At 37.6% G+C, this 122,970-nt stretch overlaps 2 protein-coding genes across 16 annotated transcripts in view; one reads left to right on the forward strand and one right to left on the reverse strand.

Annotated features, from left to right (window-relative positions):
• HDAC9 (histone deacetylase 9) overlaps positions 1-1,324 on the reverse strand; it is a 445,991-nt gene extending 444,667 nt beyond the window's left edge. For 6 of the 7 annotated variants that reach the window (XM_085538530.1, XM_015853724.3, XM_085538528.1 and 3 more), the window contains exon 1: positions 910-1,246. The gene's annotated coding sequence lies outside the window, so the exon portion shown is untranslated. Of the gene's footprint in view, positions 1-909 lie in introns of all 7 variants that reach the window. The other variant, XM_015853723.3, reaches the window with a different exon arrangement.
• A 49,240-nt stretch (positions 1,325-50,564) lies between these two features.
• Positions 50,565-112,512, forward strand: SNX13 (sorting nexin 13). 9 transcript variants are annotated; one of them, XR_001553114.3, is made up of 26 exons: positions 50,565-50,800; positions 68,419-68,531; positions 73,069-73,171; positions 74,863-74,952; positions 75,293-75,414; positions 77,720-77,841; positions 77,994-78,095; positions 78,749-78,837; positions 79,263-79,346; positions 83,167-83,305; positions 83,926-84,014; positions 85,098-85,197; positions 86,147-86,340; positions 88,726-88,830; positions 90,523-90,655; positions 92,991-93,028; positions 95,704-95,773; positions 98,248-98,420; positions 100,239-100,346; positions 101,231-101,341; positions 102,505-102,666; positions 103,827-103,898; positions 105,317-105,462; positions 106,717-106,785; positions 107,865-107,994; positions 108,924-112,512. XR_001553114.3 is itself a non-coding variant. In XM_015853806.3 (26 exons), the coding sequence occupies exons 1-26, from the start codon at positions 50,789-50,791 to the stop codon at positions 109,169-109,171; spliced, it is 2,907 nt and encodes a 968-aa protein (XP_015709292.1). In that variant the 5' UTR covers positions 50,565-50,788; the 3' UTR covers positions 109,172-112,512. The 9 variants fall into 9 exon arrangements, 7 of the variants coding, with proteins under 7 accessions (XP_015709292.1, XP_015709293.1, XP_015709295.1 ...); XR_014943020.1 differs by having other exon boundaries at positions 98,281-98,420; XM_015853806.3 differs by having other exon boundaries at positions 107,882-107,994.
• The last annotated feature ends 10,458 nt before the right edge of the window (positions 112,513-122,970 follow it).

Genomic DNA, 122,970 nt, shown 5'->3' on the forward strand with positions numbered 1-122,970 from the left:
TGGGGGGGAAGAGGGAGAGGAGAGATGGGAGAGGAAGATAGAAGAGGGCATCTGAAAAACCTGAATGCTGAAATAAATAGCTTCTGTTTTCGCTCACCGAGTTCTGACCAAAGCTCTCAGGCCTTTGCAGGCTGCATCTTGAATAACTGTCACAAAACTATGCTTCTGTCACAGAAAACAAAATGTCACAGAACTAAAGCTGACAACACTGGAAGACAGATATGTTTAGAATTCCCTGCCTTCTCTGCTCATGCTTGTCCTGTGCTGTTTACGGCAAACATTCTCAGCATCTTTTGCGCTAGAAAAGAACACTCACGTTTTCACGTGTCAGAAGGGCTCCACAATTTGCTTCCGTACTTCAGCATCAACGCCAGGCTTGTTTCAAACGCTCCCTCCCTACTTCATTTTCATGCACTTTGTCGATGCTCTGAGACCTCCTCAGAGCACTTAAAAACACAAACAGCGGCAGTCTTTCTAAGACGAGTACACATTTTGCGCGCCGTAAGGAGCATCTCTCTTTTTTTTCACGTTATAACGATAAGCACAAGCGATCGGGTCCTTCACCCCGAACCACCCCACGCTGCTGCCCTGAAGTCCCCCTGCGGAAAGTCAACACGCCGCTCCGCCACCCCCTGAAACCGCCGTTCGTAGAACCACGGCTCACACCGCCGCGCTGCCCCGCTCCCACCTGCCCGCGGCCCCGAGGCGCAGCGCACAAAACTCCCGCTACAGGCACGTTGCAGCTAAAGGAAACTTGCCGGAGAGGGCTGCCCGCGGGCTCCCACCTCCGCAGCCGGCAGCTGCACGGGATGCCGGCACAGCGCAACTTCCCCGACCTGCCGCGAGCAGCGGGGCCGAGAGCCGGGCAGGGCCGGGAGCGGAGCGGGGCAGCAGCCCGGTGTCACTCACCTTCCCTCGCCGCCTCCTTATCTCTTCGCTCTCGGGCTGTAACTTCCAGTCCTTCCCCCTGCTGCCATCTTCCGCGGGAGCGGACGGGGAGTAGGCGGCGAGGAAAAGTTGGCGACGTTGGCGGTGGGGTCAGGGGGCCATCCGTGCGGCGGGCAGGGCAGGGCAGGGCAGGGCAGGGCAGGGCGCGGCGAGCAGCCGGCGGGGCGAGCCCGAGTCCGAGCAGCGCCGTGCTGAGTGCGGCCGGGCGGGCGGGGCGCCGCGCCGGGGCGGCGGCAGCTGACGAGGGGCTGAGCGCTACGTTCGCAGCCCGTGGCGACACGAGGAGGATTTACTAAAAATAGCCGCCCGGCAACGGGAGGAGGCGGAGGGGGGGGGAGGCCGCCGGGCTGCAACGCGCTCCCCGCCGCCGCCGCTGGGGGGGCCAGCGGGCCGGGCCGCAGCGGGCGGGTAGCGCCTAGGCCGGGCGGCGCCCGAGAGGAGAGTGGGGCACCGCGGCCGACCGGGCGCTGCCAGGGCTGCGCGGTGCGAGCGGGCGGGGTCGGCAGCGCTGTGGCTGTAGAGGCGGCCGGGCCCCGCCTGGGCCCTGCTTCACTCTCAGCCCCGGGACGGGCTCTCGCTCCGGCCTGAGAGGGCAGCGCCCGCGGGATGCCGTGGTCGGGCTGAGCCTGGCCCCGGTGGGGCTCCCGTGGCCTGCCTGGGGGGGGACCGCTGCTGGGCTGGGTGCGGGAGTGTCACAAGGTGGCACTTTCCAATTGTGACATCTGACAGCATCTCTAGAGAAAAGGTGCACCTGCGAGTTGCCGATAAGACAAGGGAAAGGTGTGCTGGAGTACCCTGAGGTGGTATCACCCGCTATGTCCACCAGGCCTCTGGCGTTTCCCACTGGGATAAACCTTGAGGTCTTCAACAAGAAGATTCAGCCTGGAGAAGAGGAGGCTCAGGGGAGACCTCATTGCTCTCTATAACTTCCTGAAGGGAGGTTGTAGTGAGCTGGGGGTTGGCCTCTTCTCTCGTGTAATCAGTGATAGAAGTAGAGGGAATAGTTTTAAGCTGCGCCAGGGGAGATTCAGGCTGGACATTAGGAAGTATTACTTCTCGGAAAGGGTGGTAAGGCATTGGAATGCACTGCCCAGGGAGGTGGTGGAGTCACCGACCATGGGAGCGTTCAAGAAACGTTTGGATGTGGTGCTGAGGAATATGATTTAGCTGGGAAATATTGGTAATGGTTGGACTGGATGATCTTCTAGGTCTTTTCCAACCTTGATAATTCTGTGATTCTGTGAAGATGCTCATCTTTCTGAATCTACATGAGATCTCTCCTCTGGGAATGCTTGATAGTCTCCAGAATTCCCTTTATTCTAATGCTATTTTAGAGGATGTTTGAAGCACTTAAGTCTATGGAATGTTTTAACAGTTGTAGATATTAAGAAAGAAATCTTCTCAGAAAGAATGGGGAGGTATTGGAGCAGGCTGCCTCGGGAGGTGGTGGAGGCACCATCCCTGGAGGTGTTAAAGAAGAGCGTAGATGTGGCACTGAGGGCATCATGTGGATGGATCCATGATCTTAGTGGCTTTTTCTAACCTCAGCCATTTTATGATTCTGTTTCTAATCTAAATTTGTGAATGGATTCATTTATTGGGAGAGAAGAGAGTGTCTCCTTTTATTTTACTCCTTCTAGGAAGAGGTTAGCCCTAGAATAGTTTTGTTCTTGAAAATCTAAGCAATAATAAAAATTGTTATTTTCTACCTAAAGTCTTCAGAGTTTGTATTCGCATATTTTCCACTTAATGTTGCCCAGATTTCACTTTGTTTTTACTCAGTGCCTTCTATTTTTTAGGTCTTGACTGTCCTTATACTTCGCACTGTATTGTTTTCAAGCATTAGGTTAGTACCAGGTGACAGGTCCGAGTCCAGACTGGCCAATGAATTCACACCATGCTGTAACTAATTGATGCTCTTCAACCTGATACATCCTTTTTTTTTTTCATTACATTCTCTTGTTCTCTGTCTACTCAAAGGAAGCATGAACACTTTAATTATATTCTATAAGAGTAGTAGAACTTACTCTGGAAAATGAGAGGTGTTTTGAAAGCACCTTCAAGTTTTGGTTACTGCTATATTTGCCCTACTTCTTTCCATTCTGAGCTAAGAAATAAAGTGTTGCATGCTAATCTTCAGGCAGTCTTCATCTTGCTTTTGTTAGATTCAGCGTTCCTATTCCATTCCTACATTATCAACTCCTAATTTTACCGACCAAAAATGATTTATATGCCTGGCTGATTTGCTGAAGTGGATATGTGTAGCTGTTCTTCCAAACTTAGTGTTCCCCATTTTATCACTGTCTTTCTGAGTTATTGCAAACATTTACTGAAAGTCATGGGGGTGAGAAAAGAATGCGGCAGGCCTGCATTATAATTTATAAGTTTAATTTATAAAGTCCAAGGTGAGCTGCTGAATCCCTTAAAAGATTTTCGTCCCTGAAAGGAGACTTGCAACATCCTTGTAGCAGCTATCCCTGCACGTTGTGAACTGGTGTCTGCCAACCATTAGAGCTCTGATGCCCATCATATACACTCCAATTTACAGTAACTGGGGTTTTGGATGGAATAAAGCTTGTATATTTATCACATAGAAAATGAGTAAGATCGTTTTTGAAAGGACCCAAAGAAACAGAAAAATGTGTCTTCCTTGTGGTCCTCATGAGATCAGAATACTTTTATAAGCGATTAAGAGAAAGGCCATAATGAAAATGTCATGCTTCATCTTACATTCAATTTTATGCTCTCTCCAACTGTTTCCTCACCAGAAAAGGCTGAAGGACCCATACATGGAAAAGAACAAGCTTTTATTCAATTTGAAGCACTGGATAAAAGAACTGTAAATAGTGGAAAAAACAATGCATACAAAATTTTGTGCCTTTCAGTAAATTATTTCTGACAGTGGTGCATTTTAGTATCAGTAGCATGGAAAGTATTTGTCTGAAATTCCTTTACATCACTGGGAACCACCTTAGGTATTAAAAAGCCACTGAGGAGGAGTGCTTAAAACAAGGTGAGAGCTGACAAAAGCAGTGACAGATTGAACAAATCACAGGCTCTGTCCACACGATTCCCTCTCCATAATACCACAAGGAAATGTGTGGGATATTCTGTACTCTGCAACCACTAAAATTAAGACAATACTCAGCTATTCCAATCCAGTTCATAGTTCATCACTTCACAGAAAGCAAAACCCTGATTTTAATAAATGAACAGAAAATGATCTATAACATTTTAACAAGACCAAACTGCTCTCCCATTGTATGAATGCTTGCTGATGTGGACCTAAATAAGCAGTAATGCTTACCCATGCAAATATGTGTTGAGGAAAGAACAAAAGCTAAGTTTGATGCATTCTTTGCTATTGTATGCCAGCTCTTTCCTGAAATGGTTAGTCTTTCTTTGTGTATTTCTATTCCTTGACTGTAAGACAGTAGAACCTTTTCTTCGACAGTCAAGACATTTTGGTTATTCATCCCTGGTGCAATCTTGCAACACACCTGTGCTTGTGGTCACATTCAGAGCAGACTAACAGGATGTATGTTAAAGAGATGGCTCTTAAATTCAGCATGAAGATCAAAGAGGCAGCCACTTACTTAGTGAACAAGATGAATTCGCATACCAAAAGTTAGCTGATGTCTATTCTTTAAGTTCAAGTCCAGTTTTAAATTGAACTTATTGCTCTGCTTTTTATCTTCAGAGTCCTGAGAAGTTCAAGTCACGTTGCACTCCTCTGTAGAAATCAATACCTGCTGCCTCTCACCTGGCCCTTTTTTGAGTTATATCTTTTCAGTCACTTCTTTGTGGGTATTTTCTTTGTTTTTTAAGGGATTTAGATCTCTAAAAAGCAAAAATCAACAGGTGCCTCACATTTTGTAAAAAACACCCATGCATCACGTACATAAAAACTATAGTCACTTCTAACCATCACTGTGCAGTTCTCGATATATTCTTTGCTGCTATAGTCATGCGTACAAAGTATCTGCTGTTGTAATTATTTGTATTTAAAAAAAAAAAAAAAAAAGAATCAAATAGACTGGAAATTTTCTGAGGGTCTAAATTATTGGTGATGTCTGTTAGTCTGACAGAGCTAGTTAAAAAGGTCTTCTGAGTGAGATTGTTTGTGTTTTAACAAGTATCTTGTTTAGTGGCTCAGAAAGATGAAAATCGGATGCGTTTCAGATTGGATGTAATTGTCAATTCTGTTTACAGAAAAAGAACAGTGGTTTGGCTGATCAGGGAGTTTTACCTGATTTGTAAATAACCACTCAACTGCTGCAGAAGTGGGCAGTGTGAAGAAAGCAGCACCAGTGCCAGAATTTTAAATGTAACAGAGATTTTTGTATTGACATTGAAAAGAATAGTTTTATACACACTTAAATGTCTCATGAAAATGTATTTCTTGCACAATAGAGATAGCTGAATGTGTGATTAGTTCTTTCAGTGTGGGAACCTTCAGGAATGTATACACATACATACATTCGATAGCTTTATTAAGGTGGTTAAAATGAAACATGTTATTACCCCCTTTTTTTAGGGCCAGTGGTTAGCCAGTATTTGGAAGTGTGTGGGTTGTTTCTCAGAAACACGACAGAGTCAAGTATTTTTTGATCCAGACCTATTTGCATGCAGAGAATGTAAACAAATCTTGTCTCCTTGAACACAGTAAGTATGACATGAATGACAGGATGCAGCCATTTGTTCAGAATGCCAAACTCTTACATCACCTAAACAGAGCAGTGCTGTGCCCCCAGAGCACTTCTTTCACTCACATTAAATAAAGGCCTTTAAGCATCCCCTAAATATGTGGTGAACTGCACAGCTCTTTTTGTATACAAAGAAGATCCATGTCAAAGTCTTGGGTGTCTGTTCAGAGATTTCTTGGTAGCATTAGTCTGACCAGTGCTGAACCCTTTCCTTGCTTTTCAATGCTGTTCTTCATTTTTGATCCTGAGTCCTCTTCTGTTCTGATCCTAAGCATTTTCTGACTCAAACAATTTTTCATGCTTTGTGTTTCGATCCTTATTCCATTCTTCCTGCTGCTGAGATACTGTATTTTCTAAACTTTGTGTTGAAAATATTGGTATGTCTCATTATTTTGATGCAGGTGACTTCTAGGGTGTTCTAACCCTGACCACACCTCTTTCTCATTCCAAAATGGTCTTCTCTGAAGTCCCTTGATGACAGAATCCAGCCATTGTCTTTACCTTCAGCCTTATTCCTACCCAGCAGCAATTTCTATCATTCTGTTTCCTGTCTGTATTACCTAGTGCTCTTTTCTTCATGATTTTCTGATGTCCTCACTTCCTTCTGGCATGCAATGTACATTTCCGCCAGAGGAGTACAGCTGGATTCACACTTCATTCTCAAAGCTGAGTTTCAAGGTCTGAGCACCAATTTCATCTTGCAGTGTTGATCCATGCTTTGGAAGGTGGTTTCTATTCTTTCTTCCATTACTAAGCTAGGAGACATTAAATTAGTCCTTTACCCTGAATAGAAAATGGATTTTATCCAAACAAGGACAGATCATAACTATATAAAGAACTGCCCACAGATCATAAATATATCTAGCTTACAAAATTCCAGTATGCATCAGTCTTTGTAAAAGTACTTAGTACTTAAATAAAATAAAATAAAAATCTGGTCTTTGCACTTGGTGTGTCTCATTTGACACTTCCTAAGCACTGTTAGAAGACAAATGATGTTGTACATGAATTTCTTTAGTTCTTAACTGAACTGCTCTTTCAAAACACAAGCTGCATTTAAGCTAAGAGAAACTCTCTGAGGAACAAATTGACATTAAACCTGACCAGATCATGCTTCTTTCAGTGGACAGCTGCATCTGTTCTTGTCATGAGCTTACTACAATTAACTGTATTAGCAGATTTAATAGATGATACTGAAGGAGTGAGCCTGAAATTATACAGATCTTTCTTACAATAATGATTCATTAGGTAGGATTTGTTTCAGCTCTTTGCTTAATCATTATTTTTATATTATCCCACGCTCTATAGTGATGACACAGAGTTGTGATGAGGAACAGGCAGGAGTTACTACCATGAGCCTGTGTCAAGCTTTGTTCAGACTGCCTGGGCACAACGGTGATTCACTGATGATCAAGCACATCAAACAGCTGTATGTGAATATTTGAGCAAGTCTTTTGCCATTCTGGGTGAGGAGAACAAAAGAATTTGATGATATTATTATTCCTTCCTATGATTTCATGCCTTTTGTTCTGAAACACCAATACTGTTTATATTCCCAGAGTTCCCATTGCTCAGGATGAAGGCAACGTGAATCAGGATGTTCACAGAAAAAAAGAGCTTTTCCTGCACAATTATCAGCAATGGGAAGAGATTACTGTTGATGTGGTCTTGGCTCTTCTAGACGAAGAAGGTGAAATGGGCAATAGACATTACTGATAGTTAGAGTCACCTTGAAAGACTTCAGTGTTAAACATTCCCTCTTAGATCACGTAATCATAGAATCATTAAGGTTAAAATGACCTCTAAGATCATCTAGTCCAACTGTCAACCCATCCCCACTATGCTCACTAACCACGTCCCTCAGTGCCACATCTCCACAGTCCTTGAGCATCTACAGGGATGGTGACTTACCACCTTTCTCAGCAGCCTGTTCCAATACATCACCACTGTCTGAGGAGAAAATTTTCCTCATATGCAACCTGAACCTGAACCTCTAATCACAGAGACAGAAGATAGGACAGTTTTGTAATAGCATTTGATATTAAGATTTAAATATGTATTTTATATTATCACTTGACTTCCATAACTATGGAATGGAAGCCTATTAATTAAATAAAAATGCCTTGTCACTGCTGGGCAGGTGAACATGAATGAGAGAGGCTTAGCTGTCTTCATCTGTTATGAACTTTTGCAAGTGCAGTATGTAGCTTCCTCTCATAGGTATTGATGTCAAGCTGCATAGATACCCTTTCAATTTAAGGTAGAGCTGCAGGCAGACTGCTGTTATCAGTTGCTATCTAGTGATAACCTTGTCAGTTCCTTTTTGGTATTCACATATTATCAACCAAATAACACTGGTTTCTGAAAATGACCAGTTCCATTTACATTTCATAATGTGTTGAAAGGAAAAACGTTTGTGACTGAGTATGAGAAGGAAGGAGCTGTCAACCCTGTTTTGTGATTACTGCCCACAAATGTTCTCACATTTTACTTCAAAAAAGTGTTCTGACAAAAATATTAGCACTAATAGTACAGCATGCATATGTTCTCATCGTATAAATAGTGCAACTTCATCTCATGAGATAGCTGAGGGCTGTATCCAATGACTTCAGTGAAATTTGAGGTTGCTCAGCACCTCACAGGAGGCACTTGGCGTGCTCAAGGAAGGCAACATGTTGACCATGCAGCCACATCAGGTGTGAAGAACCATCAGTTTATGTGAAACTCAACAGGAGGCACAGAGCATCAGTGCCTACAGCATCAAGACTCTCCCCAACATACAGCAAGAAGTTTTTCTTGCTCTACCACGCTGTATCAGCATCCACCAACAGACACATCCTACAAACAGCAATCTGTATCATCAACTTGCTTTCTTTCACAAAAGGAGTGGAACTCATTTTCCACAACTTAGCAGACTGCATTACCCTAGGTTCCCTCTTCAGGCAATAAAGAGAAATACTCTTCATTAGGTGCCTAAAATGAGACAGAATGAATCCCACCCAAGGCATTTGCTGTTTTTCATTTGTTCCTTATGAGGTTTCTTTTTATTATTTGAAGTCTGGTAGGGGAACTTTTGTCTATCTAGTGGTCAAAAAGCAGATCTTCTCACCTACAGAAGTAAAGGGGACTGTAAAGAAGAGACATTTCTACTCTACTGTGCAATCTGTATTGTTGAAATAAATATGCAATTAAAAATACACATACCATTCACATTTGTACAAGATTCAGTGTTTTGTACAAGACTATCAAATGGCTGCATTTTCTAGAATTTCAGCATTTTACAATTTTAACACCTGAATATGATCTCCAGACAAACCCTAGAATGGCCAAAATTATTTCAATGAATAGTGGTGTCTTCTACATGCAACAAAAGAATCCTGTTAGCGATTACTTTAAATATTCCAGTCTAATTTTCTGTGTCCTCCATTCTATATCATTCTTTTGTTTTTTCTTGTTTTCCACAGTTACTATTTCTCAGCTAAAGGAATTCATGAAATGCTGTGAACAGGAGGCCCGCATTTAACTTGTATCAACCTACCATTTCTTTTGCACCATTATTTTGCATAGATGAGTACCTTTGTAGAGGTCAAACTTTTTCTGTGTGAGTGCTTGGTTTTGAAGAATTCTACACCATGTTGTACCCTGAAGAGAAACATGTACTCACTTACTGAATACCACCCATCCTGTAGGGGTGAAATAGTAAGTTATGGAGGTTTTGTTACTTCTTTTTTGCTAATGATTATTAAAGAGAATATTTACAAATTGAACAATGTAGACCTTACAAGGTCTAAAGTGTGTGTTGTATGTCTGCAGATCTATTACATAACATATATCATAGGTATATCATGTATACACATGTATGCATTATATTTATACATTATGCATATGCACATTGAAAGTTACAGTTGAGAGCTGGAGTGCACACATGTCTATATTAAATGTGAAATTTTATCTCAGCTCACTGTGATCTTTTTTCCTGGAAAAAAGGGAATTTATGAGTATAATAAAATTCACCCATACGTAACCTCTCAAACTCCTCCTTTTCCACTGAGATACAATAGAAGAATTACAGAAGCAGAAGAAATAAAGAAAATCTGTTCTTTCAATAGTTCTGTCATTTACATGTAAGGCAGAGGTTCTGCTTTCTGCTATAAATCTTCTCTTCATTCAGTATAGCTACTAGAGAATAATCAGATCTTTTGGGAAATAAGATTAAAAAGTAACATTACTGTTGTTTGTTAAATAACTCATTTTACACACACAACTATTTGTGTAAGCTTGTTTCAATGGGAAAAAAATGGTTTGGGGAATACAACTGTGCAACTTCAGCAGTCGTTCCAACTAAAACTCCAGAAAATCTTAAACTCATCTGAAAAGTTTTGTATTAAGTGGAGATATCTTGATTGGAAAGTTTCTATTCAATTACTCTTATTTGTAAATAAAAAACACAATTATTTGTCCACGAGTGTTCAGCTTATATAGCTTATATATTACATAAATTATCAACACTACTGCTAAATATAACAATGATTGTTTTGCTTTGTTTGTGGTGTATGTATAAAAGAGAATGGAATCTCTTCAGTTTTTAGTATTCCCTTCAGCTGCTTCCCAAATAGGTTTGGATTTGTAGAGTCCTACAGTCGGACACCAGGAAGAAAAGTTCCATTCTGCAACAAGTCACATTTTGGCCAACTGCCAAAGCCAAACACAAGTATTTACAAATTTGTTTTACAGCTGTTTTATTTTTCATATTCTGATAGTATGATAAGCATTACAGTTCTAGAGTACAGACACAGGCAGAATCAGCATAAGAAAAATATCTCTTTTCATAGGATGTTTGGAGCTCAGAGGGCCCTAGATCCAACACCTCAGCAAAGAGGACTGACCGAGACTCCAAAATCAGAAGTACAATTTTAGCAGTAACTGAAGTTTAACATCAGGTTTAGCATCTCTGTACTTCCTCATATTACAGCCTGCTGGCTACCTCTGATTATTTGTGAGAAAATTATCAATAATAATCCCTGTAAAAACTAAGCAGAATGTACCAGGTCTGCTTGTGCCTGCTGGCTGAAAAAAAAAACCAAACAAGTGATTACTTTGACCACCGTAAGTTCCAATTAAGTTGTGCTTTTTTTGTGGTTGTTTTGTTTCTTTGTTTGTTTGTTTTTCCCTGTTCTGTCTAAAATCAAACTTCCCAAATACATTCTCCTGTGTTTTCCCTGTTGCTCTTTCTTACACCGAGGTGACCTAGCATCTTGACAAGTTTAAGATGTACCTCTATCCTAGAACAATGCAAAGACAAGGAATGGCTGTTACACTTTCACCCAGAGCCTGAAGAAAACTAGCAAGCTACTCTTAAAGATCTGATTACATAACAGGCATGAGTATCTACAAGCACCCTATGTATTTCTGGGCCCACTCTGTTGGCAGTGATGTAGAAGATTCCATTTACCAGCAATTACAGGTAGCTTTTAATGGCAGGCTGAGAAGCTGAAATAAAAGCATCCCCCAAATCTAAGCTGTGGGCAGCTAAAGGGTGAAGAATTACACAGCTGTTTCTTCAGTATTGGGTACTGCTCTTGTTTGCAACAAATCCATTAAGATGCTGGTACACAGCATTAAGTATCCAAATCTACACCAACACATTTTTTGTCTTGATCTCATTGAAATACAGAAAGTTTAGATCAGACCTCTTTTGCTCTTGGTTTCACAATTCAGCCCATGTGAATTTCGCTGGAAGTAGACGTGATTGCTGGAGATATGCTCTCTCATTTTGATGATGCTTCACCATTCAGATTCCTTTACCCAAAGGATGGCAATTTTCAGATCAAGTGAGGTGGGAACTGAGTCCTGGGAAGAAGGGGCAGTAAATCCTGGCAGTGTCCTGGCAACGTAAGAGGATTTCTATACATCCATGCCTTCACTTACCTTAGCACTGACATCAGGAAATGAAGTGGAGGAGTAAAACTTTTCCTTCTCTTTGAAAAATTGCTTTATTTTATTTATGAGGGCTTTGTCCCCATCTTGACATTAATAGCAGAAATAGTGACAGAATATCATTACAGCCTTTCCCCTCCCTGGCATCAAAGACAGCATGACTATCTATGACCTGGCTCTTTTTTAGATGTGAGAATTTGGAGGTCAAGATTTTGAGCAGGTACAGTGTAGGGATACCTATTACTGTGTGCTTTAAAAATGTCTATTTGACCTGAAGGACCACCATTTATTGAAAGAAGCCTTAAAGTTCCCCTATTTAAACATGAATGTTTTATCATTGCGCTCACTCAGTAGCTCCATTATGTATATTATTGAAGAATATGTTATTTATTTTTTCTGTATCCTTTTTCCTTTAATTAGAAGTGACGATCCTGAAGATTCATTTTCTGACACTTAAAAGGGCTGAAATTGTGGATACTTCTAATTTTCTGTGTGCTTCTCACAACCAGAATTACTGCATTAAACTGTAAAAGATTGTCAGGCAGAATTTATTCACACACAGTTAAGTCGATTTCTGAAATCAAGAACAGACATAAGAATTTGTCTGTTAGGAACTGAGCAAATAAAAAATATTATGGCTATGTTGCATTTAATCAGCTTGCAGGTAAACTAAGGCTGCATACTTAAGACATCCTACAATCCTTTGTCCCCTATTTTTCGTACAATTGAGTAGAAGGGGAGATATAGTGCTGTTCACAAAGAGCTCTGAGATGCAAGATGCTGGTCCCTGTCTTGAAACACTGTTTGGATAGAGTATAAATGAACCAAGCGAGTCCACTGATTTCACAAATGAGCCAATAAATGTTGATAGAAACAATACATTTATTTTCACATTTGTGAAATAGCAGGTTTTATTTGGATGCGTGTCATTAGGGCTAAGTGAATGGTCTGTAGCCAGACAGAAATGGGAGAGCTACCCCATTCAGAATTCAAGGGCTTAGGCTGTTTTACTCAAGACAGACTTTGACAAATATTTCTGAGTATTTTATCATCACAAGTTCATCTATCTGCTAGTTACATAACACTGTCACTCTTACTAAAATAGAAAGTACAAAAACTTCAGCTCTGCAAAAGGTAGAGCTGCCCACAGTGTTCCAGTTTACGGGCTCAGTCCTCCAACACAGCAAGAACTTTGGTCCCAGTCCAGCAAGCTCAAGTATCTGCCTAGCAGCATGCACATGAATAACTCTGCTGTGCTAAACTGCTACTATAGCTAAATAGAGGAGCCACAAGGTCCTGATATCATAGATGACATCTTTACTGTCTCGCTGAAATGCTAGAATTACTTAACTCACTGGGTTTGCATACACCACCATTCATAAAAATTAGTCTATAGCCTGCCGTATTCGAGTGTGGGAGGACTACAAAATGGGCAAACAGATTTTTTCTTCTTACTAGTTTCTTCCAGGAGCTTGAAAGGCTTATTAGAATTTGGAGTGAGAGTTACAGCAGATATAGCTTCCCCCTCTCCACTAGCTGCATACAGAGTAGCATACGCTGTACATCGCCCATCTGGGAGATGCTGCCAAGCCCTTTCCCGCCTCTATTGAGCTCTGCAGAAAGGGTGAATGCAAAGCTTGTCACTGTCTGTGCTGGTTAGCTGGGTGAGGCTGGTACAGTCAGAAAGGCTTATGCTGCACTCAGAAATGTGACATTTAGGCTGCAGCAGCACACTCTCCAAAAAGTTCTGTCTGACCGTGTCAGGACACTCCTCCATGGCAGCATGATTTCATTTCCATCTTTTCTCCTTATGCAATTTGTGCTGTTAACATCAGGAGCACTTTAATATCTATGTCAGGCTTGGCTTTAATGGCATCTGTGCAGTTTGTCATCACATGAATTGTACTTCGTGATGCACGTTATTATTCTTAATACTTCATCAACATTTTACGTGAATCATGATGAATGTGGACTACTGCATTACCCCTTTTCCTGTGCGCATCATGAAGCTGCTCCCTTCAATCACTATCGTTACTGTCTACGTTATTTGCTTTCTTACTATCTATCCATCCGTGTACAATATGACACATTTCCATCTGCAATCTCAATACAAAAACATGAAGAGCTTTAAAAATTTCATGCATCTCCAGAGCACTGAAGGTTACTTTTTACCTAAAACAATGCTCAGATGGCTGTCACAGGGAAAGTTAAAGTGAAATGTCAAAAGCTGTAAGGATGAAAAGCTGCACATGGCAGATATAAGATTCAGCGCACAGTAACTCCCTCTTAATAAACAAGCAAAGATCTATTGGAAGGAAAATTTCCTTGCATTTGAAATTTAACTGCCAACCATCCACATCCTACACATAACTGTCATAAAGGATGTCTAAATCTGTCCTCGTTTATAACATGTGTTGTGACAAGATTTGACAGTCTCCGAAAGAGCTATAATTGCTACCTAAACATCCAGCATTTTGTCAACTGCGATCGTGTTTAGGGAAAGCATTTATTTCACTTAAAAAAAAAAAAAAAAAGCATCTTTTTCTTTCTGAATGAGATGACAGATTTGTTTTTCTTTTCTCATTAGAGGTTGCAAGTCAGATTTAAAGGTTTTTTTTTTTGTGAGTGTGTGTGTGTGTGTTTTGTTAATCCTTTTTACTTGTCAGTAATTTTCCAGTGACAGAAGTTGAAACTTTTCAGATTGAAAGAATAATGATTAACTTGTGGAAACCAATAGCAATCGAACAGAAATGCTGTAAGCACATCTACAAAGATGTTGACACCATTGAAAAGTCCTGAATGTCAAACTGATTTTGATAGATGCTCTTCTGAATATCACCACAGGAACCAAGGTGAAGAAGAGGAGCAAATATCCCAGTATTTGCCAATTCTGTTACTCTCAACAAGTGTTACGTCAATTTCATCCTCTGCCTGTAGGCCTTCTGATGCACACACAAACATTGGTGCAGGATGGAGATGGGAGCTGTTGGCCTAAGAGCAAGGGAAGCTTTGGGTGAGGGAAACAAGATACCTCTGGGCTTTAACAGCCTCCACAGTTTGGACTGCAGGTAAAGCAGAACTTCTCATTCCCTGTGTGGTTCATGAGCATCCAAAACCTCACCAGGCCAAAGAGTTCACCTTAATTGCTTTCTTGAAGTACTGAACATTAAGTCACAGCTACTACATCAAAAGCTCCCCAGATGCATTTTTTTCATGTGTCTGGCAGCATTCGTGGTACTTCTGTGTTTGTTTACCACAAACAATCCAGCAATCAAATTTGATTCACAGGAATGCTTACAAGAGGTAAACAACAAGCTGTGCTTTTGAGAGCTTTTGTGCCAGAATTGGCACTTTTTCCACATGCAGTTGGTGTCACGGTGACAATATAGCAGGAAAGCACACAAAGGGATATACCCAGACCCTAGACTGAACTTGTATGCCTATACACTTGCCATGTGTACCAGGGTTGAGAAATGTGTCCCTGGGTCTTGTCTGTGCTTTGCAGAGATAGACAGGTCTGTAAAGATGCTCAGGGCAAGCTCTGTCTCTGCCGGTTGGAGGGGTCAGCAAATGCATGGAACCTTCCCTCCTCCCTGGTGTGCTTGACTTGGGAGTGCATTAGGAAACCAAAAGAAAAAGGGTTGCTGTTTTGTTCTTGTTTTGCACCTTTCTCAGTTTATGTGTAGGTTGCTCTGAAATTAATGCCTCCTAATGATTTCCACAGAAACTACAACAGATGCAAAGAGAACAATAACTCTACTTAATAGTGCAAATTCTCAGCTATAAAAAGTCATTTTTCATTGTAGTCACTACCTTTAATTATGCATTTTCAGTAGCCTTGAACAAGAGCCTGAATGCCACACTCATAAAAATTTGCACCAGCAGAGGTGACCAACTGTCACTGCATCCACTACTAAAGCACACCTCTATGCACTGCCTCAGTGAGCACATAACCACAGTTTGGTCTCCATGAACATTCAGCAAACATTAATGAATGTCAATGGGTGCCATTTTTTTTCTGCCTGAAGGGATTCAATGACACACATTTGCTTCATATGCACTCCCATGTCAGATGTCAGACTGTCCTTCTGCTGCCATCTGTCACATGGCAACAACATGTAAAGGAATATTGGTGGGAAGGTTTAATCTCTATTGTCATACTACCAACATCCGACTCTAAAATCATGGGCCAATATTATGAGGCATTATTTCCTCACTGCTGTGGCTGCTGTGCTCAGTGGAGACTGGAAGAGAAAATTAGGCAATACAGTACACTGGTGAACACGCTGACAATATGCTCAGATATCCAGCAGCTTCAGGTGTCTGTAACTGGAGACAGATGAATGCTTCAGTTATTTGCCAACTAGTAACACCTTCAAGAGGAACAGTGGGTTCATTATCTGGCTACTGCGCTGTGATATGCAGTTTTCAAGCATCCCAAATGAACTAAAAAACTTAGCAAGGTAGAGGGAAACTGGTAAAGCGAAATTAGCGTAAGAGGAGCAATGAAAGAGCTTTGGATGAGAGTGAGAACAAGAGGCCTAGAACATATACAAGAACTTTGTCAGAGGGGAAAAATAAAAGAAAAAAAGAAATAAAAATTCAAACACTGAGATTCTGGGAATAAGGGTAGGGTGCTCTCCACAGGGCTGTGAACAGGAGGCTGCATAAGAGTTCAGGAAATCTTTAGAAAGGATGGGAGTAGAAAATGGCACACTGAGACCTTAAGAGGATGCAAAGTGTCTCTGATGAATGCTCAGCACCTACTGCAACTAGAAAGGGAACGACGGAACCCTTTCCATTTTAGAATTCAATAATTCAGATTTAACGTTCAGAAGTACTGTCAATGGGTATGTATAAGGAGAAATGATAAACAATACTTTCTGTATTCTAAACAGGCTTCTTTAGAAGAGAAGGAAAGAATATTTCTGCTCTTTACTGGTAAACAACAGCTTCAAAATGATGTTAAGTTCCCCTGTAATGGGAAAAAAATCCAAGAGATGACAGTCTGCAGGAGGACTTCTTGTTAGGTCCTTTCTGAGAGCATCTCTCACATGGCTCTGTTAGAGCACACCATTAATATCCTATATCATACTTCCAGACCTTCCAGGTACTTTGGCATTTTTCCTGGGATACCTGTTTCTGGTTAGCTGAGTACAGAGAAGGTCTTCGGTGTGTGAAACTCTGAAGCCAGGTCAAAGGACACTGCTGAAAGAAATTCTACCTGTCCTAAAATAATGTCCTAAAAACTTCTGAACTTGTAATGGGAACTTCCATCAAAAGAAGCCTTACAAAAATAAATAAATAAATAAATAGAATGGAAAATTCCACTCCCTACTCCAGGGAAGATTTAATGGCTACAGCCTTCACAGTGACAAGGTAACTGTGTTCCAATGTAATGTTTATGTTCTTTTTATTCCACTGTAAGAGACTTCAGTAATCACTATTTGCATTTAGCTTTCTGGATCAGAAATGCATTATGCCATTTCTTTGGAGTGCACCTTTCTCCTCACACCGAACAGCAAGCATTTCATTTAAAGAATAAGACTAAAATAGCTGTTTTGATGTTTAAATGGATGGAGTTTTGTGGCTCTGAATGCTAATCAGCTGCAGGTAAAGAAAGTTCCCTCTTGTGAAAGTTTGCTAAATGTGCTAGCTGGAGCTAAAAATAACCAGCTGACCTGCCTCCATCACTGCAACCTTGCAGAACTTGTTTCTCCTTGTGTGATTGAAGAACAGGTGACATAGTCACATACTGAAAGGCAGAAAGAGGTCATTTTGCTTATTTGGAAATTGGTTTAACATTAGAACATATTTATGTACCTGATGTGGGAAACCTGTGGGAAACAACATTTTCTCATAAAGATCTTTTAAATGTGAGAGTCAGGAATTCTCCAATTGTCTTTGTAGCAAAACACCACTGTATTAAATATGCTTAGCATTCTTGTATGTTGCTATGGTAGAAAGATACTAACTTTAAGCAAAATGGGGCCAGGAGGCTGATGGCTATCAGAGCAGCACCTAGTCCCTGAGACAGCTGCCTGCTAGGAGGTCCATGGGAAAGTGTTCTAACACTTGTCAGAGGCCTCAGCTAAGTGGCCCTGCAAGAAATCTTCCTCATGCAAGATAAAAGCTGGTCTTGATGGTAAGGGAAAGACTTGCTAACACCCACAAAGATGTTGCAGACAACCAAAAGAATTAAGAAATACATAAAAGAGACGTCAATAAGATTTTCAGATTCAAACATATATACACTAGAATGAGCCAGTAATAGAGTAACAAAGAATAGTTATAGAATCATAGGAAAGAATCATTCAGGTTGGAAAGACCTTAAAGATCATTGAGTCCAACCACAACCTAACCATACTATCCAAACTAACAGCCCTCTGCTAAATCAAGTCCCTGAGCACCACATCCAAATGGGCTTTAAACACATGCAGGGATGGTGACTCAACCACCTCCCTGGGGAGACTATTCCAGTGTTTAACAACCCTTCCTGTAAAGAAGTGTTTCCTGATATTCAACCTAAACTTACCCTGGCACAACCTGAGGCCATTTCCCCTTGTTCTGTCACCTGCCGTGAGTGAGAAGACAATTGCCCCACTCTCTCTGTAAGCACCTTTCAGATACTGGAAGAGAGCAATAAGGTCTCACCTCAGCCACCTTTTCCCCAGACTAAACAGCCCCAATTCCTTCAGCCTCTCCTCATAGGCCATATTCTCCAAGCCTCTAAATATGAATACATTGCTTCCCTTCTACTTCACAGCTTACTAAACCCTCCACCTAGTGTGGACTTGTCTAATGGAAGCTTTACTCTGATGCTTTGCAGAAGGACCTGTGCAGTAAGATGTCTGACTGCAGCCTAGAAGAGGCCATTGCCTTACGCCTAGCAGAAACATTGCAAAGCCACCGTCAGACTGCACAGCCTCCATGGTGAGACTCTGAAAACTTTCAGCAAATTCTGTGCTTTCTCAGTTTATGAAGCATAACCTCTATAGCTTAGCTCCTTCTATACTGCCACCACTCCATTTACATACTAATTATCTGTCTCCATGAAGACAGATCACAATTAGTTTTCCGGTTGTAACACAATCCACTCACCGTGTTACATAAGGAAAGAAAGAGGTGATGGTAAAACCATGTAAACAATTGCACACCATTCAAAGCTGAAAAACTGAAACTCAGACTGTGCTTTGAAGGAATGAAAATAAATAAATAAATAAATGAAAGAGCACATAAATTAAACAGAAAACAGAGCTGACCATAGATATAAGAATACCATCTTCTAATTGTACTTTTGACTTCTGCATATTTCCATAGAAAATACAGAACTATATAGAAAATATAGAAAAAAGATCCCAGTTTCCATTTTCCATAATGTTTTGGATTCAATCTGGTTAAATCTTAAAATTATTTCAGGTATTTAATATACCACATACTAAATATTATAGAGAATATTAATTCTAGATACAACTAACCCTGACATCATCGGCAGATCCTTTGCAAAAGAACAAACACATCATATTTAGGTCCCCTGTAATAAAAGTTACCAGATAGACTTTGTCCAGGCACATTTGTGAAGAGAAGCTCCTCCTCCCCATCTTTCAGGTAGGCACACATTTCTGAGAGGTATCTCCCTTATGTTCTAAGCCCCAGAATTCTTGTTCAGTCACCAGCAGACATAAAGAACAATGCATTTCTTTCCTTTATGTGAGTCTTCTACATCTTCATAGAGTTCAGCATCCAGTGATTTCTGAACTTCTCTATTCTTTGCAGGTTTTAATAATTCTAGCCATTTTTTCACCTAAGAGGCCTCGATCCTTGATTAGTTAAGAATTATATTCACTAAAATCAGGTGTCTTGAACAGAGAGACTATGAAGTCCCTAAATCAAGTTCCCTGTGAACAAAAATCCTTCTCCATCTTTCTCTACATATTTACCTGCTTCATATAAAACTGCACCTTTTGATTAAATATTACAGGCTTATTTGAGTTTGACATTTTTTCTTTCCCAAGCTCATTTCTGCAGTCTTCTGAAGACTAGGATTGAAGCTACTGGCATTTTCTTGTCAAAATTATAAGGGCAAATAACAACCCTGACCACTCAGCAAGCATGCCCTGTTCTCCTTGATCCATTCAGACTCCACAGGGATTGCCGCTTGCCAAAGACATTTGAGATTTCTTAGAAGGAATCTTGTACAATGACCTGTTTAAGTGCGAACTCTTGCAGGAAAGAAATAATATAATTCCCAGACTTAAACTGGAGCTTCCTGCAAACAGTGCAAATGTTAAAGAGACTGAATGGAAGAAAATAACGTGGTGGAGATGTTGTGGTTCAGTTTTTAAACTATTTGAAAGAGAAAAGCACCTGCCTTCCACAGTCAGATACAATAGTGTCTCTCACTTGACATGGAGCTTAGTATGCTTTAAATTATTTCTGTGAAGAGAAACATTTTAAAAATGCTGCAAACACGTATTCTGATGGACTAATTAGTCATGCAATACAGCACAGCTCGTCCATAGTTTATCTTCATCAGTAATATTAATCACTGCAGAGAAGATATATTAAGAATGACCTGAGGTTGAAACAAAGAATGCAAAATAACGAAGCAGAGCAGTATCTGATAATCTGTGGAACTTTCCAATTTATAATTCTGAGAGTGGTTGTGGGTTTCTGCATCAATGTTCTGCAAGTCTGTTTCCCCTTTAATCGGTCTCTGATCATGGTGATGTTTACTTTGCATTAATTTTATCAGCCTTTGGAAGTAATCTAACTCTGATAAGAGCCAATTAGTTTTGCACCATCAAGAAGGACAATGAATTGTGACTTGGTAAAACTAAGACAAAATTAACCATTTGCCTAAATGATGCCATTCATTGTTGTTTTCTCATAAGACTTGTTCTGTTATGTTCAGCTCTGTGAACAAGATAGCTCAGGATATGCAAGTTTACCTAAAGTAAAGCATGTTCTGAAACAAACACTACACTGGCGTAGCACCAGTGCCCAGTAATTCCATGCTTATTTTCCACAAGCCATTGGATCTATCTACAGGTTGTGTTTCACGCACATGAATAAGTGATGCAGTGAGAAATAAGCTAGCATTTCAGTTCTTGTGGCTAAAGCTTTTTGTCTAACAAGTAAGAAAAGTTTGCTTGGAGATGCTTTTTCAACACAAATGTAAAATTGCCTTTTAAAAATTATTACTGCGAGCCTTTTGCAGAGGAGTAAGCCAAATTGGGTGCTGGAGTGAAGCAAACTTGAACCTATGGACAGAAGATTTTCAGACATTTTTGTATAGCAACATTTATGGAGCAATCTAATGCACAAGTATCTTCTCAGAATTATAACCATAGCTGTAATACAGGTAAGATGTTATTCATATTTTTAGGAAAAGGACTGCAATTGAGAGGTTAATTTAGGGCAGTGTCATATTTACAAACCACACTGGGGGAGGGATACTGCAAAACATGGATTTCCTAGCAAAGTATGGGAATGTGTTTCAATGGTTTTTTAATACAGGAAATGGAGAAGACAGCTGAAGGGAGATCCTTCCAAATGTAATTCAGACTAATAAGAATACCCCCCTGTGGCGCAAGTGGTAGAAGTGCCGCTCTGCTACACAGAGGCTCGAATTCCGGGGGCTGGGCTCGATGATCTCTAAGGTCCCTTCCAACCCGCACGAAACTATGAAACTATGAAACTATGAATACTAAGGTTTCTCTCCTCATTCAATTGGATGGAAAAGATGAAATTGAAGAGTTCATAATCCCTAGAAGAATGGAAACTACAGCAACATATACGTCCCAGTGTATGCAGAGATGTGGCTGATAAAATTATAGTGACCTAAGGAAATGTAAAGACAGATCAGCCTAAAGATTAAATATAAATAAGCATCTAAGGAAACAGAAAAAAGAAAAGCAGAACAAGTGCTTCCTCAGATAAATTATATTAAACCCAAATATAACCACACATACGCATTACCCCAAAGCAGAGGAAATACAGAAAGGTGAGAAAACATACTAGTCAAAATAATGAATTCTTTTAATTCAAAAAAGTGAATGGAGCATACTGTGTAAGAAAGGGAGAAAGTGGTAACTGTGTTACTTTGTAATTATCAATACTAAAGTGCACAGATATGCAGGGCAGAAACTAGGAACATAAAATTGAGGCAAATAAATAAAAAGAGAAAGCCAAGGTCACAAGAACTAATAAAGTGATGAGCAAGCACCGTAATATTATTATGATGAGAAGTTCAAAATATTTTAAGTCTTTTTTAATTAAATGTTTTTACTAAGACAACCAACTGATAAAGGCCTAGGACATTAATACCACTAGCAGAGCAGTAAGTTTTCTGTTTTAAAAGAAATAGGTACTTTAATGTAAAAAATTTCAGATTAGCTCAATCTGATGAACTTCATCATCTCATCAAATGCATAAAGATCTGATCAACATTACTGCAGAATTTAACAGAAGTATTTAGAAATGCATGAAAAATAGAGTATTTCTCTATACTGGGAGACTGGGAAAAGTATGCATAATATCTATGTTTAGAAAATAATAATGGAAAAGGCTGATAAACTCTAGAACTTAATTTAACCTCACTGCTCAGAATAATAATGATATAAAGCAGGAAAGTAAACTTTAGATACAGAACTGTACTTTTAAAGCCACACAAAAATCCAGAACAGAAAAACCCCACTAAATTATCTATAACTGAAGCTTTTATAAACAACTTTTATCAAACCAACCTGTTTTCCTTTATAACAGGCATCATTTCTTTAATAGGTTAAAACCAGTTTCCTAAACCTTGAAGCAACAAAGTAATCACATTGCTTAGCACAATTTTATATGGAAATGGGAAACATGGCCCTGGTAAAACTGCTATGAACTGGTGCATATTGGGCACTATACCTAAAGATGTGTTTTTACCTGGCAAAAGGGAAGTAAATTTAAAGGTTCCTGTCTTTTGTTCTAGTCAGTGTTTTGTGCAGCTTTGATGTTTGAATAAAGTATATTGAGAGCTATTTCACCTGAAGAAAAGACAGAAGGAGCAGTCTGAAGTCATAACTCATCGAGTTTGTCAAATTACTGAGCAAGTCTGGGGGGAAAAAAAGTTGGGGTGGGGTGGGGTGGGGGGCGGAGGGATTGGAAATACAATGGTGGAAGTGAAAATATGATACTTGGGTGAGAGATAAAATATTACACAATTTTTTTGTAACACTACTTTGAAACAAGAGCTAAGAGATACGTACTTTGAAAAGGATGAGTTAGCAGTTTCACACTGCTGTGAAAAAGCCAAATATCACACTGAAATCAATTAGCAACAACAGAAGCTGTGGGAGAACTGGCACAACATTCCTACTCTGCTCAGATAGATTGATTATATTACTTCCCCAGGATGTATCTATTTCTCTTCATAATACTACTGGGTGCTCTGCTATAATGCTTGCTTATTTCAACAGAGTAATATCCCTGTAAATCTTTGCAATTGTGATTTAAGGCTGAAATTGTCAGAAAGGCCTAAAAATTACCAGCTACTACTGAGCACAAAAATGTTCACATGCTGATGGTTACCAATAAGTTTCCAGAAGAAAAGATCTACTTTTGAAACAGAATCAAAATATTTCAATAACTAATATCTGCTTTACTGCAGGGTTTTTGTTTGTTTGTTTGTTTGTTTTTCTTAATTAGTGCTACTAGGACTAGAGGGAATGGCTTCAAGCTGTGCCAGAGGAGATTCAGGCTTGATGCTGGGAAGTACTACTTCTCTGAAAGAGCGGCCCCGCAGTGGAATGGGCTTCCCAGGGAGGTGGTGGAGTCACCAACCCTGGAGGTGTTTAAGGAACATTTGGACTTAGTGTTGAGAGACATGGTTTAGTGAGAACTATTGATGATGGGTGAATGGTTGGACTGGGTGATCCTGTGAGTCTTTTCCAACCTTTGTGATTCTAAGATTCTACTTCTGATATACTCTAACCAAGTTCACAGCCCATTTTTCTCTTTTGGGTATCTGTTTTTGTGTAAGAACACAAAACTGTGTTTGTGTAACTATATATTCAGGCAAGTTCTTTACTTTTTTTTTACATAAAGCTGACATTTCTCCAGTAAATCCCATTGCTTATTTCTTTATTTTCTATATTTGTAGCAAGTTTGGAAATGCCCAAGTCCATCATTGTTAGAAGAGCTGATGTTTAGAATAAGTTATTTTTCAGAAAATATTTTGGAATTAAACTTCTTCATATTTTCCTTGAATTTTTATGTATTAGAAACTCTTATATCTTCCAAATAGTTCCAAGACCCTTCAAAGCTTTAGCTACTAAAAAAAGTACAGTGAAATTCCAGAACAATTATTAAATATAAGTAAATAATTTACATCAGAAATAGCTTTATAAATGCAAAAACCAATTCACGAAACTATTATAAGCTTTTTGACATAAAATATTTTTATCTAAAGATAAAAGATAACTGTCTTTGCTTAGTCACAGAATCACAGAATAGCTCACGCTGGAAGAGACCCCAAGGATCATTGAGTTCCATCCCCCTGCCACAGGAAAGGCCAGCAACCTCCAGATCTGGTACTATACCAGGATGCCCAGAGCCCCATCCAACCTGATCTTCAACGGTAGTCCTTCCATACTGAAGTTTCAGCAGATAAAACTGTGTCAGGTTATCAACTTCAGTACATGTTTCAGAAGAAATACTATTGTAATTATTTATTTTTCCCAATTTCCATCAGAGCCATGGAGAATGAATCTGCTCAAAAAATGAAGTTTTTTGTTAGCACACCTGGAAATCTATTTGAGAATGTGAACCTTGGGAGGAATTCTGCAGTACGGGAAAAGGTGAGTGCAGAGTAAGAAAAAGAGGGACCTGAGCTAAGTTTACATTCCATGTATTTCTGCGTATCAATGGCATACTCCTAACGTGTGCTTATATAGCAGTGTGAAGTTAAGGACATCCCATGTTAGCAGAATGACATATAGGGGAAAATGCATGATAGAGGAAAAACAGTATTTCAAGTAACAAAGTAGTTATTTAAAATAATAATAATAATAGCTTTTCTATGGAGATTCATGCCTACTATGAAAACAAAATTCACTCTGTTCTTCATGCGGTAGCAAATGTACTGCATCTTAAGTTGTCGAACCATCACTGCTGTGATGTGACACATAGTAGTGATAGAAAAAATAAAAAAGTTATTAATATTAATGCTTAGAATGGTTATGGCCTGCAACTAGAGTGCTTTAAAGTGAGACTGCGTTAAACTAAAATAATTTTGGACCCCCTACTGTATTCATATTGCAGAGAAATCTGGCCTATGATAAATCACTTTACATTCATGCTTTCTGATGAGGGCAGAAAGTTTAAAGGACGTTATTATATAGATGCATACCTGCCAAAACTGAAAAGACACCACTTCAGACTTGCAGTCAATAGTCTGAATTGGCTCATAGTCTTTCTTAGAGCATGTCTTTTGGAGAAAAAACGTGAGATGACAATGCATATACCTTTGTGAGAGGGCATTCTTCTAAGGGAGCTAATTGAATTGAGGATAAGAGATAGAAGAAGCCTTAGTAATGAATCCTTTTTGAGCCAGAAGCCTGTGAGTTCGGATTCAGGTATTTTTGTGGCAAAAATAGAAGAACAAAAATGGAGAGGTCAGTGAACTCAGAAGTGTTGTATACCATATGAAGGTCTTCAAAAAGCATTGGAGCTGAACTTGCCAACCCTGAGATTCCTCACATTTTCTAATGACTCCAATGCAGGAGCCTCTGTGATTGTACTTAACATTCTTACTGTCAGATAGTTTAGTTGGTTATAATTAAAAATAGGATTTGGAAGAGAAAAGTAGGTAGCACATAAAACATTAATGAAGAAAGCAGACTGTACATCCTGCCTTGATTTAAATTGTATTAAGCGAGGAAAAAGGCAGGAAAGCAGAGCTCATTAGGATGAGTTTTTGGAAGTACTTCATCACCTGGAGGATGTCTTTAACTGTCTTTTTTGAGAAACATTTCATTTACTTGCACTCTTAAGAACTTCAGCAGTGACACAGTTTCTTCAGCAAATGACCGACGATGATTCTTCAGGTGTCTACACAACCTTATCTCCTGCTAAGCAAACCCACAGGGCAACATACCACAAGGGTCTAAGTTGCTTTTTTATCAGCAAAGCTTATCACATTATGATCTACAGTTTTACTTTGGGTACTGAGACATATACCCACTTGCTGTGGGGGAAAGAACTTTCAGAGCAATTTGCTAATAAATAAGAATATTTTGTTAAACAATGGACTGAATTTCTTAGGAAATTTTCGGGAGAATAAAGCATGTTCCACAGATCAATCAGAATTCAGGCATCATACACTCATTGTACAGAATTCAGAGAAGGCAGAAATATAGCTAATAGTTAGAGAAAAGAACAAAGATTGGGTAAGATTTTAGGTTCTTAGTGTGTCAGCTTGGTGTGAGTGATCCACAAGTTCATTAAGGTTGAGTACAGTTCTACTAGGCTTTATTCAAAATCAGTATTCATTAAAGTGAGAGTATACATTACTGTACAAAGTCATTAAATAGAGAATGCCCTTATTTAAAGCACTTGGATTACGTGCCTGAGATAAAAGGATTACAGTGGTTATCTACAGAGTTTCACACATGAAGTGAGAAAAGCACATACCCTTGGAAGGCCTCAAATAGGCAGGGAACTCTAGAGCGATACTCTTGCTTCCAGTGCCAATCTTTATTTGAGCTTCTATAAATACAGAATACAGAAGTCTTTTCCAACTTAGGGACTATCATGTATATCCTGGTGTTTAGGAAGTTTTCCTGAAAATATCAACATTCCACATTTTATGCAAATACTTTTTCTTTAAATTAGATATGGCCAGATTTAAAGACTTATTGCTAGCCTGCCTACAAGAAAAGCAGTGCTGATGTTTTGTCAGTCACCCAACAGAGCTCTGCTTGTCTTCATATAATAGTCTGAGTACTATTGTACTAAAATGTACTAAATGTGATATAGCATCCCAGTAATCAAACACCTAAAATTACCCACACTCATCTAGGCTCACAGGAAACATCAATTGGATCTTTAGTATCAACAGTAAAAACATTCCAGCAGGTGTAAAACATTGCACAAAAAGAATGGTTAGCATGACAGTGACATTTAAGTCTAACCTGGGGACTTTTTCCAATTAACTCTAAGCCAAACAACTAGCATATGGTACACCCTGCACAAGGATTAGACAGAGCACACACATCTGTTCCCACCTCATTTACAGGTGCTGCAGTTAGTGATCCTGATCCGGACACAGCTGGTGCCACTGAACTTTTTTCACTGTCACTGATAGCAGCAGGACGGGTTTTCTTGTTAGTGAATCAATAAAAGGCAACACAAAGAAGCGCATATGGTTTCCTTCTTTGTATATTTAATTTCTTCTCCAGTCTCTGCTTTTAAAGTATGCTCCTCAACCTGACACTGAACATTTTCTTTTAGCTCTACTTCTCGCCTTTCTAAGCTCTGTACTATTTATTTCTTCTTTTTCCCTCAGATATCATCTGTTTAGATTATTCCCTTTGGTGAACCGTAACAAGATTTTGACTATTTGCATGTAGTTTCTGTGAAAGTAATGGTTAATAATCTATAACCACACACACAAAAAAAATGTCCAAGTAGATCTATATATTTTCCTCTTACGAAATGTTTAGTGTTTGAAAACACACCACGCTGTATTCAGTTCCACCCCTTGGTAAGCAAACAAGGTCTGAAGCTCATTGACTTTATTTTATTTTATTTGTTTCTTCATTTATTTATTTGGAGTCCAGAAGAGACCATCTGGGATGATCTTAGCTGTGCCAAAAAACACTTTGTGTCCACTTTGCTTACATTTTATGTTAGTTCGTGTCTTCATTCAATATCTTGCTTAGCAGAGAGGTCATAGCCCAGTCCATCCACAGCAACTGCTGTAGACTTGTTTCTGACAGGTTATGCCTTTCCTGCTTCTTACCCGTCTGTATATCTCCTATTGAACTTTTCCAATATCATGGTTTCACAAGGGAGGTCTGTAGTGAAATTCTCAGCTTTACATTTTAGATTTTCCAATCAAAGAAAAAAAAAACCACAAAACCAACCACCAGCAACAAAGAAAAGTTCCAAACGATGGTCCTTGTTCTTGCTGCCTGTCAAATATTTATGCCTGAAGACATCACACGAGACACCAGAATTCTGTTGAGGTATATATGCCCGTTAATAAGGGTAACATTTTTCCCTTGTAACACCCAGTAGTGCCCACTGACTCTAGCAATTACAAGGTATTATGTCAGTCTCAGAAATAACTTCCTGCCAATGTGAAGGATGTGCCTTCCTCTCCCTTGGCTTTTGCTGCATCCGTAATACAACACTCATCATCCTGCAAAAAGAACCTCTTGGCAGAGATTTGAATAACCCAGTCCGACTCCTACCTCCTGCTCAAAGCAGAGCCAGATGGGACTAGAACCCCCCAGAGCTCTTCCCTTCCAACCTGAACATTATGGTGTTATGATTCTCTTCTTAACATGAAAACGTCCTCTCTAAAATCACCAGCCCACCAGTGCTTCTACAAAACCAGATTGGTGGCAAACCTCTGAGACTGAATTAAGCATACCAAGCTACATGAAAGGCTGTGGAGCTTAGCATAGAATATTTTTGGCTTTGCACATACGTTCAGTGACTTAATTCAATTGTGCAACCCAGACTGATTAACTCCTGAAAAATCTAACTTTGAGCAGTAATATCTGCAGTGAACTAAAGCTCCAGAGAAAACCTGAGTATAGCTTTCATCTACTACATAAGTGTATTAGCATTGCTTGTCCAAGAATATCATCCTCAATGGGCTCTGAAGACTCTGCCTGTTAAATGATAAATGCTTACAATTGCCCCTCACAGTCAAAAGGCAAAGAGCAAAATTGAAATATCCAAAATTGTGCTGAAAACCTATTATCTTTTGCAATTCTAGTGACTGAGGAATTTGCCAATAACTTTTCAGAGTGCTTACTTATTGAATCACTCCAACATGCTCTAACAGTTATCCACTTTTTCACACAATATGGGTGTCAAGATTCAATAAAACAGATCTGATTAGAGCTCCTGAAGACCTGCACTGGTTTAACTGCATATGGGACCAACACAGCATTACTAAACTACTGCTTGTTGATTCTTCTTTCACCCGTGTTTAATTATTTATGAATACTCCATATTGTATCTGATTTATTTTGAAGAAAGATTGGGAGTTCACATACTTAAAGAGGAAATAGTTTTACACAGAGTTCAGCAAGTGCAAACTGAAAAAGGTAGCTTGCTGTGAATGCACAGTGTTGGTGCAAAAGGCTTGCAGAAGGCAGGAGGGTTGCGTTGCAACTGCAAAAGTCTCAGCGTGGGGCAGCAAAAACAGCTGTGGTCTGCTCAGAAGCAGAAAACAACATCAAGCACTTAGCACGGCAACAATAAGAATATTGGAGACAAATTATTAAGTAGCTACCAACCAGTTTGACACCACATTTGGTAAAAGAAGCTTCAGAGAGTTTTTAGGATCAGGATCAGGCCATTTCCAATCATCTCAGATTTAGTGATAATTGCAATCAGTTGGAAGGTAAAATTTCTGAGTCATACCCTCTAAAACTCATTCACGCAATGATCTGGTTCTAGAAAAGAATACATAAAAATCAGGATAGCTGTTATCATAGCTTGACTTGCTTTTTCCTTCAATATTTGTAATGATGCATTTAGAAAGCCTTGCTAATCAATATGCTGCTGCTAAGCCTACATTTAAAAAAATAAAAGATGGAATAAACTGCCACCTAGAGTTAAAATTTTGATGTTAATGTTGGTTATATTTATAGAAAGCTTTAGTATTTCAATATTCAGGACCTAAAGAGCACCTGTCAGAACAGTGCTCGAACACTGACAAAATAGGTACAGATTTGTCACAGATTACAAGCGGGATGTGATTATGTGCATGATTTCTTGACAGATATCAATCAGTTTAAAATCAGTAAGGAACTGGAGATCATTATTAGCATGTTATTCTCACTCCATTTGACAGGAATATTCTGAATATTAATGGAGATTAATAGAATGAGCAAGTATAATAGAAAATAAGGAACTATTTCTTATTTCTTGACAGAATTTCAGTCCATCAGGACTGGAAATGCACATATAATAAGCTTCTACAATTTCATTATGTTATCTAGTAGATATTTTATAATACCTACTGCCCCCTACATACTGAGCTGAATTTTGACATATATGAACTGAACTATTGTATTAAATAAGTACTGTAAAACTAAATTATCCTGTAGAAAACTGATCTCTACATGGAGCAATTGTGACAGCTGAGGGCAGCAGTTAGTCTTGCACACTGTCCAAACAACACAGACTGATGAGTCTCAAGGGTCCCTGGATTCTCTAAACATGACTTTCTATAGCACTTCACAAGTAATTCATATGAACAAATTAACTCCTTGATAGACATGCAACAAGTCTGAGACAGAAAGCAAGATGGAACTAAGTAAAACTTCCTTTACCACCTGTCTCCTTTAATGTAGGACAGGTTTATTATGTGTTCTTTTTTAGACTCCAAAAGTAATGCCTCCTATTTCACTGTGTTGACCTATGATGTCAGAAGTTAATATCAGTGGTATAATGGTAGAGGTTGAACCATCCCACCAATATGAAATTGACTTTACTTTCATGTCACTGTCACCACTGCTGAAACACACTACCCACCAGCTCACTGTGCTCAGTTCCACTGTTCGGTCTCCATAAACATTCAGCAAGCTCTAATTTGCCAGTAGTTATAAGCACACAGACTGGATAATATTATCCCTTTCTCAAACACATCAGATTTTTTTTTCTTTAGCTTCTTTTGAAGAGTGCTAAGCTCTTTTGGCTGTTTGTACCACTTTATTTAATACCTATAATCCTGACCAGATTGTGAATCCTCCCTTCCAACAGTGAAACTTAAACCACAGGGAGTTTGTTTTTAAAGTTGCATAGATATTAACTACTTTAAAGTAGGCTCATTTCTGCATATCCTCTGTACAACCACTATATGTTGGAAGTAGTGTCTCTTCTACAATAGCTTACAGTAGAACTTAATGTCACCTATAAAATCCATTTCATATAGTACTTGACTTGTTATAATCATGTTAGCTCCCCTTATAAAGCTGTTATGCAGCCTTATGTCTGTCACCAACGCTGCATAAGTACTTGCAGAAAACATGGTCTTTCTGTTGCTACATCCATGGTTATGATTTGTGAAGAACTGACATCATCAATAACAAGGCAGTTACTACAAGTCATTAGATGTTCAAAAAGTTGTACCTGCTTTCACAGCTGATGTACCGAGCTCCCACGGTACAGGAAAACTGTGCAGTTCAACTCACATCAAATAATTATTGTTTATTGAGCTGCAGTTATGCAGTAAAAGTAAATGTTTTCCCTGCCTTAAGCCTACTCTGCTTTTAAGCTTTTCCTGCCTACTTCGTATACCTTCCTTTACTTTTAGTCCTTTTAGTTTTGTATTAATCTGGTAACACTGAACAGGCGAGAGTACATGCTAGCAGAAAACCTTTTTCACACTCTGGAAGTGTTTGCTGGGTTTCATTATCAATATTGTTTTCAGTATCACTAGCATAATTTTTAGTATCAGTAGTATTTTTAGGTATTACTAGAAGGAATATTTCTTGGCTCCAGTGATTAAAGGATCCTATTCTTCCTTCTGAGTATACCCTGTATATATTCAGAATTCTATCATAAATCAGTATTGTATGAGAGTAACACTGTGTAATATTTTCTGAGAGGTTATGAATACATAATTTGTATTAGAAGTACAGTTATCTTTGTTTATGGTCTACTTGGAGGTCAAGCTCATACCTTACTTGGTTACACCACAGCAGTCAGTCCTGAAGGCCCCAGATTCCTAAGACATAAAGGTAGAATACCTGGACTATCCATAAATGCATGATTCTTCCCTCGAAGCTGGTCAGCATCAAGATCTCAACTGCAGAATTACTTTCATCTGCGGTATTTGCATACGTGTTTCTTCAAGTATATGTATACTTCTATACTTAACCCCAATGACAGACAGCTATCTAAGTATTTAAAAGCACAGTGGAAAAGCGTATTTATTTTTCTTCAGATAACTGAATCCCTACTAAATATCATTTTCTCCCTGGTAATCTTCCTTTAAAACAAAACAACACAAAACCAGAGGATGCTGGGTTCCTACTCTACCAGTAGCCCAGGCAGACTTTGGTCAATAAGCAATCCAAGCACTTTCAAGATGTAAAATATCTTTTAAATTGCAATGCCTCAATTCTACATTAGGGGAGACAAAACCTACAACCAACTCAGTCTGTGAAATTTTGAAACTGAGTCCCATTTGGGAAAAAGAAATGGTGAAATGTCCCTGCTTTTTCTTGCCAAATACAATCCATGCTTTGCTGTGTATTTAGCTATCAGATATGGACAAAAAAACATTAAACTTTTATTGCAAGTCATATCAAAGGAGTAAAAGGGAAATAAAATAAAAAATACCAACAAAACTACCATTAGGTTAACTTTAACAGCTGTCAAAGTTGTAATCTGTGAGTTGATTCACAAGGTATATACACTTTGCCAGCTTCATCTAGGAAGAATGATATAATTTGAGTGACATTTGAGACAACACTGCACTGAACAGAAATTCTTGTTCACTATGTCTCTGTCTGCAGAAATCCTCTGTATTGCAGTTTGGAAGTCTAATTGCAGAACTGAACTATAAGCATCAGTTAATAACCTGTTCTTATTCCAGGTGTCACTGAATGGGTAAGAGATAAAGACTACGGCGAAGGAAACAATATCTGAATACATACAGCTATGCATCCCTTTGAAACCTTCAGAAATTCAAACACTTTCAGTGCACGTTTCAAAGACAGATGGAAATGCAGGATTAGGTTGGACAGAATCCTTGCTTAAGGACAGAAGTTCTTATATGTTACTTAATAAGCAAAGTCAAGCTTTGTTTCTCCAGGCATCAATGAGTAAAGTGTTCCTGACTTTACCACGCCAATAAAGCACACCTGAGTTACCTTGACCTGGAGGAGGAGAGGCCTGGAGAGCAGAGGCCCAGGAGGCAGAGGAAAAAGAGGCAGAGGGAAGGCTGGGCAACTCAGTCCATGGCTCCAGTCCTGCTGATGCCCAGCACCCATTGGTGCTAGCAAAGGCCATGGCCCTGTCTGGGCTGAAGAATGGAACCAAGCCATTGGGAACAGTGTTTAGCAATAATTAAGCTAGATTTCTAAGAAACAGAGCAATCATGTTTCCCAGCCCTTGCCTGGCATTTTACAGGTTCAGAATTGCTGCACACAAAGCAAACAATTAAAAGACCATTGTAGGGAGTTACACTATTCCCTAGAGAAGGGATGTGTAAAACACCTTTTAAATTATAATTCATGGACATTCAGCTGCAGTTCTCAGCTGCTCCCAATCAAAACTTTCCTTTCAGGTCTTAAAAGTCCTTTTCCATTTCTTTTAACCTTTAAGTTTCACACTAGAGTAATCCATCTGTGACAGTGATTATCTTTGGTATCTACAGAGCCCTTCTGCAGGAAGTAGAGCTCCACCCTCAGTCACATCAATGATTCATAGAATCACAGATTGTCTTAGGTTGGAATGGGCCTTAAAGGCCATCTAGTTCCAACTCCTCTGCCATGGGCAGGGTTGCCACCCTGCAGATCAGACAGCCAAGGGCCTTGAACTCTTTTAGATCTATAGCTTATCTGGGCAGCCTGCACCAGCGCCCCACCACCCTCTGAGTAAGCTAGGCTCAGCAATTTCATTTGCTTTCCCAAAGTGGTAAATCCATCTTATGTTCTAGCATATTCCATAATAAAAGCTTACACTGTGTTCTCTAGCACTTCTTGCAGTACATAAATATATCAGTACTACAAATCATATCCCTAGTATAAAACCAGCATCATCTGTCAATGAGTGACAAAGTACTCAAGACATTTTGAAAATACAAGGAAGCATCCAGTACCCTTGATTTTCCCATCAAGCTGCGGTCTTTCTTGCTTTACTCACATTGCTTTCTTCTCCCCACAGCTGCTGTGGTAACTTAGGTCATGCAATAAATTTGTCACACACTTCTACGGAGAGAAATTGTTTTATTAGCTCTAATCTGAAGTGTCAAGCAAGAGAACTTCAAGAGAAATAGGCTGGTAGCATGCAGAGAGAACTGATGATTTTGGCATAACTGGGCATCTAGTACAGTTAATGGTAAAGGAGTTTAGTTTCAAGTAAGAGATGGGACAACATTATGCCAAGTTTTTCTTTCAGTGCTATACACACTTAATGAAGTCAGCAGGCCAAAATGAACACTTGCTGTTTCTGGCATATAGGAGTTGTACATTATGCAATCACTCTGCTGGAAAATACTTTCCAGTTTGTTCAATATATAGTAATAGGCTTGAGAAAAGAAACACTCTGTACATTAAAATGGTACTGAAATAAATAGGTGAGTAATCATTACTGAGTAAAGAAAGGTTACTGGCTAAGTCTACTAAGATTTCTATGTGTATTAACAACTTCTTAGGTAAGCAGAAAATTTGCAATACTTTTCCCAAATTAGAAGTATGCCCCCTCTTCCTATTTTTAAGTGGTATAATGAAATCAAAGAGGAAGGTTTAGCACCTTTTCCTTTTATAGATGGACTTTGTATTCTAAGAAAGGAAAAAATGCAAGCCAGGAAGTTAGTCAGCAAACAGAGCAATAAGGTAAGAAGCAGTGATAACAGGGCTATGCCGTGAGCCAGGGAGCTGAGGGTGAGCACAGCACAGGCAGTATTTCACCCACAAGGCACGGTCCAAACAATTCACTGCAAGGCAGGCAGACCAAAAAGAGGAGGAAAAAAATAAAACATCTCAACAAATAGAACTGCACTTGCAACATAACTCAGGCAAAGAGATTTAATGGCCTAGAGCTTAAATGGAGGGCCTGGACCAGCAGCAGCTGGTAGGTAAAGGTAGGTAAAGGTCCCAGGTGAGACCTCTCCTGGCATTTGCAGCCTCTTATTGCACTCACGGCCTGGATATGGAGTATGTCTGCATTCGCCAGGAGAACTGCCCTGGTTAAAGAATTACAGTTATCTTACTAAAAAAAAATAACTCAAAAATGTTGCCTTGAAAGGCTTAACTTATAGAATTAAAGAACCAAAAGTCCTGTGATATCCTCTCAGTAAGAAAACTATCCTAAAATGACAATTGAATGTAGATATTTATTTGTAAACAGTGAGACTAGCTGGGCTAATATTTTGTCACTTCTTCCCTGCTAGGTATTATCTGCCTTGCAGCAGAGTTTAGCCTTTAAGAGAGCTTGTACCAAACAATTATCTTGAAAACATTTTGTCCCAGAGTTTATAATGATTGTGCTATTTTGTTATTTTTGTCAGTTTGGTAGCAATTGTAATAGCTATACTTTCAGAACTTTAAATAACACTGTGAATGCATGCATCTATTAGTAGCTTACTCAGAATTTTATCTTGAATTTGTAGTAAATTTTTAATCTGAGCTTGAAGGCAGAGCCATCCCTGTGGAAGATATCAAGTATCAGTTAGGTCTACAAGGCTTCTATGGGGAAGTGAAAGAAGATAATGTGATTAAGAAAGGAAATTCAGATGGATTGTTATAAAGTTGGCAAAATAACGAATCTTAAGGTATTTCTGCACTAATGTTAGAAGGTTGGGAGAGCTGTAGAAACCGCTACAGATTTTCATGAATAAACATAATTATATTTGGATTGACAGAGGCAGTGTAGAATAAACTTCACAATTGAAATGCTCACTGCTGACACCCGACACTCAAAATCCAAGGACAGCATTACGGTGGAAATGGAGAGCTTATTGTATTACAGCCTTGCCTCTATACATAAGGGGTCATCCCTGAATACTAATCTGGGGGATATGATCTGACTTCACATTGGAAATATTGATTCAGAAACTTCTTCTGCATTTGTTGGTCTACTTTTGTACTAATTCAGAATCATGATCTGGGATCACTTTGTGAGCCAACACACTATGCTGAAACGTAAGGGCTTTAAATAAAAGATGCTCAGAATTACTTGCATGTAATTGCTTGTGTTTTCCCTACAAAGTTGCATGAGAAAATGCAGAAAAGAATCAAAGGGTAATCTGAATATTTTAAGCTTGAATTTGGCTCTTTATTGCATGTGTCCTTTCCTCTAAAAATGAGGGTTGTGAAATTGTTCTGTTCCCCTTCTGGTAACTTGCAATCCAGTAACAGCAACTACAGAAAAGGTGCTGAGGTTTCACAGCCAGTGTATGACCCCAGTTTTAGAAGAAAAAATGACACCCAGAGAAGAAGGATGCTACTAATGGTACTTCCAAATACAAAAACAAAACAAAACAAAAGACGTGAAGAATGTTAATTACAAAACTTGACATTTTGTAACTCTATGTTTTATGGACAGGCCCTATAACATTTTATTTTGAAATTTCATACATATAGTGAAATAGCAAGAAGCTGTATCTTCAATAAGGCCTCTTTTTGCCATAGTAAATTTTAGCCTTTGGGTTTAAGTAGATGCATATTCAGTTATGACACAGAAGTTTTTACGTTTTCATAATCACACTATGGAACGTATTCAAGGAACCTTAAAGTTTTGAACTGAACCCTGACTTATATATATCACCAGTGGTCTTTTGTATGAGTTTCTGCAGTATACTAGTTTAGAAAAATCATTATCCCATAAAATATACACAGAAATTAATTACAATTCTTATACAGGCAGGTGACAATAAAAAGGCAAAATAACCCACTTATTTCTTACTGCTATTTACATTTAAGGTGACATTTTAATACAGGGATGGTGATTATTTACCAAAACATCCTCTATAATTAATTTAAAAGGCATAAATATGTAAATATCTGATGTTTTCTTAGCCTTCTAGGACCTGGAAAATCTTCTGCAAATCAAATGCCTGTCAATTAAAATAGGAAAACAATAAGCCAATCTCCCAGTTTCTATTCTAAATAGCTTCATAGAGAAGAATGTTAGTTCTTCATCATGCATTCTGAATATATTTACATACATAATAGCTAGAAAAGACCACATTACAACTTAAGATACATTTTTATCATGGAGATATATAACCTATGCCAAAAGGAGGCAAGACCTTTCATAGGCAGCAGAAAACAAACAAAAAATGAAAGTAGACTGTAGTGCTGTCATTCCTGTGGGTATTCAGAATGGCCCCTTTTGGCTCCTTTGTCAAGTTAAGATACACTGTTACTGTGCAGGGACAGTACAAAGACTTTAAAATCATGAGTTAAAACCATGAGAGTGGTCTACAGTTTGAGATTACTGTTGTGTTTTCCTTTTTTATTTTGTTTTGCTTCTTGGTTACTAGATCACATTTTCAAGGTTTTATTGTCAAACGCAAAATTAATCAATCAAGGTCAAGTAAGAATAAGTAAATCTAAGAACTTTGACAAAAGTACATGAGACCTGTGAGACTCATGAGACAGGATAAAGTTTTATAATGCCACATAATCCTTTCGATGGAGTATCAAATTAATGGGAAAAAAAAAGTTGTAAAATATCAAGTGGAACATATCCTATAGTTTCATGCACTTCAGGTTCATGTAAGCCATGCAGTCCAGTGCAGCACTAGCTTGCTCAGGTGGATTGATCTGTGACTTCACCTTTGAAAATGAAAAGCAAAGCTTTTGCAATTTTTTCTTGATATATTTTGGTTAGTTGTCTGATTACAGAGCATTTCTACAAACCTGGAGAGACCGCAAAGGGTGGAAGACAGGGTAGCAGGGCAAGATAAAAGTTTCCGCAGCAGGCTTTTTCTTCTGGCCCTACTGTTTGCAGGTGATAAGCAGCTACACAGGCTGGCTGCAGGCACTAAGTATCCTTTAACACTCTTCAAAAAGTAGTTTCATGAAGCTGAGTATTCCAAAGCCATTTGTCTTTAATATGAAGTGTAGCATCTGAATGGAGGATTTGGAAATACTCCTGGGAGTGGCAAAGAAAGAAGACATAAAACCAGACAGCTGTGAATGTTGAGTATATCATAGCATGCACCATACAGTTTAGGTATTGACCAAGAAAATGCCTTTTTTCCCACATCTGAGACATTTATGCAGGCTACCCTGTAGACAGACTCTCCAGTGTCAGTGTATGCACTTACAATACAACCTTTCCTATAATCAGGACACTGACTAGATTTCCTTCTTTTACTTGGCTATTTTCCAAGCCTTGTAGGAACATATTTATTTTTAGTACTCTGCTCCTAAGTTAATTTGGTTGGAATTAGCCTAAGGGCTCAAAGTTATTAATGGAAAACAGAAAGATAAACATGCATGCATACTCACACACACTCACACATGCACCCCTACACACAACTTCGATATCACATCAAAATGAAGTTAAAAATACAGTTTAAAACAAACCCTTCACTAGTAATATGCTTGCCATCCAACAGCAAGTATAAAAAGATCAGCTGACTATTTATTTCATTTGGAAAATTTCCCTATGGCTTCTGAAAAACAAAGTTTGACTATAGCATTAACCTACAGGAAGAAAAAAAGAGTATTTTTGCAGTCCTAGCAATGAACTTTGATAGTACACAAGTCCAATTTACTTCACTTGCCAGATAACATCATGGTGGTCTGTAACAAGCACTAATATGACACAACATGCCAAAGTTCAAAGCCCCAGCCCTAAGAGACAGAAGTCTCATGAAATAAGCTTACCTAAAGCTTTGAAAAGACATTCTAGCATGTCAAATTCAATAGCTTTCTAAAGACAAAATTGGAAATCATCTTCTTCTCTGTCCTTTACTCTTAACTTTCTGGCACACCTATTTTTGATTTTGTATAAAAAGCACATACACGAGATACTATTTCCCCCATCACAGTTTACCTTCAGTACTACTGTCAGCTGTACCATATTTAAGTGAAAACAGACACATTTTTTCATATGCCTCCTGTTTTATACTTAGTATCCCATAAGATGATTAAAATGTGCAGCCTTTCAAGATGCAAAACTTGAACTGACAGTTCTGCAGAATCAGGTCATGATTATACCGCCAGCTTTATGTGACAAAATGCTGCTGCCAGGAGGGTGGCCTGCAATCCCAGACTCTCCTGACTGCACCCTCCTGGAAGCCTCAATGCTCTTACCAGCAAGAGGAAGATGATGGGATTGAGCAGTTGTGCAAATGGGAAGGCAGAGTCAATTTGTGCTAGGTTAACTTAAGTGTGTAGCCATTGCTGCAGGCCTCTTATTTGCAAGATGTTAATAATACAGATGTAGATTTACTTATTTCTGTGAGATATTTCCCACAGCTGGAGTAGTTTAAAGAATTTGGCCTACCTGAAATAATATTGAAGTCTGAGAAAAAACTAAAACCTACAGCTTCCTCAATAACCTGTGAATATGTAAAAACTGGAACCATGACTAATTTTGGGGTTGTGTCACTCATCACAGTAAGCACAGGCTTATGCATTAAAGTTCTGAGCAGGTAGTCAACTCTGTGCCTGAAATCCTGAAAATTATAGTTGGTAGTCACAGTAGTAGGCAAATACACCAAGAAAAATGTTATCTTGAAAACAGTTCAGCTCTGAAAATTAAATGTCATTCGTAACTGGAAAACAAATCACAAATTGCCACTCAAACTGTTTCATTCTATATGCTTAGAAGGATGTTTTCCATGTCTCTCTTTCAATCTTTTAATCAACACCTGTGTACTTTACACACATGATGAGAATAGTAAGTACAAAAGGAAAAAAGAAAAGGAAATGTTCAGTGGAGACAGATGTAAATTCGCTTTCTCTAGCTCCAGTGCAGCAATTCAGCTCATTCCAGACTCATTTCAATTAATTGTAATTCATTCACTGAACATTATTTCTGCAACTAATGTAACGATTTAAGGAGTTTACAAAATATGACATGTTCAGTGTAATGAACCCAGTACTAGCTATGTGCATCCCTGTGAATTAATGCAATTCTGCTCATGCCTCTTACCTAAGGTAAGAGAAGAAAAACATATTTCTTTATTATCACAGAAATAAATGTTCTGTGGAACAGAACTCCATCTCTTTATAGTTTGTTTTGGAACAGAGTGTGATAAAGAAGATACCTGCATTCTGGAGATCTCCAGACTTTCAAGAAGACTACTGATGATTTGTCCTTACAAGTCACAATCTGCTTATAGAGCACTGCTGGAACTGGAGCTATACAACCCCGGTTGATAGGGAAGTGTCAGAAGACAAATGAACGTGTTTTTGTCAAAACCCTACAGGCACTTAAACACATTTTCTTTAGTTCTATGTGTAAAGCAATTGTACAAGTTATTCCAGCAACAAGTTTGACTGATACAAAACTGTTGAGGAGTAGCAAAGAGAGGATTTAAATTATGGGGTTTCTGTATCACAGAACAAAAATGTGTTTTCTGTCCTTCCCTGGTTTTCTAAGGCTGTAGGATTCACATGTGTAAGCAATTCTGTGTCAAGAGGAAGGAAGAAAACTTGCTGGCCTAATGCAGAATCTTTTATCATCACATGGCTTAAACACATGACTGCACGGCTGGTGAGTTTAGGTACAAAAAGAAAACTAATCAGAGGACCGGCTGTAACAATGAAGTATAACATTTATTTGGTGTGTCTAATTAAAGCTATTTTACAACTATCAAAAAAAGCTATACAGGTTAAAGATGCAGAGATGACATTTCCTTTCCCCCATTAGCAAAGTATATTAGTTCCAGGAGTGCTTTGTGTAGTTAGAGTCAGCCTTATCCTAGAGAGCCTTTTCTCTTGTAGAGAGAAGCTCTTTGGCTTGAAGGAGATCTGTAAGATGGACAGCTTGCTCACCTCTTGAGGTGAGAAAAGGAAAGGTAAAAAAAGGAAAGGGGAAGGGTAAGCGGAAGGGAAGTAAAAAGGAAAGGACGGTGCTAAAGCCAGCAGTCACATATATGAGTAGGACAGAATATATTTTCTTCTGTGATTTTCTTCTCCTTTTTCACCTCCAAAGCACTAGTGAGTCTGGAGTAAAACAGGCTTTTTCTAACAGCTATTTCATCTCTCAGCCAATGAAATTTTGATCCTCATGGGAATCTAGCAAAAAGTGGTCTGTAGAATGCTGTTAATCAATCTGCATCAATCCAAAATCTCTTATCAGTATGATGACTTGGCAGTTCTGAAACTCTACTCAAAACTGCATTGCAGACTTCTGTGCAGAGCTTCTTGCATTAATTTAGCTGTCTGTAACTTTGCAGTCTCAACTTTGACTCCAGAGTAGTCAGGATCAAGTGATGTTTATATTCAGTGTTTCCAAATAAAACCTATGTGATCCTATGGTAGGTTTAACACAACAATATAATCTGACAGTAGCATCTGTACTGTTTGTAATATGAGGCACAGATAGTACTGTATGCATAGCCAGAAAAAGATGCGATATCCTTTGCACAACCAACTGACGTCAAGGAGGAAGAGAAAGAGGAAACAAGCATTTTAGGCTTATAAATCCTTTTTCAAGTTAACATTTAAAGAGGATCTATTTCAAGAGAGAATGGAAATTATCACAAAATTATGAGATTTTATATGGAGAATTTCACTGTCCTACTTTAGGATATGCCTTTTCCACATGGATTAATACTCACGTGCGTAAGCCACTGCAAAAGCTCAGATTATGCCCTTAACTCCATGACCTTAGGTGTATTGCTGAAGTAATCACGTCAGTGGCAGTGGGATAAGCTGTTCCAGTTCTTTCATAATAGAGAGTGGATACTTGTCTCTCAGGAAACTGGATGTAAATTATGAGGATGGACAGGTGGCAATTATTCCTCATAATAAAGAGAAAGAAGAACCCACATGGAGACCTGGGTTCCACCTCACACCTCCCGGTCTCAGTTTGTTAGATGAAATGCTCTTACATTAAAAGGAAGTATTTGCAACATTTGAGTAAGAATTGAAGATAACAGTGTAATGAGCCTTGATTTAATCCTGAAGAGCTTGCAGTGATCTTGCAGAAAGCCCTCCAACTTATAGAGGGACTATAATCAGAAGGATTTTATTTTTTTTTTTTCCCCAGAAATAATGATTTAAAATAATAATTTTAAAAAGTGTTTGCTAGACCAAACAAATCCTAGAACTATTTCAAGACATCCAATCTTTCATCAAGGACATGTTTTGTATACAAAATACAGCCAGCAAAAGATTCTTCATAATGGCCTCTCTGACTCTGCATGCAACTATGAGGAACACGAGTGCCCACAGAACAGGTTTTTCTGGTGTAGGAAGGACCTGGTAATTATTGTGCTATATGAAAAACAGTTTGGAATTGATATAGAACCAACCCTTCTCCAGGGGAGCAGCAAACAACTTGTGCAAATTATGTAGAAGAGAATACTCTGAGTATGAACTTAACAAAACAGAGAGAAATGCTGTCATTCAGAAGTTATGCCTGCTGTACACCTTGGTATTATCTTCTTCCTAATGTATTACCAGCAGTGCTTCATTTCAGGAGTTTGGATTTCCTGATTGAATGTCTACATTATATATATATAGTGCATATATATATGTATATATATATATATACATACACACACATATACATATATATATATTTTTTGCATCAGTCTTTTTTATAAATGTTATCAATAGGCAGCAAAACAAATAACCTGAAAATTAAGCCAATGTGCAAAGCAACCTCAAGTGTGTGAGCAGTGAGAGCTTCAGCTATGCGAGCATGCACAGTACCAGTAAACTTCTCCACATGTACAGAAGATGCAGAGAGCAGTGATGCACAATGGAAAGTATGATAAGCTCACAAGATTCCTCACGGTTTTGTCAAGTCCAAATTTTTTGCCTAATTATTCAAAACCTAAAATGTTTACCTTCTTGTATTGAATTTGTGGAGCCGTGTTATAAAACATACATAGAAATACCTTTTAAGAGTAGCTTAAATAGCTTTTAAGAAGAGTTTGTAGTCTTTATGATTGCAAAGAAAAGCCAAAAATTATGAGTTTGCCTGCTTCTTAAGTGTCCAGGAAACACAAAAAATGTAAACAACTTTCATTTCCAATGTCAAGATTCTTACAGCCTGGCTAATGCCTCTGAACACCTAAGATTGGAATACAACAGTCAGAATATTTATTTCACTCATAACAAGCCCATCCTTCTCATTTTCTCCCTATGCCCCCATAAGCAGATTATCTGTTTTAGAAAAGTAGTTGATTATGGATTTGGCATTTAGGAATTAATGTAAAACATCACTTGCACTTAAAAAAGGAAAACGTTTTAAGGTCACTTCTAATTCCCTTCACTATCCCTAAGATACTGCACTGAACTACAACAATATTTATCCTCTATCCGGCTTTTGGTTTTTAAATACATTTCCTAATTAAAGAACTTCTCACGTCATCTGTGAGCTGCACATAGTCAGATTTCTCAGACTTATCAGGATGATCTTCATCTAGTTTTATGTGAAGAAGACCTGTCAATCCCAGTTTTGCAGCACACACACACTCACACACACACACAAATACAGTAAGCAGAGCTAATTTTTGTACTGCATGGTGAATTGTTTTGATTCTTATTTGGTTTTCATTCAGTAGTTTCTAATCTTATTAAGTGGGTAGTATCCATCTAAATGTATGAGATATAGATCATTTTGTGATCTTCACTGGATATCTTCATTTGGGCCTTCATTGGGCCTTCATCAGAACAACTGGCGAAGTTCAATATCACTGTAAAATTTTATCACAAAGTCAGTACCACTTTAATAATGTTTAAAGCAGTACATTACCTGAACATTCAGGCCTAAACTCCAACTGATTGTGACAAGAACATAAATGCCTGGAAAAATAAACATAATACAACAATAAAAACAGATTATTCATAACAGAAGCATAAACTGAGTCCACCAGGTCTTCAGCACTGGGGAAAAAAAGGTAAAATTCATAGATACAAATTCTGTTTGCATTGTATTCTGAAAATATCTATATTGCATGCTTAAGAAGATAAAAAGAATAGCTACTTTTCAAAGCTGAGGGCCCTTCATCTGAACTGATTTACCTGTCAGTCGCATTCAGGAGTTCAAGCATCAAAAAGAAACCATTTAACAAACCCTTTCATAATTGCAGATGCTGACACAGGTCAAACAGGAGTAATAGCAAATCCTTCAAAGAGCAACAGAAATATCTTCAACACATGGATGGACATATGTTCTCATGACTTCTGACCCAATTGAAAGGAAGAAATGGGATTGTTTAGCATATCGCAGGATCAGTATTCAGTTACCAGTTTTATCCTTGAATTAGTGCATAATTTAGACAAAAGTTTGGATTGGTTGCTTCCAAAAGATTTTTATGAATTAAGCTGGCTTTTATAAAAGTGCTGTTTCTTGCTTCCCTCCTTAAAGGCAGTGTGTAAACAGCATAGGAAGCCATCTATTTGTGTGCACTATTTCCACAGAACATCAATGGCCAGAAGCTAAAAAGCTGATGACTAACTTCTATATTACAATTCTGAGATGACGCTAGTCATCTCATTATAGACTTCTGAAAGAGACACCAGTATAATTTTGAGGCTGTTTCTTTTGTATTAAGAACTATACTTTATTCAAACAACTACTTAGACAGAATTAAAATGCTAAGGCAAATAGCATCTAATCCATCTGGAGACAGCTTTTTGAATAGCAGAAAGTTCCCTACAGTGAAGAAATGTAGCAAGAACTTTAAAATGAATTTCAGGGTCCCATAAATAAATCTGAGAACCTGAGCAACAGGTAGATATTGCATTGGTACCACAAAAGGCAAAGCAGGAATTGGATATGATGCTTTTCTGGTAACTGTCTGTCTAATGCTCAGTATTCACATAATATTGTTTAGATTGGCTCTTTTGCATATACCCTTGCATTTTTATCTTTGCTACACTAAGCATATGCTGAGAAATTAGGAAGTGAATGAGACCTTTAACTGAATGTTGTTGAACTATGATTCTGACCAGAACCAAACCTTCTGGAAGCTCACATCAAAGAGTATAGAAAAGGCAATGTCCTAAAATAACACAACATTCAAATGTTAGGCATTAAAGCCACCGAGTTCCTCTTTCAATTATGTTGCCATGCAGACTTTTGAGGTCATTTGGGACTACTTGAAATGCAATAGAATTCAACTACAAAGACACAGAATTGCTTTTAAACAATGCAGCTGAACACCTGAAACATTTAATGATTACACATTCCTCAGATCTCTTCCATTCCACTTTCTTACCCCTCAAGAAAACAATTACAAACAAAAAAATCCATAAGCATACTCCAACCATACTACCAGGCTAAACTATAAGCAGCTAAAACAAGAGAACAGAAGCTAAAATTTGGTTTACATCAGTTGATTGTGGACAATGAAAGCTAATTTACAGTATACAGAAACTATGGTATAAAGATCTATTACAGGCTTTAGCAAAAGATGTGAAACATTAGACTTGCTGATGAACTTGGAAACTGTCTCATAACCATTCTAAAGAACCTGATTGGAAAGCAAAATTGGCCTGTTCATTCAGTCTGTTCCTCCCCCATTGCTGGCTGTTCACAGAATCACAGAATCACAGAATCACAGAATTACCCGGGTTGGAAAGGACCTCAAGGATCATGTAGTTCCAACCCCCCTGCCTGGCAGGGCCACCAAACATACACATTTACTAGATCAGGTTGCCCAGGGCCCCGTCCAACCTGGTCTTGAACACCTCCAAGGACGGGGCATCCACAACCTCACTGGGCAGCCTGTTCCAGGACCTAACCACCCTTCTAGTAAAGAACTTTCCCCTAACATCCAACCTAAATCTTCCCTCCTTCAACTTAAAACCATTTCCCCTAGTCCTGCTATTATCAGCCCTTTCGAAGAGTTTACTCCCCTCCTGGGAGTAAGTTCCCTTCAGGTATTGAAAGGCTGCAATGAGGTCACCTCGCAACCTTCTCTTCTCCAGGCTGAACAAACCCAACTCCCTCAGCCTGTCCTCATAGGGGAGGTGCTCCAGCCCCCTGATCATCTTTGTGGCCCTCCTCTGGACCCTTTCCAAAATTTCCATATCTTTTTTGTACTGAGGGCTCCACACCTGGACACAGTACTCCAGATGGGGCCTCACAAGAGCAGAGTAGAGAGGGACGATCACCTCCCTATCCCTGCTGACCACCCCTCTCCTGATGGAGCCCAGGATCCCATTTGCTTTCCGGGCTGCCAGAGCGCACTGCTGGCTCATGTTAAGTTTCTCATCTATCAGGACCCCTAGGTCTTTTTCAGCCGAGCTGCTCTCAAGGACAACTCCTCCCAGCCTGTACAGGTGCCTGGGGTTCTTCCGGCCCAAGTGCAAAACCTTGCACTTTGCCGTGTTGAACCTCATTAGGTTCACCCGAGCCCAGCTTTCCAGCCTGTCAAGGTCCCTCTGAATGGCATCTGTTCCCTCCACCGTATCGACTGCACCACTCAGCTTGGTGTCGTCAGCAAACTTGCTGAGGGTGCACTCCATTCCCTCATCGATGTCATTAATAAAGATGTTAAAGAGCACCGGTCCCAAGACAGACCCTTGAGGGACGCCGCTTGTCACCGGCCTCCACCTGGACATAGAGCCATTGACCACCACCCTCTGTCTGCGGCCTTTCAACCAATTGCTTATCCATCTAGTTGTCCACCCATCAAATCCACCTCCCTCCAATTTGGAGATGAGGATGTGATGGGGGACCATGTCAAAGGCCTTGCTCAGGTCCAGGTAAATGACATCGGTCGCCTTCCCTTCATCCACCAACGCCGTCACTCCATCATAGAAGGCCACAAGATTAGTTAAGCATGACCTTCCCCTGGTGAAGCCATGCTGGCTGTCTCGGATCACATGCTCGTTCTTTATGTGATCAAGCATGTTGTCCAGGAGGATCTGTTCCATAATCTTCCCAGGCACAGAGGTGAGACTCACCGGCCTGTAGTTACCCGGGTCGTCCCTGCTCCCCTTCTTGTAAATGGGAGTGACGTGACCCTTCCTCCAATCATCCGGGACCTCACCTGACAGCCACGACTTCAGCTGTTGCTTCTTTCTTCCTTAGTCTTCACTTGTCTCCTGGTACAAGCCAAGAGGACATATTCCTTTCCCCTCCAAATGGAGGTTGCTCCTTTCTCAGAGGATATCTTAGTGCCAATTAGGTCATTGATTTCACATTTCATTAGCCAGTGAGCTAATAGTTATTTAGGTTTGGGACTGCCCTCCTTTCAGTAACAGAAAATAATTGGTGTTCTTTTGAGCTTCTCTGTTAGTCAGCAGAGTTGCTCTTTTTCTGCTAAACCTGTGCCGCTTCTTCTGCGTGTTGCATCCACCCCCTCAGAATTATATTGTTGTCTCTGAACCTGCCTCTCAATTTAGCATACTCACTGTTGCACTTTACAAAAAACTTTACAAACTTATAGCTGGTGAGGCTGCCAGTGTTATCCCTTTTTCTTCCTGATCTATTTTTTGTTTATAATACTGCATTCACTCATAATTTTAGTAGATACATATGCAGTGTCCAGTCTCTGCAGCAGGATTTCAAGATGTAGATCCAGACTGGTAAGACAACTGACCTAGTTTATAGTCAGTGAAAACTGTAATCATTGTAAAAAGCACCAAGAAATTTGGTAACAGGTAGGAGCTTAGTCATCGGCCTTAAGGTGCTACAACTCCTTCCTTGAATTAAGCACTTACAGTGCTATGAGAAAAAAAAATCTCCAAGTACTTTAAGGAATGACTGGTTGCAAAAGCTTCCTGCCAGGTTTGAATTTGATTAGAGATATATAAACTTGCTATAACACAATTTTTTGCAGTGTGTGTGCAAGTTTGTGGAAGTGACAATAAAAATAACGAGCATAATGCTCTGCCTGAATAAGCACGGTGCTAATGGGGCTACAAAGCTTCCGGTAGGTATGCAAGTTCATTACAGGATCATTCCCGTGATGTATCTGTAAAGAATGCAGAAGAATAAAACACAGGGAATATGGCTCCATATAGATGAATCATCAGCTTTAATAGCACTATAGTCACTTGAAGATAGGCACAAGAAAACAGTAAATGTTCAAATGTTCCTGGCCTACCAAGTACTATTGGTAATCCTATCAATCACCACTGAAGCCTTGTTTCCAGACCTGCTGACACTAATTCAGAAATATCCTCTTCCACAGAAGGAAAAGAATTTCTCCCTACAATTTTCCAGTTTATTCCAAGAATGGGAATAGACAATGTAACAGTTTAATTCCTCAGCAATGGAGAATTTCTTTTCCCTTGCTCATTTGTGCTACTCCCAGCAGAGCATCACATCAAGAAGTCCATCTTAACCTCTTTCCAACCTGCCATCATGTGTCAGTTCTCCTTTACAGTGCTGCCTTCTCTTCTGCCTTGAGTCTAACGTGCATGGTTCTGTCCTTTTTGTCACAGCTTTATTCCTGCTGTTACAGTTACACCACCTTTCACTTTTCAAGATAAATGGTTCTCACCTCAAATTAAAATAATGGATTACACTATTTATAACTATTTTTGCAGCAACACTGAGATTACATCAACAACTGTGAAAACAGGCAACAGTTTTCAGTGTCACCATTAGTAAGTTTATTCCAGAAACATAAGAAAGTGCCTCCATAACTACTTTCCTGTAAGAGCAAAATTTTTGTGTTTTGTAAAATATTCTCTTCTTCTTGCAACTATCACATTTGGGATATACCCAGTTCTAAAGTAAGTTTTAAAAGCGGATTATACTCCTTTTGAATACCTGACCTGATGTGCTTGAAAGTAAAGAAATTCTATGCTTAATGACATTTCCTTAGCTATACAATCATCTTAGTTCAACTACAGAAAAGTTATCATTAATTTATATTCATGAAAATCATGAGACTACCGCATCCTGCTTACTTCTTTCATATTGTAAGCTGGGTGATTTATGTTACTGCTCTTCCTTGCCCAGAGAATGCATTTAAGACTAAGTGACGTGGCAAATGGTAGATGTTCAATATTTTGATTCTACTCATGCCTAGGTATGTGTTTTTGCATAATTACAAGACTGATGATTTACTGAGCTATATTATGGATTCCTTCAGGGTTTCCTCTACCACGGACCTGAGCACACAGTGCCTTTTGGCTGAACTACAGTGTGATGAAAGCCATGCATAGAGAACCATAGTTACAAATGCGTGTGCTTTCCAAACAAGCATCCACAGAATCACAGAATTGTAGGGGTTGGAAAGGACCTCTAGGGATCATTGAGTCCAACCCTCCTGCCAAAGCAGGTTCCCTACACCACGTTACACAGGTAGGCGTCCAGGCGGGTCTTGAATATCTCCAGAGAAGGAGACTCCACAGCAGGCTTCATTTCTGTATATAAATACATGTTAGGGGCCCAAAGCAATACAGTAGGCATTTCACAGTTCTCATTGATCAGTGTTTCCAAACAACTTTGAATTTACCAAGATGGTGAAATACTACACGGAAAGCCACTGCGTGTTTCTGTTATTGTTAAACATATTGTTGCAAATAGATGTGTCTGCTGTGAAATTTGGAATTTCTCTTGGCAATACATTTGAAGAAAATTATAATGCTAAAAGAAAGCATTCAAATGTGCAAAAGTAGTTCAAAAATACAGAGCTTATAAGATACTTAAAAAGAAAAAGCTGATATTTCCATTCTTTTAGAAAAGGCAAATAAACTACATTGAATATCAAGAGTCTACTTTATTATTATTATTATTATTATTATTATTATTATTGTTATTGTTATTATTATTATTATTATTTGGAAAGTTCAGTTCACATGACAAACAGCTGGGTCTCCGACGGGGGAAAAACAGTCGCATGAGTAAAACTGAAACTTGGTAATTCTCATGAATAAAAGTAAGAAGTGGGCAACCTTGAACTGACAAGTATTTAAAAATCCCTGGGGAAATGAGAGAACTTCTACAAAGCCCCGCAGCTGCAAAAGCAGTCAACCTCCCCACCCTTGTAGCTTTACAAGAAACAAAAGAGCAGCTTGGTGAGAATATGACTTTGTTGACTTTTCTTCCACATCATAGTAGTGTTGTTGCATTTATTTTTTTGTGCATTTCCTTTTTTGTGCGTTTTCTGGTATTGGTAATGCAGGAAAGAAATGTATTTCGGTTCTAGTCCTATCAAAGTCAGGTGCCTAAGTTAGTAACTCCGAAACCCAGTTAAGCAACAAGACCAAAAGAACAGTGTTTAAAGGAGAAGAAACAAACTTCAAACAGGAGTCTGAAGATGCATTGTAACACTGAGCTTCTGGAGAGTGCTGGCTCAAGAGGGGGATGGGCCAGTGCCACACAGGCTCAGCTTCTGAGACGTATTCCACAATTTGTGTCTTAACAAGGACATAGGTAGCAAACATACAGATGTCTCTTCCTAAACAGCTCAAGCAGGAAAAGATGTACAATGCTGTACACCTTACTGGTGCATCAGACATGATGCTTAGTCAGAAACGTAAGAAAGCATTTAAATGAGCATTTGCAAAACTGTTGTATAGAGCTCGGAGAAAAAAAAAAAAAAAAAAAGGAGAGAAAAAGCAAGAAAGAAAAGCTCCGAGTCTCGGCAGAGACGAAGCCAAAAGCTGCCTTGAAAAACAACGCCCCAAGTTCTGCAGCCCTCAGCTTCTCCCTTCGGGATGCACAGTAGTGCAGGCCGCTGTAACCAAGGCCTTGCTCTGGCACCCGAGCCCTCCCGACCCGGATTCATCAGGGCCGGACCTTGGTAAAAGTCTGAAGGCGGTCATGCCCGCCCCGGCCCAGGTAGGCAGCGCAGCACCAGGCGTAGCGAAGGGCCTGGCCGCGGTTGGGCGGGGAGAGGATGGATCCGGCCCCGGTAGAGGCGGCCCCGGGGCCCGCGGCCCCAATGGGCGGGCGGGGAGCGGCGGCGGCGCACGTAGCTCTCCCAAGATGGCGGCCTCTCCGGACCGAGCTGCCAGGGCGGCTGCGGGGCTGGGGGCGGCGGGCGGCCGCTAAAGGAGGCGGCCGGGGGCCGGCGGAGCTCGCTTCGCCTCCCCTCCCCTCTCTGCCGAGTAGGGGGAGGTTTCCGCGCGGCCGCCGGGCTTCACCATGCTGCGGGGCTAGAGCCGCGGAGACGCCGCAGCGGGGTAATAATGTTAGCAGAGGTAAGAGCCCTGCTGAGGCCGGAGAGCTGCGGAGGGGTGGGAGCGGCGCTCCGCTTGGCCGTGAGAGCGGACTTGGGCCGAGGCCCCACGGGAAGAGGGTCTGCCCTCAACCGGGGCCTCCCAGCTGCTTCGGTAGCGGGCAGTCCGCCTCGCAGCCGTGCAAGGGGCAGCGCCGGGCTCCTGTTATCGCCCTGCTCCTCCCCAGCTTGCGCCCTTCCTTAGCCCGGAGCCGGCAGGGCGGGAGGGGCAGCGCTCTTGAAGTGCCCCCGGCCCTCCGTGCTCGCCCCGCGCGGCGATATCGAGAGGCCAGCCGGGCCGGGCCGGGGTGGGCCGGGCCGGGCCGGGGTGGGCCGGGCCCTCCCGGTACGAGGCCGCGGGGCCGCTCCTCCTCGGCGGTTCTGCGAGATACCTGGGCAGGAGGCCTGCCTAGGCCTCGCAATGGAGGGTGTGCCCGGCTACCGGCTCCTGCTTCAGCCCCCGGCCGAGAGAGCATGGGGCAAAGCGCTGTAAAGCCCTTCTGTCCTACCCCTCGTCAGTGGCTTTGCTTAGTGTTTTCTTTCCTCTTAAAGGGCTGAAGCAAAGCAGTTTTGCCTCTGCTGGGTGTAGGCATTTGTAGAAGTGAGTTGCGTCTCCCTGAAGGGTGTCAGTCCTGAAGCAGTGGGACAGACCTGAGAGAATGAGTCCAATCGTGTGTCTGAAGGTCTATGTGGATTGAGAGAGGCCGACCGTTGGAAAATGGTCTGGGGAAAGCTTGTGTGGTGTCAGCTGTGGTAGATGGGACTTTCCCTTATACTTAGCTTTGTCTACACAGGCTGATTGATTTTCTAATTTAATGTGTCAATAAGGCGCCTGGCATACAGACACTTCTCAGACATGGTGATTACATTACCTGCATTACGTGTTTTAGGTTTATCATTATATCCAGCAGTGAAGGTTATCTGTCCAAAGTTGAATTCTCTTAAGCCCTAAGAGTCTTAAGGGATGAAGACTTGCATTCTGACACCTGAGAAATTCAGCTTTGCTTTCCTTGATGACAACTAAAAAAGGTATCCTGACACCTTTAATTTGCATCAAAGTTTCAGAGCATTAGACTGGTTACTCTACATTGTGCTGAGCTCTCAGTTTCCCCAGGACGATAAAATTTGCCAAGTGAGTTAAACGTGTGAAAAATACAGGACTCATTTTTGCACACAGGATGTTTATTGAGTGGTCAGCATTAATGATCTGCTTGAAGTGTTGATAGGAGTCATCCATTAGCAGTGCTAATTTAGATTATTTTAAGGGTAGCATAGAATGTTCTGGGTCATTGCCTCATTCATCTGTTCATTCTGCTTGGTAATGGCTGTGTACACCTTGTCAAATGGCACTGGTATAGCAGCATGGATGATATTTCACCCATTGGCTTTTGGAGATAAAGCCTTGAGCTTATGCATGTAATAACCAGTGGTAAATAGCCTTGATACCTATGTGGAGAACTGGATTCTGGTGTCCTTCTAGCTTCCATATATAAACTCACTGTAAACGTGATGCTTTGAGATGAAGCATTCCAGGTTTGGTATCTGCCAAGAAGACAAAGTTCTAAAATTTTGGGGTGTCCAGCAAAGTCGCAGGCCAGAATTTGGCTTTGATTGGCCAGAACAACAGTTGTGGGGAGGAGTTCTTTAAACAACCAGGCAGCTGTGCAATGGCAACAGTAATGTTGGCAATTTAAAAATGAACAAGAAAAACCTTCTGACATATGAACTGGAAGGAGTCCTTCTCATCATGCTTTTTTTGGCTGTTCCAATTGTGGCTTGGAAGCAAAATCATCTTGTGAAAACTGTGTACATGCCTGCAAACTGTTTCACACTTTGCAGGGAGGTGCAGATTGTTTCAAGCCTACTGATGCACATACAGTATTCTGTAAACTCTTAAATCTCTTTCTTTTAATCACTTTATCAGTGGAAAAATTAGGTGAAATAAATGGTGGGCTTACAGGTAGCACAATTGTGAGGATTGTGTGAGTTGAGGCCAGATCTAGGGACTATGTGACTAATTTTAGGGAGGAGGAACACAACCATTAAGTCTTTTTGATTTTTATTGTTTTCTCTCAAAGTATCTAGTTATTTAAAAGCAATACACAGTAGAATATCAGAAAACCTCATTTGTTGGATGTTTGTGGACTTGTATAGTTTGCTGCCTAAAATGACCAGGATCGTTTCTTGTTTTGAGTCACTAGAAACTTGGAAAAAAAATCCTGCAGTTACTACTAGTTTCATAAAGTAAATATTTAGGAAAAATATTGTCTGCATTGCTGAGCCTGAAGAAGAGTCAGAATCTGGTTCTACGTGTACTTTTATGTAACGTAGTTTCTCAGAATCAGTTTCCTACATCCTTGGACTGTTTCCACATATGCAAACTCCAGCAGGTTCAGTCCAGTTCTGATACAATTAGGATATAATCAGTAATTTCAGGGGAAGATCGCAGTTCCTGTCCAGAAAAAGTGCAGGGTTTTATTTTAGTTTGCAATTTTTTTTTTCCCCTTATGTACATCCTATTTTAGTTGCATCAGAGATCTCGCTGCTGGGTGCTAGACAAATGTATTTGTTTACCTACCTGAAGACCACTTCTCAGTTTTTCATCTTGGCCACTGGAACTCAATTCTGCAGTCATATTGAATACGTTCTTTCTGTGGCATTCAGAGTACTTCTGCAGTGGCTGCTTCTCCAGTTGGCCAGAGTGTTGACCCTTGTGACTTTTCACTTGTTTCCTTTTGCTTGTTCATCAGATGTCTTGTTTGCTTTTCAAGACCTGCTGTGTCTTGTTTCCATGTGACTTCCAACTTCAGTACTGGTTTTCTTCTCTGATGAAGCTGTGATGGACGCAAGTTGCCCTCATCCAGCTCTTGTGTCTTCACAGCTGTCTTCACTAATCTTGACTTCTGGGCAGTGACAACTGTACTGCCATCACCACAGCGTGGCAGCTGGTGTTCAGCAACACTGGTTAATGCTACCTTAAATTCAAACAGGGAAAACATTACATTGGCTTTCAATGATACTTAGTTTACAAAGTGTATTAAAATTAAAAGTGGCAACTTGCAACCAAGTGACCGTCAGTATTGCCTCTGGAAGCACAAGCTTTAGAAAAATGAGGATTATGTTCCATCTCCAACTACTTATTAAACTGGCAATTGCATCCGTCTGAGTTTGTCAGCATTTAATTCTTAGCAAGCGAGGACTGTGTTGTGGTCACTGTCTATTGACAGTTGAGGAGCTTCAGAAATTTGACCGAGTAGGAAAACTTAGTGTTTTTTTTTTTTTTCTTGTCTAAAACTGAAAATGAACCATTCAAAATGAACTCTGAGATGGTGGTTATTTCTTGTTGCTGCAGATAACTCACTAGCAACAAGTAGTATGTTTCCGTCTGGTGAAACTGTATTTTATAAGTAGAAGTTGCAGAGTGAATTTGTGTTAAACTTTGATAGCTGCTAAGCCCTGAGAGATGTTTTCAAGGGAGGCAGCAAAGTGGCCTGACTTGTAACAGTAAACATTGACCCAGCAGCTTGTTTTAACTTGCTTTAGAATAATAATGAATTAGCCTGATTGAAACAGTAGCACATTGTAATGTATATGTTTCTTTGGCCCTGAAAGAGGTAGGATACAGTGAACTATGCTATAACATTGTTATTTTGTTGTTGTTCTTTGATAAGTAGCTGTGGAAGGCTGCTCTGATGCTCTGTGTAGCTGAACTGTGATTTGCCAGTAGGGACAATTTGCAGTGTGCAAGCAATTAACCAGGACACAGAATTAAATTAGTTTTCTGTCTTTCTGTGAAACTTTTGTGTTGGAGTGCCTGTGGTTTGTGACACAAGATCTATCTGGAGGGTCAGTTTGCCTTTGGGAGGTAAAAATCCTGCCTTCCTCCTTCTTCTCATTCTGTAAGTGAAATCTTCCCTGTCACTGCTCTGCTTTGGGTCCCTAATTGTTGTTATGAAAGCTACTTTGATAACTGAGTTCTGTGGAGCCTCAGTTAAATTTAGTTCAGGAATAGTAAAGCTGGGAAAGGTAACATTATAAAAAGAATGGGTGATGTGTGTTCCTAATATAAGTTTTTAAATGTTTTGTTAACTATTAGTAGAAGATAATGTTTAAATTCTCAGGACTGTTCTTCTTTAGGTGTCCATAAACTGCTTAGGTTGAATGCAGAGTTGTGCAACAGTTCTAAAATGTCAGTCTGTACAATTCCCCAAAGCACTGTGATAAAGGAGAAGTGTAAATTTCCTTAGTTCAGTAAAAATAGTAACAGCTTGTCTGGTTAGATAGCTGGAAGAGCTTCAACGTTGGTAGTGCTCTCAGGGAATTAACTCTGGTTTAAATGTGTTTGTTCCTTTATCTCCACCCTTACAAAGATGACAAAGCATGTTTTCATTTGTACTAACATCAGGAGAATAGCTATTATTAGAAATGAGAAACCGGTGGTGTAGTGTGTAAGTTATTGGTAACACTCGAGAATTAATATTTCGAAGTCCCATTAACACTTTTTACTGTCACTTGGCTGAAAGCATCAAGGCTGAAATAATAGAAAAATCAATTGTAATTGGCACTTCCAGTTACATGAGAGAGAAACTTCAGGAAGCGCAAGACATCATGATCTTGGACTTAATTGCTTGTTCTCTCTTTAAAATTATTGTTCCATAAATAGTCTTTTTAATTCCAGAATTGGAGAAATGAGGCATTATTTCATTATGTAAACATATTAGAGTGTTTTGACAGGAACACTCTAACCTTGTTTACGTAAGTTCTATAGTTTCACCTTAGAATGATGACTGTGTAATTATGATTTTATTTATGAGCCTTTTTTATGCATTTACTTCTAATGTGAGTAAGTGTAGGTGGTGGGTATGTTCAGCCTGGGCATTCCTTTATTACTGTCATTTATTTTGGATATATGTCAATTTGTATCCTCCTGGAGTTTGGAAATATCTGTCAAGCCCTTTATTCTTATTCAACAGCAGAAATAGCCATAAAAACCTTGGAGACAGGAGGTAGATTTCTGAAGACTTTGGTGTTGATTGGTTTGTTGAAGGGGATATTTTGCAGGGATAACACCGTGGACCAACTTTATCTGTGGATTTAATCAATTGACATACCATGAACATTTTAAATGCCTGATGATTTTTTTGACTAGTTTTATTCAAGGGGGACTTTCTGAAAATGCGGGGACTTCCTACAGCAGAATATGGAATTTAACCATAGTGGTCAGTAATATGTTAGTTTAAGGGACACTGATAACATGGTTGTCTTGCAGTTCTGTGAATTCTGGTAGTCAGGAGACCAGGTGCCAGCGGAAGAGAAAGCCTCCTCTGCTTGCTCACTTCCTATTGAAGTCTCATCTTACATCGAGAAGCATGGATCGTACACATGCAGCATCTTGATGTGACTGGAAGAATTTTTGGTGTATGGAACTATGAAGTATCAAAACCTGATTTTTGTTTCACAGGTGGGAGAAATTATTCAAGTGAGGCAGCCTAGTAAAAGTTGGCAGGTACCTGTTTTTGGTATCACTGGTGTCAAAAGTATTTAGTTCAGTATTGCTGATAGAGCTTTGGGTCAGAAGATGAACTAAATGCATTTTCTCTAAGAGTGCTCATGAATTTGGAATCTCTGACTTAGTGGAGTCTAACTGCTTGAATGCAGTTCTATTCTTTTTACAGTGTGATTTATCTGGATGCCTGTTCCTGTGTCCTTCTTGCTTTAATCCCATGTTTCTGGGAGGAACGGGGTGATCTGAATTCTGTTTCGTCTAAGTCTGTGTCACAGTGCTATTATTCCATAAACACTGCCATCTTAAAATCATTTATTTCTATTTTTCCATAAATGTTTGCAATCCTAAGGATTAACTCTACTCAGCACTTGTGCTGGTGCTTTATAAGGTGGTGTGTTTTAGTCTGTCTCCAGCAATACAAGCAACTGGACTCAAGCAGGAAGTCTGCATTGCTACATATCTTGTAGGATGTTCTGCACTTCCACTTTTCCTGTTGACACTGTCAGACAGGAGTAAAGTAGAAAATACTCTAGAAGCTGATTGTGTATTTCTTCTTGCAGCTAACCGATGATGAAGCAGTGCTTTGGATTTGGGATATTGTCTATCATAGCTCTTAATCAGCACTGAAAGCTTGGAAAGAACGTGCCTGATATTCCTGGTCATCCTATAGTTAGAAACAGACATTCTAGATCATGAGGATGAGTTAGAAATCTGGTGACATATGGGCCTGAGGAAATAAGTATCTGTCTTGCATAGCTGTAGAAAGAATGATTGCTTTAAAGCTTTGCTGATCGTAAGAATGATCTTGGAACTGTTTGACTTCAGGGTGTGATGAAACCTTGCTCGCTGCTATTCTAAGAACTGCAGCTGCAGGCTGAGGAGCAGTGTCTGCAGTTAGTGCTGGATCCATTCTTCTTGGAGAGACTGACACCTCTTTGTTTAAACCTTTCTTTCTATTCTATTAAAATAACCCCTCACCTTGTTTATTTTCAGGGTTTTGCTCCATGCTGCAGTATAATATTACGTATGCTTCAGGAAAAGACATTATATAATCATTTTTGTGATGTCTTGAAAATATTATGTTCAATAATGCTGAAATAGTTCTTCAAGCAGATACACATCCCTTATCCACCTGCAGTTGCACCTGTATTTTCATGTGTGTTTTTTTCCCTGAATACTTTGCTGAACATTTTTTCCAGTGTAAGTTCATATGTTTGTCACTGGTGCATAACTTGGCTTCTAATACTGAAATCTGCTTGTGGTAGCTAACCTCATTTCACATCATTTGAAGGAATATGCTCTGGGTAGTGTTTTGTGTATTCCAGTTTGTATTTCTGATCACTTACAATGAAACGTCCTCATCTTCTGTAAAATGTAGACTTTTAATATGGTAACGTCTGTCTTGTGATTCAACACTTCAATTACAAATCTAATCTGACGGTACATGCAGAGCAACTAAAATGGAGTTATGTATCTATTATGGTTCACTTATTGCTTATCTGTGATTTTAAGTTTCTTGGGGAAAATAAACGTTTTGGGATGTGTGTGTGTGACTTTCATTGTTTCAATAAGAAGGTATTTCTTTACAGTGCTACACTGCAGGAAGAATAAGGCTTTATTTTAAATTTTTATTCTTGTCACAGATTTCCCTTTCACAATCAAGATTCATTTTTCTAAACTGAGTTCAGTTGTTGTGTTAAATAGGTACACATAGAATCATAGAATCATAGAATCACCAAGGTTGGAAAAAGACCTAAAAGATCATCCAGTCCAACTGTTCTCCTATTACTAATAGCTCCCACTAAACCATGTCCCTCAACACAACATCCAGTCTTTCCTTGAACACTGTGAGTGTACAAGTATTGAGTAGTGGTGCCCTGCTTTGTGACAATATACACTGTGTTTCCTCTTCTGTGTTTCATGCTTATGTGAGTAAAATTTATTTCAAAAGTTTTATATGTTCCTTTACGTTATTTTTAAAGTCTGGACGTTGGGTAGCGTTGCTCCTGTGTCTTCAGTTGGCACTTGGCCTACTACAGCTTCTTAAAGAATTCTTGAGAAGATTATGAGTTAGAAATAGAGACCAAAGGCCAACTTAGTTTAAATAAATGTTCCTAAGTGCTTCTTTTACTTTATTGGGTATTTTCCTTTATTGAATTGTCCAATTAATGTTGGTTTGCTCTGGCCAGTCACTGTTTCTTTTAATTTTGCATTATTTTACTGATACTCTTTTTTCTATTTGAAATTGTTTTACTTTAATAATCTCAACATGTTAACATTGGCTTGCTCTCTTCTTAATTTTTCTCTTGGCTTTTCAAGGTTCACCCTTAAATGTGTTTTCCAGGGACTAAAGTAACCACATTATCGTTGTATGGAACAATATAAGTTGGTCTTTATTTCATACAAATCACAGAATCGTAGGGGTTGGAAGGGACCTACAGAGATCATAGAGTCCAACACCCCAAAGGCTTCCATCTTGCTGCATAGCACTTCATTTGTTTATTACTTGTCACTGATGTGTTTCTTCTTCATTTTTCTTCCTTATGTATTTATCTTTGTGTTCCTGCAGGTGTCACTGAGTATTCCATATATTTTTCTCTAGATGTGCTTCATGCTTATAGAAATGTAAGACACTATGTGTTATTTCCCATTAGAACTGACTAGATCTGGTCTAGGTTGCTGCTCAAGGGACTGTTCAACTCCCCTAGTTCAGATAGTGTGACACTTCTCCTTGTATGGGGTCTGGCAGCTGAGCAGCATCCCCATGAGGAGTGGGGTCTTCTAGAGAGAGATGAGGAGGGAACACAGAAGTTCCCCTGTCAGTGACTTCATGATCCAGAGGGAGGGAATTGCCCAGGGCCTGCCTACATTTACTTCAATTTAGATTTAAAATAGAACTAAATCCCTAAAGAATTCCTGTCTTTTTGTAAATGGGGATCATCCCTGTTCCTTAAGTGCTTCTGTATATCTAAAATCGTTACTAGCTAGATCCACTTTGCTTAACATTTTCTTTTTCTTGATGGTGAGCAAGTGACAGTGGCTAAGGTTTGTAGATGCGTTCCATAAACTTGCACTGAGAGCTCTATACTCCAATAACTCTTTTTCATGTGCTGGAAATATTCCATGCCCTGATGCTTATTTGAGAATGAAATGTTCCAGCAAGTTCACAGAATTATCCCTCTGTTATCTGCAGATTGTTATTTGCTGTCCTCTACAGTACTGCCGTCTGTGCACCAGGGAGCCATCAGGGATGTAGCTGGCACAGTGACTCTGGACCTACATTGTGTATGAGAAAGGAGGGTGAGATTGAGGCTAAAATACTCATCAGGGTGCACAACAGGCTGTTTGCATATACAGAGGCCAAGTGGACGGAGGGTATGGGGTAAAAGAAATTGGAAGAAAGTGTTGGAGGCATTTCTCTACTTGCATGTAGGTTTGTTTCTGAGCTATATACTGCAGACTGCTAACATAGCAAACCATGGCACATCATTTGGATAAACCTTACGAAGCTTGAACATTTTGAATACAGCAGGCAAAATGGTTTTGCCAATGATGACATTCAGGAAAAAGTGAAAAGTGCGCAGTCAGGGAAGAGATGATCAGAGTGACCATGGTTTACCAAAAGGGTTGTTGAATCAAATGCTGCTTGGAATTAAGAAGGTAAAGCAGACAAACCATAAGGACTGAAGGAGGGACTGGAAAAGAGGATGTTAAAACACGTTGGGAAGAAAGATTGGGAATATTTCAAATCGGCAATTCCATTATGTTAATCCCACAGAAAAAAAGTCAATAATATTCAAATACTTTATTTTATTCTCTCCTCTGAAGTAGGGACATTTTTTACCTTACCCTAAAAATGCTGCTTTCCCCTCCGCCCCCCCCCCCACTTTGGTCAGGCACTTTCCATTCTGTATCAATTGCCGCTTAAAGAAATTGCAGTCTTCTTTTGATGTTGAAGAGTGCTGAATGATTTGGACACACGGACACACGGATCTGATTTTTTTTCTTCTCTTTATGCAGCTGAATTATATCCTGTCCAGAAAAACAGTTGTAAGGAATTGAAATTTTGGACAATTGCTCAGGCTTTGTAATATGTTCTGTAAAGCATCGCTTTTCACAGCTATTTTGTCTTCATCCCATAAGCGTCCTTCATATGAAATTCGGTCTTGTAAGAGATCAGATGTAATCTCAGAGACTACTGGTAAATTATACTGCTTGTATCTGTTTCTTTTTTGTAACTGGGCAAGAAAATGTAGGGCATTTGAAGAACTACAGTAAGTTTGAGCTTTAGAAAGGAATAGTGATGTAACAATAAATGTTTAGGGGAAGGTTATATTGCTCAGTGGATTTAAGCTGCTGTTTAAAAATGCACTGTATTTGCAGCTGTTTGTTATTTGTGTCTGCACACTGTTTATTTGAAGTTCCTCTTTGTACAGCTGTTCAGAATTGCAGTTTAAGCAAATATCATCTTAGTGTGAAAGCAGAAAAAAGAAGTTGGGGGAATTAGTTCATCTTTGAGAAACAGTTTATGTTGAATGTTCAGAGGTTTCATCCACTGTTTTCTGTGGCCTGTCCCTCTGAACAGCAGCACTGCCTTCAACTGTGTTGTGCACTTAACTCCATTTGGTATTGCACGAGAACTTGCAACCCAGGCTGTAAATCAGAGAATCACAGGTTTGGAAAAGACCTACAAGATCACCTAGTCCAGCTGTCCTCCCAGTATCATTGCTACCAGAAGCCACTAAACCATATCTCATAGCTCCTCATAAACACAGACATTAAACAGTGCTCTCCTCATATTGAACTCTGAAAGTCTACCCCTAGCTGCTGATATTTACTGGTGCTGGACTTTGCACCACTGATGACATCTTTGTGTCCCAAAATCTAGTCAGTTTTTTATCAAGTCTGTCATCCACTTACGAGCTGCAGCTGATTGGTTTGGTAATAAGAAGACTGGGGGGGTATTCTGTTAAAGGCTTCACCCAAAAGGAAGATATACAGCACGTGAGGCATTCTCTTGTCCTCTGCATCACTAACCTCACCATAGAAAGCAGTCAGGCACGATCTGTCCTTGCTAAATCCGTGCTGGTTATTTACAGGCTAGACAGAGACTGAGATGAGGCTGACTGGCCTGTAGCTTCCTTCCTGGCCCGACTGTTCTTCTTGAAGGTGCCTGTTCACTGCCAGTATAATCTGAGAAATCATCTGTGTTGGCTTTCAGTTGAGCTTTGGCATTTCTGACTTCAACATTTCTTGCAGTCAAGGTGCAGTTTGGCATTACAGCTCTAACTCAAAGTTTTCCCAATCTGAGCCATATATTACTGTTTATGGTTCACATCTTCTTTAATTTTATTTATTTATTTATTTATGAGTTGTGATGGATCTTTTAATCACATGGTTTCCTTTAAGCAAACAAATTCCACAAAGATGTGATGTGAATGATGGTAGAGGTAGCAGCCCTGCCCACCAGGGACAATATAGAAATTAATTCTTGGTCTCATTGTGTGCATCTATTTCTGGAGGAATCCTTCTGGCAATTACAGTAGATAATGTGAATTATCTTCTTTTGCTTGTGTTCCTTCACATCCTTAACCTGACCTAGTAAGGCCATTAGAGTATCTCATTATATTTAGCCCAGCCTCAGATATAATACTGTAAAGTTATGTTACTAATTTAATGTTTTAAAGTAACTTTTCTCATTTTGATAAGGAGTGTTGCTTATTTTGGAGCACTAGATCGTATTATATAATTTTAAAATAAAAATAATAATTAAAAAAAAAACAACAAAACATCAAATAAAATAGTACAGTACTACACTGTGTCCAAAACAGCTCCATCTCAAAATAAGTGTTGTAAATGAACCTATTTTAGTAGACTCTGACAATTGTGTTGCTAATAGCAGATACAGAACAGTATTACTAGATAAACAAAAAACTCAGGTGATTAATTCTATACCCAGGGTACTAATAACTCTATTGTTCTACAGTAAGCAGAAAGAATTGGATTGTATATATTCCCCTATATAGACAAATTCAGTATTTACATATATGAAGATTACAAATACAGTAGTTTAAACATCAGGAGACAGCCTGTCAAGAGATACATTTTCTGTCAAGGTATACATTGAGAATCATAAGTGGTAGAAATTGTACTTGAAGCAAAGTTGATGATTCTTTGAATTCATTTAGTAGGATCAGAATTCTTCAGCAAACGAAAGGGAACATTCTAATAACTCCTTGCTCCAATTTTAGACAAGAAAGCAAAAAGTAGAAGTAAATTCTGCTTGAGCAGTATTCAAAACTGAAATATGCAATAAGATAGTTTCTTGATGTGTCGCTTCATTGCTTTAGCCACACGGGACAATGTGTGTCTACTTGTAGAAGGCCTCAGACTCTCTATCTCTTCCTTCCACAGAGTTTTGCACTAGCAACACGTGGAACAGAGGTAATCTGTTAATCCAGAAGCTGAACATAGAACAGTCTAGATTATCTCATTGGCTTGAATTCAAGCTTGCGTTAGATGGATTACTTTATTTTCTTACTTTGGATCACCTAAGATGATCCTGTCAATCAATAAGACTTCCGTTTGACTGACCGTCTTTGTCCTTTCTTACTTGTTTTCTGTCTGCGACTTTGTTTTTGATCACAGGTGACTTTTTTATTTTTTAAAGGAAGTTAAAAATGAGTTTGAGAATGTCACTTCTTATTAGATATAAGGAGGTAGCTGGAAATGTTCTAGGATCTTCTGTTTCGCATTGGTATCCAGCATGGTGAAGTGCTTCCATTAAACATGAGCATGATTCCCAGATCTTTTAATAGAATATAGTTTAGTATTGGGCTTTCAATGTGAGCACATGATCAGAAAACGTTTGTGTCTATGAAGTTGGCCTCTTGTTTTTCCTACTCAGTTATGTATCTGTTCCACTTTCAAAATCTGGTTGTGAAATATGACTTTCTGTCCCTTGCAGTTAATTCCAATGTTAATAAAAGGTTTTAAACTTTTTAATTACAGTCTATAATTAAATTTGACTGTGGTATCTACTTTAAGAAAGTGTCAGGATGTATTTACGTTTAAAGGTTTGCACTTTGAAAAGTGAACTTCATAAATCAAGTGAAGAGGCCGCACAATAATTGTGCTTTCAGGGTATAACCCAAAAGTTATCACCCATTCTGAGGCAGTTGGTTAAACCAGCTTGTGTAATGGAGCGCAGTAGGGGAAAGCGTTACCCAAAATTCTTCTGTCTTGAGCAGAGTGAGAAGCAGCAGAGAAATCTCAGCTTGGAGTTAGGCATGATTGCTCTTGCATTCATCCAACTGTTAACCAATTAAACCATTTGACATACAAAGCATGTCTTGAGCTGAGGTGGAGAGGGGACAAATGGGATCATGGTTTGCAGAGAATAGGAATTTCCAGCTGCGTAACCAGGAAGAATCAGCAAGAATTCTGCAGTTACTCAGGAGAAACCTAATGGGCCTAACTTTTGAAAACTTAATGTTGCAAAATGCTCTGTATTTACAAGGTGATTTGTTTATGTCCTCTAATATTTTAGGCTTGTTTTGGGAAAGAAAAACAAACTTACTAACTAAATTTAGAACAATAAAAGCAAAACAGACTGCCCAAAAATCCTTCTCTTTAAACCTTTCCCAGGAGTTTTCTTGTAAGTACTACAACAGAGAAAAAGATGTCACAACGATTATTTCTTTTTTACGTAGTCTGAGAAGGAACGGATTGTTGAGTATTGCTTTATCTATCCAGTTGGGCTGAGGTGGGCAAAGGGCAAAAAGATAAGGTGGAAGAAGTTAAAAGACATTTAGTGATATGCAGAAGTCTTTTCAAAGCTCCCTGTACTATGTCTTTCACTTGGACTGCCGTAGTTTAAGCATATGGTAAGACTGTAAGTGCCGTGATATCAGTGGTTTGTTTTGCACTTGTTAAATATGAGATTGGTACTCCAGTTGATGCTGCTTTCCCGTCCTACTTGTCATGCTAGTGAGGGCACGTTAATTTGAATCCTAAAATAATGTTTTTAATCACTTGACAAAAATGACACTTGCCTTAATTATAGAAAGGTCTGTACGTGAACACATTCCATTTACACTTAAAATTGAAGTGAAAGCGCAGATGTGTAGAATTAACAGAAAATTAAACCTGACATCTACTCTTGACAATTTTTTAATGTGAGTCCACAGATGACATTGAATACATTTAGCAAAACATCATATTGAGGAAAAAAAAAAAAATGGAAGGGAAAAAAAAAAGATATTAAAAGTGCCCCAAAGACTGGTTTGCTTATCAGTGTCTAGCTAGTGACATAACAGCTACTGCCATTTAAATGTTGCTACCAGACAAATACATTTGGATTTACACAGTAAAAGAACCATGAGTGAGGAAGTGTGATTTTCTTTGGAGTCCACAATATTATGTTGTAGGACTTCAGTGTGAAAGCAGTCACAAAGGGTGCTCAGCAGCAGTGGTACAGCATCCGAAGTGGCCCTTTGGGTGCTGCAGCTGTAAGATTTCACAGTTCTCTGCTGAAGCTTAAGATGCACAAGTAGGTGATTGCTGAGCCCACACTTTATATCTTACTGTTCTGTTCTTTCTCCCTTCCCTGTCCCCAGACTTGGCAGCATGCTTACAGTTATTCTGGGTCTGCGAGGCCAACTGTAAGGAGTCAGGTGCTTGGGTTCTACAGGGGTGCCTGCACCTATGGGGTAGGAGTGTGGCTGCTTGGGGGTGAGGGGAGAGCTGGAGAAGGGGAGCAGCTGTTTGAGGGGACACCTGGGGCTGTTTTTGCATGAAAGGAGAAACTCTTCTGTATCTGTCAGTTGCTGTTGCAAACAAGAATTGGCAGCACCAGTTTGAGTCCAAGCAGAGCACAGCTGTACTTTCCTCAGTGTACGTTTCCAGTGAAAGCAGTATCAGGGCTGAGCATTTTGCTTAAAGATGGGTTAGAGGCAAAGCTCTTGACAGCTTGTCTGCTGGATTATGTGAAGGAGAAGCCTACTGAAGCTACTTCAGTAAGGCGTAGTTAGTTATTGGAGTACCTCATTGCTGTTGTGGCTGCTGTGTTAAATCCTTGCTATGTTCCTGCTGACTTGTCTGCAAAATAATCTTGCTAATTCATGAGTAGTAAGCTATAATACCACATGTCTGTCTGGCCTATAAACTGCACACAGTTTCAAGGTAGTGAATTCTGTGGATTTACATAGGATCCTGTGCATCAGCCAACAGCAATGTGCAACAGAAACCATCAGAATGTGGTGTTAATTAGACAGCAAAAGCCAAAGAAAGGGAAGGCAGAGGAATGTAAGAAAGCAGATTTCTAATGTGTTTCTTTTAGAGTCTGTGTATTGTGAAGAGGAAAAACAACCTGCAGTAGGAAACACAAAAAAGCCTACTAAAAAAAGAAATAAGTGTCATCACGAGGTGATATCTTGTTAATTCTGTCACCAGCATCAAGCCTGTAAATGTTCACCACTAGTAGTTGATGAGGCTTTTCACTGTGCTGTTTCAATTTACTGACAGCCCTATTCTGCATTTAATACTTTGCTAAAGCAGTTCCATACCATGGGAAGAAGGCTACTGAATCTTATGTGGTGCTGCCTTAGCTCTTCATGTTTATGGCCTTACCAAGAAAAACTTCGGCACTGTATTTGTAGGACTTGAGGCATGAAAAATGGATTGTAGTAACAGCAAGTTAAACATATGACATCTGAAGTGATGGTAAAACTAATGAGGTGGAACCACTGCTTGTCTGGAATGCAGAGCCTTCATCTGTGAGTGTGTGTGTATACATTATATACATCTGTGCATCCTACAGGACTGAGGCCTCTTTGGTCCTGAGTCACTGACCATAGTTGCTTGGAATTCAGTAACCAATACTTTGACAGTTCAGTTTGGAAGTTTGTCTTTTAAAAGATTTGGGCAGCTGCTACTTAAATGCTGTTATGCCATCTCTATGGGATAACTGGCTTGCAATTCATTTCAGTAAAGACTGAAATTTGCTAGTTTTAAAAATACAGCTTATTTGTCAAAAAGCTTAAAGTGGTAGGGTTTGATTTGATTGATAGTTCCACATTCCTTCCTAGTAAGTACTAATTAGCTGCACAGTCATATTTAAGTAGTAGTTGGTCTTTCTTTGCTTTTTTTTCTGATATGGCAGAGGAGACTTAGTTTTCAGCTTCATCCAGGAATTGTACTGCTGGAAATTTTAAGCACAAAATTACGGGAAGTCTTATTTACAGCCAGCCTGAACTGAACTGTTCTGATCACTCCATCATTCCATCCTTTTGAGTGTCTCTCTCAAAATCCTAAGATTATAAGCCAGAAGCATATAAGAATTGGGCCAATATCTGTTGTAGTTACTGCAATGTGCTGAGTTGTATGAGTTTTAAGAAATCCTATTAAAATACCAAATGAGATTTGAATCTCTGTAGCCATATGCTAAATTGCAAAACTAGAGTGTAGGACAAAAGGTCACTGTTCTATCTGTTATGGAACTTTCTTTGTTAATTATGCATTCACCCATCTCTGAATATGCATCCCGCTATCTAGTTTAATTAAGTTTTGTTAAGTCATTTAGAGTCCTTATCCCATATTTAGAACTTCAACTTTTTTTTTTTTTTTTTGAATTGTGCTGGTATGTAGTGGTATTTTGATATAAGAAGATAGTGATTAAATGTTATGATCTGTGTGCATGTCTTGTTGTTGTGTGCAGTATTCTGTAGAGGTTTCATTTCCGAGGGCATGAATTTGAGGATTCATCTTCTGTATTAGGATATAGACACACAATGAGAGCTCCTGCCACTTCCTTATTGTATATAGCTGATATAGATTACTTTTCATTGTACATAGAATTCTTAAAACTTTTTTGCTATTATATAGGGTTTTTTTCTGAGTTCTGTGCCTAAGAGGAAGAGCTGAAATTTAAACAGTCCCTTCAGAGGGATAAGAAATGTAGGCAGGTGCCCCCCATTCCTCACATTAAAAACTAAAGAAGAGCTCTCTGCAAGTATGGTGCTTGATCTTTGCTTGTTTTCTAAATGTCAAACTGCAAGACAAGTTTATTTAAATGCTTTCTTAGTGTTACTTGTTGACATTGCAGTTGTCTGTGTTTCCATCAGGGTGTCATTTGATCACTGGTAAGAGAGGCGTAAATTAGACCAAAAGAAAAAAAAAATAAAAAAATAGAAAAGTTGAGAACCTTGGAGCTGGAACAGTTTTCGTGGCCTATAAATTCCTGTCAGCTTCAGTTTCGCACTTTTGGGATTTGGCTGAAACACACTTTCCTTATTGAACTATAGAATAGAATGAATTAACATTATATAATCTTTGTTGGCTGCATTGCAGCATCGTGAAGGTCCAAAACTGTGATAGCTCAGTGCAGTCAGCTTGTCACTATGTTGCTTTTTTGTTACATGTGCATGCGTGCATACACACACATATATATGTGTACACATATGTCTATGTTAAGGTACTTGCACTGCAATGTATAGCAGCGCAGTTACCTGCTTTCTTCAGGCTGTTTTATTGGCTGAGTTATGTGACATCTCAGCTCTCAAATCCACCAAACCCACTGCTGCTCTTTCAGTTGACTTCAGCTACATGAAGTACTTTCATAACAGTGTTTGTCTTCCTCCCCGTCATGGAGAGAATGTTAATCTGGGATTTCTGTCATCTTTTTTGCATTAAATTTCAGGATTTTAAGACAGCTATATTTAGATGTTATTTTACCTATTCTGTTGTTTGGTTTGGATTTGTTTTTTTCTTTTTGAAGTAGTGGAGAACTTTGTAGGGAGAATGTGTTTTAGGAAGCAAAAGTGTACAAAAAAGAAGAAAGCAGTGGCTTTTTTATGGGTGATAGTTGCATCTGAAATGAGAAACAATGATTAAAAGAGGTGAACTGCTAGCTCACGGTATAAATTGATAGCAAAATGTGTTTTTTATATTCACAAAGTTTCTATTTCATCAAGGAAACATCTGTTTTCTGCCAAGTTAAAATGTATCAAGCTTTTGAGTAACTACAAATACTGCTTTGGAGGTTTTCAAGCTGTACATGTATTAATGACTCTTTTTCTATGTGTTCTTGTTTGCAGACCAGTCTTTCCATATGGGGATGGGGAAGTCTCGGTGTTGTGCTTTTTCTAATAACTTTTGGACCCTTCGCTATATTTTACTTTGCGTTTTATATCCTCTGCTTTGTGGGTGGGTAAGTATGCTACTTACTACTTTTATATAGCTGAGGTAAAATTTTTACATGTCTGTTAGCAAATTGCTCTGAAGTTCCAAGATGACTTCTATGTAATTATGTGTGTGTTTAAGCAATTTATTATAACCTAAGTATTTTTTCTTGAGATCTCAAGTGTATTAAAGTTAAGATTTATTTTATTTTATTTTATTTTATTTTATTTTATTTTATTTTATTTTATTTTATTTTATTTTATTTTATTTTATTTTATTTTATTTTATTTTATTTTATTTTATTTTATTTATTTTTTGGTTAAATGGTGCTTATGGTATCTTTGCCAAGAAGGAAAAATGACTGATTTTTAGTAAACAGATCTAAGTATTTTTAATAGCAACTAGAGGATGATATATATTCATATAACACTGATGTTATCTTCAGTACATTACTTTCTATTATTGTATTGGTTCTTATCCCAGGTACTTACTAAGAAATTATGTCCTCCTTCCTTCTCACTAGCTCATTTTCCTACATAAGACACTTCATTCATGAGGAAAGTGAGCTGGTGTTTTTCTGCATATATCGAAATGTCTTCATAAGAGCTCCTTTAGTAATTACTTTGGAGCAAAGTAACATATTTGGATCTGTTTTTGTTTTTTTTTTATGCTAAAATTCTAAATTGTTAAACCAATTTGGCATCCAGTTTTTTAGCTTCTTGCAAGTGCTTATTTGTGGTTTGTATCAATGGTTTGGGATTTCAACTAGCTGGGAGTCTGCTTCTGTCCCATTTTGCAGTTCAAATGGGAGGAAATGTTGAATTGTAGTTGACTGCATCCTGAATACCAACCTGAGTGTTTGTAGTGTGTGCCAGTGAGTTGTAAAGAAGAACACTGATGCTGTAGCTCTATCAAGATCATCTGTTTCTACCATTTTTCTTTGATTTTGTGCTATTTAGCTAATTTTTATCTCTTTTTAAATGTACGGTTCTTCCTACAAGCACAGTTGGCTTGTAGTAAATGTGTTATGAAACTGATTTTGTGTATGAATAAAAGATTTAAACCAAAAGTCATCTTTGTTTAATTCTATTATTTTTTAATCAGGACTGATTTCCAAAATATTAGTTTTTGTTGTTTGTGTGTTTTGTAATAACCTCTTCCTTCAATTTGGGATTTGAAAACTGATCTCTTAGGGAATTCGCTTAGCTCTTTCCACCAAAGGAGAAGAGAGATTGTTTCTTTAACCTTTACAGCCAAGACTGTTACAAGGTTTTAAGCTTTGCAACATGTTTTTTTTGTCTCTGCTTCAAGTATTGTTGCAATTTCATTACAGAATCACAAAATGACCCAGGTTGGAAGGGACCTCAAGGATCATGTAGTTCCAACCCCCCTGCCTGGCAGGGCCACCAAACATACACATTTACTAGATCAGGTTGCCCAGGGCCCCGTCCAACCTGGTCTTGAACACCTCCAAGGACGGGGCATCCACAACCTCCCTGGGCAGCTTGTTCCAGGGCCTCACCACTCTCCTAGTAAAGAACTTCCCCCTAACATCCAACCTAAATCTTCCCTCTTTCAACTTATAACCATTTCCCCTAGTCCTGCTATTGTCAGCCCTTTCAAAGAGTTTACTCCCCTCATGGGTGTAGGTTCCCTTCAGGAATTGAAAGGCTGCAATGAAGTTACCCCGCAACCTTCTCTTCTCCAGGCTGAACAAACCCAACTCCCTCAGCCTGTCCTCACAGAGGAGATGCTCCAGCCCCCTGATCATCTTCGTGGCCCTCCTCTGGACCCTTTCCCAAATCTCTCTGTCTTTCTTGTACTGAGGGTTTCACAATTCATTAATGTTAGTGCTAAGCCTTTTACCTGTCCTCTCTTTGTACCATCTGTGTTTCTTACCTTACCTTACTCTTCTTCTGCCTTTGAATCTCAAAGTAGTAAAATAAAAACTATGTTATTTGCAGTTCTGCCAGCAGCCTTAAGCTTCTGATGTTGTCAGAACTAAAATTTCTTAGACCCGCAATCATTGACATTTAAAGCAATTTGCTCTGTTGTAAAAAGTATTATTATCAATACTTAATGATATGCATGTGTATGTGTCTGTCTGCCTACACTTAATTCCTGGCCAGACTGAGAATAATTGTGAAGCTGCATTTTGACTTCCACAGAGCATTCAGCTGAGGTTGTTACTTTTCATGCTTGATGGGAAAATGATAGATCTGTTGCCTTCATTTTTCTGTCTTTCACCATTGTTCTGGTGTTAATCTGTCCTTGTGAGAAGCTGAACTTTGGAAGTATCTTTGGAAGAACTTCAAACTGGGAACTACAGTCTTGTTCCAATAATTATTAGAAAAGACTGAAATAATTTTGCATTTATTGCATTTAATATCCTTTTGCTTAATTGGATTAGCATTTGTGCTGGAAGCTTCTGATTAGCTAACAGTTATACTAAATGGTGAGGCTATGGCTACCTCTCTAATGTATTCAAGATTTTTAAGTTGAAGAAGAAAATATATCAATTTCTGCTCTAAAGGCAGAAGTTCTTAGCATTTCTAGCTTGAAAATGAAAATATGTATAGGATGATGGACATACATTTCAACTATATGGGTAGCATATGAAGATTTTTGAATGAGTGTAAAAATATTTTTGACACCTGAAATGTGTCAAAATGTTTGAGAGAAAAAAGGATTCATAATCTATAGCTTGTTACTTGCAAGGCTCCAGTCCTTTTGAATTAACAGAATTATCTCACCCCTTCTTTCTCCTCCAAGTTGCTGATACTTGTATGAAGTTAAAGGTATTTCTTAGCCTAAAAGAGAATACTTTTTCCTTTAAAAGCAGATAGAGATTTCTAGTAGGAAATTGGTAGACTACAAATACATCAAATATTCAGATGAGTGGAGAAAAAAAAAACAAAAAAAAAACATTTTTAGCATAATGAAACAAGTACTGGGAAGGTTTCTAAGCAAGTTTTTGTCCTTGAACTGAATTGAGATGATAATAGTGCTGTCGGTGTTATGATTTCAAAGCTACCTTGGAGCATCTAGAGCAGAAAAGCAATTAGAACTTTTTATTTTTTATTTTTTTATTTATTGTCCTTCATTCATATGTAGAAAGTGTGATTGGCAGATAAAGCAGTTGCTGTAGGCCATAAGGGAATCAGAGTATTGAGCAGAATATCCTTCTTTATGAAGTTACCCATAATAATTTTGTGTAGCTTTTTAAAAATTTATTTTTATATATATATATATGGTCCTGAATATATTAGAGTACAAATGACAACCTCCCTATTTCTGAATTACTAGCCACTAAAGAGCTTGTAAAGAATGGCTCCCAGTTTACAGATTAAAACCTTTAAATTGTATATTTCTGTCTGCTTTAGATACGTTGGTTAGAAATTACGTTCTAATCATACACTAAGAATGTTGTATAACAGGAAAAATCTATGCTAAGATAACATTATTTCAGAACATTTTTAGGCTAGGACAGCTTTGTGAGATCGTGTGGTCACAAGTGTTACTCAGTTGGCCTTTAAATTGAATAGTTAAAAAGCTCTGCGTGCTTAGCCATCCCAAGGCTGGTTCTGAGCAGCAGTAACTTCTCACTGCTTTTCATGCTTAACTTTTCAAAGGCTGCTTAACTTTTCAAAGGCTATTTACTTCAGTTGTGCTATAATTGGCACAGCCTTTATGTTTGCAAGTGTTTCTTATTAAAACAGGCATTGTGTTTTTGTGTCCTGGTGTCATAAGCCATAAATTATTCCTGTTGCAGCAAAATTGAATTTCTTGTAATAGTTATTTTCCCTTGTGCGTTCATTATATCACAAACGAAAAAGTAATAAGAAATAGCTGTTGTCCTGCTTGACTACACGTCATGATTTAAATGTCATTGTGGAGTTGTGAGGGTGGAAAGATAATGAATTTCTAATATAAAATTTAAAAAAATAATAAAGTAAGTGGTCCAGGAGTATGTTTGTCTTAGAGTTCATATGCTGACTTAATTAAACAAAACAAAAACCCCAAACCATCATGTTTCATTTTTTTCTTTTAGTGTTTTTCTTGTCTCTCAGTCCCTACATGCTTTGATGAGACCATTTGATTTATTTATTTTTTCTTTTCGGTTTAATGTAAGTTCTGATACTTTCTACACTTGATATATGTGTTCTTGCTGGTGATTTTGTGGTTCTTTAAGGCTCTGGAATAGGTTGCCCTGAGAAGCTGTAGATGCCCCATCCCTGGAGAAGTTCAAGGCCAGGTTGTGTGGGCAGTGGGGGCAGCCTGGTCAGGTGGGTGGCAGCCCCACCCATGGCTGGGGTTTGAAACTAAGTGATCTTTGAGGGCCCTTTCAACCTAAGCCATTCTGTACTTTTATGGTAAGACTGGGAAACTTTTTGTTTAGCATTGTATTAGTTATTTTGTGTAACAAGATGCACTGAAAGAGTCTTGCCTATGATAATCAGCAGTGAAAGTCACCATATATTGGTATTTCATAACTTGCTGAGTGATGTTTTCTAGTGGGGAGAGACAAAAGACTGTTTAATTTGGTCTTTCTTTTTCAATTTTAGGGGTTTTGTGGTTACGCTTTTATTTGGGAAAAACAGCTCAGAAAAGTATCTTGAGCAGTGTGAACATTCATTTCTTCCTTGTACATCAGTTGGTATCCCTAAGGTAAGGAGACATTAATGGCCTTAACTTGTAGATCAGATTTTATAGCTTTGAAACTATGAGTTCTAAGTTAGAACTGAGTTAGTTCTAGAAGTTATAAATTTTCCAAGATTAAATGATTGTGTTCTTTTGTTTTCAGTCAGCTGTAAAAGTATTTATGAAAGTGCAGTGCAAGAGTTTTCCTTCTAGAAATAAAAACATTTTAAGCAGTTTCTTTCAAGTATTGTTTCTGGCTTCATAATGTTGAATGACTTATCTCTTGACTATCTTTAAGGCTGAAGTAAAATAATGGAAATGCATATATGAATGTGGAGGAGCAGTGTGATCCCCTTTCCCACATTGTTTCTGAAATGTTAACAGGCAGATCATCTTGGCTAGTAGTTTTAAATTCAGGCTTCCTAATTGCATGAATATGCATCTGTTTAGAACAGGTTCTTAACAGCTGACTAAGATGTGGAATTACTATAAATTCCTGGTTTATGAACTTAGGTGTCTTGACAGTTATATCTTGCCCTAATTGGTTTGAACTCCTCCAAATAGAGAAAATGCATGAACCTAAAGATTGCTAGTTATGTTATGATGATTAATCTTCCAAATGTTTCACCTGAGACATTCTTCAGCCATTAGATAGTCAGTCATTATAGTGTTTGTGGTGGGGTGGTTTCAACTTCATTATCAATAGCACATTTAAAGAAATGTGCTTTGTAATTCAGCAGTATGCGTTCTAATTGCAGTGGGGTTTTTTTGTGACTCATTCATAGCTCAGTTGGTAAGTTACCTTTTTACTTCTGTCCCAGATATATCTCAGACACAAAAAAACTCAAGTATATTCTAACCTGAGTGCAAATTCCTTGGTCTAAATGAAAAGTTTAAGGCTTAGTTGCCATTATTCATAAAGGGGTAGGCAAACATATGTTTCAACTTTCTGTTCTATTTAATGAAACTTCATTTTATACTAAGGTTCTTGGTGCTATGTATCTTTCAGTGCTTATGTTATGTTGATTATGAAGTTTTGTCTATGTCTCATTTATTTTTTTATTTGGAGATCAGGCTTAGAAAAAATGTTCTGTCTTTTAAACTTACTCTGGGCATATGAAACTTTTTAATGTTCCTTCTTTGATCTCCATATATATCTATACTCCAGTTGTTTTATAAATGAATGCATTTTTTTGTGTGTAATCCTTGCTGTTTTTGTACTTCTGGTGTGAGGGTGGACTGTTGATGCACATATGCCATTTTTCTCATCTGACCAACCTCATCAGTTACTTTTTAAAGGACTGTCTGTCAAGCAATGGTGGTACAAAAGAGTAATTTCTCTATCAGCGCATACATAATAATCAGAAAAAGATAAAGGAAGTGTGTAGGGGAACCTAAACTATCACCTGCATGAGGCTATAGACAAGTACAGAAATGGAGTCTTACCCGCAAACTATCTTTTGCTGATTTTCTCCTTTACCCTTTTACTGCTGTTTGAGTTTTATTTCCTTCTAAACAAGAAATAATGTAGATCAGTTTCTCACTGTAGTGTATAGTGAAAAGTATGAATATTAACCTATATAGAACATCAGATATAAATGTAAGAAAAAGGTTACATTAAGTTGCTGCTGGAAAAAATGTACAAATATCATGAATTGCTATAGTTAAAAACCAGCTTTACTAAAATTATGAAGTTAAATTTCCTGATCTCTTTCAAGTGCATAGAAGAAATGAAACGTGAAGCCAGACCTATTAAGATTGACAGAAGGCTGACAGGTGCAAATATAATTGATGAGCCTTTGCAACAGGTAAGTTCTAGCCAGTAGTATTTAATCTAACTTTTCCAAGTATTGAGTCTGTAATATTGAAGTAGTTGTGGTGCAAATAGAAGTTGAAACTTGCGAGTGAAAAAAAAACCAACCTCTAGGATGAGCCAGGATGTTAAAAAATATTTTTTGTCTGTTTTCTGTATATTACAATTTTATTTTTTTTTACCATAGCAGTGGGAATGTATGTGATTCAACAAGAGAGCTTTCAGTATTTACTTTTTCACTCACACTATTATATTGGTAAATAAGTTAATTTATGAACCTTTTGAACAGATTGATATTGTGTTATCGGGCACATATTTTCCATTTTCCATTTCAGGTGATCCAGTTTTCCCTGAGAGACTATGTGCAGTACTGGTATTATACACTAAGTGATGATGAGTCGTTTCTCCTGGAAATCAGACAAGCTCTTCAGTATGCACTTGTTCAGTTTTCTACCAGGTAAGATTATTTTATCAAGCAATTGGACAAATATCTCTGTTGATAATATGGTAATAGATAAATTATTTTTAGTTTATCTGTTGGCAGAGTTTGCTATATTATACAGAAATAACGTTAACATGCTCTAAGATCATAATCTAAAAGAAGTAAAGCCTTGCTGATCGCTTAGGCAATGAGAGAAAGTGATGTTTATTGTCACGGTCTTTTCCAGATGTTGATTAATGACTAAAATTACTGAATAGCTATTTTTCTGCAACTTAGACACTGAGCAGTGTGAATCCTCATATTTTTGCATGCAAGTCAGGTTCACATAAAAAGCAGGGTTGTTCCCAAAATGAGTCTATCTGAAAACCTTAATTTCAAATACTTGTATCAGCCCAGATATCTTTTAAAACAGGGTCTTCCTTTTCAGTATGTATAAACAATGAGTATTTTCAAAAGGGTAGTAATGTGATGTGTCATTTCTTTCTACAGATGTAATTTTGTCTTAAAGGTACTTACTTATTACTTAGTTCATAACAAGCTGATGGTTTGTTAGTTGTCCCTTGTTTTTCTGTTGTTGCTTAATCGAGTAGCAGAAAATCAGGGAGTGAATGAGTAGGAAATTGTTTATCTTCAGTCTGGATGAAGCCACGTATATTTATAGCCACGTAAACTTCAATGCTTCTTTATTAAGTGATGATTTCAAGCATTTGTCTCACTTCATTAATGATCTGTTTTGTCCTTAAGAAGAGTTTGTGGGTCACCTAAGTGTAATAAACTTCTCAGCAAGTTCAAAGGCTTTGTTGTCCTCTCTCCCTTGAAAACATAGGTCAGAGCGCTGTCTGACAAGAAAGTTCAAAGATGGAGAGCTAGGTTTAATACTAGGAAAAGTTCATGATAATAAAATCATGTTGATCATGAAATAATGGAAAATCTAGGAAATAAGTATGAAAATAGTGAAAACTAGGCTAAATGAACAATATCTTAAGGGAAACAATCCTGTTCTTACATATGAAGTGGATTTCACTGCTCAAATTCAAAGATTTTGTCTATTGGATGAAGTTACTTCATTGAACGGTATTGAGCACTGGTTTAGTGTCAAAGCAGGTCAAACTGTAACTACCTTAATTTTTCCTCCTATAATATCACATTTCTTCAAAAATAGCCACTACTCCTGTGCAATTTTCTTCTTCCTGTACAAATCCTATCATTTTCCTAGGGCTGCAGCAATTGATTATTATCAGGAGAAAATGATCTAGTGTATTTATAATGGCTGCAGTCAGTTATAGTCATAGCAGTCTTAGATTAGTTCCATAATCTCTAATTTCATATACATTATGATTTTCTGGAGAGAATGAGTACAGTAGACTTTTTCTCCATCTCTTTTGGAGTTGCTCTTTCAGAACAGTGCTGCGAGGCTGCCACCTAGTGTTTTTGTATGACTTAGTTGTGTGGATGGTGGATCTGTATTATCGATGGTTTTAATTAGCTGCCCTTTTCAGAAAGTTCCCACATCTAGATTTTGAACTGAGCTTTCTTCTCTAACAGAGCCCCTTAAATCTTTTTCTCTTCACCTTACCTTGGTGAAGCTGTGCTGGCTGTCATGGATCAAGCACTTCATATGCCTTAGCATGTCTTTCAGGAGGATCTGTTCCATAATCTTCCCAGGCATAGATTTGAGGCTCACCCGCCATAGTACCCTCGGTCTTCCTTCCTTCCTTTCTTATAAATGGAAGTGATGTTTCCTATTTTCCAGGGACTTCATCTGGTAGCCACAACTTTTCAAATATGATGTAGAGTGGCTTGGCAACCACATCAGCCAGCTCCCTTAGGACACTGGGTTGTACGTCATCTGGCTACCCATAGATTTGTACACATTCAGTCTCATGAGATGATCTTGGACTTGCTCTGCCAACTCTGCAGGGGAGTTGGCTTCCTTATATCCTACCAAGAGATGCAGGGATGTGAGGTTTGTGGATGTGAGAAATATGAGAATGGAGGAAAGAAAAAAAAAAAAAAAAAAGACTTGGGCATTATTTTAGTTTTAAGTTGTAGGTGCTTGTAGATGGTTTACATTAGGGTTTTTTGGCAGATATTTTAAGGTATTGTGAATCAGAACACTACTTTAGGTATTGCTGTTCACTAGAAAGTAATTCAAGCATAAATATTTATAACATATAAGAACAATATTTTACGAGGAAGCTTTTTTATTTCTTCACTTTCCGCGTTTGCTATTGCTGACTCTTGGCAGAAACGAGAAATAAAAATTTATAATTGATCTTTGTATTCAGGATAAACTAATTTTCATGGGTCATTTTGATAGGTCAAAGGAAACAGACTGGCAGCCTTACTTCACTACACGACTTGTTGATGACTTTGGCACTCATCTTCGAGTTTTCAGAAAAGCTCAGCAAAGAATAGCAGAGAAAGGTGATCAGATGAAAGGTAATGTAATGACTGAAACATTTTTTATTTTAAGTCTTGAATTGGCAAGTGTTTTACATGTGTGAAATATAGTTAACTTTGTAATTCAAGTTTACTCTCAAGTTTCTGATCTTTACAGAAAAGTATATTTGCTTTTATTTTCTTTTGTATAGACCAAGCTGAGGAACTTGTAGATACATTCTTTGAGGTTGAAGTTGAAATGGAAAAAGAAGTCTGTCGTGACCTAGTCTGCACTTCTCCCAAAGATGAAGAAGGTCTCTCAATATTCTTCTGAAGCTATTGTAGTTTAGCAGACTAAATTAAATTGCTACCGATTGATTGTAAAATATTGATAAATACTGAAACCTTAGTGTATGACTTTCAAAGCATGATTATCTACAACACATGTATATTTCCTCTAATTTGTACTTATTAATATTATGAAAGTGTATGTACATCTCCATTCTTCTTCACACTGGAAGAAAAAAAAAAGTTAGAAATGTTTTCTGGCACAGAGGGAGCGACTTTGCAGATGATTATTGTTTTTTATTAGATCTATTATCCTTACCACTACTGAATACTCTTCATTTAATAAAAGAAGTCACTGTTTGGGTAAAGTATGTAGAAGGAAAACATTATATATATTGAAGAAAATAAATTGGAGCTACTTGTTTGATTCTTGGAATTTGGCTTTCTTTTGACTTGGCTTTGGAACTGTAGTTAACTTAGTTGGATTATATGTCAGTGCTGCTTATATTCATTCTGTAAGCCGTTACTATGGTGCTTAAAACTGTAAGAATATATATTACTCTCTTTTAATTTTATTTTAAAGATTTATCCATTGGTTTTTATGAGATCAGGTAAAATGAGAAACAAAGTAATACCAAACTGTGCTGAGTGTTCTTTTCATTCTGTTCTCTTTCCATAGGATTCCTAAGGGATCTGTGTGAGGTCTTACTGTATATATTGCTACCTCCTGGAGACTTCCAGAACAAGATCATGCGATACTTTGTCAGGGTAAATGCAAACTCTGAAAGTCATCCTAGTTCTTCAGTTTAATGCCTCATAAATATTTAGAACTGTTTTGTTGTTGTTTTTCATTTATTTTGCTTTAGAAAAATTGATCTAACTTGGAATTGAATTATTTTAAATGCAATGCAATCTTTAAAAGTATTTATAAGTTGGTTTATATGAAATCCTCAAGGGTTTTATTTTGTTGGTTTTTTTTTAATCTCTAGCAATATTAGGAAAGTGTGATAAAATGAATATTGTTTGCCGTGATATATCACTATTTTCTGATGTTAATTGGAAAGATAATGTGCTGTTGTCTGTGGAATGATACCTGTTCTTACATGTTTTCTTTAACATGTATACAGTGTTACTGAAATTATCACACTTATTTTGTGAATAACTACTTGAAAATGATGTATCTTATTTTATAGGAAATCCTCTCCCGAGGAATTCTTCTTCCATTAATAAACCAGCTCAGTGATCCTGATTATATTAATCAGTATGTCATATGGATGGTAAGATTTATAATTATTCTGTTTGTCTATAAGCCTTTGCTTGTGTTCCCTTGTTTTCATGGAAAAAGGTATTGAGTAGAAAAGTTAACCAATGGCAATATTGGCAGAAATAACTGGCTGACAAGTGTGTATACATTAATACGTGCGAGTATATGCTGTCTTTATTAGCTGTACCTTCTATTGTGTTTCTTTGGCAAAAGTCAGCTGGCTGTTCAGGAGGCATGGTGGTAACCTTGAAAGTTACTTTTTCCATAACTCTTTTTCACTGTGTACTCTGAAGTTTAAGAGACCTGCAGATTGACAAGTGGTAAAGTGGTTTTGTGTGTGTGTGTGTGTTTGCTTCTGCTAAGCAGTCTCAGGATTTGTTTAAGGATATTTGTGGTGATCCTTAATAGTTTAACCAAACGGGAAGAAACAAAACTTTTACTTTGTTTACTCTCTAATGCAAGGGTAACCTGTGAAAAAAAACCCTCCATAAAGTAACAGTATGTACAAAAAGCACACATAGAACATTTTCATTGTAATTAATGTTATCGTCTGATAATCCAAGGTAAGACTTAAGTTTATTGCTTTTTTTCTTGTGGGTCATGACTCACATTTATTTTTATCTTTTCCTTCTCCCACTTTTCTCTACTTTAAATTGTGCATTTTAATCTTGAGTGCACATTCCAAGATGCTGAGAACACCCTTGGATTTTTTTTTTTACCTATGAAATTGCTTCAGGTGTACATGATATATTGTTTCCTTTGACCTCCATTTTATGTAAAAGTTTGCAAGATGCTTTTCTAAAGGAACCTTGCTTTAGTATGAAAAATTAGTGCTGCTTCTGCATACTAAGTATAACAATTTTTGTTTCCCTTTTCCTCCTACGCATCTTCTGTTTTTAGTAACTTGGCCTCTTTATTTACTGAGCGCTGCCCCCGGCTGCATCCAAAGATAGAATTCTGAGGCTTTTATAAAGCTTTCTGTTATGATGATGTCCCAGTTGTTAATTTCGTAATTTCTTTGAGATAAAGAAGTAAAGATTCTAGGGGAAAATAAGGCTGGTATATAACAGTAAATGCTTTCAAAAATTTAATACATGTCTTACAAAGTGAAAACTCTTGCAGAAATTAAGGTTAAAAGAAGATAGAGCAAATTTTGATTTATTTTTTTTTTATGGGAATCTTTGACATCAAATCATATTCAAACAAAAAAAGAATTGATTCTGTTGTTAATGAGAAGTTTACTGCTGCATATCTAGGCATTTCATAGACTGTTACTAATTCTTCTATACTGAAGCTTTGTTTTGTTTTAAAATTAGAAGTTAATCAAAGCTTGTATCTTTGTCATAATTTATTTATCTATTTATTTTAAATAAAAGTGTTTAGAATTCAACTATTTATTGTACTGTTATATGGAAAAAACTTCAGGTAGTACCACAAAATGGCTTGGGCTGAAAGGAACCTGAAAGGTCATCTGATTGTAACTTTTAAGAAATAGGTTTTAAAATCAACTTTGGTCAAAAATATCCACCATTCATATTCTCCTTTCTGTGCAGCTCATGTCAGTGTGCCTTGGCTGTGCAGACCAACTGCTACATTTCTATGTGATAGTGAGCGTTTATGATAGGCATGAGTGATGAGGTTTTCTCTCCAACATTGCTTTGGATATAAAGGCAGCATTAGGACTCAACTGTCTGCACCTGCATGCACATGCTGTAAAGCCTCCAACATTCCTGAGATGGTGCTGCATTCATAACACAGTTTCCAATGATCTCAACAATGTAGCAGGCTTCCTTTACTTGGATAAATTCCTTCAAGTCCTTGTAGCAGACCGTGGTCATCCCATGGTCATCTTATGGCAATATTAGGACAGCAAGCCTTGGGGTAATATTATAGATTGAAACTGCTCAATAGTACTTACAGGAGTATCAAGAATTAGATTTTCACAGGTAATATTACTTCAGGCATTTCCTAGTTCTTATTCTACTAGTTCATAGTTACATTATAGAATGCTTTATTTCTTATCTTAATTCTGTGTCTTAAGACACCATTAGTTTGGGAATATGTAGAGGTCTTTGACAAAGTTTAAATCTTTTCAGTGGTCTCCTAGAGTTTCTACCTACATTTTTAGGTAAGATCTAAATCTAAACCAGTATTGCTTGCTTCTTTGTAGGTCTGGCTTTCATCAGTCATTTGGTGCTGTCTATCTGACCTGGTTACTTTTTTTTCTGCTGTGTAATCTGGGCGTTACAAGAAGATCCCTGGAAAAATTTCCTTCTCTTTTCAAGGCTTAGTGCAACTGGTTGTAAGGGTATGGGGCAAAGTGAGATCAGTGTGGAAAGTACATTGAGAACAAGCTTGAGCAAGCTTATGTTGTGCAAGATTCTATACCTTTAACTTTGTCAGTGTTCATGTTTTGCTTAGGAGAGAGCTTATGTCAAATGTATGGTGTACTATAGAACTGCTCAGCTTTGTGGGTGAGACTAATAGTTGTTCTAAACTAAGTATTTTGTTCTTCTAGTTGCAGGGAAAGCAGCCTTTCCTCTAAGTCTGTATTTTTTTCAGAGTAGTGGTGTCTAATCTCTGTGTGAGATTGTTGACTTTTATTTTTATTATTTTGTTTTTACTGTTTCTGCATGGAAAAGAAGTGAGTCAGATTGCATTCAAGTTTTTATGTTATTTAGTGGGAAGACTATGAACTGAATGCTGATTTGAGCAGGACTTAGATGTTCAACAAAGACAACTTCAAACTGTTTTTTTTTAATAATACTGTGGAAAGCTTTGGGTTTTGTATTGGAGAAAAAACAGTCAGATGTCTAGGAGATTATATCCTAAAACTGATGAGATTTGAGATCATTGTATGTAGTGCAGGAGGGAATCATCTGGCAGTGCTGGCTCTAGAGCTTAGAGACAGGTTGGATATGTTTGATAGACAAGGCAGTCAGGTGGAATGTTACCATTGACCCACAGAAATGGAAAGTACAAATAGAAACTGGACATGAGCCAGCAGTGCATGCTCACAGCCTGGAAGGCCAACTGTGATCTGGGCTACATTAAAAAAGGGGTGGCCAGCAGGGAGAGGGAGGTGATTGTCCCCCTCTACTCAGCTCTTGTGAGGTCCCATCTGGACTACCATGTCCAGGCCTGGGGCCTCCAGTACAGGAAGGACATGGAGCTCTTTGAGCAGGTCCAGAGGAGGTCCACCAAGATGATCAGAGCACCTCCCCTACGAAGACAGGCAGAGGGAGCTGGGCTTGTTTAGCTTGGAAATGAGAAGGCTCCAGGGAGCCCTTATTGTGGCTTTCTAATACTTGAAGGGAGCATATAAACAGGAGGGGGAACAACAGCTGTTTACAAGTGTGGATAGTAATGGGACAAGGGGGATGGTTTTAAACTGTGAAAATGGAGGTTTAGGTTAGATATTAGGAGGATGTTTTTCACCTGGAGGGTGGTGATGCACTGGAACAAGTTGCCCAAGGAGGTGTGGATGCCCCATCCCTAAAGTCATTCACGGCCAACTGGATGTGGCTTTGGGCAGCTTAGTCTGCACATAGAAGGGGGCTGAAACTAATTGATCTTTGTGGTCCTTTTCAATCCAGGCCATTCTATGATTCTGTGATATATAGAGGACTTACAGATGTCCAGTTTCATTTATCATTTGGATTTCTGAAAATCTTGTGTTTCTCTCACAGTATAAAATTTTAGCATTAAAAGAAGACCTAGAAGTATCAGAATGTTTTCAAAATACCACTTTGCATCAAAGTAATTCATAATGATTCATAATGGTCTTGCTTTTATCGGTTTTACATTATTCATGCTGTAAAATTTTGTTTCAGATTCGTGATTCCAACTGTAACTATGAGGCCTTTATGAATATTATTAAATTAAGTGATAATATAGGAGAGTTGGAAGCAGTCAAAGATAAAGCAAGTGAAGAACTGCAATATCTTCGATCTCTAGATACAGCAGGAGATGGTTAGTACTGTGTTATTTTACAAAATATGAAATGTGTTTACCAGCATGATCTCTGAAGAACATTACAAAAATTGAGAAACTGATATAACTTAGTATGAAAATATTTTCTTCTTAACAACAACAATGACAAAAGTGTTAAAACTTGGATTTTCTTGTGTGTTTCAAAACAATTCACTTTTACCACCTGTATTTTCTTTGTGTGTGTCTTACCTAGAACCTGTGCTTTTTGTTTGTTTAGTTGTTTTTGTTGTTGTTTTCTTTTTTTGTGGGGGGAGTTTTTTGTTTGTTTGTTTTTCTTCTCTTTTTAGTTTAGAAAACTGATTAGATATGTGTACTTCCACAGAACTGAAACTTACCTGGCAGACGGTTGTGAATTTCAGTAATACTCTAGATATCAATAAGTAGTCAGCTAACAGTATGAAAGCAGGGAGAAATTCTTTTCATTGATTTCTATCAGTGAAGTATTTAAGCTGTAAACCTCTGCAAATCTGACGTGCTTTTTATGTGATATTTCACTTCTTTGTTTGACTTCTACTTAAAGTATATCTCATATTTCAGGACAAGAGTTTATTTACTCATCTGCACTAGTTAATCATCTTTTTTTTTTTTCTTACTTTCAGATATCAACACTATAAAAAATCAAATAAACAGTTTATTATATGTTATTAAAGTATGTGATTCAAGAATTCAGAGGTTGCAGTCAGGAAAAGTAAGTATTTTAGAGTGATTTTTCATTCTGAGAGAGTGAAGTTGTGAAAGACTTAATAGTTCAGTCTAACTTAATTCTTGCTTTTTAATACAAATTTGAAGTGTACAATTACAGGGATACATAAAATTCAACTTAGTCTTTAATTTACATGTTTGGAGAGTTTTAGAATGTGTCGTTAGTAGTTTAGATAGGTCAGTACACCTTAAGCTATAGGTTCAGTATAAGAGTTAAACTGAAATGACGTATAGGTAATACATGAAGCATCCTTGTACTTATGCACCTAGATTCAGGTCAGGTTTTTGTTTGTTTTTGGTGCTACAGTACATACCTCTGGAACTTTAAGTTTAGTTTTTGGCAAAATTCTCCTTATCTTATTGATAAAGATACCACTTGATTATTTTATGGTGCCTTATTGACTCTCTATGTATTGTATTTTGTCAGACATGTTTGCTGCTTTAGTTCATAAAAATCCTGAGGCAGACTGGATGTTAAATTTGAGAACCTAATGTTGTTCTGTTGACTTGTTTGTTTTGATTTATATTTATACAGAGGTAGTATGTTTGCTTTGTTTCATGACTCTCTTAATTGGACTTTGGTGTGTCTCTGTAATAATGTAATGTGCGTACTGACTGTTAAAACTGTTTAAAATATTCTGTGGCTGGATCCTGAAACACAGCAGTATTACCAGTTAATGTCATTTTAGCAGAATACAGTTGAACAGACATAAGTTCTAGTTGTAGTGATCTGCGCCCCATAAAATTCTGAAATATTCTCATTACTTTATTTTCATGCTATTGTAAGCAGATAAGAGAGATTTGGTGTTTACTTGACTTGTATAGCATCACATGAATGACAAAGCTAAAAGCCAGCCCCTCATATAGCATTAAATAGCCGAAACCAAATGTTTATCAGAAAATGACCTTGTTATCTTGGCCTTATTAGTGACTGTAAAAATAATCATCCATAGAGAAGCTGGTTTATTGTGTATAATATTTTTTTGGTTTTTATTATGATGCCTACTTTATGGTAAGGGGAAATTCTTAAAAAATTTAAGAAACATCAACACTGAACTGTGTCTTATAGGAAATAGATACTGTGAAACTGGCAGCAAACTTTGGAAAACTTTGCACAGTCCCTCTGGACCATATCCTGGTAGACAATGTTGCACTACAGTTTTTCATGGGTAAGTATCAGTTTATCTTATATTTCTATTTAGAAGCAATACACTGACTCACAGCATTGTATAACTGTACCGAAATGTAAGTATTTACTGAGAGGTAAATATGTCCTTGCCAGAGGTGAGGCAGAGGTGCCAGAACCTTTTTTTGCAAATGTATGTGTAATTAACTGTTCAGAACACCATGCTCAGCGCTTCTAAATACTGTATTAATCTTGCTTTAATACTGATCTCTCCTTAAGATGCAGTCTGTCTTTCTTTCTTTGTCAACAAAAGAAAAGAATTGCTTAGAATTTTGTAATTAAAATATCTCTGAACTTTTTAATCATTCTTGATTGTCTTTTGCTGGGCTCACTGAAGCTAATGGAGCTAATGACTAGAGATGTCAGATTGATCTTTAGAGTATTATGGAACTTCTGAAGGTTCTCTGGGAACTTTAAATACAACAGGAATCTATGTACTGTTTTAGGTTTACTATATAATCAAGAATTTGGTAGATTAAATCTTGAGTAATTCATATTTATCATTTTCTGGTGCTTGTTGCTGTTCTGTAAATAACTAATGTACCTGATGATCATCAATAAGAGTATCAATCTTTTATTTTTTGTTGTTATTTATACTTTTTTTTTTTAATGCATTACATGCATGTGATTCATTAGTTCAGTTTGAACTTCTTGTCTACTTATATCATGCTATACAGCCCTGTTGTCTCCACAGTAATGATTGATTTAACTTTTACACGTGCATTTTAAGATCAGCAGCCTAGTTCTTTACTGTCAGTTTTGTTTACTGATTATCACCAATACACAAATAGCCTTCTTTATTTTTTTTTCACCCTGGATTGTTCCAGATATTTAACATGCTCTGGAGTTCAAATTTTAGAGAATTCTTACTTGAATGTGTAGAATAACCATGCTCGTTTGCTTGATGTTTTGCATCTGTTTGTTTTTTATAGATTACATGCAGCAGACTGGTGGCCAAGCACATCTGTTTTTCTGGATGACAGTGGAAGGATACAGGGTTACGGCACAGCAACAGCTGGAGGTACTTCAAAGCCGGCAAAGAGATGGAAAACATCAGACTAATCAGACCAAGGGTCTATTAAGAGCAGCTGCAGTTGGAGTTTATGAGCAATATTTATCAGAAAAGGTAAAAATAATGTACTTCTGAATTGTTTGAAACTTACTGTTTTGTCAGATGGTTGTCTAGTAGTTATGACTACCTTAATACGAAATTAATTTGATACAGCACAAGTTGTTTACAGGCTAACATTTAGGGTACTACCTGCATGTCTTCTTTCCTTATGTCAAGAAGTAAGAAAATTCCTTCAGTTTGTTTGGCTATCTTACAAAAAAAATTGAATACGTGACCTTCAGGTGCTCTCTCTCTATAATAGTATTTAGGAAAACTAGAGAAAATGTTAAGATATAGTAAGAAATTACTTCCTCTGGCGCATGAGTCCCCAACCTATTCAGCTCACCTGGTCTGCACTGAGTGAAGAGGAACTCTCTTAGGCTATGTATATGTAGGATGTTCTGAAAGTAATGCCTCCTATTTATTTCTATGCCTATACAGAGAGCGCAATAATGCTATTCTGCAAATTCTCAACTACAAAATGCTGTTTTTCTAACATAGTCACTACCGTTAGCTGTGCATTTTCACCACCCATGAATAAGAGTCTGAATGCCATGTTTGTAAAAATTTGCACTAGCAGAGGTAACCCACCATTCTGCAGCTTCTATATCCACACAGTTGCTGAGATGTACAACCCACGGCATCACTGTGCTCACATCCGCAGTTTGGTCTCCATAAGCATTCAGAAAGTGTCAATGAATGTCAATGGATGCCTTTGTTTCTGCTTGGAGGAATTCAGTAGCATACCTTTGCTTCATATGCATATCCGTGTCAGACACGATTCTGTCAGACTACCCCTCTGCTGCCATTTGTCATACAGAAAGAAAATGTAATGGGATATTGGTGGGAAAGTCCAACCTCTACAGTCATACCACCAACATCTACCTCTGACTTTTTGGGCTGACGTGATGAAATAGAAAGCATTGCTTTTGGAGCGACCCTTATAAAAGATAAACTACAGTTAGTCTATATAGGTAGCAAAACTTTTGTTTGTTTGTTTGTTTATTTTTGTAAAAACGTGAAAAAGAGGACAAGGAAAACATAAAGTTAGTGGGCTGTTTGGCCTCATTTTTTGTGAAACCAGTGCATCACTCTGGATGGATGGAAGTAGCTGCAGTTAGTGAATTCTCAAGGGTTTCTTCTGAGATTTTTGATGAAATTTTACTCTTTGTGTGCTTCATCCTTGAAAAGAATTGTTCACAAAAGTGCATACTGACAAAAAACCATGACATGAATAAGGTATAATTGTGAATCAAAGGGTATTTCTCTCTGTGTTAAGATGGGGCTTATAAAAGTCCGGTAGAGGACATGCTTCGAAGTTTAAGTTGAATTTCTGATTGCAACTCTGTTCATTCCATTTGCAAATTTGTAGGTCATGTATTAATGTTGACTAAAAAAGGAACAACAAGTAAACCAACAAACAAACAATCAAAATTGATTTTCTGTCAATCTTGAATCCTATTTTTAGACTTGTGAACAAAGCATCCGTGTTCTGAATTTGTGTATGCATAAAAATCACCTTTCAACTTACTCAAAAGCTTCCCTCAGTAAATTATCCCTCATATCTATTGCAGTGTTTCTGCATTATTTCTTTCACTTTGTTTTTTCACCTCAAAAGCATATCAGCAGCATTTCTTCAGTTAGATATTGCTCTGCTGATTGAACACTCACCAGTTTGAGATCAGGAGCCGTGTAATCCCAGAGCTATTCCAAATCCAACCAACTCAGCCTGTCAGCTGTGCTAAATAGATCAGTTGAGCAGCTGTGTTGGGTCTGCTTTAGTGCTGGTTCCTGTGTCTGTTGCTGAAAATGGGAAATTATGTGAGCTTGGGCCTATATAAAAGAATGTTTAACTGGCAGCAGCTTGAAATACGTCATACCAAGGAAGCGCTGAGAACCTGATGGCTGTCTCTTTTGGTAGCTATAATACTGTCTGTGTAAGAATCTGTGCTTACAGCTCCCTGGTAGCCTGCAAAATTAGTAAAGTTGACAAGCTGTTAAGTTTTTTCTTTACCACTTCAGAATTTCATCCATTCCCTTTTTTATTTTTTTTAGTGAGTTGTTCTTTATTTCTGAACCTGAGTCTTTTTATTAATAAATAAAACTATGCTTATATCTGGATGGTGTATTGTTTCATATTGATGTGCTTAAATTGTGTTTTGAGGTGTTTTCTAGTATTCTGAAATTTCTGAGTTTTAATACTCTAAATTTCATCATATATATATATATATTTTTTTTCCTTTTCTTTTTTTCTGTCCAAGGCAGTTTTAGATCTAGAAACACTCATCACAAAGCCATATATTTTCCTTAGATACTTGGCAGAATTGTTTTGGATTTATTTGTGAAAATAGAAGTTTTTTATTTTTATTCTGCACAAGTTGATTTAGATCTCTGTGACAGGCATCTCCAAGAGTTAATATTGATGACAACTTGGTAGCAAAACTGGCAGAAACACTGAACCATGAGGATCCAACGCCTGAAATCTTTGATGACATTCAAAGAAAGGTACACTTTGTTCTTGCTGTATTTCGTTAGCATTTTTAAGACTACGGGATATTGAACTTCACTGCAGACAGGGGAGGAAGAAAATCAAGTATAAAAATCTAAAACCTATTTTACCATTTTCCTTTTCTATAAAAATCTTACTCTACATTGTTACCTTCTGCTTAGTCATACATAGCTCATTATTTTCAAAGTAATGGCCAGAAAGAGGTGGTGACCTCAGTGAAATTAGCTATGAAGCATGGATAAAAATTATGGGATTATTATTTGTCTGCGCACCAAACTCAGAAAATGGGCCTGTACAAGTAACGTGTAAGTGTTGCAATTTTCATCTATCATTAGCTCTCTGTTTTCAGAACTGAGTAAAGTATAAATGTATTACTGTATTAAATTTTACCTATTTCAGGAAATTAATTGGCCAACTCTATTCCTGTAGGACTTCACAGAAAGCAGCAAATACCAAAGATGAAACTATCTTTTCAGTGCCTGCGTACTTAGGCTTTGTCACTCAAGCCTATTTTCTTTTTTCTTTTTTTTTTTTTTCCAAAAAATGGATGATTTATTTTTTAGTCAGTAAATTACATATCCAGTCTGAGAGGTTTCTATGTTTTCAGTCACCAAGTGTTCTCATTTGTACTAAAAATTAGTGATATGAGTGGCAGAATTTAGAATCACTGTTGTACACTGTTGTACACGAGGAGTGCATTTAAAACCAATGAAAGAATGTTATAAAATCTGCAATACCCTAAGTAGGTTACAAGGGCCTTATGTTCTTGTTGAAGACAGCATAACATTCTCATGTATTAGGAAAGAAGTAGACTTCCTCAGAATGGCACAAATTTTGGGGGACCGTTCTTACCAGGTGATAGAACTTGTACAGATTCTTTCACATTACATAAAACTATTTGCGAATGTATTTATATGCATGTTGATTGCTAGTGAGTATTGCTTAAAGAAACAACGAATAACAATCTTATTCGCCTAAGGCAATTTTGTAGGGGATTAAAGTGTCATACATTGTGTGTTTCTTTTAAAACCCATATCTTCTTAGATTACTAGTTACTTTCATGATAAAATTTATGTAACTGGAGGTGAGTAGATAGTAGTTTGGATGTGATGGCACTGAGTTAGTATAACAGGAAAATGATATGTCATTGTTCAGGCTGCATGTTTTGAGACGGTGTGATTAATTCTCTGTGATGTAAGATGGTACTGTTGTGGCTGAACTGAAAATCTTCAAGAAAGTAGTATGTGGTGTCTTCCTCCCTTTCCTTTCTGTTGTCCCTTTTCCCATAAGTGTTTTCAAGTTTATGCATAGAGTTTAAGATGGAGAAATAATCACTCATGAAATCGATGGAGACTAAATATATTTAGTGTTGCAGGAATGGTTAATAGAAGAGGAAGGAAACATTTACAATTAGTTAACTACTTCTCTTCCTATAAGTACATACATTAGTAAGTGAGAGTCTGTTAATACTGTTATGCTTTTAACAAAACTAGTTCTCATAACTCTTGTTAAAAGTAAGCCTAAATGAGAATCTCTCAGGCTTGCTGCAGAGTTTTAAAGGCAACTCAAAGATACTCATAGAATATGATGATACGTGTTGTTCAAATGGAATTTATGAAAGCTTGTCTAATGGAAAAAAAAAATGATAACGTTAATATTTCTAATGTTGGTATTTTTATTTCAATAAGGTGTATGAATTGATGCTGCGAGATGAGAGATTCTACCCTTCCTTCAAACAGAACGTTTTGTATGTCCGCATGTTAGCTGAGCTAGATATGCTGAAGGATCCCAGTTTCCGAGGATCAGATGACGGTGAAGGGGGTGAGCTCTTTACCTGTTTGGGAGATTTTCTGGAAATAATCTTTTTCTTCTTTAAAATCAATTAAAATTTCAAATGTAGTGTTTTCTGTTTGTGCTTTCCTGTAAATTGTTTGGAGATGCAGAGAGGATTTCTGTAGTAACTTTATTAGCTTCATGTAGGGTTTAATACTTATGTATGTTATTTACATGGCAATAGAAAACAAAAGTCCTAGATATGGGGTTTTAAAGTGTATTGAGAACTTAAAATATAGGAAGTCATTGGAAAATTTGGGAAGCCTGTTTTTTTAAATTTTTTTTTTAAAGCTATGACTTGACCTTGAAGGTTCAGGGTTTTTTTTTCCTCTTGCTCTTATGCTGAGCAAAAGAGCTTCCATTTCTGCAATTTTCATTTTGTACGTTTTTCATCCTATTTTTTAATCATTTCCCTGCAAACTTTTAGTTTACAGTAACTTTCCTCTTTTTCTCTACTCACAATATTACTACAAAGAAGAATTTTAACACAGCTCTCTTTGTAAATAAAATATTGCATTTACTTCCTTAAGGTACAATTTTATGTGAACTTACTTAGATTAAGAGCAATTGAAGCTGGAATGAGAGCTGTGTTCTTTACTACCCTCTAGTGATGTATTTTGATAATGTCTGCAGAATCTTAAAAAGATCAACTTTGTTCTTCCTGCTTAAGAACTGCCTCCAGTATCTGCTGATCTTACATTACTATACAGACTACCTAATAACACTTCTACAGCCTTTTTTTTTTTTGTGTGTTCCCAAGCTAATCTTGTCTACTTGTTTTATTGCCTGTTATTTGTTTAGTGGCTTTATCCTTTGTATTGCTAGTTATATTCACAAAAATTGGTCTAAATAATTTTCAAGTATTTTCATTTTATAACATTTATTTTCTTTGCTTAACATTTTTTCTCATTTTATTTTAATATGGCCTTGTAAATTCTTTAACAAATCCAAGGGAATCCTGGGGATATTTCTTTTAGGTCAGATACAGTTTAGATCCTTCCTTAATTAACATATTTGAATTATTAAATGTAACAAAACCATCAGCATGTTGGATGTAGTCCTACCACTAGAAGTTACGTAAATTGAATAAGAGAAAATTTTAATCTCAGATTGAATAAGGATGAAAGTGAGTCTGTCAAAGAGCATGGACATTTATTTGTTTAAGTATTTTGGAGATTAAGCAGATTTCGTGCTAAAGAATGCCTGGTGGTATTTTGTAATTTCCTGTTAGCATTTGGTATTTACCAGCATTTGGTTGTTTGCTAGTAAGCTGTAGTGCAACACTGCCCATTCAACCTACAATGAGAAGCTATTTTTTGTTGGGCTTGTGTGAGAATGATAGAAATACTGGCTTTATTTCACTTTGAGAATGTTAAAGTTGCTTTCCTTAATATCCACATTCTCGTGGAGGGGGAAGAGTGTTTTCTCTGCTGTTTTTTATTGTCTCCTCAGTCTTCAATTTTATGAAATGTTGCTGTGTCTTCTGAAGTAGTATGATACCTGCTCTTCTTGGTAGACATATTGGTTGGGACATCAAAATGAATTATTTTTGAGGAAATTTTATACTGACCTTATGTTAATTTAAATTGTTTATGTATGATGTGAGAGTTAAGGTAAATGTAGTATCTTGCCTTTTTTTGTTGTTGTTGTTAATTCAGTTTCTTTGAGCATTCTCATGTCTTAGTGCTATTTCTTACAAATGCTTTTGGGTCAAAAGGTTGGCTGCTTTCAGTTCTGTTGAATGAGATGAGAGTACAGTAATATTTTTATTTAAAAATCTCTTGAATTAGAACATTTTAATATCCAGTATGAATACATACTGGTATTTATATTCTGATACAAAATGAACACATACATATATGATAAATATATTCTAATTATATATATATATGTATATATAACATTTAAGTGTTTAAATATTTCATAACATTTAAGTCTGATTTCTAACACAGTGTGGCCCCATGGAAGTTTGCAATTGAATAGTTCTTAATTTTATCTCAAATCTAGTGGAAATTATTCAATATTAAATTGACTCCTTAGCAAAGTAATTTCATGTGATATGTGCTTAAAATAAAAACACATTCTTTGGAGTATTTCTTTTGTATCTATTGCCATGGAAACTTCCGTACATTTTCATTTATATGCCATTTTTGGAACTGGAAATATTTATGTGTTGCATACAAATGTTTCACAATACCCCAACAATAATTTTTCACAGAAATAAAACTACAACAACTTATGAAGAGTTTTATTTCTTTTATGCAGCCCTACATTGGAGGAAATCTAACTTTCTTTTTCTTTTTTCAATCCTCACTGTTACCAGAATCTTTTAACGGATCTCCAACTAGTAGCATAAATCTGGTGAGTGCTCTTTTTTCCTCTCTCCCCAACAGTTGAGTATTGTAAATTAGTTTCAATTATGTACATGTTAGAGGGGTTAACTCATTGCAGTTTAATTTCTGAAAAAGTCTGCTATGCTCTTGAATGATATCAAAAGACACATTAAGACTCAATTAATCTTTAAGATGAAACTCTGTTTTGTACTGAGTCTACATGAATGAGTCTAATGAATTGCTTACGTGGTTTCTCACAGAAAGAGTGTATTAGTAGACTGCAGTTAATTTATGAAAAACATGCATCTTTATGCCCATTCCTTATGTTAAAACAGACATAAACTTTGATTTGAGTAATAATAGGTGAAGTCAGATGCTTTGAAACTAAAGTCTCAAATAAGCTGCAAAACAAAGCATTTAATTTTAATGCAGTGGGGTGAAAAACAAAAACAGAGTAAAAATCAGAGCAATATTGATGCATTTCCTCCCCTCCCTCTTACTTGTTTTCTTCAAATTATATCTAACTGAACAAGATAAGAAGACTCAGTAGTTCTTTTGAGAGTATTTTGTGATATCTAGTTTTAGAAAGGGTTGCAATCAGCATGCGCCTTCCTGGCGTATGTGACTCACAGACTCTTCAAATTCTTTCTTGGAGGATTCTGTACCTCTGTAAGAGCTCCAGTGCATTAAACCATATTCAGCATACAGAGGAATAGAATTTACTTTTCAAAAGAATACTTTTACAGCAAATAATAACAACCTTCCATGTTGATTTTGTTGTTGTTGTGATTTCTATTGTTTTCATCTTGTTTACATTTTGAAATATGAAGAGAAGGTTCAGCAGGTGGAACTTGCGCAAAAGCCTGTTAGATACAGAAGTAAAACTTAGGAGTTTTTAATATATTTCAGTTTGCATACAATGCTGATAAATTGTTGTAAGAGATTCTTTAAAGAGAACTTACAAATATTGGAAGTATTCTTGTAAACATAACCTGACATACCAGAATTACACTTCAGGGATGGGGTTTGTTATAGATCATCTGGTAGACATTTATGTGCTTCTTTAATGCTATGTGGGTTTTCCTAGCTAAGCTGGAAAATCTTAAAGCCTTTATTAGGCATTGTTGCAAAACAGATATGTGTATGCGATTGTTCTGAATCTTGGGTTTTTTTCTTGTTCTGATAAGTATATTAGCAGAATTCAACATTTATTCTTTTTATGAAGAATGAAAAACATTCTTTATACTGAACGTTTAATTAAACAGAAATGTTTAATAAAACTCTTAGGCAGAAGAAAATTTGCTTTCCGTATTCCTTATTCTTCAGGGCTGTTTGGGGCTTTTGGTGCTTTTACAGGTGTTTGAGTACTGGTAGATTAGTTTTTCCTGGCTGAATTCCATGGCAAGAGTACATTTCTGTACAAATAATATTGCTCCCTTGTGCTACTTTGTTGCATGAAGTAAAATAGACCTTGGTAAGGTTACTTTAAAGGTCATGGAATTTCTGTACTTTTAGCTAAAGACACTGCATTAAGAAAGATGAGGTTGTGGCATGATGGTTTTACATTTTAATTAACTTGTGTTCCTCTCCTTTAAGATTATTTGAAACTTTTAAGGAATAGTTATCTTCTTTATTCCTGCCTCTAATTTGACACCCTCAACTACTACATTAAACCAGTAGGGTGCGTTTTGCAGTATAAAACAATTGTGGAATATTTAGGCTGTTGCTGATATAATCTAAATGGTTCCATGATCTGAATTTTGTGTATTCCTTTTGCATTGAGAAAATAGAAGAAGTTACAAAGCTAGTATATATCCAAGATCTTGAATAGCAGCAGAAATACCTGAGTTGATCTTCTGGATGTCATTAATATATATTAGTATGAACTCTGTTAAGGAAAAAGGACAAAGTCAGGTTGGTGATGTAGGGAGGCAGAGAAACAATAAGTAATGATGCTTTAAAAAAATAAAATAAAATACAACAGTAGTTTAATGTCGGAATTGCATGGCATGTGAAGTATTGGAGTTGCCTAAATTAACTAGGATCCGAAAGCCTATAATTTCTGTTTCAGTAGCTCAGTCTTCAGCCCTTCTTATTAATCTTAAATAATAAAAAAGCATCTTTCAAACATCTGTTAAGCCTCTTTTGATTCCAATTGATTACTGACCAGGGAGACAGAACATTAGCCTGATGATGCACGTTTATATTTTACAAAGGAGAACGTGTCAGAGAAAATTGCTCACTGTTTTTTACAGAGTGTAAAACTACATTATTCTAGTTGGCAGTCAGTTGAAAGAAACAAATGGTATAAAGATGTAAGTAATAGTGAGTAAAACCTCAGATACACCACAGCTGTATCTCCATAGCTGTACTGCTATTCTTGTTTTTCAAATACTCGATGAAGGACTGTTTGTGGCTGTACTTCTATTAAACTGAGATATCAAATGAAAGTGGAAAATACATTCGAATGGTCACAAAAGTATGTGAAACTGTGTGTGTTTGTGGGGGGGAATTACTTTCGTAACCAGGTAACAAAAACATGATTTTGTTGTTACAGTGCATTAAGCTGTTCTAACAGTACAAGAGAACTAGAAGTTTGAAAATGAACTAGATTAATCAAAAAGTTTCTCTCAAATGAGACATGTCTCTGATTTTATTCTCTGTTGCTCATTTCTTCCTTCTGCCCTCTGCGTCTCCCTGCAGTCCTTAGATGACCTTTCAAATGTCCCTTCTGATGAGACAGTTCAACTCCATGCATATATCTCAGATACTGGTAAGTTAATTTCTTGCAACAGCTGCTTACTTATTTTTCCAACTTTTGAGTGGTTTTTTTTTGTTTGTTTGTTTTTTATACTACAGACCCATGAATTCCTAATCCTTTCCTTTTTTTTAGTATCATAAAACATTGAATTCATACTCCCTATGAAGTTCTTGTAATGGAACTCCATACAAAATTGTTGCTATAGCTTCAGACTATATATGTACCTAAAATGAGATATAATTCTTGCTGCTTATAGCATTATTATTTTTCCTTTCTATGGATGACAGGAAAAAGTTAATGAACTATTGTTCATTAAGTTTAATATTGAGTATTTATTTTGACAGTTATTTAAAGAAAATTTCTGAAAGCCAGCTTTTTCCTTCTAGTCGCACAAGGTTGATTCTTAAGCATTCACTTCTCTTGCTACAATATATTCCCCATTTTCTGTGCTTCCTGATTGGCTTAGCTCAATTTAAGGTAGTGAATTCAGTTTTTACAGTTATGGAATTCTTGATTATTTTAGCAAACTTCTGTTTACTAATAAGGTAAAAAAATGTATAATAGGACAGCAAATAGTAAGGCTCAGGTATGATTTCCAAATACTGTAGTTAGACAAGATTCCACTGGAAAATCATTTTATCAGCGAGTCTTTGATGGTGTTTACTTTTTAAACTGTGATAACTTTTTAACTATGTATTTATATAGCATGGATGAAAGCTGTGAGTAAGAATTCAGCTAGCTGACATTTTAATTAAATTTATGGCAACCCAGCATGGTACAATCCAATAGTCACATGTAGTTGGCCCTCAGAGAAGGGGAAAAATAATTTTAAAAGTTAAGAATCACAAATTTTCTTGTACAAAAATTGCAGGTGTTACTTGCTTTCTGAATTACATTTAGGAGTTTCATTGTTCTCATCTCCAAGGAAAATAAAACTCTTGTGAATTATGTTAAATTTATAGTCTGATGCCAGCAAGTCCTGATTACTATCAGCTTGACTCCATCATTCCATAGTAATTCATATGGACCTGGAAATATGCGCAGGTTCATACTGTAAGGATTAAACTAGATGTCTCCTTTCTCTTTACCTTGTATTTGAGCAAGACATAGAAGTCTCCCTGCCTTCTGGGTGCATCTGTGTGCAGGCTTCTTTCCTGTTCTGTCTGTTGCCCTTTACTGTGCTTCAGGGAGGTTACAAAATCTTTTCCATGGTCATTAAGGATTCATCTTCCTTTGTGTTGCAAAATAAGTGTTTGTTATAATAAGATATGATGTAGGGCATGGTGGGAGCTCCTTTTTTGACTACTCCTGGCTGGCAGTGGTCCTCCTAGAGGTCCATGGGTTTTGGTACAGTGGCTGTGTGTCAGAGTGGTCTGTGTGTGCTTAGGGGATACATTTTGTGCACACCCATGGGGCAATGGCTTCCTGTCTCTTTATTCTTGGATTCAGCACTCATCCATCATTCTACTAAAGGGTTGATGCCAAAGAAGACTGGTGGCGGTCCATTCCCACAGTGTGTTTTACTAGAGGGAATCATTACCTTGTTAGCCCCTGTCCTTGAGCTCGCTTTGCAGCTTAGACATCAGCCTTGTTCTTATGAGATAGCAAGGGGTTAGAGCTGATGATTTGGCAGAAAAATGTATTTCAGGGAGTTTGAATGCATTAAAAAGCTCATAGAACTAAAGTTCATCTTGCTAAGAGCTGTTTGCTTTATTTGGAGTTTAGAACACATTAACAGTATAAATGTGTGCAGTGTATACAGTACTGGTTTTATGATATTCCCTAGTTTAGATGGGAGTTTATGAAACAGTTTTCATATAGTGATGGAAAAAAATATAGAAATTTCCTTTTGAGATAGCCATTTGTGTACTTCTCAGTTATAAATTGTTTTCTCCATAAAATGTGTATATACATACATAGAATTATGTGTATGTGTACACACAGACAGAAAACATGCACTTATGTATGTCTGTGTGTATATAATTTTTGTTGACTGAGAAATAGTGTGGGGACTGTTTTTTATCTTGTAGCTGGTAACTCCTAATGCTAAAGAAAGGAGTGAATGCTTATGATGTTATGCTTTCTGTTGTATTTGTAAGCTTTCTAAAATACAACTAGAAGGTACTTTGGAAACTGGAACTTCTGGGTTCAGTTGTCTTTCACCTCTATCTTGAGTTCCTTAGGTTGAAGGTATTTTTTAAAATATCTATTCAAGTTGGAGCCTTTCCTATTTTATTTTATTTTTCGTATGTTTTGCATGTGAGTGAAACTTGCCTATCTTTAAGGCTACTTAATCTCTATGAATTAAATTTAAGTTCAAACACTTCTGGTGTTTTGGATAAAGGGATGACTTACTCTTCTGCTTGCATGTCCATTTTAGTTTCTCAAGTCTGTCATTTCAGACATTTCTTCACTTCACGTTTGTGTCCTCTCGTCTTCCTTCTTTCTGTTTGTTCCTTTTTTTATTTTTGTTTTTAAACTACTAGTATATGCTGACTATGACCCATATGCTGTGGCAGGAGTGTGTAATGACCATGGCAAGACGTATGCGTTGTATGCTATCACGGTCCATCGGAGAAATGCAAACAGTGAGGAAACATGGAAGACATATCGGCGTTACAGTGACTTCCATGACTTTCACATGAGGATCACCGAGCAGGTAATTCATCTCGTTGAAGATTTCTTTGAAAGAGATGTTTTTATTATCTGTGTGTGGTGCACAACATTGGCTTTCTCAAAGTGGATTAAGATATGGAGTAATTGCACTGCATTTTGCATTAATGTGTACTTTTCCACCATTAATGTAACAGTTTGTATTGAGCTGCTTACAGGTGCAACTATTTACTACACAATGTCTGTGTAAGTTGTGTAATGAGAGGATATGTACTGCTGGACCGCACTTCTATTGCTATACTTGTATGCTCAGCCTCTTAAACCTCCTAAAAAAAAAAAAAAAAAAAAAAAAGGAAAAAAAAAGAAAAATGAGACATCTGTAATTCACTCAAGTAAATTGTACAATCTCCTGACCTCAAGAAGTCAGTGGTTTTAAGAATAGTGGTCATAAGAGAGTAAAAAAGTTAGATTTTACTGCATAACCTTGGTAGTCAAGAGTTTGATTTCTCTAATGCTCAACAATATTGTTCTGCTTTGAAAATAAAATCAACATTCCTACTGAGTTTACAGGCATGAGAATGTCTCTGGTTCACTGAAACCTTTTTTGTGTTCATGTCTGATGTTCTTATTGACATCTTGTGGGTAAAGGTTTGAATCTTTTATTTAAAATCAGTAGGAGGGGTAAGGATTTGTAATGTTATAGTATCTGTATGGACTTTAAAGAAAAGTGCTGAGTTGATTCATATCCAATTTCTTTAGTTAGTAGAGTTATTCAAAGTAAATATGTATAAAATAGAAGCTATTCTTTGCTTACATGCTTCTGTTTGATGCAGTTATCTAAATAAAAAATAGACTACATTCCATTCAATTATTTCCCTGACACATTGCAAGTGAGTGAGATTTGTAACATGGGTAAGAAGTGTTACGCAATGATTTCTGTAGGCCATAAATGTTATACAACCTTTGTGTCCTTCCAAGGTTAACGACGTCTTCACAAAAAGTCAACGTGCAGGGACTGAAACAGAACAAAACTCTCATTAAATGTATAATTTTATGATCTTCTCTAGTGAGGAAACTATACAGTCTTTTAGAGACCAGATACTATGTACTGTCTTTACCTCTTAAAATTATTTAAGCTCTAGAGAAAGTATTTGGATTCTGTCTATGAATAATATTGAATCTTCAAGTTCACTTCAAGTTCACTACAGTTCACTCTAGTGAACTGTAACAAAATTTTCAACATTCTGATATGTTAGAGCCACATCTTTCTATACTGTTTCACTGAAACAGCTGTTCTTTATGTAAAACTGGAACAGTGGAAGAAGTCAGCTGGTGCCCATCTTCAAGATAACCTGTGTAAACAGGGTGCAGCCATATATTCTAGTGATTAAAAATTTAATTTCTTCTTTAGTAAGTTTATAAGAAAGTATGAGAAGAAAGGGAAGATGTTTTAGAAAGATGTGCAAGTTCTCTTGATGTATAGTCCTAACCCTACTGACTTCTACCGAAATAATAATGATAAATCTTGAACCTAAGTTTTCTGAGCAGACATGTGGACATGAATAATTTGCATTTGCAAAGTATACTAATATAAGTCTGTATTCCAAAACTCAGTATTGCTTGATGTGTTCTGAATTTAAATTTTGTCCTTGACTATCACCTGAGAGTTGGCATGCACTCAATCTTTACAACCTACCTTTTGGCTTCTCCAGATTATCTGAGTTTTGGGCTTCACATAGACATTGTTTATCAGGTATGATTTGGTAAATGAGACGGGAATATAATGGCATCTGTCATTTCTGAGGTAACATAGTGGTTTCAACCTCCATGGAACACAGAGCAAAAAAATCTCTTTTTCTTCTAGTTTGAAAATCTGGCAAATATACTGAAACTTCCAGGCAAAAAGACATTTAACAATATGGACAGAGAATTCTTGGAGAAGAGGAAAAAAGATTTAAATGCATATTTGCAGGTAAGCTGTTACATCTTTTGTTTGAGGGGTTTTTTTTCCCTGAGGTCCAATTTTGGTTGATGTTTTATAAGAACAAAACAACGTGTTGTGAGTGTCCCAGCTGAAGTGCCACGTTTAATTTTCAATAATGTAAGTAGAAATGGCATAGGTCTGTCATCAGTACTTCCTGGTGTTAAGATAGGAAGTGCAGGTGCTCTTTTTCTGAGATTATGTTACTCAAACTGCAAACTCAGTTCATCCAAATACTATGCCATAAGTTTAAGCATTATATTGTCAAGTTATTTTGCCTTTTCTGTGCTGCTTTGTTTTATTCTCTGCCATTTCTGCCCTTGCTTCTTTGAGCTGGTGAGATTCCAATTGTATTGGTTTTTTGTTTCTTTTGTTTTTGGTTTTTTGTTTTTTTTGTTTTTTGTTTTTTTTTGAGCACTGCCCATTTAACTTTCTTACATTACACTCATTTTTGTGGTTACTTTCTCTTGTGGTGTTGCATAAGGGTTGGCGTGGCACCCAGTCTGCTGAGTACCACAACAGCACAACTTCCCCATTCAGATGAGAACCGTGCTTTATTTCACAGGGACTTCCCTGTCACTTAGCACTGAAGTTTGTTGACTGTCTTGATGTGTGTTTTAACAATAATGAAGATGTATTTAATGTGTTTTTCTATGAGATGCTATAGTTAATGTATTAGTTCAGAATTATAGAAATTACCTGTCTGCAGATTGTTTCCATCTTTAGAACAGTGTTTTGTTGCAATAAAATTTAGAGGATTCATGAAAAAATACATTGCAAAATATGCTGACTTTGTGCATGGTAGACCTTCACTAAACTTCATGGTCCTTTTCAAAATTAATTAAAAAATGCCTTTCAAAAAATATTTTACTCAGCTCCTGTTAAATCCTGAAATGATGAAAGCTTCTCCAGCTCTAGCCCACTATGTGTATGACTTCCTGGAGAACAAGGCCTACAGCAAAGGGAAGGGGGATTTTGCACGGAAGGTAAGGGTGGTTTACAACATCACTGAAACTTTAGTAGAGCATTTGTTAGTGTGAACAAAGATATTGATCTGATATTAAGCAACAGTTTCATATACACTATGTATGAATATGTGATATTCACTTTAAGGTGAGATATAATATTCCACATATAAAATATTTCATATATTAAGGCATGCTTTCAAAACACAAAGAATCTGAGAGAATATAGAACCATAGACTGCACTAAGAATTTTTTTTAAAGTTGTGCTTGTTGTAAATTACTTTCAGAGACATCTCTGATATTGTTTTTGTTCTCATTTCTTATATCTTTTTTCAATTCTTTCCTTTGTATTTGCTGTTGTTACACACTGTCCACTCTTCAGCCCAATAAATGAAATGCATTTCCCTTCATAAGCAGCTGCTGTCTTTTAGTTGTTGTAAGCAGTGCCAATGATCAAATTCAGAGCTCTCAACTGTGCATTTATTTTATTAAGCCACCAGAACTCTCTTCAAAGAAATGATTCTTTGTTCACTTGACCAGTCTTTGAGTGCCTGCTTTGCAAATATAACTATTTCTAAGCTTCTAGTGATCTTTTTGTATAAAAAGCATCTAAAATTGTAAGTTGAAGCTTGTTTATTTCTCAAGTACTTAACATCGGAACATGGTAAAACACTTCTTTTAAGTTTATCGTTATTTATGTAATAATGACTGATTAAGATTTGCTTTAACTTAGAAATTTTCCATAATATTTTGAGCATCACATTTGTATTTGTACCTCTGGATTGAATATAAGGTATATGTGAAAGCCATGTTTCAGGGATGGTCAATTGAAAGCAGAAGTGAAGTTTCTGGAAGCAGGAGTCTCAGAGCAAAGAAATGGCATCGAGTGGACAAGGAAAGGAAAGCAAATGCAAGGAAAGAAAAGCTAAAGAATATTAAATGGAAATGACTCAGGAAGAAGTTCAATTCTCGAGAGATGTGAAGGCTTGCAGCAGGGATGTAAAGATTGAGAAATAAATGAAAATGAAATTAAAACTGTTTGCTGCAGTATGTAACGAGCTTAAGCAATTACAGTTGTCCTTCATATAATGCTCTCCAGAATAACATGATACTTCTCATAGTGCATTAATTTACTAGTGTCCTCACAGATCATACAATTCTGGTTCAACATCTTCCCCTTTAGATGGACACATTTGTAAACCCACTGCGTAACTCTATGAGAAATGTGTCAAATGCAGTCAAGTCTCTCCCTGACAGCCTGGCAGAGGGAATGACTAAAATGTCAGACAACATGGGTAAAATGTCAGAGAGACTGGGACAAGACATAAAGCAATCATTTTTCAAGGTAAGAAAAAATTTGGTAGTTAATACGTAACGGTGAATTAATAGGAGACTGTCAAGTCATTTTAACTTACATTATATATTATAATGAAGAGTTAGGTCCTTGGATAGGAGAGCTGTCTGTTTTTATACCCATACCCTTCTTTCTAAGGTTCAGTAGTCATTATACTGCAAATGTGGAGCTCTTTTTGATGTTATGTAACACACTGAAAGATGGAATCTATGCAGGGATCCATGTTCAGTTCACTGCAGCCACTTGAGAAAAATGTGGAAGTGTAATCTATTTACCTTCCATTATCATAAAGCTAGGTTGCTGCAATCACTACGTTTGTTAGCCAAAAAATGCATGTATTGAAACTAACTAAGGAGATAATATCTTCTCTGCTTATTCCTTCTTGAATTCTGTTTTTAATTAATTTTTCTTTCTGTGTGTTCTGCCATGTACTACTGCTACCTTTTCTCATCTAATGTATTCCTAAAATACAACACCTTAAATGTGTGGAGTCATAGCAAGACATGCTATCTGGAATTCCTACATACTAGAGATCTTTCTAGTGTGTCTGCCTTACCTTCCTTTCCCTTGCATTTCTACTTTTGTGTCTTACTGTAAGTCCTTTGGTCAGAGATTATTCCATTTTATACTAACAAAACAGTTGTGTATAGTAGGTGTAGAAACAGTAACCCAGATGAACTAAGCATAAAAGGGAATAATAAATCTAAGTTGTGGGGTTTTTTTGGTCATTGTAAGGAGTGTGATTTTTATATAATTTTTTTGTTCTTATTTTGTATATAATTTTTTTTGTGAGAATTACTGCCTCTGGATTTTCTCCTTGCTGGCAGCTTCCCTGGTGTGTGACTAGCAAAATATATGCTCACTGGGAAGACTGTGATGAAGCAGAACTTGAGATAAAGGGGAAATAACCTCCTGTCAGTCCCATACGTGTTTATGGTTTTTCAGCTAAAGCACAGAGCGCTTGAGATAATGTATGTGATCATACTAGATGTGATTTGCTGGAATATGAAAAGCTGCTGTAGTGTGCAACTGACTATTGACCAAATGTTTGATTTTTGTTTTCATAATCATCTTGGGTATGAAAATGAATCTAATTTATTGGTGTTTTACAGTATTGTCCTTCAAAAAGAGTACCTTTTCTTGAATTGCAGGTGCCTCCTTTGATCCAGAAAACCTATTCAGATCCTGACCATTGCCGTGTTGCAGCAACAATTGATGACAGTGTGAGTCTGACACTGATAAATAAACGAGGCACTTAGAAGCAGGTGTTTAAGGCGCTTAAATTTCTTTTTAAAATAAATGATGTTTCCTTCTAAAATTAGCTTCTTTCTTATTACTAAGAAGTGCATTCAAGTTCTCATGAAAGTACTTTGGTGTTAGGGGTATTTATTTTTTTTCTTTTAGACTAAGAAAAAAAGTTCATATAGTTCTGAATAATGAACTATCAGTATGTGAATACCAAAAATAAATGAAGTAGTAATAATAAGAAACTTGACAGTGAAGTTGACGTTGTCATGATGCATGGTTTTTTGATGTTGTTTTAATTGATCATATACATGGAAATAAAACAGCAACAAATAAATGAAACCACTTTCATGTTTAAGTAGGACAGAAATGCCGTAAGATTATCAGTGATTATATGCAGTTTACCACGGTCATAAGTCTGCACCTGTTTTGCCTTTCACATTTTAGGTTTTAGAACACATCAAAGCATTCCTGTTTGTCTTCTTGTGCATAATTGCAGTGACAGTTTGGTAGATGTATTTTTACTCAAATAACAGACTTGAGCCCTTCTGGGTTTTCCTTTGCCTTCATTGTTTTTCATTCTATCAGACTGTATCTGTAAATTTGTAATTACAAACATGTATCTTCTATCACCCTTGAGGCTGCTATTTTTGCACAAGCAAAACTAAATTATATAGCTTAAATGTATGAGCGGCTTTTTTGCAAATACTTCATTGATCTTCTGTAAAATAAATAGAAGCTACAATTCTTGGTAGCTTCTAAGGTATCTTTAGCTTGCTATTCTATGAAGTATTAATAATGAATTTAATATCTAGGCAACAAATCAATCAAAAAATGCATTTGTTGTGTTTGTGATAAATAACTGAGTACTCTTGTATAATACAACTGTAACTCCAAGAACTATCTTTTATGCAGTAGCTTAACAATTTATAGGCTTAAATTTTGGTGTATGCCAAAAAGCAGGCCATGAGAAGCTATTCTTATTTGTATAGGGTAAAAAAAGATGAAAATGAATACTCAATAAAATGTAGTAAACTCTTCCTCAAATTTAATACTTCTCAGTGGTTTTGAATTTATCTACTTAAGAAAAAGCAAAGGGAGAAGTTCTCTCCAGTTTATGCATACTTATATTAAGTTTGCTCCACTTGAGTACAGGAACAATTTCCTTTTTTCTTACATTAAAAAAAAATAAATTAATTAAAAAAAAAAAAAAAGGTATAAGACTTTATCCTTATTTTTCAGTCTTTCGATGTCTTGTTGTTGGTAATGTTATGGAAGATTTCTTATTATAATAAATAACAGATCAAAGTGTTCCGACCCTGTTGTGTTTATACAGGATCATTTGGCCTGTGAACTGAAATATGCTTACTGATTCTATCTTTACACACTTGATCAGGTGGATGACAATATTCCACTTCGAGTAATGCTCCTCCTTATGGATGAAGTCTTTGATTTAAAGGAAAGAAATCAATGGTTAAGAAGAAACATAAAGAATCTGCTTCAACAGCTTATTAGAGCAACTTATGGCGACACAATTAATAGGTACTGCTTTTCTTATATAGAGCTATTGTGTGAATGAGTTTCTGTAGACTGACTAGAAATCCTTTCTGACATTGCTAAATTGCTACATGCTTTTCCCCTTTAAAGGGAATGAAGAAATCTAGTGCGAATTTTATGTAAAATTTGATGTAAAAATTTGATGTGGAATGTTGCTGAAAGACAAATTCTGGTACTGCTTATGTGACAGAGAACTGCTTTCACTGAGTCAGAAGCATTCATGCTTTCATGAACGTAACTTAATACTGATATTATACATGCTTTTTTACCTATGTTTGTACATTGTATTTTTTGCTGTTAATCCTATTTTTTTTTCTGCCCAATTTCTGGTTTCATCTCTTTAGTGTTACAAATGATACATGAACGCTATCAAATTAGATGAACTGTAATTATGATTAGTTCCTTAATTGTCAATTCGGCATAGTGCTCTGGATCAGAAACTTTATTTCTGCCAGGTGAGAAGTAGCTCGCTATTATTCTTCCAGGAATTTCCTCACTGTACTTTTTAACCTTCATGAGTATACTTATGTTTTCATCACCAGTGGTCAGATATAGGTGGCTCATGTGGTATCAGTAGTGATGCTACTGTATAATAGGAATAACACCAGGTCCTTTAGAAATTATTCCTAATGGCCAGATGAGAATTACCTTGTAACCTGTCCTTCCAAACACGTTTTGTCCAATTGAGTAGCTCTGTGAACACTGCTACTGTTTTATATTACACTACTATAATATAATACACTACTATTTTCGTTTTGTAGTATAACTAGCTGAATTTGTGCACAGGAGATTCTTAAGGTTTAATGATATCATGTTCAAGATTACAAGGTAACTTCATAAATAAGTACAGTAAGTTTTAAGTAGGTTCTTTGCTTATATAAACAGAATTTGAACAGTGCTTCATGAAGAGGAGAGCTGTGCAAGCATGACATTGATATCACGTTGGAAGGAGGTGTAATGTCATTTGTATTACCTGCTTGGTCATCATATATCTACTGTAGTAGAAAAATGACTTTAGCATTAGCTTCAGCTGTGCACTGAGAGTGATAGTGAACTTCAAATTTTTATCTTGAGAATCGGTCTTTGTTTTCATAGTGTGAAATTTTCAGAACCTACTTGATACCATTGGAGAAGAACTGAAGTTGCACTTTGCACTAGAATGATCTTTAAAATGGATTACTTGTTTTTCCTTTCCTTTGTTGAAACAACAACATGAGACTTTTTTTGCTTTGTTTATAGGAAAATAGTTGATCATGTTGACTGGATGACATCTCCTGAACAAGTAGCAGATGCTGTGAAACGCTTCAGGTATATGTTTCATGATTCATGTTAAATGCAGAGTACTTGTCAATCGATGTCTAATATATGTGCATCTTTCCTGTTCTTTCTGTGTGAGGAAATTTTTATGGTACAGAAATCCAGTTTGACCAGGCCCAGCATTTTAGTTGCTTTAAGTGAGAGAAAGTATCTGTCACATAAAGAACAATATTTGGGAATTTTCTCCTTTTCCTTAAAATGTTCTTTTTTAAGTAGCTCTGAAGAGCTGTGGTATTTAGAATTCATCATGTTACTGGATGAAGTGGCTTGTTTACCTTGCACATCCAATCTTAAAAAGCAAACAGTTGTTATTACTGAAAATCCTAGCTCCATGCTAGTACATCTTCAATACAAGGTCAAACAATTGAACTGAATTCTGAGTTTGAAATTGTCAGACCCTGTTTAGAAAAATCTGTATTTCATCATTCTGTTTCCTAAGATGCTCAATGATTTCAGCAGTATTTGTTGAACAAAACACCCCCTCATGACTTTTTATTTGAATGGAGGGAAAGATATTAAGTAGATTAGCCAAAGGATCGTACTTCAGAGATATGCTATTATTCTTTAAGAAAATGAGTTAAGAGCATGCATGTCTTACTCAGAAAAAGAATGCGTCATACACTGATGAAAAACAGCTTTTCACACTGAGATTTGTGTTTTGCATGGGGCATTACAATAGACTGAAGTGTCTTCATCTTACCTCTAGCTTATTAATAGTTTAACCTTCATCAAAGATCTATTGAAATAATTAGTAGATCAAAGTCCGTCAGTGACAATAAATAAAGACTGATGCAATATGTGATATTTGGATGATTTGCTGTGTAATATATTCTTAAATTTTTCTTTCAACTGATTCCATTCTAGGTAGCATGAAGCAACTGTGAATAGATTTAGTGCGTCATAGATGTTACTTCTGAATATGCCGTTTTTCCCTTTCTTTTCCCTTCTCTAATATTTAAAGTATATGTTAGGTTCTGTACAAATTGCTTTCATGTATTTATTTTATGAGAAAATTTGGAGAGATTAAATATAACCTTCCATTTGATTAAAATTTTAATGTATTTTGACAGATTTGCTTTTGTTACAGAGATGCTTTTTGGCCCAATGGCATTTTAGCAGAGACTGTTCCACGGAGAGACAAAGCTATTAGAATGAGAACAAGAGTAGCAGGGAAGACCAAATTACTGGAGATAATGCCGGGTAAGGGGATTTGAGATTGAAGCTAAATCATCCTTGCTGTGTATCTGTGCTAGAGTTAACGTTGATTTGTTGAAAAAATGAAAAGAAATGCTGACTTTTGAACTGTATTCAAATAAAAGTGGTTTTAATTATTAAAGTACTGAAAATTTTCACATGTCATATCCTTTGGTTCTTAGAACCAATCCTGCATGTAGTTTCTCTAGAGGATTTTAGTTAAGTGCATGAAATTCATATATTCCAGTACAGCATGAGGCCCCACCTGGAGTACTGCAGTCAGGTCTGGGACCCCTATACACAAGGAAGATGTGGAGCTTTGGAGTGGGTCCAGAGGAGTGAGAAGCTGGACTTGTTCAGCCTGGAAGAAGAGGCTGCTCTAGAAGGACCTAATTGTGGCCTTCAAGTATTTAAAATGAGCTTTTAAACAAGAGACCAACTTTGTGTATGGTCTGATAGTGATATGGCAAGGGGGAACAGTATTAAATTCAAAGAAAGGAAAGTTAGGCAAGGCGTAGGGAGGGAATTATTTTCTCAGAGGGTGTCATGGCGCTGGCACAGGCTGCCCAGAAACATTGTAGATGCCCTGTCCCTGGAGGAATTCAAGGCCAGCTTAGATACAGTCCTGGGCAACCCTGTCCATGGCAAAGGGTTGGAAATAGATGGTTCTTAAGGTTCGTTCCAACCCAAACCATTCTGTGATTCTGTATACAGTGTATAGAATGGATGTAATTTTCAGAGAGAATTTCTACTCTGAGAGAACGTTTAGCTTAATCATACAATCTATAATAGAGTCACTGTTACATCCAAATTTCAAGCTACATAGTTTTTGAAAGAAAGTCTGGAGAAATTACTTGACAGACTCAATATTCTATGTATTATTAACTGAGATGAGGAATTAAGTTTAACCTTCCATATGCTTTTCATTTTTGTAGATGAATTGAAGCACATCATAGGCGCTGAGACAACACGTAAAGGTATTCTTCGGGTCTTTGAGATGTTCCAGCATACTCAACTGAATAAGAGAATGGTGTATGTCTTTCTGGAGAGATTTCTAGAAACCTTATTTCCACAAAATAAGTTCCATGAGCTCTTCAACAAACTGCACTCACGGTCAAAGCAGATGCAGAGATATAAACAGAGACTACATTCTACTCAAGCGCCTTCCTTGCAGAAAAGGTGACACTGTAAACCTGTTAAGCTGGTGTACATTTGTCCAGGACTAATTACTTGGGCAGATTCTCTGGGGCTTCAAACTCACATGCTGTTATTTCTGCACCAGTCTTTTAGTGTCACATAGTAGATTATTAATGCATCTGTAAGACCTGTGGATCTTCTCATCGTCACTTGTAATTCAACCACTACCAGAAGGGTTCGTGTGTCTTAAATGATTTGGTGCGTCTTCATGCAACATTGAGAAGAAAACTGGCCCACTGTATAAGAATGCTGATTCCTTCCGTTCCTGAGGCGATGTTTGCCAGCAATGAAAAGTGCCAGACTGAGTGAAACATAACAACTATGGTGATGCGGTAGAAGAAAAGAAAGTTTTGGCACTGGGAGATGGTGCAATGTGTGAGAATCAGGTGGATTTTTTCTATATTATGTCTGTTGAGGCTCTGTAGGGCTTATTTAACATTCCTGTAAAGGCTGAGCTAACATGAAAAGCAATCTCTGGAGCAGCAGATTTATAGAGGAGGGGAGAAATAGTTATACCCCCATCATAAAAGTATATTTATTAAAGTAAATTTGAGGAAATGTGAATTTTACGCCACACAAACTTCACCTTTTATGTTTTGAAAAATAAACTAACATTAGATCTGTTGGGGGTTTTAGTAAAGATGCGGTAGTTATAAAACCTTTATTCTGATTATTCTGTAGCTCTAAGGGCCATCTTCTGCTCTTATAGCACCTGGCATATATTTTGCATGTAACTTCAGTGAAGAAAGGGTGTTGTACTTATGTTCAACTGGTGCATTTGAACATACAACAAGATCATAGTTGCAGAAGGAAGGGGGGAGTCCATGTTTCAAAGAGCACAGACATCATACTGGGCGATGAGGAAATTGCACTAAGAAACAATTCTCACACAATTCCCACTAAAATCTGAAACATTTTGGAGTACAAAGGACTGTCCTACCTAATTGAAAGATTCCTTTACCTTTGAGCGTGAAAGGTTCATGGGAAAAAAATGTTAGAATTAGTTGGTTCCTTACAGATAAAAGATTTCATTAGTCATATGCAAACATTTGGGAATTCCTGAAAGCATCTTAGTGTATATATGAAAATAAAAAGGAGATAAAATTACAATATTTTTTTAAATAATTTTTTTATTTTTTGCATAGTGTAAAATTTTAATAGAAATTTGACATCAAGGCCCCACATCCATCTGTTTAGTTCCATCAAATAATTTATGTCCAATTAAGAATAAAATAACAAATAATTCATTTAGGCCACAGCATACCTCAGTTTGTCTTTTCTTTTTCATAGTCCCCTACTGTTATGAGCATTACTATCTGAGTGAATAGAAGGTAATTTTGTGGAGTCCATATTTCTTCAGAACGCTTAACGGGATGTGATACAACTGTTGATCAAGGATCCTTATAGCAATTTGTGTTCAAATGGGAACAAATCCTTCTATGTGAGAGAGGAACACAGACCTTTTATTAAAGCGTTCTAAGAGAAGATAGAAGGCTCTCAAAGGACCTAGTTAATTTGACTGAAGCATCTATATATGTCATTTTTTCTTATGGACTCTATTCACGCAATGTAGCCTTTTATCATATTACTTAATGATACTTAATGATCATATTGTACTGTTAATGTTTTCATACAGTATGCATGGGCTCAAGTGCACTTGGTTTTTTTTTTCCTTTATTGCAGAATTAAATACTGTAAGTTAAATCCCTTTCTTTTATAATTACTAGGAAGACAAGTTGGAAAATATGTAACAACCCTTCCCTCTTCTTCTCTGCTGATTTTGTAGAAGTGTGATTAAGTGCTGTTGAATTTAACAAAATTCTTGAGTTCCTGTGTGGAGTAGTCAGCATAGCCAGCTGCTGTTGTTTACATGCCTGTATCTTCCTCTGATGTCAGTGTACACTCTAGCATACCTGACATCTAGCTGATGAAATATCGTTCAGCAATTGTTCTTGGTGACATAGTAGTTACATCATTATTACTACCAAACCTAATTTATGTATTTTTAAATCATTGAATTCGTTATGCAGTATGAAAATGGGAAGTTTAAATGCTGTTTTTGTCAGATCTGTGGAACCTCTTGTCTATCTGCAGGTACCATGAAAAATTCAAGAGAATGGTGATTGTGTGCAAATTGGGATTTTCTTAATTCTCTGGTACATTTCTGTAAAAAATAAAATAATAATATCTCTAGGAATGTGAACTGAACATAATACAACATGTTTGTTAGTCATTTTACTTAATGAAATTTATTACATATACATATATACTTATACACACACTTATATGCAGGTGTGCATATATATATATGTACTAAGTTTTGTCTTCTGTATTTAGTTACAGAATGTGGCTTCCTAATTCAGTTGTGCCTGTTGGCTGGCGAGATTGATCAGAAATTAATACTTTTGGTTTAAAAGTTTGTACTTATCTTTAAAATGGTTTTCCTTTTGTCAATTCAAAATACCTGCCCTGTCAACCATGCAGCCTGTTATCCTATGAAGTCTCCGAAACTGAATGTTAACATACAGCACTTAAGTGTCTGGGTGTATCTTCTGGCCTTTGGGTGCTGTGACTGGCCACTGAAGATTGTGCCATTGTCAACAAATGCACTTGTTTTAGCCTTAATTATTTTTAAGAGAAAATGAGCAATTGAGTTTTTCATTTGGTTCATCCTCAAGCTTGTGCTGCTGGTGTTTGCTAGAACTAAACAGTAAATTTTAAGTGCTACCAGAATGTGTACCAAAATAAAAATATATGAAATCCACAATCTAAATTTTAATTTTGTGCAATATTTTCATTTAATGCATGTGTATTTGAATAACTGTAAAATAAATGGATTTTTAATGTTTTAATGTCTAGGTTAGAAATGTCTTCTCAGCTGAACAATTCATTCTGTTGTTGCATTAGTTTATTTAAGGACTTGTTTTAAAAGTCTTATTTGTTACTCCGCTGTTAATTCCCTTGTTCTTAATGGTCCTTGCTCCTGGGAGCATAGCTCATACATTACAAGGGGAAAATCTCAAGAGTTCATCTCATGAATATAGCCGTTATGAATTACTTGTGCATATCATTGTACAGTAAGTGTCAGCTGTGTGCCTAATTGTTCTGTTGATGCTTTTTACCTCCCTTCCCCATCCTCTCGTTTCCGTAACAAAGATTGAACGGGAAACAGACTGCCAGGGTCACTTCTACTGGATGGCAGAGGACTCTGAATGGGTTTTTTTTTCTTTTCTTTTTTTTTTCTTTTTTTGGAGTTTGCATTTATGTTCTGTCCAATAGAAAGGTTAAAAAAAATAAAAAAATTACACTAATAAAGTATTAATGGGATTGTTATGAGTCTCTAACATTTATTTTTAAAACAACTTTCTCACTAGCGGGTGTGAATGTTTCTGTGGCTGAGGATGACTGTTGGTGTTATGTGCTACTTTAAAAACAGAACGTCACTCCTTGATTTTAAATGCTTTGTGAACTAGTTTTGCTTTTAACAAATGCCATCACTACAGTGATTTTCAATCAGTGTTTTCATTGTTCTGTGCTCTAAAAAGATATATGTAGAAACTATGTAATTACATACTGTATGCCTCTTTATTGTTTGGATTTTGTTGGTTGTTTTTTTTTTGTTTTTTTTTTTTACTTTTTTTTCCCCCTGAGTTCATTTTGCAGCAGCTGGATCTACCATGGGAGCACAATTGTTACCCTTCATATATTTATTCCAGCTGTTTCACATTCATCAAAACGATGTCCTGAGCTCCAGAGATGTTAGTTCTTTGACCTAGGGGTAATGTTTACTGTTCTCACCAACTTGCACACTTCTGCTACAGGATATATACACATCAGGAATTTCATTACTGACTCTGAAGTCTTGTTTGTTGAAGCTGTTATCCTAGAATAGTTTTACGGCAGGAAGTTCACTGCATTATTATTTCTCTTTAATGAATTTTTATAAGTATCTGTCATTTCTTAAATGAGGTTTGTATGTGCCTGTTTTGAACTGTCTACCCACGTTATCTGGTTTAAACTTTTTGATGTTTAGTGAATGTGTGAGGGTTATTGAAGTTTTTCTGATCTTCTGTAATCAGCATCATTCTGCATGTGATTTATTTAACTACAGATTTCATGTTCTATCTTCTGGGTGAAATAAGTTCATTTTTGTAAAGGATTTCTGAAGGAAATCTTCTTTTCATGAACAATTTGAAACATCTATGCCTATGCAGTTCCCCTGTCACTCATACTCTGGATCTCAAATAATTCTCCCATGCTGTAGTTCTTTAGATTCCTGTGGCATGTTGTTGGGGTTGGGATACGGAAAATGTGCATGCGTCAGTTAAATTGTTTGATATCTAATTAGAAAGGGCTAACTGGAATTCTCAGTTGATATTTCATAATTGAACTGGTACCTAAGTTAATTCTGAGATTAGCTTTAAGTACAGAACTGGACTACATTTATTAGCAATCAAGAGCTATTTATTGGGAGTAAGGAATATTGCTTCTTTAAAATAGACTGACTTAGCAATTTAAAAGCAAATTCCAAGTAGTCTTTTGTACCTTTCTATTCTGTGTTTTTCTCAGCTTGAAGTCTAGAGGGGTCTGGTGAGGGGTCTGGAGTACAAGTTATGAGGAGTGACTGAGAGAACTGGGATTGTTTAGTCTGGAGAAGAGGAGGCTCAGGGGAGACCTTATAGACCTCTATAGCTACCTGAAAGGAGGTTGTGGTGCGGTGGGGGTTGGCCTCATCTCCCACGTAAGTAGTAATAGGACAAAAGGAAATGACCTCAAGTTGCACCAGGGGAGATTCAGGTTGGATATTAGGAAAGATTTATTTGAACAAGTGATCAGGTGCTGGAATGGGCTGCCAGGGGAGGTGGTTGAGTAATATCCCTGGAGGTGTTAAAAAAATGCTTAGATGTTGTACTGAGGGACATGGTTTAATGGGGAAATACTGGTGGTAGGTGGACAGTTGGACTAGGTCATCTTGGAGGTCTTTTTCCACCTTGGTGATTCTATGAATCCATCCTAATTTTTTCTCCTCTTATATATATATAGCTATACCTCTGCAAGAATGCAGTGTATAGGTGTTGTCTTGAACTGTAAGAAGCAGTGATATTCAGTATAGAGGTCTCTTTGTATAGACAGTCTTTCAACTGATAGTTGTAGGGTTTAGTAAAACTCATGCTTCATGCTATACAGAATATTGAATTGTCTTTCCAACAAATTCAGGAATTTACTAAAGTAAGAATACATACAGAGAATGACTTGAGCAGTCATTTGACATTGCTAAGGCTTCTGTTGTGGCGGAGAGTGTTCTATGATCAGAACCTACCACATGGTAATCACAGTGACCTACAGCAACAGCAACTGATTTGTATGTACTTGAGTGCAGGTGTATACTGGACAGGAAAACATTTCAAAAGCTTTCAGATTATAATTAGAGACAGAATCTGCGTCTTATAGGGGTGGGTATTTGCAATGGCTTGTTTGTTTGTTTTTTAATGAAAAAGAAAGGTAAAATATCACAGCAAATAAAACTATACCCAATGTATGGATGGAACTGTAGTTTCACCACTGTATGCACTTCTTTGCTTGCAGCCTACAGTACAAGAGAGGAATGATTTTTAATGTGTTTTTTAATGATCCACTGGCTTTTACCACAAAAACTTAAAATCAAGTTGCTTGCTGTAAAAACAACATTCAACAATTCCATTATTTTGTTGAGAGCTGCTTGCTATAAATGTTCAGGACCTGTCCTGGGTCCTGCTACTCTTGAAGTAATGCTAACTATGCATCTTCATAGTTGTGCATGAGCATGAAAAATCATAATGTTTTGCTCTTGTATGAAATATAATGAAAGTAAGATACGTAGTGGTGAGCAGTTTCTGCTTGTTACTGTAGTCCTTAGAGAAGGCAGACACAGCTGTATTTTGTACTCATAAAATTAAGTTATTAAGAAATCCACATTTGAGTGCCATTTTGCACAGCAGTAGCAAACCTTAAGGTGGGAGAAAAAAAAACAACGTGGCATAAACGATACATTTTTTAGTGACACTGAGTTTTCAAAGACTCATAAAAATGCCAGTAAGTTGCCCTTGAAGAATGGACAATGCAAACACCTTTATAATTAACTGAGGTCATGGATCCATCCATTTCTCCAACATGATTGGTCTGGCTGTAAGACAGACAGCTTGTATCCCTAGGGAAGGTGTGAGCAAATGTTAGGTGGGTGTGAGAACTGCGCATGTTTGAAAGCATGAAAATAAGCTGCAAGTTGTATTTCATTATAGACTGAGGTATGGAATGAAATGTTGGCTAGTGGAACTAAGAGAAGCTGCTAACAAAATGCCAATGCAAATGCTAAATCATTTGGCTTACTGTCTTTGAAACTAATTTGACCGTGTGTGCTTTTTGCTCCTGCATGGTAGCTGTTCCTCTTTAAGCTGAGATGGAAATTGCACTTAGGACTCTTGGCTTACATCTTTTGGGCCTGGAATAATTTTATTCAAAACAATCTTTGCTACCAACATTTCTATATGCAAAATAAATTCCATTGCTTAATTTTAATAGTCTGCTGCATCTTTTAGGTCATCTTAATTCACAAGACCTAAGATTGAAATACTGCAAGTGTAATATTGCCCAGAGAAGTGTATGCCCCATTCCTGGGGGTGTTCAAGGCCAGTTTAGATAGGGAGAGGATAACAAAGAAGCTGGGCCATAATCCTGCATCTCCCATCTCTTCTCTCCACTCCCTGCAGAAAGTTATGGTTTATGTTTTCAAAATTCAAAGAGCACATCTACTGGCTTGGTTTTGCTGCTGATGCTTCACAAGAAGAGTTGGTGGTAAGAGATGAAAGCAAATACCTCAAATATTTAGGAATTTTGATCCAAAACTCAATGACAATATGTTCCAGAACTCTGTTCTCATTTAATCTAACACTGAACCACAGGGCTACATTCCTCTCTTTATAAAGTACTTTATGTACTTTATTTTCTGTTGATGCAAGCAGTGCTAAGGATCTGCTTTGTGTGAGGAAGGTGATTGTGTCAGTCTGAGCAGCGCATGTGGTGGCGTGGCTGCAGTAATGGGAAACTGACATGCAGCAGGTGTGCAGGGAATAAGCAAAAAACATTTTATTATGATAATGATCATGAAACTGAAGGCCAGAGAATGTGAACTATTTGTAAGGCCCCTGACATTTTTATCCAGAGGTCTTACTGTATGTGCTTGCCATCATCTGGTCAGCCGTGGGGAGTGTAGGGGCAAAGATGAGACTGAAACACTTCTGCGTTTCAGAGTCCCAAAATTTCATGTTAACACATAAAAGCTCAAAAGGAGTGGAAGGAGTAGCTTGAAGAATTTTTACCTGAAGCAACTGAGATCACTGCATGTTTGGGGTTGTGTGGGATGACAGCCAGGAGTGATACATGGGCGGTGTATCCTCCCTCATGTTGCTGATGGAAAGTAGCGATGACAACGTTTTTTTCTGACAATTTGAGTGGTTTGGGGAAAGAGGGGAATTTCTGCTTTGCAAATTGCTCTGGGGCAACAAACCCTACCTAACAGACCTGTAGAACCCTTTGTTTCAAAGGGTTCTTTTCTGAAATTATTGTAGCTGAGGTATGCGAGGAGCTTTGCCCAACTGTAGCAGGTGGACCTGGCACATCTCCATAGCATTGCTGTCCCAGAAAGGTTTGCTGTGCTGAAGACATCCTTGACACCTGAACCAGGTCAGTAGAGAACGGGTTTGCCTGCAGGTCCTTTGCCATTTCAGAGGTCCTGTGGGAAGGCAATGCTGAGAGATTTTATCCGCACTATACTTGGACTATTAGATTCTACTTCTAAATATTTGCCAACTTCCCATTCCATCTGAAGTTCGATATATGTCATTTATCTTTTTTATCTCAAGCCTTTGACTTTTCACCTTATGCAGAGATTTAGTAATGACTCCTTAGGGAAGGGCAGTTGGCAGATTTTACCCTTAATTTATCAGCTTAGTAGTATTTGGACACTTTTACCCTCTTGAAAAAAAAAAAACAACCCTTCTAGCTACAGGTGTTTTTCTTTTTCTGTATGGGGATTCTGGAAGGTCACAGAAGCATGAAATCTATCCTAATTCAGCTTAGCTGCTAATCACATATAGAGAAAGGAAAGTGTGACTGAGTACTGAGTAAATGTCAGTTGGCACCTGTTTTCACAATCTCAATTTGTTTTTCTTCTCACAGCATATTACACCTCCTAATTTAATTTGTGGCTGGCCTTTCCTCCTCCCAGCTGTCTGGGGCCGTGCCGCATACGTTCCAGCTGCTGTTAGTGGGGCTTAGCAGGGCTGAGGACCGAGCCGAGCAAATTGCCAGGCCCAGAGACGGGTGGATCTCAGTACTCTTGCTGCCTCATCTCCCTTATGGGCTGGTAATTTGATTCTTGGGACCTGAAATAGGGTATGCGTATTTCAAATTCCTTTAAAAAGTCTTTCCCATCCTAACTATGTTGTTTAGGGATTAAAACAGACTTTTGGTAACAGAGTGGCCCATTCAGCAGCTTTAAAATAATTACAATGCTGATGTTGATTTCAGTTAGTTTTTTGAGCAAATTGTTTCTAATGGTATTTGCAGCAGGGCAGGGTGCATGGCAGCCACATTGTGAGCACGTCACATGTCAGTGCTTAATTCTCTTTCTCTCACATGCACACAAAAAGCACTGGCTTTGGAGAAATCCAACTTCCCCACCCCTGTGCCCCAGAAAAGTTTAAGGCAGTCCCCAAGTGACGTCCAGAGAAGTAGCAAATTTAATTTCTTGGGCTTCAGGCTATGATAGCTTAATCCTTCCTCCCTGTAAGAGCTATCTTCAAAAATAAGATGCATGGCTGTCTGGCACAGTTAACAGGCAGACGGGAAGATGATGAATTTGCAAGATACAGAAGCAAGTGTTATCTCTAGTGCTCCCTCAGAGAGGATTTGGGCGTTCCAGGTCAAGAAAGAAGAAAATTGCCCAGCTCAGTTCTCCCTGAACAAATGTTTCATTTCTTCTGTCAGCTCTGTGAATTTCTAGAAGTGACAGATTTGGTATGTGGTGGTGCGTATTGTCAAATAGGCTGTTAATTTGTTCTACTGAATCTAATCTAAATTATCAGCTCTGAGTACTGCAGAAACCTGTTAGCTCAGAGTCTTTCCATCCCTACAAGCCCACCGTTCAGCATCACTATTGCTAGTTCACTATTCTGTATGGTATTATATTCCCTGTATTAAATTATCTTGTTTACCTTTTCATGCTTCCCATAAGATGATTCACAGACTGAATATTAGCAGTTGTCTGAGTAGTAAATCAGATTGAAAACACATTTCTGAAAATGGATCCTGAACTGAGGAGATTTTATTTGTTTGTTTATTTTTGTACACACGAGTTCACGGGAAAACATGTTCCTTGAAAAACATTAAATTCAGAAGGAACTCTGGGCAGTGCACTTTGTTGGTTGCTGATGGTGTCAGGCGCAGGATCTTGTAGGTGGGAGAGGCAAATTCTGGTCTGGAAGCTGTGGCTGAGCTGCCAGTCCTGCCAGGTCACGGTGGCTGTAGGAAAGGCAAGATCTAGAAACCCTTCTGCCATTCCCAAAACAATTGCCTCATTGGCAATAATAATGACTCAGTGTCCTATTTACGTGCAGCAAGTTGTTCACTTTTGCTCTTCTTTATCTGTTTCTTGATTCCATCTGTCTGTAAAAGCTCCTGCTGTGCTAGGGCTGGATGTATTAAAATGTTCCTCTCACACTGCGTGTACTCTGTGTATGTGGGACTGATATTTGAAGAGAAACAGTCTTCAGGTTCTGATTTGTCATTGGTCTCTGCTTACACATGATGTCTAAAGAGGAATTTTTAGAAAAGCCAGTCCTGTCACAGCCAGTTACTGCTCCAAGTTTGAACCTTAGTTCACATCAAGGCTATCATCACAGAGGTTATTGTGGCTTGCTTTTCCTGCTGGCTTTGACAAGTGCAATCTTATCTCTTCAGAGTGCTGTCACAAAGATCATATTTTTAGCTTAGGCCATTATCATTCTTCTACTCTTATGCTGTAGCTGCTTTCACAGTGCATCATTTTATAGCTCCCCAAACCTGTAGAAACATTAATTGTGGCAGGAAAAATGATGGTGTAACAAAGTCTGCAAGGCCACCACTGCCAGATTATTCTTTTATTAAAAAGAACCACATGCTCATTTTGATTTGCAGGAGAGGTTTTCAAGGATTTCTCTCAGCTCTACTTCCTCATACTCCTCCTAGTTCTTCTTTTCTATATACAGCACATGTTTCTCCCAGCAGGGTATGGGGTGTTGGTACAGGGCGGCTGCTGCTGGTAAGAGTCCTGGTGCTGCTTTCCTGCACCATAGAGTGACACATCCCTTTGCCACCTGAAAAGGCTCTTGTGCTGACATCTGCTTCATGCATGGTGAAATATTTGATATATTTTGTTCTAATTTCCACTATTCTGAGTCAAAAATGTTCTCATGATAGGGCTCTGTCTCAAAAGATTCTCAGCTAACTCAAGAGCAAAAGGTTTGCATAAAATATTGGAGCAAATATTGGAGCTCCTGGCAGCTTTTCTTCTTCCTTGCCTCACCTTTGTGTTCATTTCAACCCTTCCAACAAACCCCATCCCTTCTAAGAGTTATTGCCAGGCTGTTACAGTAAATAGTTATTGCACTTGCCAGCATATCAGTAACAACAAGTCAATGTTGGTGGAAGTCTCACGTGGGAGGATTCATCTGTGAAGGCAGCTGCATTTCTCTTCTGTTTGTCTTATAAAGGATGCTGATATTGTCATACTGAAGCAGAGGGGGAAAAAAAGCAACAGATTGGAAAGAAACTAAACACTGGGGAAATGCACTTGCCTAATTAGCACTGTTGAGAGAGATCATGCCTCCAATGAACTTTGATTTTAATAAGTATAAAAATAAAATAAAATAAAACATCCCCATTCGGTTGAAAAGTAGAACCACTTAATAATATGCCTTTTCTCTTCCCTTCAATAAAAGAAGTTGCTGTCCTTAGTATTTCACCCCCATCATACCTTGAAAATTGATGATGGGTAACTCCAAATACAGTTTGTCATGAGGAGCAGGGCATCCTCTTCCTGTGCAAGAAGCGGAGGAAGAAAGATTTAGTGTAATGTTTCTCTTGAGAGGAGCCAAACTCCTACATTCAAGAGAAGCAAGGAAGTTTCACGGCTGAAGGTGCAGAGAGATTCTGTACAGAAGAAAATAGGCATTTATTCTTCTACTTCTGAATAATTTACCCAAATAAATCAATGAAATGAGACCTGAGAAATAATTGCCTCTCTGTTACAGAATGTTCCTACTACACAGACACTGCAGTGTCTATATGACTTTTTTATTTCTTCCTGACATGAACAACTCCTGCCTTGTGTTTCTTAAATTACTCACATGCAGTTCTGCTGCCCATCTCAGTGTGTTGGAGGTCAATACAGCAGAGCTTCTCAGAGCAGCAAAGTTATCCCAGGTGTCTGTTGAAGTGAATGGCTGGGGCAGCTCTGGGCAGCTGTTGCCCACTGCCTACCCTGATGGCAGATGGGAAACCAATGTCTGCAGTGCTGGGGCTGCTGCCTTGCCTTGGCTGTCAGTGCCCTCCTGGATGGATCTTACTGCATGCCTGAGTTACAATCCACGTTTAAGGTCTTTTGAGGGCAGCAGCTGATAGTCGCTGTTTGTTCAAGCAATCATTGCGGTCCATTTCCTGTTTGTTGCCTGGGAGAAGAGGCAACTTTCAGGAAGAAAGGTGTGGCTGTGGTTGCTGACTGTCTTGTACCTGCCTTTGTAATGGGCGAACTGTCAGGCAAATGAAATGTTCAGATCACTGCATTTTTCCTAGTGCTCACTGGAAAATCAGGGAGTTCAGATTATTGGTAATGTTCAGGTCCCTTTAGGCAGAAACCTGTTCTCTTCTTGTTTGATAAAAATGCTATTAATAACCTCAAGTGCACTTATTAATAACTTAATATTTAATGTAAAGGACCTTTTAAATAAGTAATACTTCAACTAATGCATACTTAGCATTTACTGAAAGAGGTCCAGGACTTTCCAGACACAAATTTGCCTAATCTAAAACCTTTGAAATATGATAAAATAATACTATTTTTCATACCAGAAACATATATACTACACGTTCCCAAACAATAAGCTTGTGAAATATCTTGATACATGTGTGTATGACTTATCATACACATCTCATTTTATAGATGAAATACCGTTTGGTAAATATTCGTATGGCTGCTTACTTTGGTGTATTTGATCAATCAAGACAAACTTGTTACTGGTGTTGACCTTCATCAGCTGGCTCATTAGTTGAATGGTTCTAAAGAAAATATTGCCTTATTTGCTTTAAATTTCTAAGTGATGTAATTTAAATGCAAGGGAAGAGTTTTTGTTTGCTTTTTTGTAAAGCACAACACAGTGATAGTGCACCCAAACATTTCCCTTTGCAGAGGTAAATCTGCACAGCTTTCTGGCGATACAGGACATATTGCGTTTACTGTGAGGGAGGGGTTCTAGCAGCAACCATATCAAACCTCAGCAGAGGGCATTTCCTGACAAGCTGATGACTGACTGGTTTTAATGACCCTCAGCTTTTTTCTGGGCCATTAACTCTCCTTGGTAGTTATTAATGCTCAGGAAATGTCCTGGGTCTCAGCGTTCAGCGCTTAAAGACAAGACAGACTCTTGCAGATATTTTTCCTACAAAGCATCCAAAACACACATTCTACCTTCTTTATATTTTATTTTATTTTATTTTATTTTATTTTATTTTATTTTATTTTATTTTATTTTATTTTATTTTGTCCAGATGTTCCAGTATTTTTCATTCTCTTGGAGAGATCTTCTCTTATCTCAGTGATTTATTTTAGACTTATGTGGAGATGGGTGATTGCTGCTGCTACAGGTCTGCAGGAGACTGAAGGTTTCCACACCCTTTGGTCTCAGGGCCTTCACTCTCTCTTCATTAAGATAACTGAATGCCTGTGCACAACATAATGATGGCTGTGCTTTGGCACACAGGCTTTTTGGCCTCATTCTTGCTTTCCATCCATTACAGTTACTGCACTGTACCAATGCCCACTGCCCCTCATAGAGAACAGGGAGGGTGATACTCTAATAGATACCAGCACGAACAATTAACCCAGTATTTCCAGAACTAGACAGTGAAAACTTCTCTGATTCAGCAGTTACAGCTTGACTTGAGTAATTGATGCTTCAGAGAACCAAATATATTTTTAGCTTACTTTAGTACGTTCTATTTTCTTTTAGAATATGACTATTTACAGTATCAGGAGGGACTCTGAAAAAAATGCATGTAATGATGACAAAGCTTCTGTCACAAGCACTACTGGATCTTGAGGAAAACATGCCATTTTACTGCCCCTGTGGGTACATAAGTGTAGCTTCACACTGAGGCCTGGCTTCTGAGGGACAGCCCTGAGCAGCCCTGGTTGTGAGTACATTGCTGAGAGCCCCTGAGAAGCCCCCAGTTCTGGTGCTGTTTGTAGACAATTTAATGTAAAAGGTCTAAATCTGTAAAACTTTGAATTATTTATCGCTCCTCAATGAGACATTTACAGAGACTGATTTCATTTTCATAAGCAAATTGCAAAAGGGAGTTCTTTTAGCAAGAGGTCCTCAGTTTGGTGAAGGCTTCTGGGATGCAAAATACCAAATTATGTTCAGAATTAAATGTGCAATCTGTCTGCAGATTAACATCAAGTTTTAACCAGGCCTGCAGCTGTGACTGGTA

Source organism: Coturnix japonica, chromosome 2, assembly GCF_054131305.1.
Source record: "Coturnix japonica strain WE chromosome 2, WE-NBRP24, whole genome shotgun sequence".
In the NCBI taxonomy this organism is placed as follows: Eukaryota; Metazoa; Chordata; class Aves; order Galliformes; family Phasianidae; genus Coturnix; species Coturnix japonica.

Excerpts from the sequence above, each read along its gene's own strand:
- SNX13 (XM_015853806.3), top strand. Across the intron at positions 85,198-86,146 it reads TGCACTACAGTTTTTCATGG|ATTACATGCAGCAGACTGGT; the intron begins GTAAGTATCAGT and ends TGTTTTTTATAG. Across the intron at positions 98,421-100,238 it reads ACATGAGGATCACCGAGCAG|TTTGAAAATCTGGCAAATAT; the intron begins GTAATTCATCTC and ends TTTTTCTTCTAG.